At 38.4% G+C, this 144,179-nt stretch overlaps 2 protein-coding genes and 1 non-coding gene across 10 annotated transcripts in view; 1 reads left to right on the forward strand and 2 right to left on the reverse strand.

Moving 5' to 3' along the window:
• The first annotated feature begins 2,658 nt into the window (after nt 1–2,658).
• GREM2 (gremlin 2, DAN family BMP antagonist) lies at nt 2,659–115,869 on the forward strand. 7 transcript variants are annotated; one of them, XR_012380521.1, is made up of 4 exons: nt 3,063–3,186; nt 7,667–7,746; nt 104,472–104,643; nt 105,239–105,563. XR_012380521.1 is itself a non-coding variant. In XM_073899941.1 (3 exons), the coding sequence occupies exon 3, from the start codon at nt 112,371–112,373 to the stop codon at nt 112,875–112,877; it is 507 nt and encodes a 168-aa protein (XP_073756042.1). In that variant the 5' UTR covers nt 3,048–3,186; nt 3,596–3,740; nt 112,370; the 3' UTR covers nt 112,878–115,869. The 7 variants fall into 7 exon arrangements, 4 of the variants coding, with proteins under 4 accessions (XP_025733851.2, XP_073756042.1, XP_073756041.1 ...); XM_073899941.1 differs by lacking the exons at nt 7,667–7,746; nt 104,472–104,643; nt 105,239–105,563 and adding exons at nt 3,596–3,740; nt 112,370–115,869 and having other exon boundaries at nt 3,048–3,186; XR_003209594.2 differs by lacking the exons at nt 104,472–104,643; nt 105,239–105,563 and adding an exon at nt 8,153–8,660.
• On the reverse strand, nt 70,317–70,432 carry LOC112828939 (small nucleolar RNA SNORA1). The gene has a single exon (XR_003209631.1). It is a non-coding gene; the product is annotated as a small nucleolar RNA SNORA1 (small nucleolar RNA).
• A 21,338-nt stretch (nt 115,870–137,207) lies between the features above and the next one.
• Nucleotides 137,208–144,179, reverse strand: part of FMN2 (formin 2) — a 375,250-nt gene continuing 368,278 nt past the window's right edge. For both annotated transcript variants that reach the window (XM_073899944.1, XM_073899942.1), the window contains exons 17-18: nt 140,317–140,398; nt 137,208–138,749 (exon numbers count right to left, since the gene is read on the reverse strand). In XM_073899944.1, coding sequence (XP_073756045.1) covers nt 138,723–138,749; nt 140,317–140,398 — 109 coding nt within the window. In that variant the 3' untranslated portion in view covers nt 137,208–138,722. The remainder of the gene's footprint in view (nt 138,750–140,316; nt 140,399–144,179) is intronic.

The raw sequence follows: 144,179 nt of genomic DNA on the forward strand, positions 1-144,179 counted from the left end.
TTCTTGACCACTTCAGTCACTGGGAAATCAACAATTTGCCAGGAAATCCTTACATTTGCTTGCATGCTCTAATTATGAAAAGTCCTACCCTATTCTGAATTTTATTCACCTCCTTTAACTTCTCCCCAGAAGAGCACTGGGCTTGGAATGCATTTCAAGTTTTCCCATCCTTTAGTGGCATAGCCATAACTAAATCATGTTACTTTACTATACTTTCCTATACAGGCTTTATCTATAAAATCAGGCTAATATTTTTTGCCCCATATTCCTCATAGGATTGTTAAAAGATTCAAGTAAGAAAATACTTGTGAAAATGACAATACTTAAAGCAAATATGGATGATAAACATACTTCCTCTTTCACATATATTATTTGCAAATTGTTGTCATGTCTACCCCAAGTCCCTTATCCAAGACAAACTGCCCAAATCTCTTCGTCATCTCCTATAAATTATAATATCCAAAATCACTATCTTATGGACTCTTCTGGACACATGCTTATTTGCGAATGTCTCCTTTAAAAGGTGCCACACCGAGCTAAACAGGATGATCCTGATGTGGCCGAATGAGTGGAAAATGAAATAGGCTTGTTCTGCCATTACTATGCTTGGCAGTTTACTGTGGTGCCTTCTGAGATGCAGAGTTTTTCTTATTACCACCACCTATGTCATTTATCAAGAGCGACTTTAATTGCAGCATTTGAGAAAATGTCTTTGAAAAAAATCTTTTAAAAGTGGCAAAATGATCAAAAGAATAAAATGTAGAAAAACAAATACTAATAATTTATTTTCTCTAAATCACATGACTAATTGTGTATAAGAGGTATATCCTTCCATTAATGAAAGAAAGAAGGCATTGAATTATCACCTAAAATAAAGTTTAAGAGTTATCTGTGACTTTAAGTTTTCCATGATTTTATCTGTACTGTCTTTTCAGGAATAGAAAGAGCAATAGTGAGCCCCCCAAACAACAAGCAGAAAATATAACAACCTGCTTGTTTTTATCAGTCACTTCTTTCTTTTTAGAAAGGCAACTCTAAGAAAGTACAAATTATTGGCAACTTATCAGAACATATCATGATCTGTCCCAGAATAATGTGTAAAGTAACTATTTACCAAGTTGGTCAGATGATTTCATGAATTGTTAGCTCGTCTAAGCAAAGGCACACAGGAATCCAAATCTGCTGTATTAACACTTCACTTTCCTTTGAGCTGAATACTTAGTATAGAATGGTAATCTCAAAAAGATAAGAAGGAAAGCAGTCGTCCAATCTCCCAGCTCTGCTTGCTGTCTACCTTCATAACCGAGGCAAGTCACTTTATCATTCTCTGACTCTATTTCTCCACCTGGAAAATCTGGAAAGTCTTACCTAGGACTCCTTTCTTTCTATGACTATTGAGACCTTTAGAGGAAATACACTTCACACATTCAAAGATTTATGTCAGTGTTATTTTTTTTGAACTGCTTACCTAAAGAAAGGGGATGGATTAGAGTTGAAAAAGTAATAAGGAGATGCCATTTGAAGTTGAATTGTTGTTGGCAGAAACCAATGTGGCCAAATGTGGTTCTGTTTTGTATTTCTCTTGCCAATTTCAGCTGGTTTTGGGTTGGCCCATTCTGAAAAATAAGGCTTCTTGGAACATGTCCAAGTAAGAAAAGCAAGCAGGTAGTTTGGTGATAATAAATTTCAAAAACTAATTTTTGTGTCCTGTGACTTTGTAACAAAATGTGTTATGAGCTGGTCTGAAACCAGAACATCAAAAACCAAATAGTATACAAAAGGCATAACATTGGGGGGAAAATTTCAAGTCAAAAATCAAAATACAGCTCAGTGATTTCAGAAGCAACATTTCTTGTCAAGAATAACTGCCATTAAAATGTTAATAGGCATAAGTGAAAATGATTTTAGAGGGGATGGAAGCTAAGGGAGGGTCTGTTTTAGGAAACATAGTGAAATTTTATTTTATTCTTAATTTTCCCAGTCAGGTTTGTCAGATCTCAGAAAAAAATTGGGGGGCTCATTCTCTGCTGAGGGTTTATCACTATTGACATACAAAGATTGAAATTTTTAATTCAGAAAACTTCATCAGCAGAGTCTCTCCAGGTTTCTTTGGCCAGTGAATCACACTAAGAGTGTCTTGAGACCATCAGTGGAGACAAGACCAAAAAATTAAGAAAAAAAAAAAAAGGAAACATGCAAGAGCATGCAGGCGTCACTGGAGGCTTCTGATATAACACACGGAGCCCACGCAGCACAAGAATTGGTCTGGCGTCATTGTTCCATGTTCGCTGGATGCTGTAAAGTCTGATTTGCATTAGAAACCTCTGCATTCAATAAACAAAAATAGGGATAATGACCAAAGCGCTATTTGGAACAGAAAACAAACTCAAGCAATGAGTGTTTTCCACTGAATTCATTCAAAATTTTATTAGTTGAGCTCTCACTTAGGTTATTAGGCTCAGCTTGCCTTTAATTTCATTGGCCTCAATTATTCAAAACAAAAGGAGCCTGGTGTATGTGCGTGCGTGTGTGTGTGTGTGTGTGCGCGCGCGCGCACACACACACACACGCACACACGGGGACGCATCACACACAGGCTTTGTACATTCTTCACATTGCAAACCCATCAACAAAAGGAGGAAGAAGATCTGAGAGGAATGAGTGGTTTTTGCGGGTTTAGGGTTGGAGAATTTCTCTACATAAACAAGAAGGTTTGGATTGGAAGTCTGCTAAAAAAAATGTTACAGCTGACCACAGGGTTGTAAATCCAGACTGGAAGGAGAAAAAGAGAAACATTGCAAGCGAGTGAAGTGTGTGTGGCTGCAATGTTTGTGGGTTAGATGAGAAACAAGCGCTGACTGAAACCGAGAAGGGGGGTGGCTGGTGTGATTTGTTTGGTGTGCGGAGCCAATAGAAATCCCAGACTGCGATAATATCCCGGTGCAGCGCCGCGCGGAGTCAGAGCCGAGTCTCGGGCCGGTGCACATCTGCGAGCCGCGGCCCAGCGCGCACCGCGGAGCCGGCTCCCCGCCGCCCCCAGCCCGCGCGCCTCCGCATGCGCGGCCGCGGTGCTCCGGCCGCGGGCCCCCGAAGGCGGCCGAGGGAGAGCCGGCGCACAACCCGCGGTGGACTCTGTAGCTCAGAGGAGAGGGACCCGAGGAGGAGGCTTCCATCACGTCATTGCAGGTACGCAGCTTGTCACGACTAATGTGGCACAGACACGGTTTCTGATTTCTCCCTTCACAAGGCACTGAAAAGTAATTGACATCGTTGGTTCCACTGTGGGTCAGAGTAGAAAGCACTGTCTATCTTGATTCACGCTCGATAATTAAAGCTGTTAACGTGTGTTTGGAGGCCACAGGGTTTATTCACCTATTGAATTCTCCGTGGGTGTAAAGCAGAGACCTTCAAACTCGACCGTCATCTCTTTCTTTAAAATAACATCAGTATCTGCCTGTTGTCACGCTGCCCACTTACAGATCTTGGTGACCTCCGTTATAGTTGTGACCTAATAGCAAGTCAAACACCGTCTGATTGTTAGAAAGCAGGCTTTGAGCATTCCCACCTACCTATCGGGTTAATATCCTCCTCTAAGGAATAGGAACCAGAGCGGACTTGAGCATGGTTTTGATCTTTAAAGCGTATGGCCAAAGTGGACTAAGCTCATGAGTGAAACAGCACTGGATCGCTTCGCTGTGGTTGAAGAAAAAGAAGGGAGAGCGAGATTTCTCAATGTGATGGTCAGTGACTCCTCTTCTGTACCTGATTTATTTTTACATTGTCTTATCAGTTGAAAATGCATTTATTCTGTACCCTCAGGCAGGATGAGTTCCAAGACTTCATGTGTTACTACATTAAAAAGTCATGAATTGGAACTGTGTCATAAATGTGATACTTGTGAGGAAATGCCCATTTTTGGTTTGATTTTATTTGATACTAAAATCGGTAGACATCTGGCCACTTCTTTTCCTGTCTTTATTCATTTTATTTTGAGAAATGAATTTTGTAAAAAAAAAATCTATTTCCTGGGATCTTACCATGTTTGCTTTCAAATTTTGAAGATGGTTATGTAACTTTTTTCTTCCTGTTGATTACTTGTGATTAAATTAACATTGCTTAATGAGTTCAGTCTTTGCCTTGGAAAAGCCAGTGGGGATTGAATGAAGGCTGAGTTAAAAGATTAGTCTTGCTTTGGGCGATCCTCAAATAACTGGGGTATAGCTGCTCTGAATCCCTGGATAAAGAGCTTTTCCTGCAGTGAAGAACATACACAGATAGGGACTCTAGTTCCACAAGAGAATGGCACAACAGCAGGTGCAGGACCAATGGAATATGTTATCTTATTAGCACTCTTCTCAGTGGGTTCTTGGTAGAACATATTCAAACCCTCCGTTGCTAATTCACAATCAATTCCCCATTCTGTCATGCCTGGTTTTTAGGGCACTCCTTATCCAAGATATGTGCCTGCCCAAGGTAGATAAGGAAGATATAAGAAAGGTATTTGTTTTACATATCACAATGGAGAATTTACATTGACCTGTGGGGATTTTTTAAATCAAATTAATCTTTTGTCATTAAGGAAAATGCATGCTTAGCTCTACCATGGAGTCTTGAAAACTGTTCATATTTTTGCCCAATGCCAAGTTTGAATGATTTAATGGGTATTTTTGAAATCATGTCAAAGAATAGACATGGCAAGTGAATATTTAGGAGAGAGCATTTTGATTTTAGAGATGAATATTTTTCTTTTTTTATATCACAAAGGAAACTGATTGTCAAGAATTTACCTATTTAAATAAATACTAATTAATTGACCCAACTGAGTTCTGTTTGCAGCTGAAAGTGTAGTTTTGCATCACTATAAACATTTTTCAATCTATAAATATAATATCTGAAATAAATTGAGACCCATTTCCCTCTTGCCATTCAAACTCTAAAGCGATTTTGGGCATTTCGGTAGTGACAAAGTAATGTGAGGCTGAATATATATATACACAGTTTGTCTGGACTAAGAGACACTGATGGCTTTTCAAAGATAAATGTAAACAATGCTTTGATTACTCATTGTTTTGCACTATCATTCTTCACTGAGAGAAGTAATCAAAAGTTCATTCCCTGTGCATTTTAGTATAGCCAGCTAGAGCTTTAGATATCCGCAAGTTATAAGTTTGGTAAAGTTTAAACAAGGCACATGCCTTTAAATCTCTTTAAAGTAAACACCTCTTCCTTAGTCCTCTTCTTCTAAAGCAAAGGAATGGAATTAAGCTCCCAGTCTGGGCGCCGATTCTTATTGATATGGAGAGGACTGGCCAGCCTAGGTCAAGGACAAACACCTGGAGGCTGCAGAAGCGCAGGTTAGACCAGCCACGTTTGTGCCCCAGCATTGCTACAGCAGTCAGGCCAGGTTGCAAGCATTTTCAGTATCAGGGCCCTTCAAGTATTTAGGAGAAAGTGATGAATTATTGCAACCAAATGTGCCAAGTATTGGGCTTAAAACCAGTCACACAAAGAGCCAGCAAATAATAAGACAAATTGTTTTGAAGGGGAAAGTATACAATTATAAACTTAGCCTCTGGCGCCATGTATGCCTGTGTTTGCCTAGCTGTTTCTCTTCCTACCACAGAGTTCTCTTTTATATAAATTGGACACACTGACCTAATAATGTATAGAATTAATTTTGATCCCAAGTCAGGCTAAAGTATGGTCCTCAAACCCCTAATCTAAATAACAGATATTTCCTACGGCCACCACTTCTAGTTGGGAATATGTCTTTGGCCAGCTCATCCATAGGACCCAGCTCATGTGGAACGCTGATTTGCGGAGCGGAGTCCCAGAGCCACATGGCAGTAAGAGAATGAATAGGGAGAGGCTCAAAGTACCACGGGTGTGAGGGGAGATGTTACAAAGATGGGCATCCTTAAGTATGAATCCAAGAGTCAAAGGAATAATGAGTTTATTTCCTCAAATGCGCTTCCAGTATAAACTTTTAGTGAGATTTCCTGAATATTTTAAATAACTCTCATGTGTACACATGTACCTTGCACACAGGTATGGGATGAAAATGAAGACCTTTGATGTGCTGTTAACACTCCCCTACGCACAGGCCAGGAGAGGGCAGCATGCAAACTGTAAAAAAGTAACGTCTCTTGACTGAGGGGAGACTCCAATCTCCAAAATAGCTAAACCTGTCTCCCTAACTGTATGTACCTTCTTCCCTTTGAAAAGCTGAGTCTAGAGCCTTGCTTGCTAAGGGATACACCATTCAGAAAGATTTGTTTCTACTTTTGCCTCCAGAGTTGGTGCCGCCCAGCAAAATAAGGAAAGCAACCTATTTGAGAGAGAACTCAACTTCTCTTTCTTTGAATTAGCTTCATTCTTTGAAGCTATCCAAGTGGTCTTTATCTTTACTCTGCCAGGAAGTGGGTAGGAGAAAGGGAAGTAGAATACAGAGGGAAAAAAAGAAGAGAGAGAATAGGGTTTCTTGAATTTGTCCTCCAGGGGAAATGTTTATGAACTGCTTTCTCCATACACCTAGCCTTTGTTTTAAGCATGTCTCAAAGGCAGGTTCAGGGCCACAAGAATACATTTTGTACATTGACAGTCAATAGTGTCTCTAGAATCCTAGTGAATTTGGTTTCAAAACAGAAGGGCTAGAATAGCTTTTTTTTTTTTTAACTGGTTTCCAGAGTCTAAGACGTACTAAAAAATAATTATGCATCTCCCTCTTAGAATGTCAGAGATTGGTCAAACCTAATCCCAACTACACCTAGTCCAGCCTTTTAGAAACTCATGGCTAGTAAGCCTCACACTGTTCTTACTTTCACGGATCAGCCATATTCTAGGGACAAATTGTAAATGTGCACAGAAGAGAGAAATAATCACTCTTAAAGTGGGCAACCTGTAGCTGGCAGTGATAATTCCTGCATGCTTCATCCTAATTTAGCTAGATTGGTGATTTTAGTTTCAGGAACACCCTTGTAACCTTGCCATCTTTGGTTCAAATGCCACACAACTTGCTGCTGAATATGAAGGCTGTAGAATGCAGCTCAGAGGGGGGTTTAAAACAAAGTCTGGGAGGCCCAGAAAAAAGCAGTCTTGGTGAAAAGCTGAGGTTTCTCCTGAGAGAAAAGGAGGCAGAAGGGACACTGGGCTGGGCATGGGCACACGAGGTGATGGAGAAGCCAGGAAAGGGTAGTGCTGAGCCTCCTGGAGAGTGACTCCTGGGACCCTCAGGGTCTGCCCAGCAGGGCTCAGCCTTGGAAGCGCTTCTCTCTGGTGCCACTGTACTCTGCTAGGAGGTGTGGTGTCCTTGAATCAAAGCAAAAGGTTTTTTTCAAGGACGAAGTAAAGATTTCTCCGTGTCTGGGAAGAAAGGGAGGTCACTGTGTGTCTCCCCCATTCTCAGCCAGATTAGCCTCTGCAGCACTCCCATGTACTGTCTGGAATGACGCAGTTGCCCCAGGGCTTCTGTGGATGCTTGGGTGAAGGGGGTACATTCGTCCAGGGTCACTGTAGAACCAGGCACAATCGTGGGGTGCCAGCAACAAGGGAGGGAGAGGTAAATCCTAGGAGCTGAGAAGCTCCACTGCTGTTTCTCAGTTTTTGATATAGTCCTTCCGAGCTCCTTGCAGTCAGAGAAACTCTGGGTTCCATCTCTTTTTTCTAGATTACTTTGCAATAAAGGAATCCCACGGCTGAAGGGGAAATCTCTTTGAAGGCCCTTCCCTGTTTGAGAGGCAAAGCAGGGTAAGTAAGATCACAGAATGCTGGCAGATACAGTAACCCTCAGGAGAAGACATACCCAATAGTTAGTTCTTAGTTACACTAAGAAAACCCTTCTGAATTGTGAACGCAAGGGAACTAGAGACAAAGGAACTACATGACTGAAGGAAAAAACTCTCCCAAAAGAGAGTTTTTGAAGGATATGACGCCACGAGCACAAATATTCACAAACATGACTTTCATGTTATGGATTAGTAGTCGTTCCAAACTAAAATTCTCCACTCCTATAATTTATTTAAACAGCGAGAGAGGGGAAAAATAGAACACACTGAGCAAGGGAACACTTGACTAGCTCATGTGAAATGCTAAGCTGAGTTGACTTTGTCTAGTACAAATACCATGTGCATTAAAAATTACTCTGTTTTTACAGCTGCAACTCTAAAAGCTGGAGGAAGCTAATCTTACCACCTATGGGAAACTCGCCACCTCACTCTGCTTTTATGCAATTACAACACACACCCTGGATAATGCATTAAATTCTCTAATTGTAGTAGGAGTGTTTCAGGAAAGTTGATAGATGTGTGATATTGTACTTACAGTTAATAAAAACCCAGCAGCTCTATGAGATTTCATTGCCAACTGCTTTTTCTAGGAATCTAAATTTCATCAAATTTTCAAGCTATCTTTAATTTTCCCTTATTGATCACTTTACAAATTAAGATTCATCTAACATTTGTTGAATGTTTAACACATGCCAGGTTATACTAGACACATTGCTGTATAGTATGTAATTTAATCTTTACCACAACTCTGAGGATTTATCTTATGCAAGTTTTATTGATTGAGATAATTGGTTACAACCAAGAATATAACCATTTATGCAAGCATTCATTCAACAGATAGCTATTGAGCTTCCTCTTTGTATACCAGTAACAACAGCAACAGTAATAAAATAGTATGGTTATTGTCACTAGCATGATCCTTTATATTATGTTTCCACATATATGGTTGCACTTAATTCCTGGATAAGGCAGTCACTCACACATGTAAAAACAACAACAAGCAAACATCTTTCTATACACCAACTCGTCACTAAGTGATTAAAATTGTGTATATGGAAATAATCTTGATTGTTGCTTGATTTAAGTCTATAGTCGTAGGAGTGTCTTATTTGATAGAGTATAAACTGATGAAAAATATTCATCCTCAAGCCTACTACTGGAGAGAAAAAATAGATTGTGTCTACTTTAACCCCTTTGCTGAGGATGTGTTCATGTCTCGGGGCCATTTCAAGCTCTAGCCTGCAGAGAGCACCCCTCATTGTTCCTCATTAAATCTTTGGAGCAATACAGAAATGTGTAGCTTCAAATATATGTATCCTAGACTTCAACTTCAACTTAAGATATCTCACTTCTGTGAATTCAGAGAATGTAAACTTCGGAGAAAGCAGATGGTAGCATCACTGTGTTTCAGAGGGCCAAATGGTATTAAGACTCCTTTGACCTAGAAGAGGGTTATCTGGTTATTATTAAAACTTATTAAGCTAGGAAACTCAGGAGGCCGGGTCTGCACCTGTTCCTGTTATTCACACTGAAAGTGTGGCCTTAGGGAGAACCTGCAATCTCTTGAGTTCACTCTTTAAAAAGAGAAAGCGGAAGTGGATCATCATATTTCAGTCCAGCCCTAAACATCAGTTCTACAAGCTTCCTTCTGTGACGATAGCTGACATTCCTTGAAGGATGACTCTTTGTTAAGTATTTTATAGGTATCATCTAATCTTTATCAAAAGCCTAGTATTCTTTTTTTTTTTTTTTAAAGCCTGGTATTCTTGTTATTATCCCCACTTTACAGGTGAGATAACTAAGGCTTAGAGAGATTAAGAGCTTTCAAAAATTAACACAGACAAGCAAATTGAGGAACTGGGTTTCACACCCCCCTCCTCCACCTTTTGCATAGCATGTTGCACCTTCATTCACTTATTTATAGTATGTGTGGGGAAGATACTATGTGCCAGGTGCTGTGCAAGGTTATAGGGGATAATGATGAAGAGCTCAAATAAGTGGGAAAGACAGAGAATGCCCTAGTAACTATAATGGTGTTTGCTGAGTATGATAATACAGGATGCTTTGCAAATCTATGGTATTATTTTGCCTTATTAACAAAACCATTTGACAGTTTAAGTCTGCTGATTATAATAGCTCAACTCTTTTCTCTATATCATTTTGGATATTTCTCCCTCCCCAATATAGTGCGGCGTTAGTCTTCCTTGTGTAATTATTTTTGTCATATGTTTACATCTTTCACTAAATTTTAAATTTCCCTTGAGGACAGCAGCCATATCTTATTCAGCTTTTGGTTTCCCAGCACAGAATCAATGCTTAATTAGTTGTACCTCCATTGAGCTCCAGCTACATCTAATTTACGGCTAGGATCAGAGACTCCTGCTTATCTGCTGAAAGGCGCAGTCTTCAAAAAGCTTTAAATACACACATCTACCATAGGCTAAACAAATGACAAACTCAGTCATTCATCTTGGGGAAAAAACATTTTTTTTTCTTTTTGCTTTGTGTTACTGATCGCTTGCGTTACACATTTTTGTTTAAAATAGTCATTTCAGTAAGAAAATCAAACTGTCACTGAAAGTCAATTAATCCTCTTTTTAAACAACTTACTGCTTTGACTTTAAAATACTTTATCAACCATTCTGACACTTTTTTCTCCCCAAGTGAGAGACAACTTCATCATTGAAGGGTGCCAAGGTGTTCCTGCAAGTTTATCCGTCATTCCTCTGGGGTTATGTGGGCTGGTCATAACATACTGGAATGCTTGCTAACTTTCTGGGCTCTGTCCTTTAATTTGGAAATTAACAACCTCTAGCTCATGCAGAGAAAGTGATAAGGTTACCAAAGATTCTGGAAACAGTGTCGGGTTTTGAATTGGAAGGCTTAATTTGGGAGAAGCAGGAGAGTTAAGAGGACTGATTTGCTCTATGTGGTTGCAAAGAGCAGATTTTTAAAAATCTCTGTGAAAGAATTCTTTACCGTCGGGTAGTCTGTGACAATTCAGGAGGGTCTATGAATTTGGGTGGTAAAAAAAATTACATCTTTGTTTCTACTGTGCTGAAACTGAAATTTCCCATCCCCTTTAGTTATGAATGTGAGCAACATACCACACTAGTATTAGCAGAACTGTCGCCTCATCACCAAATAGAAATCAGAGCTATTTTCATATCACCTCACAGTTGATACAGATGTTTCAAAATATCACACGTATCACAACTTCAAAATTATGGTAGTTACTATACCTATTTCTAGATCTTATTGTTAACATGTAAAGAAGACCACATAAATCCATATCACACTTTTGTTTTTAAAATATGTTGGTATATATACATATTTGTATATTTATGCACATACACACATGTATATGTTTTTATATGTATATATATGTGTGTGTATACGCCTATACATAGTTTCCTATTTAGAGTATACATTTCTGGGGGCACCTGGGTGGCTCAGCTGGTTAAGCATCTGACTCTCGATTTCAGCTCAGGTGATGATCTCAGGGTCATGAGAGCCAGCCCCATATTGGACTCTGAGCTGAGCGTGGAGCCTGCAGAAGATTCTCTTTCTCCTTCTCTCTCTGCCCCTCCCTATTCTATCTCTTTTTTAAAAAAAAAGGGGGGTATACATTTCTGAACTTAGAAACGTTATCCTGAAAAGGAGCTTCAGTAGACCCAAAGGAGGTCCATGGGGAAAAAATGTAAAACACCTCACTCTATAGGCTGGTAAATTTGGCTTATTAGATGGCAAATTTTCTATTAACTAAAGTTGCCCCAAATGGAATAGGCCACCCTGTGAGCCAAGGAAGCTTGTGCTGGCAAGGGGCAGTGCGGAGGGGGGGGGGTGCTGGATGGATTTCAGTTGAGGGAAGTTATACATCATATATGGAGTTGGGCGTGATGCTGCCACCTAACGCTGAGGCTACATGGTCAAGACCAAGAGACAAAGAAAAGTCCATTGCTTTCCTCAGTTTCGATTTGCGAGGGTTTGAGCCAACCGGCTTCTGTAAGGAGAGAAGAGTCCTTCAGAGGTGTACATCACACCACCTATCTTTGTGTTTGTTTCTAGGCTAGTCTCAAACATCAGTAAGTACTTGTGAATTGGATGGCTGAGGGCCATAGTTACTGATCAGGTCTGACTAGTGTCCTAAAGAGTCAGAGACCCACTGCATGGGGTTCCTAGGCATAGATAGCTCTAGGCTGCATTGTAATTGTCTTTTCATTTCTTCTCTCCCCTGCTGTACTGTGAGATATCTAAGGGGCCATGCATTTGCATCTTGATGTCTCTAGTCCAAGATACTTCATGTTTGGCAAACGAATTGATGAATGCCCCGGTAGAGGTCACTGTTGTTGCAGAACCAGTGGCCCCATTTTTTAAAAATAAGGAAGAAAATACGAGAAAGAATACTTCTGATTTTACTAAATGTAAGTATCATTGTGGGATGGGCTCATGGAGAACATAGTTATGGACCACTGAGTACCCAAATAAAAACCTCAGAGAAGAATCCTGTTCATGGCAAAATGAGCAACTTCTATTCAACTCAGTGGAAATGTCGATAGCAAATACCTTTCAGGGTGGCTGGGGACGTGGTGGGCTCTGGTAACTTTTAGGGAGGTAAAGAATTTTATTTGGGACTTAATTAAGCTGAGGAGGAGAGAAGTTCTCCTTAGAGGATGCCAAGGTGTCCCTGCAAATGTATAGCTCACGCTTCCATTGTTATGGACTTTGGGAAGGCAGTGCTTATGCTGGAAGGCAGAGTTGGGAGGGGACAAGAAAGGACTTATCGAGCACATACTATGCATTTTGGGTATTTGAACATACAAGATGTCATTGATTTTTATAAAAACTTCTTGCGGTAGGTGCTATTGTCCACATTTTACCAACAAAGAACTGAAGTATATTGAGCTTCAGTAAATTTCTTAACTTCACACAGCCACTAAGTGGCTAAGTAAGCATTAATCTAAGAGCTTAAGAACCCCAAATAAAATTCACTGCCTTTTCACTACAACAAAGCTCAAAAACACTGCCTTTTTCTTCCATAATTTTGGCTCTGTTGCCTCTCAGTGATGCAGGGTTCATACTAGAGACTCACAGAGATAAGAGTCTAGGTATGCTGTGTTGGGTAGATAATCAAACACAGAGGAAGTGTGTACTACTAGTTTAAAGCATGAACTTTGGAGTCAGATAAACCTGGCTCCATTCCTACCTGAGGGACACTATTACTTAGAAGCAGTAATCCTCATCTAAAATTGCATAGTATTGTTTTAAGAATTATATAAAATAATGCTTTCATCCCAGGCACAAAAATGCAGTTCTTGTTATTTGTTTATTTATTTAGCAGGCTTTTGATATTAGTGGATTGGGGCAAAAAAGCAAGGGTCTTCAATGTTTTATAAAAGAACAGCGCATTACTATGAATACTTTAGAATTGGGAGTTCAGATCCAATTTTATGAACTGAGATAAATAAAGCATTTGAGTCTTAAGTTTATCTTTTAAATGTAATAATTATTTAGAAGAGTTAATTAAATACTCTCCCTAGAACCATTGATTCTTTTGACAAATATGTATGGATCCAGAGCTAGAAATGGCAGAATATCAAAAGACGGATCATATTTTCGAAAGACTTATAGCTCATGGGGAAAACAAGATGTATAGATCAATAATGAGGACACCAGGTAAAAACTGGATAAAACTGGTAAAGATGTGGACAAATAAGGTGACAAGGGCATTGGAGGAGTGAGAAGTTACTTCCAATAAAGAATTTTTGATGCTCCAGTAAAGCCTGGGCAAATCACACCATGTGTTACTTTGCATTATTTCCTTTCTGTTTTCTCCAACCCAAGACCTGTGTTATGTATTAATGTCTTCTAACTCATTGAGTTTTAGAGATACAAAGAAATGATTTACTTAATCTTCTCATTTTACATATAAGCAACTGATAGCCCAGAAAATTGTGTGCCTCATAAGACTGCTAACTAGTTATTTTGTAGAACTAGAAATAGAACCCAGATTCCCTATCTCCCTGTCTATTCCTCTTTTTACTACACATACACCCCAGTGGACCTCCACCATTAAGCGAAGCCTAAATCAACAGTACATGAAGTACTGTAGGAGGTTTCACAAAGGTCCAAGGTGCAGCCTACAGGATGTGTGCCAAAGTGGGGGAGAAATCATTTTGCTTTGGGGATAGTAGAAAGATTTTGTATAAATGCAGTGTAGTCTGTTGTTGTTTAATTTGGATGAACTTTTCTCCTGCTCTCTGCAATACTAGATAATCCTAGAGCTTGAAATCCCCAAGGCTGAGGTCCATTGAAATAGTCCCAATCATTTTTAGAAGTCCAACAATGCCTTCAAATCAAGTGATGAACAAACAGAAAATGGAATGAAGTAGGCGGAGGAGTAAAGTAGCCTTGCATTCTCCTTCCTGGGTCGACGAGTGTCATAGTGCATTTCGGCTTATTAAAGTAATAGGAATGACTTTCCCTTCCCTCTGTTTGGACCAAGGATAGATTTGTGTGTGTGTGTGTGTGTGTGTGTGATATATGTAGTCAGGTTTTTCCACATTCCACATGCCCAACAACTGGTGTCTTCTCTAGTTCAAATGCCCTAGTTAGACAGGTTTACTTGGTCATACCTAGAATTACTTTTACCAACAAATGCAGCCTCTGGACAGGATTTGCGAAAAGAAAAGAGTTGGTGTCACAGTCCATCCAGAATTGTCCCCCTCCTATTTGTCAGAGGAAGGTCACTCTCTGGAGGAAAACATTCTGCTCTTCCTCAGCCAGGTCATGTTGGCACAGTGCTCCTTCTCCCTCCTCGTTCCTCTTATTCCTGGAACCGGACATGCACAAAACCAGACATGCACAGAACCAGACATCCACCTAGGCCAGGCCGCCCAATAAATAGTGGGCACCTCCCTCCTTTACTCTCCATTGAATGAATGACTGAGGTGCAGCAGTCCCTACCCGTGGTGCCCCCAGATGACTCTGAGAGTCAGCAAGAGATAGATTTCTCTCTGTGGGAGAAGTACTATCCCTTATACAGTCAGGAAGATGTTTTACTCCAGGAGACAAAGCAGCAGGAAGCAGGACATCGATCAAGCAGGGTATATCCAAGGCAGCAAAGCCGTACTCCATGGCTACTTGATTCATGATTGCTACCTTACTCCAGTTGAGTTTACATGCCATTGACCTCAAGTAATTGGGCAGTGGAGGATGCAACAACTAACTGTTCATAAAACTTCTTTTTATCCAAATTTGGAGCAAAATTTGTGAACTCTATTCTTGGGGTTGAACGAGACAGCATTGCTGATGACTGATGTCTGAATAAGCACCATATGGATTTGTACAAAGGGAGGAAAATAATCCTCAGTTGTAAAAATATCTTTGGTCTTCATAAGGGTGATATGCACCCACATGTTTCTGTCAGGTGGTTTTGCTATAAACAATTATTCTTGGACTAATAGGAAAATTTCCTTTTATAGTGATTGTACATTTTCCCAGATTATCAGTGTAGCATGCAAAATCCCACAACTTCAGAAACTCAAAAGATCAAAGGCAGAGAGACCAGTGGAGTCTTTAGACTCACCACACACCAGAACAATAGTTTGGCTACCAGAAAGCCCCTTTAATGACAACAAGAAAGTATACTCTCATAATTACCAACTGCACTGTGAAAATTGATATGCATTCCTAATTCCTGCATTAGATATTCCTGTTGTTTCTTGATGGCAGTAAAATTCAGATTGTCTCCATATGATTAAAACATTGGCCAATTGAGGTTTGGAGCCGTTTAGTCAATATTAACTGCTGTGGTGTTGAATTGATTTTCTGTTTCAAGTGACAGCCAAGACTATCAAATAAACCCAAAAATATTTATTAGGGCGGCTTCTGAATATATAGGCAGACTCAATATTGACACAGACTCAATAATCTCATTAAAGAAGGGGAAGAGATTTTTTCCATCTGTGTAGTAGCTGGCCTATAGGGTAGGTACACTGAAAATGTCTTTGGGGTGCATGAAAAAATGAATAACTTAGAGCATGTGGAATTGAAAGTAAGGAACTGTAGTTGTTTAAATATAAAATAAGTCACAGATAATGTTAACAGATTGACCATCAGTTTAGAACATTAGCCCTGTTTTGTCAGGGTTCTGATCGATACACAATCAACAGACATTCTTGAGTGTTTACGGTGTGACAGGCGCTAGGAATATAAAAAAGGACGAATATAAAAAGCTGCCCTCCAGCAGCTCCCAGTCCAGCAGGGGAGACAAGCACTAGACAGGTAACAGCAACATTCAATAGGAGGGGCTACCTCTGAGCCAAGGGAAGTGGGAACAGGGCAAAAATGGCAATGTGGATCACTAGTTTTGCTTTGTAGAGACTATAAGGCCCACGTCGTACTGTAGGAGACTGTCTGCCTATTATACTAAGGAGTTTACAGCTTCCACACATCATCTGTTCAGCACTTTCATTTTTTGGTGTTTTGGTTTTGTTGTTTTTTGGTTTTGGTTTTGTTTTTGTCCTTGTGACAGGACAATAGACCTGCTGTGCAACTTTTTCCTGGTCCCTTGGACTACTAGTGAAATGCAAACGGTTTGTGGCCTCTAAAATGTCCTGCTGGTTCGCCTGCTTGCGGCTCAGGAGGCTCCTTCAGCATTGCCTCTGAACATTCTGGCTTCTGGGTTTTGCTGCACGCCAGAGACAGTGGTCTCATTCCTGGCTTTTTCCGAAAGGATCGTAACCACGATCATAAAAAAGGATTATTGGAATCCCAGCAAGTCACATTCAGGTGTAGCTCTTTGGAAAAAACATGATCTGAAGAAGGCAATGTGCCTCAGTAGAGTAGTAATGCTCCTTGTTTCTGGTTTCATATCTGGCGTTGGCTGAATTTTAGTTCATGACGAAGAATGGCACAGTGGGCTTATAGTTTCCAGCCTTTATTTACTTGTGCACTGGCCAGACACCGGATGGAGAAAGTGACTAGCAAAAGGTCAGATCCTTTCCTTTTTTCTTTTTTTTTTTTCCCCTCTCCCCCAAGTACGCACAAGAAGATAACCAAATGTTTGTTTTTCTGTCAGAACATAAGTTTGGGTACATCTACGTGACTAGAAGCCGCTGAACTAGAATCCTGTTTCATAACAGAGGCTTACCTGGAGTGCTCTACACTGCTCTCCATAAGCCCAAATGGCATTAAACATAAATTCAGTCGCCTTGTTATATCGGGTGGGTGCACACAAATGACTGTGGTCAGTAGTAATGGGGGACAAAAAAGGTCAAGTGATTTCTCTGTAGTTTTGCATTTCCTTAGCTTCCCCCTGGAAAAATATAATGGATTTCAACCATTGACTAAGTTTGCCTTACATAAGAAATACTATATAAAATGATCAATTAGACTTAGGATTCTACCTCATGTTTAAACAAGGAAGATATCCATCTCCCAAAGGAATTCAGAAATGCCAATGATTCATTAATAATGACAAGAAAAATAATCTCTGTCATTCACTGAGCCCATCCATAGTAGAATAATCTAACTGTAACTGTGATTAGAGGCGGCCACACCTCATTTAGAACTTACTGTATTCCAAAGACCGGAGTCAGTCTTTTTACATCCATTTAAGCCTTAATAACAGAGCTGAGAAAAGCACTCCTAATCTCTGTTCTCCAGAAGTCTGAGAGTCAAGTTATTTCCCCATGAGCAAAAGTTAGGCCCTCTGTCTATCTACCTCCAAAGCTCTAACTCATAACCCTCACGCGAGATTATGACCTACACACATTATTAGGTGTTTTACAAAGATAATCATATTAATTTGCAAAGCAACCTTAGAGTCAAGTCTTACTATTATTCCTTTCATACACATGAAGACCCAAAGCCACACCGCCAATAGAAGGAGCCAGAATTCAGACCCAACTCGGCCTGACTCCAAAGCCCTTGCTTTCCATCTACTCAATATGCTGCCTCCAGACATGTTCCAGGACGCTCTCCTCATCCTCAGATTGCCTTTCTTCCCAGTGGGTTTTCTGGTGCCTGAAATTCCCTTAATAGGAAATAACACCTTCCATTCCATAATTTGGAAAATGACTTGGAAAGAAAAACACTGCTGGGGTATTTGAAGATTGACCAAAGACCTCTGGGTTGCCAAGGCCAGTATACAGGTGCACAGGGGGAGGGGGACAACGGAGAGAGGGTTCACAGGGAGGGTCTGAGGGCACAACACCGAGAAAACAAAATAAATTAAGAAAAGGAGCCTGAGGATTAATGAAGAAAGCAACTACTTCACCATTTTTCTAAGGGCTAGGTCAGTGAACCACACTGCCTAGTATTAAACAAACAAACAAACAGAAAACTCTGAACTAGGTTTTTTTTTTTTTTTTATTATTTCACTGTCGCATTCCCTGAAAATATTCACAGGTAGATATGAGGCCAAAGAGCATATATACCCTTAACGTGGGTTTATCTTGGGTCTTGCCTTTATATCTTGTTTTTATTATTAAATTCTCTAAAGTTCTACCCACATAGGGTTATCCCACCTCTAATCCTAAATGGCAGAAAGAATTTCTTGGGCCAATATTCCTATCCTCCTAGACTCATATCCAATATTCTACCCTATTTTATTTCCCCCAAAAAAGGAAAATAATGACCCGATTTTCATCCCTTTATTCTTTTATCAGCTCTTTATTGAGCATTTTCTCGGTATGAAGGAATTCAACCCCATACAGCAACTGATTGACTGCTCCCCATAATGTCAAAAGTCGCATGTGGGCGCGCCTGGGTGGCTCAGTCATTAAGTGTCTGCCTTCGGCTCAGGTCATGATCCCGGGGTCCTGGGATCGAGCTCCACATCGGGCTCCCTGCTCAGCGGGAAGCCTGCTTCTCCCTCTCCCACTCCCTCTGCCCCTGCTCCTGTACTCTTTCACATAAATAAATAAAATCTTTTTTAAAAAAAGTAGCATGTCACAGACCTGTACCTCTGAAACAAATAATACATTATATGTTAAAAAAAGCAAAGAAGATAGTAGGAAGGGAAAAATGAAGGGGGGGAAATTGGAGGGGGAGATGAACCATGAGAGACTATGGACTCTGAGAAACAAACTGAGGGTTCTAGAGGGGAGGGGGTGGGGGGATGGGTTAGCCTGGTGATGGGTATTAAAGAGGGCACATTCTGCATGGAGCACTGGGTGTTATACACAAACAATGAATCATGGAACACTACATCAAAAACTAATGATGTATGGTGATTAACATAACATGATAAAATTTAAAAAAAATGTAAAATTTAAAAAAAGCATGTGTTTTGCACAGCAAGGAACTTAATTTCTGGGAATAAAACTGATGAGGCACCTCTCAAAACTAGGGTAACCATAAAATTTATTGTCTAAACCAGACACTTCTCAGGGGGTGCTATTAATAATTATGCTGGGACAAGAGGCAGAAGGCAGGCCACTGCAGGGCAAACAAGAGCAAGGAAGAAGAGTGGTCTGGCCGCTAGGGTAGTGTATGCCCTTCACAGTCCTGGAAAATCACATATGACACTAAAAGCAATCACATATATTCATTGGCAAGCACTAAGAACCTCGTGTGTACCAGGGCAGGGCTTGCCACTAGTAAGGAGTCACTGATGATGCTCACAATCTAGTGAAAAAAGACACATATGTGACTTAAGCTTGTAATAGTAACAGGGCTAACCGACATTCACTGAGAACTGTCCATATGACATGTGGTTGATTTTTTGTTCATTATCTCATGTAATCCTCACTCAATCCTATGAACTAAGTAATGTATCTATGCTGGGTTTTCAAATCAGGATACTGAGACTCAGCAAGGGGGACATGTCCAAGGGCTGTCAACATACAACTAGTGGAAACAGGGTTCAGGCCTCTATGTGTGCAGGTTCCAGGCCTGAGCTCATGGCCATCATGCTTTGCTGCTTCCCTGTGGAGGACACTAAGACACATGTCACAGTGGAGATAGGAGCCGAGTGATGGTGGGGCGCAAAGAAACCGCCCACCACATCCTGTGGTGCATGTGGAGCACTCGAGGAGGAGAAGTGTCACAGAGGAGGTAGCATTTGAGATGGGTCTTGATGAAAACCTGGAATTCCATGAGGAATCCAAGGAGTGGGGTGGAGATATTCCAGGCAAAGGGCCAGTGGGAGCAAATTTCTCCCCTATAGCACCAACGGGTATAAAGGGCAGGGAGAGAACCTGTGCCTTCAAAGTACTTGTCTCTGCAATGGAGAGCAGGAGAGGGCCTAAAGTTGACAACAGTTTGAAGGCACACAAGCCTATGATGGTAGGCAGAGTTGTGCTTTAGGATCAAGATCCCTGTTAGGGCCAGAACCTTGGTCCCCATTCTGCCCTGAGCTCTTCCTTTCACGTGACAAAGTGACTCCAGTTCTAATTGCTGTTGCTAGAAAGTACTTTCTGTCACATTTCAGAATTTTGATAGACTCCCTGTCAAGCATTAAATCAAGGAATAAATCAAGAATAGAAAGACTTCAAGAAACCCTATTTGTCAGATGACGTCCAATGTTGGAGTTCCATCTATGTGAGTTTTGAAGATAATTAAAATGTACCATTTTAACTGCTATTTTTTTAGTTTAAATATTTTTTTCTGATGGAAATATTTTCAAAAAGTGGTGTTTATTTTCCTGCACTACTAAACATGATGTACTAAAGGTGATGAAACTCTCCTTTGTAAAATCATTGTCATCCTAGAGAACATCAATTGTCCTCTAGGCCCTCATTTTTTTATTAAGATACACATTTATTTATATTAATTTAACAAGCAGCTATAGAGTTCTTGCTCTGTGCCATGTACTTCCAAATGCTTTATAATTAAGTCATGTCATCTTTATGAGGCTGAGATTTCTCATCCGTACGCTGTGTGCTGAAGCACATAAGAACACTATGCTTTTTCCTCACTAAAATGCTGTGGCTTCTTCTTTTTTTTTTTAGATTTATTTATTTATTTTAGAGAGAGAGTGCACAAGTGGGGAGAGGGGCAGAGGGAGAGAGAGAGGGGAAGCAGACTCCCCACTGAGCACAGAGCCCCACACAGGGCTCAATCCTAGGATGCTGAGATCATGACCTGAGCTGAAACCAAGAGTCAGACACTTAACCAACTGAGTCACCCAGACACCCCAACGCTGTGGTTTCTTATTCCTTACACTTAACCATGGTGAATTTGCCTTATTAGCAACAGTGAACCAAATAACAGAGCTTCTTAAAGTTAAGTATGAAATAAAAGTACAGAGGCTGGTGGGGAAGATGGTAGAGTTGGAGGATGGTCTTCTAAAAATTGTGGAAGATTTTGTGCCATGTGTTTTTGTTATCCAGAGATCATTTTGACTTGGTTTCCAGCTCTTGACTGTGTTCAAAGATGTCAGATAAATGATGTTTAGCTGTATGAGAAGCCACTTTAATAGCACAGCTCTAGGAAATGCAAACTTTTAACTTCCATTTAGAACCATGGATGCTGACCTTCTGCAGAACCCTGGACAATTCATATAGATGTGTTCTTTGGCTTATTCTAACATTGAAGTAGTGAGGATGAATTGTATTATGTTCGTGGAACTATGGCAAGAAATCATATGTTTGAAGAGGAAGAAGTTCCACATGATGAACAAAGGTAGAGCTTCTTTCCAAATATCCAAAAGGCCGCTATTATGGTGGTATCTCATTGTGTCCATTAGCACAGTCAAAATAATTTTAAAACTAATAATCTCTTTCCACATGAACTCAGTTTAGGAACAAACTGTGTCTTACAGTTCTGATTGCATTTCACTCTAGAAATCATAGGATGTGTTATTTAGTATTCTTTTACTCACCTTCCAGGTAAAACTTAATTTTAGAAGTAGTCTCAAATCAGTCCTATCTACCTTTATACATTGATTCTTTAGTTCGATGCATCTTTTATTCCAAAGCCAGGAAGGAATGTCTCTCAGCTGTAACCTCAGCCTTTATAATTCTTCTAGTTGTAGCCTGGAGTAGAGGCTCCAATCATAGATTTTTATATCCTTGAAACAAGACTGTAAAATTTTATAGCAAATTGTGGAACCATGGTCTGAAAAACCCATTCAAACATTTCAAATATGAACTTCATCTTGCAGTAGAATTAAGAGTCATTTATTTTCTATCAAAAGCATCATAAACAGCTCCATACCTCGTAGTAAATCAGGAAACCAGATTGCCAGGGAAGGTACTGGACCTACTAGTTTGGCTGCTGGAGCTGTTTCAAAAGCTGCTGGATGACCTCCAAAGGCCCCTTCCACTTCAAAAAACTCCCTTTCTTTTCAGCGAGTCATGACTTATGACCGGGTCTTGGGCAACTCAATCCATGGCCATCTGCAAAAGAACAATCCATTTCCAGATCATTAGGAAAATTACCAAGCCTAGCACTTAGTTGAAAAAATGGCCAGAAAATGTTGGAGGTGGGAAATGTGGGGAAGAAGGAACAAATGTATTGAAAGGATATTCCACCTGGAAACGACGCATTGGCTAACATGAGTAAGGAGGGCCAAAGTTTTAAGATATTCTACACCCTTGAACCAGCATGTTCCAGAGTCCTTGATACAAACCTCCATAATCAGAGGCTGAATACCTTATTTAGGTATATCTCTAAGCAATGTAATGTCTTTCGAGTTTTCTAACAATATTAATCCTACTTCATTCAATTTATTCATTCAACAAATTTGTTTTTAGCTTCTTGCATGTGTTAGTCACTCTGCTGAGCTCTGAGGGTACCCCGAAGACCATGACTGGATGATCCATGCTCTCATGAGCCAATTACAGTGGCAGGGAGTGAAAAATTAAATAAATCATAAATAATTTTGTTAGCTTCTATGTAGAAAATCACATGAATGTTGTTTTAGACTGGGTGGACAAGGAGGTTTTCCTTGAGAAATCTTTCTTTCTTTTCTTTCTCTTTTTATTGTATCTACATGAGATGATGGATGCTCACTAAAGTCAGTGGTGTAGCCACTTCACAATATACATAAGTCAAACCATTATCCTGTATGCCTTACATTTATACAATGATGTATGTCAATTATGTCTCAATAAAGGTGGGGAGGGGGAGGAAGCCAGTTATGTGGAAGCTGGAAAATGAAGCAATGCAGAATCCCTGGGCCAGGGACAAACAGAAGCAGGTGTTTTCTAGGAACTTCTAGAAGCAAATGTGCTCAGAGCTTAGTGTGCAAATGTCACTGGCACCATTTGAGGTGGAAAAGCAGGCAAAGGCCAGATACTATACGGTGTCAGAATCAAGGTAAAGGACTCTGATATTATCCTATGTGAATTTTATTCTATAGTAAAAGAAGACTGAGTACAACACAATTAATTGCATCTAATAAAAAAACTGTCTTCAGACAAATATTCTTGAAATATAGATTTAATTATGACACTTCCCTGCTCACAGATCTGCTGCTCACCAAATAAAATGGTAACTCCCAGGCATTGAAGGGAGAGGTCTTCGCCATATAATGTTAAACACATCTCTTCCATCTCTAACAATGTGCTCTGTGAGCCCGTTACCCCACTCCACTCGACATTCTCTGAACCCATATTGCATTTTTCTTTGCTCATGCTGCTCCTTTCTCCTCACCCCTCCCTACCCTGACATCCGCCTGTTGAAATCCTACCCATCCTTCCAGATCCAGCTTAAAGGCCACCTGTTCCATCAAGCCTTCCCTGCTCCCCTCTGCCAGAATTTATCTTTCCTTCCTCTGTCCTCCCAGAGGACTTTCCACCTCTCTTAGAGTGCTTACCACACACTGCCTTGAACTATAACTATTTATGTACATCACTCTCCCCCGTGAGTCCAACCTACTAAGGTTCAGCTAAATGGCACTTGTGAGTTTATGGCCCCGTAGAGTGCCTGGTAGAGACAGTCCACCCTTAGGTGACAAAGGAAGTGAAACCAGTATTGCAAAAGTGACAGAAAGAAGATGAAAAATAGAGATTAGAGCCAGGAATGAAACATAGTTATTAAGCAAATAACTATGCTTTTAAAATACTCTGAATAGACCTTATTTCAAGAGTTAGGCTTCCTAAAAGTAATTCGTATTTGTCTCAAGTCAACCTCACTTTTGACACATAACTGCTACTTAGTAAAGATACAATTTTCTAGAAAACAAACGAACAAACAGATCTGATACTGGCTCTTCTTCCAACTAGCTGCATGACCTTGTACAGTATTTGCTTAACCTCAGAGTCTACAGTTTTTCCATATGAAAAATAAACATAGTGTTAAGTGCTCTGCTTTTCTGTGAATGCACCAAATGTTATATTGATGTGAAGTAAGAAGAGTGTTCCTGTTTGCTGACTGGACGAATTCCCATCTTACCTCTGCAACAACACAGAGGCCATGCTTTCAGAATCTCTGCTGGTGAAGAGACTGTAACAGGTGTCTCAGTTTGGGCAATCCCAGAAGCAGACACTGAGCCGAGGATTCAAGTGCAAGCAGTGTATTGGAAAGTGCAAGGAACACAGGAGAGTGATAGAAGTGACCAGGGAAAGCAAGGCAGTCAATAAAACGTGCATTTTAAACCAGCAACCACAGTGAGCAAATGGTTCTAAATCCAGTGGGACAACACCAAAAAAAAAAAAAAGTACAAAACACAACCTCAGAATCATCTTTGCCTTGAAGTGAAAGAGCTGAGATATTAATACCCCTACACCTGTCAATCATTGGTTGATACACAGTGCAACATAATGCAGTGAATAAGAATAATGTATTAAAGCTTATTTACATGGAAAGATGCTCATGAAAGTGAAAACACAAGTTAAAAATTTTTTGAGCATAAGCATGTGTATATATAAGTATGCATAAAAGTCTGGAAGGAAATATTTATATAAAAAGTGTTCATTTTAGCAGAGGCTATCTTTAGGGGGGAGGTTTCTCAGTGATTTTATTTTCCATTTACCTCTACCTTCTCATTTTTTTTTAATTGACATGTGTAGCTTAGAACAACTTAACTTCAGGATAGAAAAAAATAATCAGACCCCAAAGTAGGATCAAATAATCAGACTAGAGAGTAAGATCAATGTAATCCAGAAATATCTATAATATATGTCACATTTATTTCCAGAATTCTCCACTGATTGCTTTGGTAATGGATGTGTATTAAACCCTTCCCTCACTTTTCTGCAGTCTCTGATTTTTCCAGTTTAAATTCACTTTCAGTAGAAGAGTGGGCTGACTGGAACCTGGAAAGCATTTTCAAACATGTAGTTTCTTTGCCTGAGGCATCTTTAGAAGTTGAATAAAGCACTGAAATCAACCCTTTTGAACTTCCTTCTTTAAGAGCCATCTTATTTATTGTAAGATAAATGCTTTTTCAGCTCTCTTTGAAGGAAGCAACATATGAAGGTTGAAGGCTGATGGGCCCCAATTCTGTATTCTCTGGAAAATCACCATGAATGTGTGGGGTTTGCTTTTTGTTTTCACTTGGGGTTGGGAGTCTGGTTCATAGGTCTCTCCTCAGCCCTTTTCCCCAGGCCCACCTTTCTTTCATTACAGCCATCAGGTACTGGGTATCTTTTCTGCTAGTAATCATAGTCCTGGACAAGTTTCTGCACTTGGAGAACTCAGAACATAGAGAGGGTATGATAGAACTATGCTTTAAGACCTACTTGTTCTAAAGATCTGCTTGTTCTTTACAGAGAAGGGAGTCAGCATCCATTTCTGCTAAGCAGCAATCAGGAGAAAGTCAAATTAGATTAATTACCTAGAATAAAAATGGACTTGTACTTTTGCTAGTAATGGATTTCTAGTCCAGAGAACTTTGCAAGTATTAATAGCATGCTAGTTCTTGGCAGATGATAATCATTAGTGAGCAAGGAACTCTATCCTCCTGCAATGATTTAGCTTTGTCACTATGTAGTAATCTTTGTCTTAATGTTATGTTGAGGCAGGGAGAAATTTTCCTTCAATCTGCTTGTGAAGCATAACAGTTTCTAGTATAAGGCAGAAAGAGGGCTTCCTGCTCTAATTATGTGTGGGTTTTGCTTGTTTGTTTTTAATGTGGGTTCTGAATTAAATATAGTAAAATTCTTCTAAATTCTTTTCTTTGAGGACCCAACTGGAAAGATTGTTCAGAGAAGGAGCTCAGTCGATGCAAATTCTTTTTAAATGCACAAGCTTCCTCCCTGCTAGTACTCTTAAGTCAGTGTCCTTGAAACCCAGGACCAGCCTTATTCCTGGGTAGAGTAGGTCGCCATAAATCTATTGCAAAATTTTGAGGGGTCTTTCACCAGCTAGGAACTTTATTTCTTTTCCTTTAATCCCTAAACTGCTGTCTCTGTTAAAGTACATCTCCCCTGGGAGAAAGAATAGTATTGAATCTATTTGATGTCAGTCATTCACTCTGATTTTAACCCTTTGGTCACAGCTGAGTTGCATGTGACAACAGTTAAGGGTGGAAAATTGAAGGCAGCCTTCACACCCTGCGTTGGCACAACCCTGAGAGTGAGCGCCTCCTTAAACTTTGCACCTGGGCAACTCACTTGCTTCACCCTAGTCCTGGCCCTGACATGTAGGTTATGCTTAAAGAGCCTTTACCTAGATAGTCTAATTTGATTCTCACTACCATCTTATGAAATCAAGCAAATATAATGACCCCCAAATTGATAAGGAACCTAAATTTGCAGATAAAGGTCTTGCAGGTAATAGATGGACTGGAGCCTACAGATTCATTTTAATGCCATGCTCTCTGTATTAAACCATGCTCTTTTTTCCAAATGGAAATGAGACTACAAAAATGGGGGGTCATGGAGAGACAGGATGGCAGTAATGAAAAACCCTGCAGGACTCATTGCTCACTCTTGTTCAGGCACCAGGAGGGGAAGGGAATAGTCATGTCTCTAGAGGATTCAGCTTCAAAACTAGATGTGACGCAGAATCAAATGGACATGAACAGGATGAAGGAAGAAAGCAGGAAGAGGGGGATGGAAGAAGATGACTTAGAAATTTGAATTGTTGTAGAGCATATTTGGCCATCAGAGCAAAATTATGGAAGGCAATTCAAGCCCTGCTATTTGAATGGAGCACTTGCCTCAAAAAAGAAAAAAAGGCACTGACCTCAGGTATATTTGGTGTCAACATAAGCAGGGAAAGCTCCTGGTAGCAATGTTTGCTGAAACAGGAAAATTGGCAATTTCTCATTACCTATTTGCCACATCTTTTTATTTTTCCTAAATAATGTCTTCATTTGTGTGTGTGTGTGTGTGTTTGGATACTTCTGATGTTTACTCAGACTGCACATATTTTCATTCTCTTTTGCCCCTTTTTCCTCCATGAGATTAATGCATACTGTGCTGGATAAGCAACATTTTCTGCAATTAAGGATTATTTCCAAAGTGTCACATTCCAGAAATTGCTCTTTTAAATGGTGATTCAGTGTAATTATAGATTACAAGACAATGTGTAGGTAGATACAAGGAAATATTTTTTTTAGGACTTCCCCGGGCAAAACAAAATCCTAAAATCCCATAAAGGAAGACTGTCATCATCATTAAAATAAAGTATGGTGAGGAGGAGAAATAAAATACAAGAGGCCTTAATAGAACATACCTAAAGTGGGAAAAAAAAATCAGTTATGGGATCCAAGAATAGTTTTCCGAGAAATAGATTTTCCTGGATTTTATTTACCCTTTGGAATTCAAGAACATAATATATAGAGAAGTTGAATCACTATGTTATACACCTAAAACTAATGTAACATTATGTGTCAACTATATTCAGAGAAAAAAGTCTAAAAGGAAAAAAAAAGAAACACAAAAGAAAAAACACACACAAATATTTGATCCTTGATTTGAAGAAGAGAGAAATATATAACAGATTTCTTAATAAAGTTTATTCATATTAAACAAGAAGAATCAACATTTTAAATTCTCATAATGAATTATAGCAGTAGTTTTCGAAGTGAGGTTCTTTGACGAGCACCATCAGCATCACCTGAACACTTGTTAGAAAGGCAAATTCTCACCCCGTACCCAGACCTTCTGAATCAGAGATCTGGGGATGAAGCCCAGCAGTCTGTGCTTTAATGAGCCTTCTGGTGATTTTGAAGTTTGAGGACCGCTATGTTACAGAATCTCCTTGCAGGTTCCAAATAGATATCTATTGAAGAGTTTACATAAATTATTAATATAAATGCTTTACTTTGGAGAACCATCAAAATGAATTATATGTTCATCTATTTTGTAATTACTATCTCTTTAAGACTTAAAGGCAGAAATCTTTGTGTTGAAAATTCAAAGTCAAAACCCTTATTCAGTAAATAGCTATTTATATATGTAAATTGACAGGCATAGGAAAGCTCAATTCCAAGTTTAATTCTTTTTTTTAAAGATTTTGTTTATTTATTTGAGAGAGAGAGAATGAGAGAGAGCACGAGAGGGAAGAGGGTCAGAGGGAGAAGCAGACTCCTTGCTGAGCAGGGAGCCCGATGTGGGACTCGATCCCGGGACTCCAGGATCATGACCTGAGCCGAAGGCAGTCGCTTAACCAACTGAGCCACCCAGGCGCCCTTAATTCTTTATCTAAAGAATATTTCAGGCCAAAAATGCTTCCTGAATTCTAAAGAATACAATTGAGAAAAATAATTTATTTTAATGTTATAAATTATTTATTACACATTATTTTTATAATACTATTAATGTAATTACATAACTAATGTAATATTGGCATATATTTATATTTATATTGTTTATTTTTATGTTATATTTATTATATTATATATTTATTATAATATCACTGTATCTATTCATACTATCTATATTGTATAATTATATAAATTGTATATATTATATATGTTTTATTATGCTATTTATTATAAAACATATTACTTTTATTTTGTAAATAATAAAAATATAAGTAAAATTATTAGTTTTTATAACTTGATTAAAAAGTTATTTAATATATTTTTATTAACATTGTTATGAGGCTATAAAACCCTCTTTAAACCTTTAGATAAGAGTCAATTTGATTTAAAATATTTGGACTTAATAATATTAGCCACAATCTGTTCAGAATTTTCTACACATCAGGCCTTGCTAGTCTTTACAGCAGCTGTAGAAGATGGGTACTATTAGCTGTACTTTGCACATGGTGACTGACCCAGAGAGGTTGATAACTGGCTTGAGATCAGAAGGCTACTGAATCTCAGAGCTGGTTTACAAACTTGGGCTGTTTGACTCCAGAGTTCATGCTCTTAACTAGCAGGTTATTTCAGGTTTTTAAATGCAAATGTTTATATAATATAAACAATATCTTGAGTATTTTACAACAATATTTTGCATAGAAGATGATGTATGTAGTAGTAATTAACAAGTTAAGATAAATGTCTCCATAAACCTTTGGTCAAAGAGAGTTATTAATTATTTAGACAAGAACTTATATCTTAATGATTAAGCATGCCAACAAGTGAAAATATTAGTTGATCATTGGTATGAAGAGAAAGCTTGTGAAAATTCAAACAATTTTTATTTTAATAGGCTAAGAAGAGAAATTTAGCAAAAGCCCACTGTACCTATTCATGCCCCATCCCTGTATACGTATTACTATGAAATATTTTAGCATTGACATGAGCTTTTTTATATTGTTCTAAAGTTGCCCCGATAGCAGCATCTTGGAGAGAAATCTCTACTTTTAGAGGCACACGGGCTTTAGATTTCTTTGAGTCTCAAGAAGGGCAACAAGTATGTCTGGTTGACTCTAGCTACTCTACTTTTATAGCTGCTTACCATACTGCCACATGTAAGGGTATGGTCCCAAGATAGAGATGGACTTGGGGGCAAAGTGTATCATTTCCCAAGCACATCTTCCATTCTTTAAGGTCTACATTATTCTTCATGTCCTTCCCTTTCCCAGAAATGCCCGTCTACTTTGTCATTTGAGGTCTTAACCACATTTCAAAGCTCAGGTGATACGCTATCATGCACTGCAACAAAACTTTCCTGGTGATCCCAGACAAAATCCTTCACAACTTCTTTAGCATCTCATCCACTCACGAGACACTCACACTATAGCTGCTCATGTAGATGTCAACACCCTATGACACTGCAATTATTCGGAGGGGAAAAAAGCATGTCTTCAACATCCTTGCATTCTTATCACCTCTACTGCAGAGTCTTGCAGATGGAAATAAGAATAGTTGCTCAGGCATTAGAATTTACAAAATGCTTCACCCCAAATATCATTTCATCCTTACATCTACCCTGTAAAATAGACATAATCATGATTCTCTTAAAATACCTGAAGAATCTGAGAGTGAGACTTAGAAAGTGCTTTGCTTAGTATCACTCTGAGTATTCTCACTCTGAGTGTGTGCTCCTTCAATGCATATCTGTTCTCAAATATTGGTTGAATGAATTGACAAATTTAAAAATAAATTAATTAATTCCGGGGTAGTCTAGATCCTACTGCAAAGTTGATTTAAGGTCTTCCATTGCTTTCCCACAACCTTCTAGACTTCTCTGCAGATCTCTAAGTTTCTCCACAGATAATAGTGCAGAGAGAATGGGGTATGGATGTAACTGCCATGAGGAATCTGGCAGCTATGGTCTAGAAAATTCATCTCCCCTCCCAAAGGTTTTCGAGAAGTGCCCTGACAATGAGTGAACAGGAGGGAGAAGAATCTTCTAATCTCAAAAATGCCAAATACCAAATGAATTCCTACCTGAGTGTGAAGATTTTCCCCTTTCAATCCCAATCCTTTTTATGGGACTCAATATATGTTATTTGTTACATTCTGGATAGCATCACCCCAATAATCAATTGCCTACCATCCCTTACAAAGGATTTTAGTTGGGTATCTCAATAAACTAGCTGTCTAACTAGGGGAAGGAAGAAGCTGAGAATAGGAACAGTGAATGACAGCAGCCACCCTGATTTCAGGTCTGACATATGGCTCAAGCTTGCTCTCCATGCCCCATTGTATAAAGAAAGGCTGAGATATAAAATTTTTAAATAAGATTCGCCTCCCCCCACCAATCTGGAGATTGTTTAAGAATGCAGATTCCCAATCTCTGCCCTAGGACTTCTGATTTATTAGTATGTACCAGAAAGTCTTATAATCTGCATTTTAAGTAAACTCACAGGTAATTCTAGTGCCTCTTGTGAGTCCGGCATGTGGATTACTTGTGTGATCATTTTAACCTGCTGTCTCCTCCCAAGATCCTTTCATAGATCTTATTAACCCTCATAAGCAGCCATAAAGCTTGCAATACATTTGGCTGAAGCCCATAAGAATATATGGTGTAGCATCTGCTAAGAGTTCCAGTTTCTTTATTTTATCATCAGTGAAATTGAAGTCTCAGAACCTGGGTGGAGGCAGATAGGAAACACACAAAAACAAAATAATTGACTGCAAAATAAGACCTACTAATCAGAAGCATTGTTCGGGAAGCCTCTATAAAGCTAAACAGTGGAGTAGCAAGTGCTTTTATACCCATTGTTTAGATGAGCAAACTAAAAGATAAAGAATTGCCTTGTAAAAGGTCATGGAGTGTAGAAGCTGTAAAGAAAAAAATAAGCCAACACCCTACAGTCTTCAGACCACACACCTTCAGCTTCCTGCTCTTTGAATTTAATGCCACATATATACAAAGATTCATGGCTTGCTCTCAAGAAATGATGACCTTGAATTCTTGGATATTTTGTCTTTAGAAAATAAGTTTACTTGGCTCAGTTATTCGAAAAACATAGATTTGCTCACATAGATTTAGTCTGTGCCTGACTCATTTTCATTGTGAATTTCCATAAATCTAATAGCTAAAATTATGAAATATTTTATACAGAATATACACATAGGTAGCCATAAGTTTATTATTTAGGAATTGCTAATATTATTAACTAGGTAATTTAATAGTTTGTGAATTGATCAAAATATCTACAAACTTGGCATTAAGGGTAACATCCCAAACTGTAATTTCTCAAAGAAATATGTTTCATGATGCTCTGGTTTCCAAGTTAGGACCAAAACCCTATTCGAGAAACATCCATGTAAATAGTAGACCCAACTCTCATCATCAGTCATAAACTTTACTTTTTAATGCAGTGTCCAAATGGTGGGAATCAAAATTGAAAAAAGAAATTCCTTCAATACTCAAGAATAGCACAACATATTTATGTGTCGTTGTTGGAGAAAGTTATGTTTATAGTAAAGAAGAGGAATCTAAATTAGGAACACACTAAGATTTCCCTTATTTCCATTTTTTTCTTGTATGACACATGACAGAAGAAACATGTTTTTAATTTTCAAACCTCTCTTTGTTGAAATAAGTTGCGACAACATCACTTTTATAGCCGACTCAATTCCATGTTAGTTTTGAGGAATGGAACTTCTATTTATTTTGATATTGACAGTGCCAGGAATGTTTTTAAAGTTCAGTTAAAGAAGAGATCCTGGCTTTGCATGACTCTGAAAGGAAAATAAGATCCACTATAAACCAAAGACTAATTTTGGTGCCTACTTTAAATAGAGACAGAATAATTCATTTGGAAATTATGTGTAAATCTTTCAAATATGAATCTAATGATTTGCTTATTAGGTAAGTACTAAAACTGAGCAAGGAAAACTGTGTAGCATGTTACTACGAAATGTACTTCAGAAACAGAATAAAATGGGGCACCTGGGTGGCTCAGTCATTAAGCGTCTGCCTTTGGCTCAGGTCATGGTCCCAGGGTCCTGGGATCGAGCCCCACATTGGGCTCCCTGCTCCACGGGAAGCCTGCTTCTCCCTCTCCCACTCCCCCTGCTTGTGTTCCCTCTCTCGCTGTCTCTCTCTCTCTGTCAAAAAATAAATAAAATCTTAAAAAAAAAAAGAAACAGAATAAAAAATCTTACCAAGTAATTCTTATGTATTGTTTCCTGAAATATTGATTACATGGTTGTTTTAAAAATAAAATACTACAAACAAATGTAAAAAGAACTAGCAGAGCTTAATAAATCTCAATTCATTGAGTTTAATTTAGTTCCAATTGGGATATCTGAAATTTAAAGAAAAAATTGTTATAATTTCTGACATATTATCTATCACATCCAAATATTTAGTTGTTTTCACTCCAAAGAGTTCAGTTTAAAATGTTTGAAAGTCTTCTGAATATTTTAATTAGAGTCGTGTTCTTTAACTTTCACCCCTCCCCCATTTCCACTACAGTACTAACTAGGTCAACCAGGGATACTTGGCAGCCTTTGGGACTGTGGACTCGTTGTGTGGTTTCACAGTTTCTTAAAAAAAAAGAAAAAGAAGTTTTGTAACCAAACCAAACCAAACCAAAGCTATGATTCTCCAGAGTTTGTGGTTTCCCTGAAATCTGAACAGGAAATATGGAGGGGTGATGCTAGTAACGTGACCAGCTGTCACAAAGGCCATATTACATTCCCTAGATGAAAGCAGGAAGCTCAGTCAAAAAAGGGAAGGCAGATCCATTTACAAGATTTGTAAAAGACTACATTTGGGAGGAAGGGGATGGAGGAGCTAAACCAAGGTGCAGAGAGAACATAGCCAATTCTGTTGCAGGCCCCAGTAAATCAAAGTGGGTTATCTATGAATTCAGATTTCTAGTTAAGCTTTCATGCTGCCTTGGTGAACTAGCTGGTGTACATCACTGAGCTCATAGGTTTTCTTTCTTTCTTTCCTGCCTGTTTTCTCCAGAGAATGCATTTCTACAAGGTCCGTGGTTGTTTGCCTTGAGAAGAAGTTGGAAGAAATGTTTTTAAAAAATTACTTCCATAGGACACATAGCAATTTGATTAATTTTTCTCCTTACTTTGGGCAGACAACCTTTCTTTCTTGGAGTTTGCCATTGATAAATGCTGTATGATTTTACAGAAGTGATTTTGTTCTTTGCTCTTTTTTCCCCCAGCATAGCATGTTATCACCCAAATTCTGATGTTGTTTTCATTCTCCTTCTGTGTAAGCTTTTTAAAAAAATGAACAATCTTGCTATGATGGTATTTGGAATGAACAACATATTAATAATATAAACGTAGCAGCATACTTAATGTAAGAGAAGGGTTACCCTTTAGGAAATATCCAATAAAAGTTATTGAAAACTAAGTTTCAATTAAGTAAATCTCAGGTTCATATTCTTTTCCACCACGTAATCTCAGTTTTGTTCCCACTGAAGTATAATCTTGTGGTCTTATTTTTTGTGAAAAAATTAGAATAACACTTACCACACTTACCACAAAGAGTCTTCCAAAACTGTCCACTTGTCTTTGTCGTCTTCTTCTACATTCTTCCCGCCCCCACCTGCCACCAGTAGTTCCAGTGTCCTACTTCACTGACTTCTAAGCCGGCAGTCAGGAGCAGCTTTAAATTTACTAGTTCTACCTGCAAATACCTGATATTCCTCTTCTCTTCTGCAAGTAAAAATTTTTCCCTTATTTTTATCCATTGACACCTTCTATCCTATCTCAGAGGAAAAGCAACCCTTCCTCCTCCAAGGGCTTACCTCTGTGTCCCAGAGCTCTTGATTGCATCACATAAATACATGGGTGAGGAAATGTAGGAAAAGTACTAGTACTATGTTAGAAAGGTTATTGTTCCATCATTAGGCTATACAGAGCTAGGTTCTTCTCTGAGAACTTACTCCTTAGATGATACCTTTTTGCATTACCAGTTCCCTTTTTTGACTTTTTAGGATTGAATCCTGTCCAACAACAATAACAAAAATTTTAAACATTCCTCCCATTTGAGATAAGTAGCCCTTAACTCATTCCTGGATCCCTATCAAACTTTAATCTCATCTCTGAGATCGTTAGCTCTGAATTTACCATTCCAGTCTGGAAAGAAACAAAGTTGGTTCCTCCAGAGTTGTTAGACTACACAGCAGCTTTGGGAAGTAAAAAGCACAGTTCTCAACAGAAGACCTGATGAGGCCTGATGTTGAATCCAGATTTTACCACTTATTGACTATGTGACTTTGGAATTCCAATCTCTCATCTTGGGCCTTAAAGTAGAAAGCCAGGGCTGGGACAAGGGCAAGATGAGAACATCTCTGGTACAACATTTAAGAGGGTGCCAAAAACCTAAGTTAATCAAGATAAATAAGAGTTTAATGCAATATTTTATTTTTATTTTTTTTAATTTTTTATTGTTATGTTAATCACCATATATTACATCATTAGTTTTTGATGCAGTGTTCCATGATTCATTGTTGGTTCATAACACCCAGTGCTCCATGCAGAACGTGCCCTCCTCAATACCCATCACCAGGCTAACCCATCCCCCCACCCCCCTCCCCTCTAGAACCCTCAGTTTGTTTTTCAGAGTCCATCATCTCTCATGGTTCGTCTCCCCCTCTGACATACTCCCCTTTTCTTCCTCTCCTGTTATCTTCTTCTTTTCTTTTTTCTTAAAATATGTTGCGTTATTTGTTTCAGAAGTACAGATCTGTGATTCAACAGTCTTGCACAATTCACAGCGCTCACCGTAGCACATACCCTCCCCAATGTCTATCACCCAGCCATCCCATCCCTCCCACCCCCAACCACTCCAGTAACACTCAGTTTGTTTCCTGAGATTAAGAATTCCTCATATCAGTGAGGTCATGTGATACATGTCTTTCTCTGATTGACTTATTTCACTCAGCATAACACCCTCCAGTTCCATCCACGTCGTTGCAAATGGCAAGATCTCATTCCTTTTGATGGCTGCATAATATTCCATTGTGTATATATACCACATCTTCTTTATCCATTCATCTGTCGATGGGCATCTTGGCTCTTTCCACAGTTTGGCTATTGTGGACATTGCTGCTATAAACATTGGGGTACACGTACCCCTTCGGGTCCCTACATTTGTATCTTTGTAGTAAATACCCAGTAGTGCAATTGCTGGATCGAACTGTAGCTCTAATTTCAACTGTTTGAGGAACCTCCATACTGTTTTCTAATGCAATATTTTAAAGAATAAAAATCAGTGAAAAAATCCATGATGAACAAAATATCAAAATTTTAAATATAGATGTTGTCAGCAATGATACTGTGTGGAGTTATTATCTAAGTTCAAACCAAAGGGGAAAAATCCAAATAATATTGATCCTATCTTTATTAAAATTTTGATGTTTTTATTCATCATGGATTTTTTTAACGGATTTGGTGTTTGGTTTTGTTTTTTGAAGCATTTTCTTAAAGTGTTACTTATCTTAATTACTGAGGTTTGGTCCTATTTCAGTTTTTATTTCAGGGAAGGGCCTTACTTGCCTCACCCTGGTCCCTACTCTGCCCACACATTAGCACTATTTTGATAGATTTGCTTCCAAAGGTCAGTGACTAATTTTAATATAAGATTAAAGACTCTGATTCAAATAAAAGAAACATCATTTTATGTTGCCAGTAAGACAAGTTGAGAATTAGTGTCAGCCATGTTATCACAACAAAAGTCCTTTTTCAGAGCATTTCCCTCCATATATCCCACTGTGTGCTGCCAATCTAGACACTTGGGTAAAACAAACGCTTAGTTCAGTGATTATCCAATGAGTCACCTTATGTGACTGCTTGCCTGAAATATTTAGGTTATTCAGTGAACATTTTTGAATTGATGATTTCCCATACAGCCCATCCACCAGAAAAACGAAACAAGAATTATGGGAGACTGCCTCACAACTGTAAGAAAATCGACTTTTAACTCTCCATAATCATTAGTCAAAGGTAAAGTCCAGCAGGGGATAAAATAAACTAGATGTTGGCAATGTCTCTCCTTTGTTGACATAGGGACATCAATTGTCATGCCAGAGAAGACTTTACTCTTTAAGATAATCTGAGTTACCAGTAGTGTGTCTAATTATATAGAATGCAAAAAAATAAGGCTTAGACAAGTCAATCTAAGTCTTCTCTGTCAGGTAGTGCCAACTACTTCCATTATTGTTCTAGTGCTAAAGATTCACACTATTCACTTTATAGACAGCTAAAGTGATGGGGGAACACACCAGTGAGACAAACGCAATTTCCTCATTAGCTACTGCTTGAAATTCTTCTACAAAGTATGTGCAATGTAAAAGATCTGTCTGAATACACCAGAACACAAATACATCTCTTTTTTTAAATGTAAAAGTTAAAAAATTCCTAATAAACCCATTGGAATATTCCAGCTATAATTAAAAGTAGAGAAGACAAGAGAAGGGGAAGAATAAGCTTATTTATCATTAGTTCAGCATCAATTACATCTTGGATCAAAAGGTGCCAAAATTCTTATGGGGCCTTGTGGGTGTAATTAGACTCCCTTCTGGAATCAGCCAATTCTGAGTGATGATGCTGACGTAGGTGGCTGGTCCTGGCAGTCAGAATGTCTCGGGGACTAGGGAATTGATGATGAACCCAACACTTGCATTTGGCTTCATTATCTCCTTGGTGTTCAAACAAAATCAATAATTCAAATTCCTCAGTTTGAAAACTGAGAAGTAATTGGTAGTGGAACTTGAGGGCCAATGTGGCACCCCTGAAAAGTTCATTGCAGGGCAGGGACTACCATGCATGCCGGATAAGAAACTGACCTGAATTCTTCTCTAAAGATCTGTCCTAATCAGATATTTAACAGTGGGTGGGGTCTTAGAAATCAGTTGATTCAAACAGCTCTCATTCTACAGGTGATGAAACTTCTTCAAGGCCACACATCTTTTACAATAGAATCCAGATTTGTGGAATTCCTTTTCCAGTGTTCCTTCCACTAGTTAATTCTGCTCACTCATAAGGAATGCCATTTGTTAAGTTGAATATAGTTAGAATATCATCAGTTAGAATCAGGAATTTTCTTTCATACAAAGTAGAAAAATATAGACACATGAATGTTTCTTATAGACATACTGGTTCTGTATCAAAATCAGTAACAATTTTAGTGTTCCAAATGTTGAAATATTATATGCTTGAAATTGCTAATATGCAGATATTTAACCTGGATAGGCCAGCTCTTTTCTGCATGCACTGTTTCCTGCCTAAGTCATGAGTCAGCCTTCATTAATTGCATGCCCATAGGGTATGGAGCACTAAGCTCAGAACAGTAATGATTAATATCAAAAGAGAGCAAGGGATTTAATATTGAATTGCATGCAGATGATTACATCTATGTACATTTTACTAATGTAGTCACTCAAAAAGAATGTAGAAAGAAAATGTGGGACATGACCTACAAAAACATGATTGCTTAGGTTACCTGGCACTGTCATTTTTGGAATGATTTCATTGGTGTTTAAGGGAGACTACAAAACAGAACTGTCAGTACAGTATTAACTTCTCCCAGAAGACACTCAGAAGACCCCAGGACAGAGCACAATTCCAACTCCAACGGTGGAGTATTGCTGTTTGTGGACAGGGTCTCAGGCCTTCTGAGGCATATTTGTCCTTTATTGGAGTTTCCTCAACTTTCTGAAATGTATTCACAAAACCTTCATATCCTAATTAATTTAGTTTCAAAAAGATAGTATCAGAGACCTAACAACACCAAGCTTTCCAGTGAAAGCATTTCAATGCCTATGAAAATCCAATAAGCACCTCCATCTGTACATCTACAACTTGAAGCATCAGAAGAATGCAAGAGATTTCCAACCAAATTGTAAGAACATAAGGGATGGGAAGTCCACATGACCACCAGGAAGCCAGTGGGAGGCAAAGGACAGCCAATACAGTATTGACATACATTTTTAATTGCATTTTTTAAAAAGCTTTAGTAAGAGGGTGCCTGGGTGGCTCAGTCGGTTGAGCGTCTGCCTTCGGCTCAGGTCATGATCCCAGGGTCCTGGGATTGAGGTCCTGGGATCGAGCCCTGCATGGGGCTCCCTGCTCAGTGGGTGTCTGCTTCTCCCTCTTCCTCTGCCCCCACCCCACCCCTGCTGTCTCTCTTTCTCAAATAAATAAAATCTTAAAAAAAAAAGCCTTAGGAAGATATGATTGTCATACAATATGCTTAGTTAAAATGTACGATTTTGGGGGCGCCTGGGTGGCTCAGTTGGTTGAGCGACTGCCTTCGGCTCAGGTCATGATCCTGGAGTCCCGGGATCGAGTCCCGCATCGGGCTCCCTGCTGTCAGCGGGAGTCTGCTTCTCCCTCTGACCCTCCCCCCTCTCATGCTCCCTCTCTCTATCTCATTCTCTCTCTCTCAAATAAATAAATAAATAAAATCTTTAAAAAAAATGTACGATTTTGACCTATATCAAGACAGTGAGCATATCCAACACCCTCAGAAGTTTCCTCCAGTCCCTTCAGAATCTCTCTACCACCCAGGGCATTTTCTAGAGTTTTGTATGATTGGAGTCAGTATGTCTGTCTTCTCTAACTCAGGTGATTATTTTGATATTGACCCATGTTGTGTGTATCAATAGTTCAGTCCTTCTTTTTCTGTGTGGTATCAGATCGTATGGCTCTTCCACAATTTGTTCATCCATTTACTTGTTGATGGGCATTTGAGTTGTTACAAATACAGCTACTACAGACATTTCTGTGGAAATCTAGATATAGGAATACTTTCTTTTCACTTGGTTAAAGTCTTGAAATGGAGTGACTATATCAAGTGGTAGGTATGGGTTTAACTTTTTTAACTGCCACACTGTTTTCTAAAGTGGCTGTACCATTTTACATTTGCACCAACAGTGAAATAGTTACAGTTGCTAACACTTGACGTGGTCACCCTTTTTAGCATTTTAATAGGTATGCAGTAATATCATTGTGATCTTAATTTGCATTTCCCTAATGATCGCTGATGTTAAGCATCTTTACATGTGCTCTAATGAAGTGGTGAGTCAACTCTTTTGCTCATGTATTGGGTTATTTTCTTATTAATGAATTTTGAGACTTCAGGATGTAGTCAGTCTGGATACAAGTCCCTTATCTGATATCTGTTCTACAAATATGGTTTCCAAGTCTGTAGCTTATCTTTTCATTCTTTAAATAACCTCTTTCACAGTTCATTTTAAAGAACAGACATTTTAAATTTTGATGATAAAATCCAATTTATCATTTTCTTTTTAATACATTGTACTTTGGCTGTCATATCTAAGGAATCTTTGCCTGGCCTAAGGTCACACGGATTTTCTTCTATGTTTTCTTAGAGGGGTTTATATTTTAAGTTTTACATTTATATCTACCACAAGTAACTTCTTTCATACAATGCAAAGTATAGATCAAAGTTCATTTTTTCATATATGAATATTCAGTTGTCCCAGCACCATTTGCTGAATAGTCTATCCTTTCTCTACTGAATTGCTTGTACGTGTTTGTCAGAAGTCATGCATGGATCTATTTCTGGACAATCTTTTTCTTTGATTAATTTGTCTATCTTGATGCTAAGGACACACTATCTCAATTACAGTAAATTCATAAGAAGTTTTTAAATCAGAAAGTGTTCACATACCAACCTTGTTCTTTTTCAAAATTGTTTTGGCTCTCCTAGGTTCTTTTCATTTTCATATGAACTTTAGACTTGGCTTGATAGTATCTACAAAAATAAATAAATAAATAACCTGCTTCGGTTTTTATTGAAATTGAATTAAATCAGTAGATCCACTTAAGAATAGTTGCCGTCTTAACAATATTGAGTATTTCAACCCATAAACAAGATGTCTCTCCATTTATTTAAGTCTTCTTTAATTTATGTCAGCAATGTTCTGTAGTTTTCGGTGTACATATTTGTGCACTTCTGGTTTTATTCCTAAATATTTCATATCTTTGTTATTGTGATATCACTTTTTAATTTCAATTTCCAAATGTTTGATCCTAGCATACAAAAGTACAGTTGAAGGGGTCAGCACCTGTAATCTCTGTGTCATTAAAATGTCAACTATAGTTTCTACTGCTATGTTCTCAAATTCATTAATCTTTTATTTTGACATATATAATCTTTCATTAATCCTTATCCAGTTTATTTTTTCTAGTGTATTTTTAATCTCAGTTATTGTAGTCTCCATTTCTAGAAGTTGATTTGGGTCTTTTTTTTATGTTTTTCATGTCTCAACTTTCTGAACATAATGGAACATAGCTATAATAACTTCTTAATGTACTTCTCTGCTAATCTTATCATTTGTGTCCATTCTTAGTTGGTTTCAATTGATTGCTTTTTCTCTTCATTGTGATTTATATTTTTCTAATTCTTTGTGTGCCTGGTAATCTTGGATTGGCTGCCAGACATTGTGAATTTTACCAGTTGGGCACTGGATAATTCTATAGTGCTTTAAATATTCTTGGGTTTTGTTCTGGGGAACAATTAAGTTACATGGAAGCAGGTTGATCCTTTTGGATCTCTAATACATTTGGATAATTCTTTTCCTGGCCTTGGGTAATTTCTTTACATGAATTCTCTGATCAGTCCTCGGCTGAACACTAGAAGAGGATCCACTGAAGATACCTGAAGTTCTCTCCCTGTGCCGCTCTCTACTCTCATAGATTTCTGTTATGAGAACTCTAGCTGCCTTGATCTCCCCAGATTTTCAGCTTTATTTCTTCAACCCAGGAAATCCACTGGGCTCTACCTGTGTCCCTTCTCCCTGCAGCACCACCCAGAAGCTCTCTCAAAGCAGTAAGCTGGGGCAATCATAAGGTCCACCTTGCTTGTTTTCCATCTCTCAAGGATCAGTGTCTTTTGTTTCCTTGGGTTCATTGTGTTGAAAACCAGTTTCAAGTATTTTATCTGTCTTGTTTTGATTTGGTTTTGGTTTTGGGGTTTGGTTGTTTCAGGCAGGAGCATAAATTCAGTCCCCTCTTTTCTAACTTGGCCAGAAACAGAGGTCCTCAATTTAATTTGTAACCTGTTATAAAACTAATCTGCATTTTCTTTTGAAAGATGTGTATTTATATTTCTCAGAATCTTTAATAATTTAAAGTTTGATGCTGAAATATCAAAGGAAAAAATTGCTCCCTGGTTTCAAAGAAAAACACTAAAGCTCAAAGATTAAATGATTTAGTGTCCATCTGTGGCTCTGATGCAAACTACTGCAAATAAAAAAATCTTACTTGAGCATTCAGAGTTAAGGATGACTATTCCCTAAAGTGTAAAATAATTTAGTGACATCAAGTTTATGGAGGAAATAATAAATAGGAATAACTTTAGTATACTTATTTGAAGTGACTGAACCCAACATGTAAATAATAGGAATGTACTCCCTAAAACATTGCTTTAATTGATGACACTCATTGCAAGTGGTAAAATTATAGCCCACCGAACCATCTGTAAAATGTTATTCACATCTCAAGCTTTCTCATGTAAATTTATAAAATACAATGAAAAAATAGTGTAGTCGATTTAGGTAATAGAAGGTGCATTCAATTCTGGTGATTTATATTGGAATTTGACACTGTCATTTCACAGGTAAATACAGTCTGGCATTAGAAGATATAGCAGCTATCCATAACTTCTGAATAGAACTTTGTCCTGAACTAAATTTTAAAAAGTGTAATTAGGATCCCACAGTCATACGTTTAACAACAGGGAATCCTCTATCCATGTAGAACAAAATATTAACATAAGACAAACACCAAGAGACATATAAAATAAAGTCAGTGTAAGACCCAAGTTTGTTGGGGCTTAAAACTCAATTTGGGGAACTTCTTCAAGGAACAAAATCCAAAATTATAAATATATAACTCTGACAGAAAGGAAGTCAGTGCATTATTTCTAAAAGTCATCCATTACTAGAAATTCATTCACCCACATACAGGAGTGACTGTGAACCACATAAATACATCCTACCAAACCCAAAATGAATGTGTGTCCAGCTCTGTTTCTCCCAGAAATGAAAAGTGCACAATATGCCCATGGCCATGCCCATGTTACCTGACACAAGAGAAAGTATGCAGGAGGGCAGGTTGAAATAGAAAGATATTCAGTTTTAAACAACTGCAGCTAATATATCTTACCTTTGCTAATGTTACAAAACCATATGATCATGTGAAAATATTGCTTGCCTCTAAGGGATCCTGAGGTTACACTTTCATTAGCTTTATCCCAGATCCAACTCAGAAAGAAGGATGTGGGATATGGAGGAAGTACAGACCAGTGATAGGGTTTAAAACTGTCATACCTGTACCTCTCTCCAAAGTAATTTTAGAAAACTCAACACTGGGTACTCGTATAGATCTTGCCTTTAATATATCCCTAAACACTGGAAGTTCAAAGGCCATTGAGAACAAGTTTGCCTTTATCTTTCATTTAACCAGGCACATAAAGTAGAAGGAAGGTTAAAGGAAGCAAGTGTGTAAGGGATGGGAAGGTGGACCAGGCAAGGCCATCTAGATATGTGGTCCTGCCAACACAGACATTTGCAAAATGATGTGGGATTCCAGGTTGACCTGGTCATACTAGCAGTTGCTATGGAGACTGCCTAAGTTTCACAGCGTCCCCTTGACTAACATCCTGGGAAACTCAGACAAAAGGTAGCAATCCTATCCCATACTTGGATTAATAGCTGGGCACAGAACATTTTTTCCATCCTCAGCTATTTTGTTCTTGTCTAAATCAATTTGTTCTGCCATTATATTACAGAATGTATTCATACAGCGATTTTTGCTAACTTGCTTCTTTCCCTTGAATGTGCAGCAACAAGCAGACAGAAGTCCATCCTCCCTGAATTTAGCCCGAAGGAGCATTGTGTTCTCCAGTCACAAGACTTCATACTTTTTGGCATATGCGGTTGGTGTGTAAAGAGATGTTAAATTCAAAACAAATATGTTTCTGCACATGCACACAAATACACACCACAGACTGTGTAGTTCTACAAATGTCTGTATAGGAAATTCTACAGGGAAAGCCCTACATCAGATATAAATAATTTCCTCTAGAGATATTGGAAATCCCGGGACATTCTCCAGGATCCTGTCTCTTGGTGTCTTTCCCACAGAGAAATATTAAACTAATGGCATGGATTACACCTACAGTGAAAGGCGAAACTGAACACCAAGGCAGCCCCTGGAGGATTAGGTTCTGCTTTCTGACACCACCTGTTAGCGTAGGAATCGTAATCCCTCGGATCACAAAATGGCTGTGTCTCAGAGGCAGGGCTGCTTCTAAAGGTTACAGCAGCTCTGTCATTTTTCAGTTTCAGTCATTTCATTAGACTGACAAGGTAAAATGACTATAGTATAAGGGCATCCAATGCCACAACTGTAGCTTTGGTGAGCTGGGGTCATAGAGTTCACAAAAGGAATGGGGCCTTGGGACCATCTGTTTATGTTTACCATTGCTCTGCACTTCTGAGTCAGCAACAAGCAGGGGATTGCATCACCTCTCTCTAAACAACCACCAGCACCCCAAACGCACACCTCATCCAAAAAAGTCTTTTTTTTTCTTTCTGTAGGGAATGTTTCAATTAGCAAGAAGAAGCCTAGGGTTGCATTTAATATTCACTGAGTGGCTTGTAATATATTTGGTCAATTTTTCGTTAGGCTATTTGATGTCTTATTAAAACAAGAGATCCTTTTATTGCGTAAAGAAGAAAACATGACTTTGGGGTTCAGACAATGGTTCCCAACACTGACATTCTGTGACTTTGGTCAAGTTTCTTATTCTTCCTAGGCATTAGTGACCTTGTCTCTAAATAAGGATAATAATACCTATTTTGAAGACTTGGTGGGAGGACTAAATAAGTGATACCCAAGTATCTGACATATCATAAATATACAATAAATATTTTCATTTCACAGTTCCTACAGCAGTTTTTCTTTTCTTTTTTTTTTAAGTGCAGCATTATTTTGTGTAATTGATGACAAAAGTCAGTTTTCAGCAAGTGTCTCAAGGAATTTTTTCAGTAAAAACCTTGTATCAGGACATAAAAATGATTGATTCTGAGAAAAATTTATTTTATTATTATTATTGAAACAGCTATTTAATGTGAAATTATTTATTTATGGAACCAAAAGGCCTTATTCTTTTTTAACAGCATTTCCCATGTCCACTCTTGCCTGGGCCCATTATGGTAGACAAATAAAATGTAATGAAAATCAACTGGAAAGCTAGAATCTACAAACTTTACTTGGCTTTGCTCTATTCAAACTTACCACATACAATCCTTCAAGTCTTTTAACTCCCTTGTGGGTAATCTTTCTTCTAAATAGCAGCCCTTACTTTCTGCATTCAATTAATCTACAAGTGTTTACTGAAGACCTACAGTAAGCCTGTACCATATTAAACACTATGGAGTCTGCAAGAAAAATAAATGATGACAGATTATATAGTAATTATTGGTTCACAAGCCACTCATGGAACTTGTCTCCTTCCTTCTTGGTCTCATCTTGAAAGAGATGATTTCCATACTCCAAGAGATTGATACCTAGGGAGAGACAATTCATACACATGAATCAATTAGCAAGCAGTTGACTATCTACTTATAACACTAAGTCATGTGACCTAAACCTAACCTAAATCATTGGCCAGGGATGGCATATGTCACTAGGGTTAGGTCACCAGGATATACATGATAAAAATGTTTTGATTTTAGCCAGACAGGAAAGACAAGGGAAAACATAGAGAAGCTGGAAAATAGTGAAAGGATATTACCTACAGGGGGACTGGACCATCACCTAGCTGAAAGAGGCTAAGTGATTAATTAGGGATCAGTGAGAAGAAACTATAGAAAAAGACACTGGTTTTTGCTGGATGGGGAAGTCTTGAATGCAAGGCTCGGTGGTAGACTGGTCTGTTCTATAGGCCCATATAGTGCCGGTTGAGAAGCAGTAGGGGCGTGGAGGAGGAGTGGAGGCCAAGTTTTGAGGAGAATAGTAAATATAGTAATATCATTCAGAAGTTTTAATTTGTTATTTGAGGGTCCACCTCTTGGCATGTTCTCCCATTAATTTACCCACTGTTTTTTCACATAAATGTTTCATTTAACTATCCTCAGTCAAGTCAATATACTTTTTGACCACCTATTATCGAAACAAAGAAAAGTAAGTAAGAATTAATCACCACTTTCCAGGAGCTTATGAGTTAGCCCAGAAGGAGTCCCTGAGACAGTTTCTGGCAGTCCAGAAGGTCACAATAATACTGAGACATTATTGGTCTTTTTAACTGTGTTGACACTGGCACTGATGGTACAAAAGCAGTGGTGACTAAAACTTCTAATGTCTCAGCACCAGTCAGGGCAGTGTCTCCAAACTGTATTGTAGTTGTATTTGACCATGCAATCACAGGGGGGAAGAAATTGCCAGTTTCATCTAAGGACATTCTCAACACAGTGGTAAAAATTCCTAATTTTATTAAATCTCAACCTTTGAATAGATGTCTTTTTAATACTCTCTGAGGCAAATGAGAAGCACACACACAAAAAACATGCCTGGTGCATGCTGAAGCCCCAGGACTGTTTCAAGGTAAAACACTTGTGTGACTGAGTTGAACACCATTGAGTACCATCAAACACCAATATCAGGAAAACCAGGATTACTCCAACATGTATAGCTGGGAAAATTTAACAAAATGAGTCTGTCACTTCAAAGAAAGCAACTTACAGTATTTATTGCCAATGAAAAATTTCTGAGGTTTCAGGCAAATATTAGAATTTTGGAAAATTTTATCTGCCACCAGTAGCTTGACAACTTGTCAAAGACTTTTGATGAAATTGGTGGTGACATAATGGCTGATTTCTTTCATATTGTACAATAAGTGTGTCAACATTTTCAGGATCTTTGCATTTCAGTAAGCCAGTGCATGATGTTGATAAAATCATGTTTGAGTAAAAGATCCATTTGAAGTGAATGGTGGACCAATGAGTTCTAATGTAACAGAGTTCAAGAAGTTCATTCATATCATTTTAAATTCCACATTTCAACTAACCCTTAAGAAATAATTTCATGTCAGGTTTTGGTGTACTACCAAAGAACATTCACAATAATTATCTAGAAAGGCTACATAATTTCATATCTTTGTAAGGCCAGATTTTCTACATATACTTCAACTAAAACAACACAAGAGCTTGAATGCCAAAGAAGATATGAAAATCCATTTGTTTTCTGTTAAGGCAGATATTAAAGAGATTTGCAAAAGATTTAAAAGAATGCCATTCTTCTATTTTAAAAATACAGTTACTTTTCATAAAACATATAGTTCATTTATTATCACTATTTGTAAATAAATTAATCAATTAATAATTAAAATTTCTAAGTTTTAATTTCTAATATGATAGAGATAACCCACAGAAACAAAAGCTCTTCATGATTCTCAATAATTTTTTAGGAGTAAAAAAGGTTCAGAGACCAAGTTCAAGAATTGCTGGTCTAGCCAACTGTGGAGTGTCCAGGGAAGACTTTTTCTACTTTTCAATTGCCCCTTATCCTATCAATTAATAGAAATCAGTGTAGAAAAAAGAAATCAGTGGTAGATCACTAATTATCAGTTGCAATTATAATTCGGAACTTGCTGAACTTCCTCAGTCCGTTTTATATGTTATGTGTTTCCTTTCCATAGTTAGTGTTTTATTTATTTAATTTGAATGCTATAAATGCTTTTTGGGCTTTTTTTCTTTTTGAGTTTATTTTTTATTTCATCAAAGTCACATTTTCATAGTTTGGAGGCAAATTTCTCTACAAAGCTTAATAAAGAAATCAGAAATCCCTCAGCTGCTAGCCTATCCCCAAATTTTCAGCTTCCAAAAGGCAATTATTTCCAATGTTTCCAGCTAATCCTCTTGGTGTTTACTTCTCTTTTTCTATATAACATGCTTATATTTTGAGATCTTAAGTTTTTAGCTGTTAGCAGTATGTACGCTTGAGCTCTCTGTCACCTTATGCCACCAAACCCATCACTCCCACCTCCCAAACACACATGCACACACACATACACACTCCTCAAGCCCCATCCTCCTAATACCAAAGTTTTAATTAGATAAAATTTTAACTTCTTATACCATTATAACTGTGCACACACAATTCACAGTGGAACTATGTAGTGCACTCTTACTAATTTCCCTTTCCTGCATATTTTTTTATTTTCCCTGGGTTAATAATTGTTTTTTATTTTCATATTCTTTCTATTTATGGCTTCTCCAGCCACAAACTTTCCATAGTTGCATAATCCCCTGTTGATATTTTAATCACATTAGATGTTCTCTGATATTCATCTTCCTGAGGTAGTGTCTGAGAGTGCCCTCTGACCTGGTCCAGTCCAGAGGCTCTTTGGGATCTCTCACCAGCACAGCTCACCAAATACTGCCTCTGTTTCTGATCCCATGTCTTTCTCTTTCTTATTTTTCTCCTTAGTTTGGTGTAGCACACATTGGTAACTTCATCAAAAAAGGTACATGGAAGATTAAATTTCTTAGACTGTGCATGTCTGAAAATACATGTATTAATAAATTAATAATGAATAAATAAAAACAGATTTATCAATTTGGAAGAGAACTGCAGCTTGGAAAACCATTTTGCCTCAGAATTTTAAAACACTTTTTCCATTATCCTCTGCTTTTAGTATAGCTATTGAGAAGTCCAGTGCAATTTTCATCCTTGGTTATTTGTATAAAAACTATTCTTGTTTTTGTTTGTTTGTTTTCCTTTTGGAAGATCTTGGGATTTTCACCTTGTCCCATTTTTTAAAATTCTTAATGTACTTTGGGGATGTAGGCTTCATTCATTATGCTAGATACTGGTGGATTCCTCTGCATCTGAACATCTTCCATTATTTTCTTGATAATTTCCTCCTTTCTACTCCTTCTGAAATTCCTTTTATTCAGATAAGTCTTCTTGGACTGGTCCTTTAATTTTTTTTTATCATCTCTCTCCTGTTTTCCATCTTTTGTTGTTTTGTTTGTCATTTGTAAAGATTTCCTCAACTCTATCTCCCCATTTTTATTGTTTTTTTTTCATTTTTTGCTACAGTATATTTATTATTATTATTAATTAATTGTTTTGCTTTGGAATTCCTTAGCTTCCAAGGGTTCTCTTTTATTCTCTGGAGTCCTTTCTTGGTGGTGTCTTCTTTTTTTCCAAAGGTGAAATAGCTGTCTTACTTGAGGATTTTGAGATTTCTTCTCCCTGAATAGTTCTTTCTTTCCTCTGGTTGTTTCTACTCATTGGTTGGCTTATTTGGGGCTTTCTTTGATGCTAAAGACTTTCCTCAGATGCCTGACAGATATCTTGGCAGTTTTTGGTACAAATTTAAAGTTAAAGAACTAAAAAAACTGATTGGCAGTGCAGTACTGCTGAATAGACTTGCTAATAGTAAAATGTACTGCAAGTGATCTACTTTAGTTCTTTATTTGGGGCGACCCCAAAGGCAATATCATTAAGCCTTTTTTTTTTTTTTTTAATCCCACCTTGGGTTAACAGATGTCCCAGGGAAGGCTCTTCCTGTGCTGGCTGGGAGGTATAAACCTGGCTGCCAGAGTTCTGGTTGCTGAGTTGGGAAGATGTCTGGGGACTTCCTATTCCAACATCCACTCAGTCACCCTCTTTTCAGCAAGTGTTTGTTGTTGTTGTCTGTTCTCCTATTTGGGTTTATATCCATTTTGATATATATCTCTTTTTCTTAACCTAATACCTTCCTTCCTTTCTTAATATCCTAACTGTCATTTAAGCAGCTATTTTGGGAGACAGCGGCAGTTTTTGCATATGTTCAACTTGCTATCTTTAAATAAAGGCCCACTTTGATTTTTAGTGCTTAATTGTTTGGCAAAATTTCCAGAAATTTTCAGAGATTTCATATTCCAGCATTTGCAAAGAAACATTTTAAAGATTTTATTAAAATTTGATTTAATTTATAAACTTCATTGAAGATTTATTCAATTTTCAAACATCAAGCATGACTTAAATGAATATATTATATAAAGCCTCTAATAGATATTAGAATCCAATGACAGAGAAAAACAGAGCTTGTTAATAAATGATGACTACAGTCAATCCCTCGGGCTCCTGGGTGGCTCAGTCGGTTAAGTGTCTGCCTTTGGCTCAGGTCATGATCCTGGAGTCCTGGGACCGGGTCCTGCTCAGTGGGCTCCTTACTCAGTGGTGAGTCTGCTTCTCCCTCTGCCTCTCCCCCTGCTCCTGCTCTCTCTCTCTCTCTCAAGTAAATAAAATCTTTAAAAAAGTAAAGTCAATCCCTCATCATTTGCAACAAGTATTTATTGAAAAAACATTTTTAGGATATGCTCTTCTAAAAACTCATAAACTTTAAGGAGGTGTCACAAAGCTAATTTTTGTCCCACCTTAGAAAAATTAATTTGACAGAGAAAAGAAAAACCAAGGGCTATTAAATCAAAGGTGACTAAAATATCCTGGCAATTAAAATCTATCCACTCTGTGGGAATTATGAATTAACTGCAGTTTTTGCATCTGTTTCAAATCATACTATTCTCCAAGGATAGCTGGGGTCAATACTTAATGAAGAACATACTTTGAATATCTTCCCAGTACAAGTATCTTAAACTCAAATTATTGAAGGTCCATTTTACACTTATCTCTCGATCTGCTGATAAGTTTCTCCTAAACACATCATCTACATCCAAAATATGGGTGATAACGTTCCCTAGTGTACGTACTCAACTCTATGTACATACAGCTTTCTTTTCCATCCTCAGAAATGCTAAGAGGGCAAATCAAACACTGTTATAGTTCCATCTTACATCATTCATTTCTGATTTATCTTGGTCCTAATCATTTTTATTTAAAAAAATATTTAAATTATTTACAACACTTTATAAACCAACATGTACTCATTTTTCACATTGCCAGTAATTATAGCTATTTCTAATGCTTGCACTTTGTGGCAGGGCCCTGTGTGGTATGCTTTGTACATATTAACTGTACTCAGCCCTTATAACAACCCATTATTATAGATGTAGAACCAAAGCAGTGAAGCCAGGACTTGAATACAGTTCCATCTATTCCAAATTCTGCATTATTCAAAATGACAAAATATGGCCTCCCGATTATGTGGTCATAATTCTTAAATTATGGTTGATTCCTAACATTAGCATAACTAATAGTGAGAAGTGAGAGAAGGGGGATAAGATATGCCAACTCAAATTCCAAAATGGAAAATATGCTGTAATTATGGGAATGAGATAAAACTGTGAATAATACATGAATTCCAGTATGCAAACTGTGAAACTTAGATACCAGTTCTGTTTTCTGTGACGATGTAAAATGGCAACTTTTATAACAATTTAATAATCACTGGTGCTCTGCCTATGCAAATGTGTCTGTCTTTGTCAACATTTACTCGTGGAAATTAGTGCTTACTTGGATAGTTCAGCTGTGGTTAGAAGCTGTCACTACTGCAACCAAATAATGTAGGCTCTATGAAAAAAAAAATCTATCACACTGTAGCCTGTGTCCCTGGAGGTACCATTCTGGAATAAATTCATTACTTTAAACTAATGCAACATTTGTGTATTTACCGGTTTTTCTGTCTAGTAATCATGGCTGAAGTCTAAAAATTCTTAGGATTAAACCAAAAAGACTGTCAGATTTAAATAAGTACAATGCAGGACTTATGTAATTGCTAAAAATTATAGAGCATGAAAACTTTTAGCTTATTCAGTGATTAGCTACAGTCCTAACTTTTCTTTTGAAATTAACTAGGGATTTGTAAAATATGAACTTTAGCTGCTGAAAGCTTCCAAATTAAAAATATACTTTTCCTAGAAATTTATAGGCTAATATCCCTGATGAACATAGATGCAAAAATCCTCAACAAAACTTTAGCAAACCAAATGTAACCATACATTAAAAGGATCATACACTATGAGCAAGTGAGTTTTACTCCTGGGATGCAAGGATGGTTCACTATACACAAATCAATATATGTGATACACCACATTAACAAAATGAAGGATAAAAATCACATGATCATCCCAGCCTAAGTGTTGGTCAACAGATGAACGGATAAAGAAAATATGGTGTATGTATACCCAGTGGAATATTATTCAACCTTTAAAAAGAAGGAAATGCTGCTATTTGCAAAAACTGGATGAACCTGGAGGGCGTTATGCTAAGTGAAATAAGCCAGGCAAAGACAAATAATGCATAATATTAAAAAAAAAAAGTTGAAAGAGTAGAATGGTGGTTGCCAGGAGCTACAGAGTGGGGGAAATGGAAAGAGGTTGATAAAAGGGTACAAGGTTTTTGTGATAAGATAAATAAGGTCTGAAGATTGAATATATAACATGGTGATTATAATTGCTAGCACTGTATTATATAATTGACATTTGCTGAGAGAGTAGAACTTAAGTATTCTCATTTTAAAAAAAGGAAAATAAAAAATAAAGATAAAAAAATTCTGCCTTCTACTTGTTCTTGATCACTCTTCTGACCCAGACAAAAACCCATTCAATTTTTAAGAATATCCTATGGAGTTATTTGTAATACACTTTGATAGTTACTGTAAGAGATACAAAGACAAATAAGATCCAGTTTCTGCTATAAAAAAAAACGAAAATCAAGTGAAAGAAAAATCAAGTGGAGAAGGGCTAAAACATGTTTATAAATCATTATAACAAGAGGCACGAAATTATCTACTCCAGATGAGATACACAGTGCACGAGAATTGTTTATGTGACTGGAGAAGGAGGCAGTTATCTTGAATTTCCAGGGCAGAGAAGTACTTTGCCTATCCTGGCATTATTGGTCCTCTACAGACTGTGTGTCATGAATCCATGAGCCATATATGCTTTGCTCTTTTCAGTAGTTCCAGTGCCTAGGCTATAGAAGATGATCAATAAATATGTTTTGAATATGTTCATTCATTATTTTACTAATTCGTTCAATCTTTTGTATTGTCCCTATTGCTCTTCCAGAGTCACTAAATTCTCATGTTTGTTTTGTTTTGTTTTTAATTGCCAAGGAATTATTTTTAAAAATCTAAATGTGTTACCAAGACAGACACTCTTAGCAGAAGGGAATGATCTAACCCAAAGGGACCTGCGCATGTTCATTTTTATTTGGAAAAGGAAGAGCAGGGCGCCTGGGTGGCTCGGATGGTTAAGCGACTGCCTTTGGCTCAGGTCATGATCCTGGAGACCCGGGATTGAGTCCCGCATCGGGCTCCCTGCTCAGCGGGGAGTCTGCTTCTCCCTATGACCCTCTTCCCTCTCGTGCTCTCTATCTCTCATTCTCTCTCTCTCAAATAAATAAATAAAATCTTAAAAAAAAAAGAAAAGGAAGAGCAGATGATAGCAGAATCAGATAGGGATTCATGAGTTGATTTGTTCTTTGTTTGTTTATCAGAAGTTTAAGATCCAGGAAGGATTTCTGCAGAGTACAACTCTAGATGTACAACAAGTTCTACTTTTTGGAAAGGAGGATTTCAGATAGTGACTTCAAAGACAAAAACAGTAAAACACCTAAAAGACAGCTTCCCTAATGTATAATTTTTCTTTAGATTGTTCCCATATTTATGCATTTATTTCTAACTCTGTAACTCATATGTCAAGTGTCTTTGAAGACTCAGGTTAGAGGAAATTTTTAAAAAATTCTCTACCGATGATGGACTCTGAAAAACAAACTGAGGGTTCTAGAGGGTAGGGGGGTGGGGGGATGGGTTAGCCTGGTGATGGATATTGAGGAGGGCACGTTCTGCATGGAGCACTGGGTGTTATGAACAAACAATGAATCATGGAACACTGCATCAAAAACTAATGATGTAATATATGGTGATTAACATAACAATAAAAAATTAAAAAAATAAAAAATAAAAAATAAAAAATTCTCTACCTTCCTCATTTGCAAAGTAAAACTCAAGTGAACACATTTCTTTTTCTCCCTTTAATTTGAATTGGAATAAATGAATTTTTAAACTTCCAACTCACAACTCCATTTTATTGTATTATGTGGCTTTCCTGAATTTGTAGGCAGGTGGCATGAGGTTAGCAATTCCATTTATGCAAGGCAGTGATGGTCCTCTGTTCTAGAAGCTATTCCTAACTAGTTGCAAAGAACATCTGTTTCTGGGGCCATAAGTGGTATTTGAGGAAGAGGTGCTGACTCTAGAGACTGGTCCAAAAAACCTGGAAAGTGATAGATCATAGGTCACTTCTTCCTTCCAGAATCAAGAAGAAAGAAATGATGCAAAAAAGAAGATAAGACATTAATGCATTTAGCATCCAAGTCTGGAGTTGATGATTCAAGCAACTCCAGAGACTGGGGACTTTCTAGACTCATGGGACACTGGCAAGCCCTTCAATCAGGGCTGATTATTCACTCTTGGATAAGAGAGTTCATCCACCCATACCTAAAATTTGTTTTTCTTGTTCACTTTTTTCTTCTAGGTCCATGTATTCTAAAGCAGATTCACATTCTCTATAAATCTGTGGAGTATTTTCCATGGAAATTTAGGAGGGGAATTAAGAAAACCAAACTCTGTAAGGATTAAGAATTCAGATGTTATCCATTGAGGAATATGAATTCTGCTTTAGATTATTTATAGACACGTGTACAGCATTTTTTATACTTCTCCATATACATTTCATTTCAGTTGGTCTCAAAAGAATTCATTGTGTAAATAAACGGTGGCAAGCCTGAGATCTTATACCACATTAAACACTAAGTGTTAATGGTTTAAAGTGTGTGAGCTCATTTATGATTGCTAATTGGGAACTTGTGCCTAATTAAATGTGGAGTACTATCAGATTGTGTCAATGTCCATATTTCATGTTGAACTTAGGAGATTTTTACACATCTGACAGGTTAGCAGGTATGTCAAGAGCCCTAGTGAAGACATCAAAAGAAAATCATGTAATTTAACTCCTAGAGAATAGGGAAATGACAATAAAAACTTGATGTGTCATTTGCCCTGTGGTCCTGAAAGCTGCATAAATCCCAACTGCAAGAGAATTAAAAAATAGTTTAGCCTTCCACACTCTGGCTAGATTTTCCTCTCAAGCCATATCATGGTCAAGATGGAAAGTACCTTTACTTTTACATTATATAAGCTTCAGGTGTACAACATAATGATTTTATATGTGTGTATTGTAAAATAATTGCCATAAGTTTAGTTAACATTCATCACCTCATCTAGTTACAAGTTTTTCTCTTGTGATGAGCTTTTTAAAAAAAAGATTTTACTTATTTTTTTGAGAGAGAATGAAGGAGGTGGGGAGAGGGAGAGGGAGAAGCAGGCTCCCTGGGACCCTGGGACCCTGGGACCCTGGGATCATGACCTGAGCCTAAGGCAGACGTGTAACCAAATGAGCCACCCAGGCGCCCCCTTGTGATGAAAAATTTTAAGATCTACTCTCTTAGAAAATTTCAAATATACATTATTAATTATAGTCATCATATCACACATTTCCTCCCCAGAACTTAATTATCTTATAACTAGAAATCTGTGCCTTTTGCCACCTTACCAAATTCCTCCACCCTTATACCCCTCCACCCCTTTGTATCACTTAGCATAATTCCCTCAAGGTCCATCCACGTTGTCACAAATGACAAGATTTTGATTCAGGGGTCTCTTTGGCTCAGTGGTCAGGATAGAGACACTTCAAAGCCTCTGTGATTTCCCATAGACTTCTAATATTCTTTGGCATCTCAGAATGCTGAAATCAGGTTGCCATATACAATTCCCCATACAGAGTCTCTTGCAGAAATACCACTGAATTTCTTTCTTATAAGGTATTTTCCAGGTACTTAGGCAAGAAATGCAAATGATAGAGGAAAAATGTTTAAAATGAGCTTAAGAATCTTCAATATATGGAATGCAGTCACCAACTACTCTTAACATCCATGGAACACTACATAAGAGAAGAGCTTAATAATTAGGAAAGGATGTTTTAGTTAATGTTATATCAGTTTACATATGCATCTTTCAAGAACTTTCAAATATAACATCTTATAAGATTCATCCCTACATCAGAGTAGGATGGAAGACCTTTATCATTCTGTATTTACAGCCAGTGAATATGGTGTTCAGGAAGACTGGATCTTGCATCACACAGCTTGTACACAGCAGATCCATGACAAGACCAAACTACTGATTCTTGTCCTGGGGCTCCCTATGTTCCACCAAAAACTGCCTTTCCACATTAGGAAATACATTTTTTTATTATGTTATGTTAATCACCATACATTACATCATTAGTTTTGGATGTAGCGTTCCATGACTCATTGTTTGCGTATAACACCCAGTGCTCCATGCAGAACGTGCCCTCCTTAATACCCATCACCAGGCTAACCCATCCCCCCTCCCCCTCCCCTCTAGAACCCTCAGTTTGTTTTTCCGAGTCCATAGTCTCTCATGGTTCATCTCCCTCTCCGATTTGGGAAATACATTTTTTAAAAATAAAGGCTACTATGAAGAAGATATACAAATGACAAATAAGCACATGAAAAGATGCTCCACACCATATGTCACCGAGGAAATGCAAATGAAAACAATAATGAGATACCACACAACTATCAGAATGGCCAAAATTCAGAACATTGATGATACCAAGTGCTACCAAGGATGTAGAGCAATAGGAACTCTCCTTTACTGCTGGTGGGAATGCAAAATGGCACAGCTTTGCAGTTTCTTACAAAACTTAACATACCTTATGATCCAGCAATCACACTCCTTGGTATTTATCCAAAGGAATTAAAAGTTATATTCACAGAAAAACCTGCACAAGGATGTTTACACTAACTTCATTCATAATTGCCAAAACTTGGAAGCAATCAAGATGTCCTTCAGTAGTTGAGTGGATAAATAAACTGTGGTACATCTAGACAGCATGTATTATTATGTATTATGTATTATTCAGCACTGACAAGAAATGAGCTATCAGGCCATTAAAAGGCATGGGGGAACCTTAATGCACATTATGAAGTGAAAGAAACCAAACTAAAAAGGCTACGTACTGTATGGTTCCATCTATATGACATTCCGAAAAACACAAAACCATGAAGAAAATAAAAAAGGTCAGTGGTTGCCAATGAGGGGTGGGGGTGGTGGCATAAAGAGGCAAAGCACAGAGGATTTTTAGGGCACTGAAAATACTTTGTATGATATTATAATGATAGAGACACATCATTATACATTTGTCCAAACCCATATAATTTACAACACCAAGAGTGAACCTTATGGTAAACTATGGACTTTGGGTGATTATGATATGTCGATGTAGGTTCTTCCTTGGTTAAAAAAAATGTGCCACTCTGATGAGTGATGTTGCTAATGGGAGAGGCTATGCATATGTGGGGACAGGTAGTATGTGGGGAATCTCTCTACCTTCCTCTCAATTTTTTTTTTTGTAAACCTAATACTCTAAAAAGCTGAAGTCTTTTTTAATTTTTTTAATTTTTTATTTTTTTAAAGATTTTATTTATTTATTTGACAGAGAGAGAGACAGCGAGAGCAGGAACACCAGCAGGGGGAGTGGGAGAGGGAGAAGCAGGCTTCCTGCTGAGCAGGGAGCCCGATGTGGGACTCGATCCCAGGACTCCGGGATCATGACCTGAGCCAAAGACAGACGCTTAACGACTGAGCCACCCAGGCGCCCTGAAGTCTTTTTTTTTAAATGAAGGCTACTAAAAACTGAAATCACTCCCAAAGATAACTATTAGAAATTCCTTTAGTTGAGTACTTTAAATGCAGCTGATTGCTGAAGGCAGAGAACTAAATTAGATACCACATAGTACTAATACCCTAGAATCCTAATGCTATTGCTACAAGAAAAATCTATGTTCTCTATGGAAAGTCATCCAGTTAATGGATTAGTTGGGTTAAAAGAAACTTAAAGGGGCTGCATGGTTCAATGGAAAGTGCTAACTAAACCAAAAGTTCTGGCATATATAGTCCTGGATTATTCACTAAATAGGTGTGTAAACCTAAACACATCATGTTATTTTTGTAGTCACAGTTTTCCTGAGCTACAAAATTCATAAGAAATGGTGGCATAATCTGTAGGATCCCTTCTGGCTCTAAGAAGCTATGATTCTTCCTCCTGTTTCTATTAATTCAACAAATATTGGCCTTCAATAGCCTCAACTAATCTGAACTCAGCATTCAAGGAAGGAAAAAGAAAGAAAAGAAGCAGACCTTATTTCTATGTGTTTTTTTCATTCGTATTTGTGCTTATACTTTCTACCTCATTCAATTGATCATTTAAAAAAATCATTTAATGACAATCAGACCCCAGTAACTCAAAATATGTATTCTTCACTGAACTCAGGTCTCAACAGAAATCAACCAGATTTTTTTCAGATGGTCAGGGAATTAAGATCCACGGTCATTTCATTCCCAAGAACCAGTGTTTCAACTAACTTCGAATCCTTGTGGATGAGATCCAAATGCAAAGTCTCTTCCAATGTTAAAGAAGACTCTGTGCTTGGATCAGCTCCACTGAAAGCATGGGGATGATGAGAAACCAGCCCAATTTCAGAATACAACAGAATAAATCAAATTAAGGAACATTCTGTAATATTTAGCCCATTATAGAACACTTTTAATAGGTTCTTTTGGCCACGGAAGAAATTTTTTTTTTCAAAGTCAGTGTTCCTTTTAAATTCTAAGTTTTCATTCTAATTGATCTCCATGGTCTTGCCATAGTAACTGCGATATGTCCAAATATATGAAAGACCTAATTTAAAGAATATAGTCTGGGAATGTTTGAAAAACATTTATTGCATATATCAGCACAATATTTGCTTTCAATCATTCAAAATATTCAAAACATTGCAATATGCAACGAAAACCATTTTAATTAGCATATAACAAAAGTATCATTAAAACCTTTCCAGAGTAACCCAACAGATCAGTCTACAATGTAAATATGGAAAAGGAAATGCCATTATAAAGCAAGAAAATTAAACATTAAAAACTGGTGTTGACACTATTTAATAGAGTTCTATTTCTATCTTTCATTTTTAACAGAAAGCGATCCTTTCTAGCTTTTGAGTTAATGCTATGCTTGGCCTTATTCCATTTCCTCTTACTCTCCGACCTCCCACGCCACATTTCATTGTGGCCTTTGGTTATGTTGCCCCCCATCCTGAGTCACACCCACATCCACTCAATCTTCCAGAAAGCTGGAAATTGTGCCACGTATTTATTAATTTGTAAGCTCACAGGGTCCTCGTGGTTTAAGTTTCCCCATAATCGTGTTGTCTCTTGCTTCCACAGGCTGTTTTCAGAATTCTACCCCTCTGATTATCTTCACTTCTTTCCATAAATGGAACTCTACCTTCCTTTTTATTCCTTGCTACCTCTGCATGACTCAGAGCCACACCTTTTACACAGTCTCAGAGCACATATTCATAGCTTGCTGGACCTCTTGTTCTTCCATCGTATCTCAGAGAAAAAGCTGCACCTCCTCCTTCACAAGGCTCGTCCCTGTGGTAGTCATCCCTGTCCTGCCTGTAAGTCCTGGTATCCTCCTGAACTTTCTGCTGCTCTAATGCACATTATTTCCTGTTGCATCTTTAATCTTTTACTCCCTACTGATTTCTTACCTTGTCAATCTGCTCAAATGTCCTAATGGGCTCGCTGCACACACACACACAACACACACACAAACACACACACACCCTTCTGGCTCCATCCCACAACGCATGAGATCAAGACCTGAGCCAAAACCAAGAGCCAGATGCTTAACTGACTGAGCCACCCAGGTGCCCCTGGATCTTTTTCCCAATGGTTACCAGTGACCTTTTAAATACCAGGTCCAAAGGTCTTTCTTTCAGTCATTATTTTCCTCGGTTACTTTTATCTTCTTCTAAAATTACTTTCCTCCCTTAGTTTCTGTGATTCCTCATGGACGTAGTTCTTATTTTACCTTTAAAGTTTTCTTTTAGGGGCGCCTGGGTGGCTCGGTCGTTAAGCGTCTGCCTTCGGCTCGGGTCATGGTCCCAGGGTCCTGGGATCGAGCCCCGCATCGGGCTTCCCGCTCCGCGGGAAGCCTGCTTCTCCCTCTCCCACTCCCCCTGCTTGTGTTCCCTCTCTCGCTGTGTCCCTCTCTGTCAAATAAATAAATAAAATCTTTAAAAAAAAAGTTTTCTTTTAAATGAAAGTCAGCGGCTTCTCTACTTCTCTTTATTCCCTCCTTGAACATGGCATTCATTTTGTACAACCTTTTCGCTTTTCTCTCAGGAATCTCACCCATTCTCATGACTTAATAGGACACCTCTGCCAAATCTTCGGTCTTAAATTCACTCTATATCTTTGTCTATCAATTAGATACTTCTTACTGAAAGTCTACAATTACTTCGAACTCTCAATATCTTAAACTAGATCTATACTTTTTTTGGCAAAACCAGTTTATTCTTTATATATGTGTTATTGGAAACATTATTTTCCTATCAACCGAAGGCCAAAGCTTTTGAAGATTTTTTAAAAAGATTTTATTTACTTATTTGAGACACAGAGAGAGAGCATGAGCAGGGGGAGGGGAAGAGGGAGAGGGAGAAGTAGACTCCCCACTGAGCAGGGAGCCTGACACTGGAGCGATCCCAGGACCTTGAGATCATGACCTGAGCCGAAGGCAGATGCTTAATTGACTGAGCCACCCAGGTGCCCCAAAAGCTTTTGAATCTTGTTCAAAAAAATAATACAATATAGACTAGACTATAAGAGCTTTAAGAGAACTAGATGCAAAGTTCTAAGGATTATGACTGAGAAATTAAATCTGAGCAATTGGGGAAGATTTGGAAGTTTCAGAAGAAAATCTTAGATATTTTAAAAGATTGAAGAGCCTAAATCCTATTTCTATGTTTTTTACATAAACAAAAATCCATATACTCTTCTTCCTTTTTAAACAAAAGCAAGTATTTGGGCGCCTGGGTGGCTCAGTTGGTTAAGCGACTGCCTTCGGCTCAGGTCATGATCCTGGAGTCCCGGGATCGAGTCCCACATCGGGCTCCCTGCTCAGCAGGGAGTCTGCTTCTCCCTCTGACCCTCTTCCCTCTCGTGCTCTCTCTCTCTCATTTTCTCTCTCTCAAATAAATAAATAAAATCTTTTAAAAAAATAAAAAAATAAAAATAAAAAAGCAAGTATTTATTGCTAAATCCTATTATCTTCCTTTACAATGATTTAGCATTCCCTTCTCTTTCTCTATCAGATAACATATTTGTGATTCTCACATCTGTTTACTCATTTATTCAATAACTTGTCAGGCAGCATTTACTGTGCTGGAGCCTGCCTTCTTCTTGGTGCCTTTTTAATATAATAAGTAGATAATTATAATTTTCTCCCAAAGACTTCTGTTCCCAGAGTTTTCCTTTAAGTGCCATATTAATCCTCAGAAGACACCTCTTCATGCATTCACTACTTTGTTAAAGAGCTTTTTAGTTGGGGGCCTGGGTGGCTCAGTATTAAGCGTCTGCCTTCAGCTCAGGTCATGGTCCCAGGGTCCTGGGATCGAGCCCCACATCGGGCTCCCTGCTCCGCGGGAGGCCTGCTTCTCCCTCTCCCACTCTCCCTGCTTGTGTTCCCTCTCTCACTGTGTCTCTCTCTGTCAAATAAATAAAATCTTTAAAAAAAAAAAAAGCTTTTTAGTTATCAAGACCAGTCTGACTTCCTTTGTTTCACATCTGACATTCTTAATCTGAATGCTCCACTCTGTCTGCTCAGAGGCCCCTTCCTAACCTTTTCTTTTCCTTCTGAATTTTTATTTAAATTCTAATAGTTAACACATAGTATAATATTGGTTTTGGTGCTCATCATAACAAGTACTTGCCTTAACACCTGTCATCCGTTTAGCCCATCCCCCATCCACCTCCGTCCATCAAGCCTTAGTTTGTTCTCTATTGTTTAGAGTCTTATAGTTTGCTTCTCTTTTTGCCCCTTACCATCTGTTTTGTTTCCTAAATTCCACATATGAGTGAAATCATATGGTATTTGTCTTTGTCTGATTGACTTATTTCATTTAGCATAATACATTCTAGCTCCATCCATGTCATTGCAAATGGCAAGATTTCATTCTTTTTGATGGCTGAGTAGTATTCCAGTGTGTGTGTGTGTGTGTGTGTGTGTGTGTACACATACAACATCTTCTTTATCCATTCTCCAGTTGATGGACATTTGGGCTCTTTCCATAGTTTGGTTATTGTTGATAATGCTGCTAAAAACATCGAGGTGCCTATACCCCTTTGAATCTGTATTGTTGTTTCCTTTGGGGTAAATACCTACTAGTGCAATTGCTGGATTGTGGGGGTAGTTCTGTATTTAACTTTTTGAGGTGGCTGTACCAGTTAGCATTCCCACCAACAGTGTAGGAGGATTCCCCTTTCTCCACATCCCCGCCAACATGTGTCATTTCCTGTGTTGTTAATTTTAGCCATTCTGACCAGTGTGAGGTGGTATCTCATTGAGGTTTTGATTTGGATTTCCCTGATGATGAGTGATGTGGAGCATCTTTTTATGTGACTGCTAGCCCTCTGGATGTCTTCTTTGGAAAAATGTTTATTCATGTCTTCTGCCCATTTCTTAACTGGATTATTTATTTTGGGGGTGTTGAGTTTGATAAGTACGTTATAGATTTTGGATACTAGTCCTTTATCAGATATGTCATTTGCAAATATCTTCTCCCATTCTGTAGGCTGCCTTTTAGTTTTGTTGTTGTTTCCTTCACTGCGCAGAAATGTTTTATCTTGATGAAGTCCCGATAGTTCATTTTTGCTTTTGTTTCCCTTGTCTCCAGCAATGTGCCTAACCTTTCACATCAAAATACTCCTCTCCCATCTCTCTGTTGTAACCATGCCATATACATTCCAGCATCCAAGACATTTCTTCACACTTCTTGCCAAGAATACCCTTCATCATCCCCTCCCCTTTAAATCCCTCTCTTCTTTTTAAGGTCAGGCCAATTTCCACCTCCCCCATTAGGCCATCAACAGGCACCTCAGTCTTCAGTGTCTTCTTTCTCATCTGAACTCTGGTGGCACTATTTCCTTCCTTCCATCAGCAATTTCTACACGATATCCTATATCACTATGTATTTTTTTCACATGTATGAATGCAGTCTACCTTCCTAATTATATTATAAGGCCACAAAGGACAAGTTACTTTTTTGTGTTCCTGACATCTAAAATGGAACTTAAAAACATCAAGCGAACAAAGCAAGAGATTAATACTTATAAGTTAACAACCACTTTTTCAATGAAATAAAAATTTTATTTTCTCTCTCTCTCTTTTAAGATTTTACTTATTTATTTAATTGATAGAGAAAGACACCGTGAGAGAGGGAACACAAGCAGGGGGAGTGGGAGAGGGAGAAGCAGGCATCCTGCCGAACAGAAAGCCTGATGCGGGGCTCGATCCTAGGACCCTGGGATCATGACCTGAGCCAAAGGTGGTCTCTTAACTAACTGAGCCACCCAGGCATCCCTTTATTTTCTCTCTTATTCCCAAAAGATACCATGGACAGGGTCAACACATTGCAGTATATTTTACAAATCTCTGAAAAGGAAGCATACCTTTGAAGCACAAATGTTGTGCAAGGAGTATTATTTGTAAGCTTCTCTGTAGTGCATACCTCCACTGAATTTAGTGAGTTATGTGCAAAACTCTGTGGTAGGTACTGTGGGAAGGCAAGATAAATGTGACAACCTTCCCCTTAAGGAGCTACAATCTTAGAAAGACATGTGCATATGTCCCTACCTTTTAGATCTGGCAGTGAGTGGTCTTGTGAGACATACACAGAGTGGCCATATGATGAAAGTGAAAAAGTCTTCCTAGAGAAATTGGAGACACCTGTGAAGAAATTGGGTAGAAGTTGGGAGTTGTTAATTAATTAGTTTTGTTTTAAACATTATTTGTTTGGGCTTAAATGATAACTAATTAATAAGTTACTTGGTTAATTAAATAACTACCAAAGGTTTTTTGTTTAATTTTATGCAAAACATTCATGTTCTGGATGTTTTATATTTTAGTAACATATAATATTTAGTCTAATCTTTATGAAATGAATTGGTGTGGGTAATGTTAAGTTTTGAACTTTGAGAATTGTATAACTTTTCATGGGCTGGAGGAATGAGAAGATCCAGAAAGTTCTGATAGTTTAGTTCCTTACAACATGTACACAAACCACAGATAAAACAACACTGGCAGTTGAGATAGGAAAGGGGAATAGAGTATTGCATTCAGGATATCAAAAACACATATTTCAAACTATAAAAATCATAAAATGAAGTAAAAGGGATCTTTGAAGGGGTAGAGATGAACTTGAAAGTGCTTTAAAAAATAGGAGTGGAATCACTTTTCTTATAATAATAGAAAACACAAAGGCATAATTGATATAATGAGTTCTTTGAGTCACAGTTGGAATATTTTGAATATATGAGCCACCTCAGTTCTACTCTTGTTTCCATAAGAAAGCATATAATATGCTTTTTAAATTATAATAGTCTCATATTATACATGGTATTTCTCTTAACGTATCAAATTTCAGAAATAGTGTTAGGCTTATGTATCAACCCCTTTTGAAATGTAATTACTTAGTTATTCCTATGAAAGATCAATGTCAAGGTAGGTTTAGTTTTATAGCAAGTTACCTTTGATGACATATTTTGTGTTTATATCAAATATTTTTTAAAGGTGTACTTTGTTTCTAAAATAGACATGAAATATTTGTGATAATTTCTGGACTCATTATCTGACACATTTTACAGAGCACTTTCTCTGCTTACTCTGCTGGGCTGTACAGTCATCCTAACATGAAGCAAGCTTGGCCCCAACCTTAGGTAATTCACAATCTGATGGGGGAGATAAAATTGCAGACAAATAACCAAAATATAGTGATCTAAAAAATTCAGCCTAGGGCATTTAGGGATGTTTCACAGAGGAATTAATATTTTAATGAGATCTTGAGAATATGTAAGAAGGAAAGTGGAAGGCTTCAAAAAGAAGGTGAATTTTGGGTGGGATTTCATAGAATTTGTGTAAGTGGAAGGAGTTTTTTTCCCTCAGAGATGGTGAATAATTTTGCAAGAACTTCGATTTACTAGGAAAAAAAAATCTAGATACAAATCTACTAAGCACAAAAAATTATGACATATTTGTCCCAAATCAGAAGCATAAGCAAAGTTTTATGTCAGATTTGCTCGGCTTTAATCTTATGCCACAGTTTCATAGGATTCCAGTTCTTTAAAACTGAGTGGAAAAATCCAAAGAGTTATCCAGCATTATAAGAAAAATGTATCAGCTCCTAAGAAAGTAAAATGCTGAATCAGTTTCCATAGAGTGAATAGAGATAGCTCTGAATTCCATCACATCTGTAGAGATGCGATAGAGCAGCAAATTGTCAATCTAATTCATTTCTCAGTCTTGATGCAATTGACATCAAGGACAAGATAATTCTTTCTTGTGGAAGATTGTCCTGAGCACTGCAGGATGTTTAGCATTATCCCTGGCCTCTACCCTCTAGATTCCAGTAACACTCCACTCCCCAGTAGTGACAACCAAAAATGACTCCAGACATTGACAGATATCCCTTGGGGAACAAAGTCATGTCTGGCTGAAAATCACTGATCTAATCAATGTATAATTATGTCTCCCAGAAATGGGGCTTGGAGTAATGACATGGATAAATGAGTGATGAAGATAGCAACAGCACTACTCACTTCCAAGTGTGTACCTGCCCAGTCCAGATTATTTACACCCATCCTGGGGCCAGTGACACAAGACACATTTTGGGACCTTCACGATCTTTGCCTCAATGGTTCCCTCGGATTTAGAAATAGAAACCCAATATTTAATCCAGGAAAATATCTTTATAATGCACAATTTATGAAGAGGCCAAAAAAAAAAAAGTCCTGAATTTTTGGCCCACTGAGAATTAATTTAACCAAATTCAAAAGTCGATCAATCAAGGGGAACAATTGAAACACAAGATAGCAGTAAAATGAAACCCATCATTATATCCTAGGAAACCAATAAGTCTTTGAATATGGCAAATGGAAATAAATGTAATGTTCCCAACAGAAGAGAGGTGGGAAGTGAGTTCACCAGCAGGGGCTTGAGAATTTGGCTAAAGAGACTGTCCCACAGGAAAGGAGCTTCTAGGGCTCCCAGCCAGGACCAGTGTTCCCATGGCCTTGGCCTGCTGGCAACCAAAGGGACAGCTGCAGCCCAGGAGGGGCCAGCCTTGCCCTTTGGTCGTTCAATCCACCGTGACAATCTATGAGCACCTTTGGTGCTCCTCTCCCTAGCCTTAAAGCCATACAGTCTGTAAATATCAACATTTGTTGAAAAGCTAGAGGTGCTAGCTTTTAAGAACAGTGAAAATGCAGCCTGCTATTATGTGAGCTGATCCAACTGCTTTATCCAAGGAAAAAGTTTTCAAAATGGCTTATAGCTGAGATACTACCTTTCTCTTAGTGTTCACCACAAGCATGAGCCACAGAAGCCAGGTTATTCCAAACAAGCCCCCCCTTTTTTTTCAATCAGAAAAGACAAACTAGGAAAATGTCATGAAAGCAGAAGAACAAAACAGAAGAGTTTTCATTACTGCTGGTGATGTAGGGAATACACTGATGAGTGTTATTTCCCTGCTTAGTGAGGGTCTTCTCTTATGAAACACCTTTCTTCTTTGGGTTTATATATTGCTTAATGTGTTTTCTGCTGTTAAGGGTAGAGATTCTAGTCTTACTAGATCACAACCTCCCAGATCAATTTTAAACCAGCATGTGCTCTAGGAAACAGCCCACTCAAGGGCTAATCTTGTTCCGTTTTATTTGTTTTCTTGGTTCTATTCATGTTTTTCTCTCCTCTTTACTTGGCAGGAATTGAAGGACTAACGATGTCCCTTTTACCCCCACCCCCACCCCTTTAGAAAAGGAGCTCTTCGATGCAATAAGTTAGTCTAGACAAAGAAAATTAAGGTAATTAGTAGAAAGCTTGCAAATGTGCTGTGTAGGAGGCCCTGTCATTACAGACCCTCACCCAGACTCCTGTGGTTTGGTGTGTGTACAGAGTAATAGTTCTGGGTTTCCTCTCTGTAGAGAGGAATAAAATAATTTTGGCTTTCAATTAGAGACATAACTGCAGTTTAGTCAGGGGCATGGAACAGGGTAGCTGACAGCTATGCCAAGCTAATGTCATAAGACATGAAATCCCAGCACATAGCAAGGGATCCTGAGGCATCTGAGTTACCACAGGCCTCATACACAATAAGACACCAAGACTAGCAATTAGGATGCAGACAGAACAAATATTTACATTTTGAGAAAACAAAAGAGGAGGTATCAACAACAGAATGAATCAAAAGCCACAAGATCTCTGATGTGGGCAAGCAAAGTGTCGCTGTCAGTGTGAAGCAGGAAGGCAGAACTGGTTTCCAGTATTTGCAATTCAGAAATCTAGATTACTGGAAAATTTACAATAACATTGCAGTTCAAGCTCTCCACTTCATCCGTGTTACACAGAGTTTAACATGACGAGTCAATTGCCCCTTTCCTCCTTCTACCCTCTAAAGCCTACTGTTAGCCCCAAGTCATTTCTTCACCATGTGTGTATGGATTATGTGTTCCAGGGAGTCTGAATACATTATTTCAAGAGGTCTTTCAAAGTCCTGGAAGTACTCAAGTATGTTTTAAAGCCATGTATCAATTGATAAATTTATTTTGTTAAAGAGACTGGTGTTCTAAGTGACCGGAGAATGTGGTAAGATCTAATAGAAGAAAATTAGGGCTTTGGGTGGGGGTCCAGGAAAGGAGAGAGATGTTTGGATCCTCCCTTCTCTAGAATTAGGAGACAATTTTTTTTTTCTAAGTACTTTTAGATGGTTCACTCATGCACGCTCATCTGGAGAGGGGGAAAAATTCTGGCTTGCCAGGCAAATACAGAGACTTGTCACCAACAGGAAGACCCTAAGTCAGCCTTTGTTGTAACTGGAGTGAGGCATTTAGTTTTGACTAATTCTGCATGCATCGGCTATTATAAGAAATCCAGAGGGGGTGGTAAATAAGGATGGAATGACTGGGGCCTGGCTAGTGAGGAAAAGCAGCTCAGTGCACATGGCTTGGCTTTGACATGGCAAATGATGCTAACTTTTCCCTTCCAAATGTCTCTAATTCTGAAATTCTATAAGCATGAGATGGTGTCTCAGCCCCTTTTGATCTACATCAACCCATAATGGATGTCTGCCATGTGCTTGGCATCAGTACTTGGGAAAATGACTTTGCTGCCAATTATCTGATACTGTTATTTCATTTCTAAAATGTAATATCTAAAAATTGTTCATTTGAGAGATGTTTCAAAGCATTTTTCTCCAGTGTGCCAAGTTTTTCAGATTCATTTTGGGAGAGACACACATACACATAGTATTTCACTGAATTTAATATTTTATAAATAGGTAATATTAATTGAGTATATGCTAGCTACGAAACTCTGTTCTAAAAAGTCTTTATGTGTCCTTAATACAGATGTAGATGGAAGAATAATTCAATGATTCCATACTCTTATAAACTTTCTCCCAGGTTACCAAAGCTAAGGAAGTTACTTTATGTTAGTTCTAATTTAATGGATTGACATTGTTAGGGGAATAATAAATCAAGAAAGAGCTAAGAAAAAGCATTCTCAAGAGGATAAAAAATCTCTTTTTATCAAGAGGGTCAGGACAGAGCCACAGACCTTGCCATTTGGGGACACATGAAGCCTGAACCCCCAAACATTTTATGTTAGTGTATAGGCAATAAGAATAACTAAATTTAAGGTCAGTGCAGCCAAGAAATTTTACTTTCTAGACAATCTTACTTCAACTTTTTCCTCTATTTATTGACTTTTATTAGTTTTAAGTTCTATTGTTTCAAATAAATGAAATCTATTGAGGTTTAATGTTTCTTTAGTTTTAATAAAAGAGATTTCAGTCTTTTTATTGGAGAAGGTACAGTCTGTCAATCATTTCCGGACTTAATGTCTGACACAAAGTTCTATAGAACATTATGGAAGTTATTGCATGAATCATGGGTGTTTTGCAGAACTTATATTGTTGATGCTTTTCCATTTTTATAATAGAGTAATACACCCTCACTTTTTGTAGAGGTTACTGAACTCTTTCTGTTGTTTCCTTGGACATTAGCTCCCTTCTTCCTGTCCTGCAGTACTGTTTCCTGAATTTAGCATGCTTCTTAAGCTTTCATCTCATGTCCACAGCCATGTTCACTTATTGACAGCTTCAGAGAATGGGGAGGGCACCAGACATGAATCTCCTCGTCTTTAGAACTTACCTCCCTCCACTACTCACCATTCTTTTCTCCTTACTTCCCATCTTAGAGAATGCATCTAATCTTGTCCAGTATTCTCTTTCTTTCCTCTATTTTCCCACTCCATTTTTTGTTCTCAATTTAAAATATATTCAAATAGCTTTCATTTAAAATTTAACTCTAAAAAAGAGCAAAGAAGGAAAAGAGGAAGGAAGGAGGGAGGAAGGCTATAATTTCTAAGGTCTGTTCTAGTTTCTAGAAAAAAGAATCTATATTTATTTTCTCTCCCACAGCATAACCAAAACTGCTTTAACTAAGATATCTACTTTGTTAGGAATTAACTGGTCATTTCCATCGCATTTTCTCTAATATGCTGTGGCAGTACACTTTGCTCAGCACTCAGCTGTTTGGGACTCTTGCCTTTCTTGAATTCTGAGCCCTCCTCCTTCCAAACTTCTCCATCGCCCCCTTGAAGGAATGGTACCCTCTGCTCATCCCAGATATTTTTCTCCAAGGTTCAACATTTATCTCTTTTAAACCTAACATTACTCCTGGAAGATCTTATCCTCATGCACATAACTACAGATGGCTTCCGGATCTACAACCCCAGCTGGACTTTTCGCTTCGACTTGAAACCCATCTTTTCAATTTCATGCTAGGAAAAATTCCTGTAACCCCCTCCTGGATTGAGAAAATTAAATTGCTCAAGCACAAGCATCAACTTCTTACCCTTCTTCATACCAATGTACCAATTTACTCTTCCATCTAATATTTTCTCTGGTGTCAAAGGCAAATTACCCATTGATCAATTCAAGGTCAGCACATCTACTGTGCACTTGGCTGAATGCCCCTTTCTTCTCATCTCATTACAGACCTTGCTCCAGGATTCATTATAGTCTCTTACTAGATGATTTGACTATGACTATTATGATTTAAACCTCATGCTTCCTGCTACTTTTTACCTTTCAGCTTTAAAAATACATGCACTTATAATCTAGCCAAATAAATAAATGGATAAATAATAAATTACCTCTCTGGAGCTGCCTTTCTTTTCACCACTCTAATTGAGATTTGATCTTTTGCCTTCTCTTCTTTCTGTTTTTGTTTTAAAATCAATAAATTTTCATTCGAGGAATTTCACATATGATTCCTTCTAGCACATTAGTTCTTTAAAAGTCTAAGTCATAATCTTCAAGATAGCCCTTTTAAAAAGAACTTTTACTCAATCCCCAGTTGCCATAGTAAGTCAGCCCACAGTTCTTTTGGTGGTTGGGCTTCTTTGATCTCTACTTGAATATGGATATACTTCAAAAATTCTCCATTTGTAATCTTTAAGATCCAGTTTCTTCAAGCAATTTACTTTAGCGCCCCAGAAGTCAAATTATAGGAAGTATATTGTTTGCTATTTTGGCAAATAATCTAAAATATATTATTCCTTAATCGTTTCTAATATTGAAAATCTTGTTATATCCACTCTTTACTCATGAGCCTAGCCAAAAAATGTTACAGGGCTCATTGTCACCACTGCAATACACTTACTATGATGGAAGCATAACCTGTGTCTCAGTGTAGCCACTTTTGCCTTCCCTTCTTGATCATTTTTCTTGAAAGACTAGCATGTACTGGCAGCCAGGCTAGGCAGCAGCCCCACCCACCCTTATACCATGGATGTGACTCCAAGATAGCGAATGCATGTGTGCAGCCCACACAGGGATGACCCTTGAGAACTAGCTCTATTAGTCAGAGGGAATTGTGTTTTGGGCTCCACATGACATTTCCTACAAAAGGCCACTCCTTCAAACTGGAAGAGGTAGTTGATTTGCCTAATACAGAGAGTCAGGCAAAGTGAGAGGAGATGAGGAATACATTCCAAACAAAAGAGCAAAGCAAAACATCAGAATAAAAGACATTAATGAAATTGGAATAAGCAATCTATGATAAAGTTCAAAGCAATGGTCGTAAAGATACTCATCAAACTCAGGAGAGAGTTGGATGGATGCATAGATGAATACAATGAGACAGAAAATATAAGAAAGATCCAAACAGAAGTTACAGAGCTGAAGAATACATCAACTGAACTGAAAAATACAGTAAAGGGTTCAACAGCAGACTGGATAAAGCTGAAAATCAGATTAGTGACCTGGAAAACAAAGTAATAGAACTCACCCAACAGAACTCAGAGCAACGAAAGGAAAAAAAAAATTAAAGAATGAAGATAAGTTAAAGGATTCTCTGGGACAACATCAAGTGGAATAGCATTTGCATTAGAGTCCCAGAAAGAGAACAGAAAGAGAAAAAGCTAGAAAACTTATTTGAAGAAATAATGACTGAAAAATTCCCTAATCTTGGGGAGGAAACAGACATAGCGATCCAGGAAGCACAGAGGGTCCAAAATAAAATGAACCCAAAGAGAGCCACATTGAGACACATTGTAATTAAAAAGGTAAAAGGTAAAGATAAAGAGAGAATCTTAAAAGCAGTAAGATAAAAACAACAAAATCATACAAGAAAAACCCCACCAGGCTATCAGCAGATTTCTCAGCAGAAATCTTTCTTTGCAAGCCAAAAAAGAGTGACACAATATATGTAAAGTGCTGAAAGAAAAAAAATTCCAACCAAGAATTTTCTACCCACTAAGATTATATTTCATAATTGAAGGTGAGATTAAGAGGTTTTTAGATAAGCAAAAGCTAAAGCAGTTCATGAACACTAAATCTCCGTATAAGAAATATTAAAGGGACCTCTCTAAACTGAAAAGAAATGACACTAATTAATAACAGAAAACATACAGAAGTAAAAATCTCACTGGAAAAGGTAAATAGATAATAAAGGTAGTGGATCAATCACTTTTTTTTAGATGTACATGTATTGATTCTCCCTATTCTTTTTTTTTATTATGTTATGTTAATCACCATACATCACATCATTTGTTTTTGATGTAGTGTTCCATGATTCATTGTTTGTGTATAACACCCAGTGCTCCATTCAGTATGTGCCCTCTTTAATACCCATCACTGGACTAACCCATCCCCCCACCCATCTCCCCTCTAGAAGCCTCAGTTTGTTTCTCAGAGTCCATAGTCTCTCATGGTTCATCTCCCCCTCTGATAAACACTGGGGAGGGTATGTGCTATGGTGAGCACTGTGAATTGTGTAAGACTGTTGAATCACAGACCTGTATCTCTGAAACAAATAATACATTATATGTTAAAAAAAAAGAAGATAGCAGGAAGGGAAAAGTGGATCAATCACTTTTAAAGCAACTAGTTTAATCTTCATAGTAAAATAGTAAGAATAGTAAAATTAAAACTACAATAATAAATTGAAAGATGAATAAAATAAGAAAATGTGAAGTGTGACATCGAAAATGCAAAACATGCATTCATTTATCTGGACACTTGCTTCCACATCTTGGCTATTATAAATAATGCTGCAATAAATATAAGGGTGCATATATCTTTTTGAATTAGTGTTTTTATTTTCTTTGGGTAAATACCCACTAGTAGAATTACTGGATCAGATGGTAATTCTATTTTTAATTTTTTGAGAAAACTCCATATTTTTTTTCCACAGTGGTTGCACAAATTTGCATTCCCACCAACAGTGCAGGAGGGTTCCTGGTGAAATTTAAGAAACAAAGAAAAAAGAGACAAACAACAACACAAAAACCCAGACTGAGGTTTGGGTTTTTAATATAGAGAACAAACATAGTTGCCAGAGCAGAGGTAGGTAGGGGGATGGGTGAAATAGATAAAGGGGGGGTAAGAGTACATTTACCTTAATGAGTACTGACAAGTGTACAGTATTGTTGAATCATTATATTGTACACTTGAAACTTATGAAACATTGTACATTAATTACACTTGAATTAAAAATTATAAAAAATTTTAAAAGGAAAAATTCTGAGGGGGTGGAAAAAAATGTAAATTTTGGAATATGTTCAAATTTAAGTAACTATCAACTTAGTCATATATGTAGGAAGTTATATGCAGACCTCATGGTAGTCACAAAGCAAAAACTTACACTAAATACACAAAAGAAAATGAGAAAGGAATCTAAACCTATCACTAAAGAAAGCCAGCAAACCACAAGGAAAGAGAAAAAGAGAAGAAAGGAACAGAGAGGAACTATGAAAACAGCCATAAAGGAATTAACAAAATGGCAGGAAGCACATACATATCAATAGTTACTTAAGGAAGGAAATAATGAAAATAAGAGTGGAAATGAAATAGAGATTAAAAAATAGAAAAGAACAATGAAACCAAGAGGTAATTCTTTGTAAAAATAAACAAAATGAGCCCGGTGATGGGTATTAAGGAGGGCATGTATAGCATGGAGCACTGGATGTTATACACAAACAATGAATCATGGAACATTACATCAAAAACTAATGATGTACTGTATAGTGACTAACATTACATAATAAAATAATAATAATAATAATAAAAAGAAAAACCTTAACTAGACTAACCAAGAAAAAAGAGGGCTCTAATGAAAAAAAATCTTGGAAATAGAAATTACAACTGACACCACAGAAATACAAAGACCATAAGAGACTGCTATGAACAATTATACACCCAACAAGTTGGACAAACTAGAAGAAATAGATAAATTCCTAGAAACATAAAACATTCCTAGATTGAATCATGAATACATAGACAATCTAAATAGACCAATTGCTAGTAAGGATATTAAATCAGTAATCTGAAACCTCTCAACAAACAAAAAGTCAGGGGCAGATGGCTTCACTGGTGAATTCCACAAAACATACAAAGATTTAATACCTATCCTCAAACTCTTCCCAAAAATTTAAGATGATGGGATACTTCCAAACTCATTTTATGAGACCAGCATTACCCTGATACCAAAACAGGACACAGAAAAGAAAATTTCAGCCAATATCACTGATAAACATTGATGCAAAATCCTCAGTAAAATATTAGCAAGCTGAATTCTACAATACATTAAAAGGATGTCTCTCAAAAAAAATAAAATAAAATAAAAATAAAAGGATCATATACCATGACCAAGTGGGATTTATTCTAGGGATGCAAGGATGGTTCAACATCCACGAATCATTCAACATGATACACATTAACAAAATCAAAGATAAAAATCACATTAGTGATCATTTCAATAGATGCAGAAAAAACATTTGAAAAAATTCAACATCCATTTATGATAAAAGCTCTGAACAAAGCAGCTATAGAGGGAAAGTACCTAAACATAATAAAAGCCATATGTAACAAACCCACAGGTAACATCATACTCAATGGTAAAAAGGTGAAAAGTTTCTCTCTAAGATCAGGAACAAGATAAATATGTCCACTTTCACCACTTTTATTCAACATAATATTGGAAATCCTAGCCTCAGGATTTAGGCAAGAAAAAGAAATAAAGTGCATCTCCATCAGAAATGAAGAAAAGAAAAGAAACTGTCACTATTTGCAGATGACTTGATACCATATATAGGAAACCCAAAGACTCCACCAAAAACTGTTAGAACTAATTAATGAATTCAGCAAAGTAGCCGCATGCAAAATTAACATACAGAAATCTGTGGCATTTCTATACACTAATGAGTTATCAGAAAGACAAATTAAGGAAACAGTCTCATTTAAAATTGCATCAAAAGAATAAAATACCTAGGAATAAATTTAATCAAGGAAGGAAAGATCTGTACACTGAAAACTATGACATTGATGAAGGGAATTAAAGGAGATATAAATAAATGGAAAGATATTCCATGCTCAGGGATTGGAAGAATTAATATTATTAAAACATCCATACTACCCAAAGAAATGTACAGATTTAATGAAATCCCTATTGAAATTCCAATGACATTTTTCACAGAACTAAAGCAAATAATTCTAAAATTTGTACGGAGCCACAAAATATCCTGAATTGCCAAAGCAATCTTGAGAAAGAATAATAGAGCTGGAAGTATCATGTGCCCTGATTTCAAACTATACTACAAAGCTGTAATAATCAAAACACTATGGCATTGGCATAAAAATAAATAGATACATATCAATGGAATAAAAATGATAGTCCAGAGTTAAAAGCACACAAATATGGACAATTAATTTATGACAAAGGAACCAAGAACAGACAAAGGACAGTCTCTCAATAAAAGGTGATAGTGAAAGTGGACAGCCACATGCAAAGGAATGAAACTAGACCACTATCTTATACTATACACAAAAACTAACTCTAAGGGGATTAAAGACTTGAATGTAAAACCTGAAACTATAAAATTCTAGAAGAAAATGTAGGTAGTAAGCTCCTTGACATTGGTCTTGACAATACTTTTATGGATCTGACTCCAAAGGTAAGGGTAACAAAAGCAAAAATAAACGAGGATTACATCAAACTAAAAAGCTTCTGCACAGTGAAAGAAACCATCACTAAAACGAAAAGGAGACCTATTGAATGGGAAAAGTGTTTTGTGAATCATATACCTGACAAGGGATTAATATCCAAAACTTATGAACAATTCATACCACTCAACAACAAAAAAACCCAATTAAAAATGGGCAAAAGATCTGGATAGACAGTTTTCCAAAGACATACAGATGGCCAACAGGCAGATGAAAAGATGCTCAACACCACCAATTATGGAAATGCAAATCAAAACCACAATAAGATATCACCTCACACCTGTTAGAATGGCTATTATCAAAAGACAAGAAATAACCAGTGTTGGAGAGGATGTGGAGAAAAGGAAAACCTGCACACTGTTGGTGAGAATGTAAATTGGTTAAGGCAGTATGGAAAACAGGTACGAAAATTCCTCAAAAAAATTAAAAATAAAACTACCATATGACCTAGCTCTTTCACTGCTGGGTATATATCCAAAGAATACAAAAATGCTAATTCAAAAAGATATATGCATTCCTATGTTTATTGCAGTATTATTTACAGTATACACACAATGGAATACTACTCAGCCATAAAAAAGGATGAAATCTTGTCATTTGCAACATGGATGTACCCTGAAGGTATTATGCTAAGTGAAATAAGTCAGACTGAGAAAGACTAATACTGTGTAATTTTACTTATATGTGGAATCTAAAAACAAATAAACAAAACAAAACAAAAACAAACCCATGGATGCAGAGAATAGATTGGTGGTTACCAGAGGGAAGGGGTAGGAAGTGGGCAAAATGGATGAAGGGGTCAATTTTATGGTGATGGATGTAACTAGATTTTAATGGTGATCACTTTGTAGTGCACACAAATATTGCATTATAATATTGTACACCTGAAACTTACATGATGTTATATAACAATTTTAGCTAAAAAAGAGAGAGGGAGAGAGAGAGAGAGGTCTGTACTGTGGTGCCAATTTCTCATATCTTTGCCAATCTTCAGCCTTGTGCAATTTGGGCTCTGTGCCACCTGCCACAGTAAAATTGCTCTGACAACAGTCACTCACATCCTACCTATTCCCAACTCAAAGGACTCACTTGAGTCCTTATCTTTCTCCTCCTGGCCACAGTTAATATGGTAGATCACTCCCTACTTCCTGACATCATCTTTCTCTTGGTTTACATGAAAGCCTTTGCTGAGATTTGCCCTCTATCTTTTCACCCAAAATCTCCTGTACAAGTGCATCTTTTCTTTAGAATTGTCACTCTTGGCCCTTTGTGCTTTTTACGCTCTCTCCTTTTTATAATCTTCCCTCTTTATGAACTCAAAGAAGTGTTGTGGCTAAGAAACAAATAAACAAACAGAACACTGGTTTTGAAGACCTAGACAAACCTGAATTTGAATGTCAGCTCTTACACTTACTTTGACTAACAGCACAATGCTGGGTAAATTATACAATCTCGTTATTATTTATCATCTCCATAAAAAGGATTCATAACCAGATGTTTATATCCAGATTGTTATCAGGGTAATGTATGCATTAATATAAAGTATACATTACTCAATTCCTGCACATAGTAATTTAAATTCTTTTATAGTTTTTTAATATTATTGCTATTATAATTATGTTTAAATAATACCTATGTCTAATACACATTTGACACTGTTATTTGTTTACAAATCTGTCCTTCTCTCAAATATGTATTATCCAAGGGTAGCACCATGTCTCTTTTGACTTGTGATAGGAACATTTATCTACCTGAATGAAACTTCACAGGCAACTCAAGATTGTCATTCTGTGGACTGAACTTTTTTCTCTTCAAGTCTTTCCTCCTTCTATTGACTAGTTTCCCAAGAACAGAGCCAGCTACCATCCATTTTGTTATCCCAACCAGAAACTTTGAAGACACGGCCAATAGTATCTCTTCTACCTCCAATATCTGTTCCACCACCAAAATCCCTGCTCACCCACCTCCAAACATCACTCAAATTCACCTGCTTCTCTATATTTCAATAGTTGATTTCTTTGTTGGATTTTGGGAGGCGGCTGCAGATCCTGCAAGAGATTCCAATCTCTTCTTTGTGCCCCTAAATAGGGCCACCAACACACTCCATCCCACTCGTGCCCCTTCACTGCTTCCAAAGGGACTTCCCTATTACATAAATATATCATGTTTAAAATTCTAGAGGGACTCCCTAATGTCTTCAGGATAGAGTTCCATACCTTTAGCATGAGATACCAAGGTCTTCTCAGTCATAGTTTTTCAGATTCATCTCCCAGTATTTATCATGCACACTGTACCTCATTAATGGAGACCTACTCTCAGTTCTCAGAAAATGTGATGCCCTCACAAACTTCTGAACTCATCTGCTCTCTTTGCTGGAATACCTTTCAGCTAGCACATTTCTACTGGTTCTTGAAGTGCCTTCCACTTCTTATTCTCTGAGGAACTGATTTTTATTTTTCCGATCTCTACTCCCAGGTCCTCTTTCTCCATGTGCCATGCACACGTATCTCATACACCTCATAGTACCTATGACATTATATTGTACGTGCCACCTCTCTTGCCCAACTCCTTAATAAAACTGCGAGTTCTTCCTAGATAGGTTTAATGTCATAGTCACCTCCGTATCATAATATCAATCATAGTACCTATGGTACTATGCTGCTGATTGAATGAATGAATGGACCGATACAAATAAAGTGCAGAAAAGTTAAACAACTTGAAAAGTATGAGGGACACAGTGTACACTTCAAAGCAGAATGCTAGGGGCAGCAAACCACATTGGTTCTGAGTGAGCATGACTTTGGAGGATAAAGAAACTGGGTTTGAATTCCACCTTGGCTAACCACTAGCTATTCATATTTAGATAGGCACTTAACCTCTCAAAGAACTATTCCTTATCTGTAAAATGGTAATGATGAGGTTGTGGCAAGGATCAATTCATATAACTTCTATGATATGGTTATTATACTACCTGACATAGATTGGCCCTTAGTAAATGTCACTTACCATTTTTACTACCTTGTATCTGGCAGGTTGCTTTAAATTGCACAGTTTAATTTATTAGTCTTTTAATTAAAATTTGTTACAAGAATGAAAATAAACTGTATAACTATTGGTTAATTTTGGAAAACTGCCATTAAGTTCAAGATTTAAGTGTTTGGAATGGAAGGGATGATAAAGATCTTTTAGTTCAAAACCTCACTTTCTATAACAGGAAATAGGGACTAAGAAGATTAAGATCTAATAGATCATATAGCTTATTAGAGGCTAGTTAGTGGAGATCCAGGACTAGAACCAAAGCATATATCAATGACTATTATTCCCAGTTGCTTGAATTGATGAAATTCATGTGACTATTAGATTTGAAGAACAATGAGAGCACCTTGAGGCTCTTGAGTCCATGTCAGGGAAGAGGAAGATGCCAAATGGGTGGAGAACTGACTGTCCTCGCCACATAACCACATACCAACTATACTATTCTGTTGCTTTATTTCCTTTGTTTGGGAGGTTTTTCTTTCCTGAAGAAAGGATAAAGAGCTCTGTGGAAAATTATGAAATACTATTACATACAAATCTGATTAAAAGTCCAGTGACTGTAAACCGTGAGTTGAGATGGACACATTCCCCAGGGCTGGCATGCAGATCTGATAGGTTTAATCTCACCACTTCTGTCTAGCTTTAACTATGTTGCCTTCCCCTATGAAGTTATCTCCCAGAAAAATCAAATTTTTATTCATATTGTCAATTTGTTTGAGGCACCCCAGAAGGGTAGGGCAAAGAAAGAGAATCTCTATAAATGGAGATAGAGAGAACATGCAAGAAAAATATCATTTTGTGCCAGAAAGAGAAAAAAAATGCTAAATAGCTGGGAATATTTCTTCCTCTTGCAGAAATCTAAATGGGGGTTTCTAAATGAGTTATCCTTGGTTAAGGGAGTTTCCTAATCCCACGAACTTTTTGATAATAAATTCAGTCATCCCAATTATTTGTCAACAAATCTGATTGAAAACTTAATAGAATAAAATAAAGCCCTTAATATTAAGCACAGCCTTCTAGATATCTGTCTGCATTTCAAAGTTTGTAGGGTAGTCTTTTTTTGCTCTGAAATTTTTTTAAAACAGCAGAAGTTAGCTCTAGAAAGCATTGTGTTTTTCCATTCAGTTTATTGGTTCACTTTGTACTACTGTTCACAAGCATTTGGTTGCTAGACAAAATGAATGATTCAAAGTGTGAGGCCCAATTTTTGTAATTTATATTCAAGAAAAAATATGACAGAAAGAACAGCATTCAACTTGAGTTTTTTATACATGTCCACTGCAGAAAGACTATTTGGGCTTTTTGGTAGTAGCTGCTCTCCATAGAGCTTATCATTGCATTGCCTTGGATTGATGAAATTCATGTGACTATTAGATTTGAAGAACAATGAGAGCACCTTAAGACTCTTGAGTCCATGTCAGGGAAGAGGAAGATGCCAAATGGGTGGAGAACTGACTGCCCTTGCCACATAACCACATACCAACTATACTATTCTGTTGCTTTATTTTGATCTTTTCATTTTTTAAAAGCGTGATTTCATTTGGGATTGTTCCATGTCAGAATGGTTAGTGATAACATTATCTAAGACTGTGTGTAAAGTTCCCCTTGAATTGTATATTTTTTATGCACTACAATTTCAAAATACCTTTCTTTTCACGGAAGCCACATGTGATCCTTTTGATCCTTACAATCGTAAAGGAGTCATATATTTTAGAAAGGAATGTTGAGAGCTAGGTGTATAGGAAATATCTGGAGAATAGCTTGGCTTTTCGCGTGAACCAAAGATTATCAGAGAATTTAGAGCAGGAAAAACTCTTAGAAATCATCTTGTCTGGAACGTCCCAAAGTATATCCCTAGCTTGTAACACTAGTCCAGTGAGATACTTCTCCAGTTTCCATTGTCTGACAAGTCAGGAAATCCTGCACACTATAACTCTCTTTTAGAGACTCACATATCACATTAGTCACATTTAAGTCTTTCAGAAAAGGACGCTCTATAGCCACGTTAACCCTAGTCATCATAATTTATTTGGTCACAGAACTCTCTTATTCCATGGAACTATCATTCTGAGATTTGTGTTTTAGGAAACATTGAGCTACTCCCTTTTCTTGAGAAATCTGGGGCCCAACAAGGTTGTCAAGTGGTCCGTTAGTATCTAAAACCAGAATCTTGGAACTGAAACATTAACTAGCATTTAGGGACAACCTGTGTCCTAAGATTACCTTGTGAAAGTCCTTGGGTAGTAAATGTCAGGGCTGGCTCTTTGCTTATTAAATACATTGTTTTTATCTAAGCAGCAACAGTATTATGTCTTATAGGTTGTGCAAATGAACCTAGGAAAGCCCAACGCAAGAGAGATTAATAGTTCACTGACATCACTTGGGAGGTATATCCCAAAGCATCTACCCTCTAGGAGCTTGGGGAAATTTATACAACTAGTGTACTCCACTACCACTTTTCTAAGTTATGAAATATATTTGTAGGACTTTTTGATAATCCTGGAATTTAGTGAATAAAACAGAGTTGTGAGCAGATTTAAGTTGTTTCTGTTTTTTTGTTATATTTTGTTTTCTATTCATCTGATACATTCATTACTAATCATTTTATATAATAGAGGTGTCAGGTAGATATTTACACTAGCTTGCTGTAGGGTTGAAGCCCACATGGGTTAGTCTGCTGGGAAGTCATTTCAAGATGAGACAGTTCTTTAGCCCTGGGCCATGAGATCAGCAATATGGGAGGATCTGCTATTTTGCTAAATGAGCTGTCATTTTTCTATGTTCATTCTGGTCCTGACTTTCCATGTCTTGTTTGTCATTTCCTAAATTCTTTGATGTAAATATGCAATCACTAGCTTAAACTTTGTAAGAAAAACCGTAGTCATGGACAATTTTTAAATAGAGCAGTCTATCCAATGGTTCACATGAGTCAATCAAAAAGGCACAATATAGATTACCATGCCATCTCTGTCTGGGACACAACTTGGTAAGAACCCATCCATTTGACTCCCCTTACCTCACCAGAAAGTCCTGTAGGAAAAAAACAAAACAAAACAAAACAAAAAACATTTTCCCCAACACCCTCACATACCTACTGAATTAAGGCTAAAAGTTTCACGTCATCATAAGTGGTCAGATACTAAAGGAAACTGAATTCAAACAGTTTGATCCTGTTTCACCTTAGGGCAAGTCTGGCTGCTGATATAGGGATTCATCAAAGGCTCCCTTTAAGAAAGCTCCCAGAGCCCATTCACTAGGATGCAGGAGTCAGAGATGGAAAACAATTCAAGTTAAATGATTCTCCTTGATGTGCCTTTGGCAAAACTTGATGCTAAATCTAAAGCTCTACTTGGATATAAAGGGCTGTTCTAAGGCTAGAAAGTCATAAAACCCCAGCAGGCAGGCTGTTTATCATTTCCCTGGCAAGGCCCTGGGTAATGTTGGAACTGAGGAGCCAGAACACTTGGACATGCACAAAGTGGGGCCAGTGAGATGTGTTTTCAAGTCAGACTTATCTAAGGAAATTCACGGAACATACTGAGAATGGGCTTGGTACTAATTAATTAATTTATTTAATTATCTTGATGTAGTTGTTTTGTGGCTCTTAGGTTTATTCAGAGAAAACTATTCTTACCATTCCTAAAATATTCCCTTTTCAATCCAGGTACAACTTTCTCCTTATGGCCAGTGATGTTTCTGAAATTTTAAGGATTGGAGACAGGTGAATAAAGAGTGAGCAACCAATGAGAACCATGATCATTTGGGACTTAGAATTACTAATGTAACAAATATTATTGAGCATCTACTTCTCTAGATTCACATAGGAGGTCTAATCTCAGAAATTTCAAAATCCCATAGGAAATCTCATTATTTAAAAGGCAATTGTGTAAGACTAATGAATCACAGACCTGTAACCCTGAAAAAAATAATACATTATGTGTTAATAAAAAAAAAATTTAAATAAATAAAAATAAAGGCAATTGTATCCCTCTGAGCAAAATTTGATATTCAAATGAATATTTAAATACAGTTCAAACTTCTAGGCACCTCTGTTTCCTCAAATATAACAGAGGGGTAAGGAGTGACCTTACTGTACTTCTAAAGGTCCTTGTAAGGACTAAACGAGATGTGTGTTCAGTACCTAGCACATAGCATCAAGGATTAGCTATAATAAGTGCATTTTTGTATACCTAAATTTTGGGTATCTGTCTGAAAATTATTTGGGGGCATTTCCCCATTAACCCATTTTTCTTTCTATAATTTCATATTCCTCTGCTAAGAAAGGAGAACAAGTCCATGGGTGATTTCAGTAATTTTACATATTGCATGATGGGATAAGCAAAGACTTAGAATTCAGACACTCTGGGATTTGACGTTTGTCTCCACATCTTAGTGGCTGTGTGATCTTGGACAAGTAATCAAAGCCTTAGTTCGTGTATCTGTGAGGTTGGGAAAACAGTATCACACGTGGGTGTCTGTGGTAAGGATGAGAGATTACAAACATTTATTCCCATTTACAGTAAGCACCAAATAAATGACAGTTTAGAGACTCCTTCCTCTCTTTACTCCTCCCTTCTGAACGGCTCGTGCAAACCCACCAACACACATATTCAAAACACTTTCTGCTGTCGACAGCAGAAATGGCATTTTAAAATATTTTTGTTTTCTCTCTAGTTCTAGTGGGTTGTCCTAAACAAGTATTTTCTGCAAAATCTGAGTATACCCTAAGAAGTTGGCCCCAAAAGCAAAGACACTAAAATTAATTCTAATCTTCTTTAATGATATAAAATTGCTGTGATTACTTTTAGGTAGGATTTTTTTAAAGACTCTCAGTGAGAACTACAAATGGTTTCAAGTAACAAATAGTGAATGATACATGAAGATAAACAACTGTGCGTCTTATTAAACCTATCAAGATTAAATTGCACTTTTTTTTTAATAAAAATTAATGTCATTTCATATCTGGGCTCCTGAACAAGTAGAAGAAAATGACAACAAATTTAGAACAAAATTAATCAACAGGCCATGGATACAAATGAGTGACATCAAAGAGGTACCCTCTCCCCGAAGCAGATTTAATTCATGTTTCCCGTCCACCAGCTCCCTGTCTTGTTTCCCTTCCTTGAATTCTCAAACCATCTCACCATCTCACTAGTCTGAGCCTTGAAGATCACTCTTCATAAGTACTGCTTAGCTAGTGGAACATCAGCTAACAGGGTTAAAAGGTAACAAGATAACTGACCCCATCCTCGGGGCTCAAGTTTCTCTCCAGCCAATGCACTTAGGCCATCTCTTCCTATGCCCAGAAAAGCAGTTTAGACATGCAGTTTTTAACCTGGCAACATTGACTTTTTCTGCTGTGTGTCAACATTGAGAGACTTACATTTGAGCCTGGATTTTTTTTGAAGCAGTGGAAGAACAGTGTGCATCTGTCCAGTAGATTCTCCTAAAGACACGTTCACATAAGCATGGAGATTTGGAATTGCCTCAGAGATGGACAGGGGTCAGAGAGTGCCTGGTAGATCAGTAATAGAATATTTAAATCAAAGTACTTCTTGGGAGAGAGCCAAGTTAGAGAAGAAGGCCAAAGTAACCTGATCCAGGCCATGGCACTGAGGATAGCTAGAGCAGCTGTACCCAGGGCCCTTTTGGACTGCTTGCCTGGATGGCCAAGCAAGCCAGGGAGAACACGGGTTTAAATGCTTGCTGGATTAGTGATAAAGGCAAAGAGGAGATTGAGTTGCTTTGATTTCTACAGAAACCAGCATGTTAAACTCACGTACTGGTTATACAAAGGGCCTTAATTCTGATAAAATTATCACCCCAAACCACCCAGCCAATGTACTTATCATGATGACACAATTATAAAATATGACCCCTAATGTCTCAGGGATGATTTGCCCGCTACCCCGACCCTGGAATCATTATAAAGGTGTAGTAAACCAAATACTGTCCTCCTAAGGCTGTCTAGATCCTAATTGCTGGAACCTGTGAATATGTTACCTCACATGGAAAAAGGGGCTTTGCAGTGGTAATTAAGTTAATGATCTTGAGTTGGGGAGATTACGCTGGATAATCTAGTTGGACCTAATATAAACACAAGAGGAGAATTTAGAGGAGAACCTTTCCGGGTTGTGGTCAGAGGGAGGAGTTGTGAGTACAAAACAATCATCAAAGAGATGCAACCTTGTTGTCTTTCAAGACGGCGAAAGGGAACCACGAGCCAATGAATGTAGGCAGCCTCTGGAACCTGCAAAGAGCAAGAATCCAGAAAGGAACGCAGCCCTGTAGACGCCTCTATTTCAGTCCCCTGAGGCCCATGTCAGACTTCTACCGAAGTGTAGGGTCATAAATCTGTGTTGATTTATGCCACTCAATGTTTGGTGATTTGCTATGAGAACAATAGAAAATGAATACAGGAGGATTGCAGGTTTCAGAGGCAGGGTCCTTATCCTGGCCCTTCACTCTCAAAAAGTCCCTCTTAGCCCCAGGCTGAGAGCCAGGGGAGCCTTAAGTGACACACTTGGGGCTTGCTGCTCATCGATTAGGGATTTCAGAGAGAAGACAAGGAAACATAGTCCTACCTGTAACATTGTCCCAAAATGGAGACTTGGCACCAGGATATAGCTAAGCAGTCTTGAGCTAAGAAATCATGACATTACCTGCCCAATAAGTGTGCAGTTGGAGACGATGAGGGGAACAGGAGGAAGCTTGTGTAGAATCTGATGTTACGGGGAGGAGGGAAAGGAGGGGATGGAGCCCCGGTCATTTAGCACCTACAACCTCTCAGTGCTTCACATGGCTTTATCACATTTACTTCAGCTGAGGTTATGAGAAAGTGAAGAAAACTAAGACTCAGAGCAGCTGTGTGAACTGCCCAAGGCTATATAGTCTCAGTAGCTGAAACACAAGGTGAAAACCAGGTGTGCCGGGTCCGAAAGCCCACAGGCTCTCCGCAACTCTGAGCTGCTCCCGGCGTGGCTTCAACATCATTATCAGGAGGTCATTTTTGGCTTGTGCTAAAGGGGCTGAGACCCAGCTGATATGTCTGTTTTGGTCTTGGAACTAGTTCAGAAAATTATGGTAGGAAAAAAGGGTACAGAAGAAAGGTCATCAAAAAGTAAACATATTTCACCTAGCATGTTTTTTTTTCTTTTCGTTTTGTGATATTTGGGAACACCTTCTCTGTATCCAGATTATTAAAAAATACTTCTATGGCTTCTTCTGATACTTCACCCTTTTAGTTAAATCTTTGATCCATGGGATTTTATACTGCTGAGTTGTGAGCTATTGACTCAACTATATATTTCACAGATGACTTTTCAGTTGTCCCAACACTATTTATTGTGTAACCTATAATTCCTCATTTATTCAAAATACCAGTATAATCACTTTCTAAATATCCATGTGTATCTGAGTCTCTTTTCAAAACCCATATTCTGTCCCATAGGCCAATCAAAGAACCATGAACTGGATAAAAAAATAAATGCAACACACATCATAGATGAAGGGCATCATATTGAGGAACTTCTAAAAATCAATCAAAATGAGCAAAGGATATGAACAGATACTTCTTAAAAGGGGGTATATAAATAATAGATCTTACATAAATGAAAAGTGGCTTTACCTCTCTCAATGTGGTAATGACAACTAAAAGAACAGTGAAACACCATTCTTAACTATGCGATTGGCAACAATCTAAATGTTAATAACAGACTATGTTGGCAGAACTATCTTGTTACCAAGAATATAAATCGATATGGCCTCTAAAAGGGGCTGTTTAGAAATACCAATCAAAATTACAAACACACATAACCTTTGACCCAGCAATTTACTTCTAAGAATTTATAGCAAAGGTGAAAGTACATATATTGAAAAAACCCATGTGTGAGATTTTTTTTCATTGCCAGTGCATATAACTGCAAATAATACAGAAAAAATCTAAAATCTAAAGGATTATGATAAATTAATAATTAAATAAGGTCTCGTAATGTATTTAATGAATTTTGATGTGGCTTCCCCAAATAATGAGAACTCTCTTTATGGAGATTTACTGTTATGGAGATTTTTTTTTCTAGATATATTGTTAAATGTCTCCCCAAAGAACATTTGGGACTATTTGGGGGACATTTTCAGTGTCATGTCTGAGAGGCAGAGAAGGGCTGCTACTGGTATCCAATGGGTAAGAGCCAGGGATGCTACTAAATATCTTACAATATGTAGGATAGCCTCCCCCAGCATAGAATTATCCAGTATAAAATGTCAATAGCGCCAAGAAAGAGAAACCCTGCTCTAGAATAATGATCAGAAACTGATTATAGGGTGCCTGGGTGGCTCAGTTGGTTAAGCGACTGCCTTCGGCTCAGGTCATGATCCTGGAGTCCCTGGATCGAGTCCCGCATTGGGCTCCCTGCTCAGCAGGGAGTCTGCTTCTCCCTCTGACCCTCCCCCCATCTCATGTGCTTTCTCTCTCATTCTCTCTGTCTCTCAAATAAATAAATAAAATCTTTAAAAAAAAAAAGAAACTGATTATATTACATGACTATTAGGCTAAGGGACAGGGATGGATAGAAACTTTCCATTGTATTCCATTTTGTAATTGTTAAATCATGTACCTGCATGTACATGTACTATTGATTCAAAAATAAATAGTACTCCTTTAAAAAAATTCATTGTTGAATCTTTAAAAAAATATCTGTAGGGATTCTGAAGAAAAATCTTTGATTTTACTCATTTGATGTTTTTCCCTGTGGCCTCTTGTCCTTTTGAAAAATTCAAGGACATATATATTGATCGTTTCGACATAGATGGAGTGTTCTCTCCTGGAAAGTACTTCAAACAATAGAGTAAAATAGGAGAATGAAGTTACAGTGTATTGTATCTGACCAAACAGGCTTTGGTCTTAGCAAACACCAGAGAAAACTGTAACCTAAATTAGTAGAAGTTACAAATGTATAAGTCAATGTTTTCTCAGGGGCAGGACAAACACTCCTATACAAGGGAACTGATAGGGCAGAGGTGCCTTTTGATTAGAACTCCTGACAACATGCCTTTAGAGGTCAAAGGATCTCTAAAAATTTCTCTGGAATCATTTCATCTACTGTAAATTTTCATTATTAGTCTTCCTGCTCCATGTCGCCACTAGATGTTGACAGAAGGGTGGTAAGATTGTATTTACCATTAAATTTCTACCCTCCCACTTAATTACCACTGTTCTGAAGCTGCTTTATCAAGGTAAAGCATTCAACAAAGGCCTTGAATGTGTCAGAAGCCAAATTCATTGTGATCAAGGTAGGACGCTGCCCAGAGTATATTCATGGCTTTCCTTGACAAAGATGTTCTCTAGATATATATATCTCCTTAAGGGTAGAAAGAGTTGGCCATCTTAAGCACAATATGAGAGAACTGAAGAAAGCTCTCCACTGTGAATAAATATTATCCTAACAGATGTCATTAATATCCTGCCGTTTGTGCTTCCTTTGGTATACTTACTGTCTTTTCCTGTTTCATATTTAAAATATATAAAAATAAGAAACCATAAGCAAGAGCATACTAATGACATTTATAAGCTGTTACATCACTCATAAGACAGAATCAGGAAAATATGAAGCCTTTGTAACTCAGAGCAGAGAAACCAGAAGAGAGTAAGGGACTCAATGATAGAATTTAATGGGATCAAAAAAACAAAGTTTACCCAAACTCTACTTATATTAGGAGTTTATTTTGGTACTTTAGTCTACTTTTTCTGCTTTCCAAAAAATATGAAAGACAGGATGCTGAACCAGACTGTTGGTTCAAATTGGCCAAAAAAAAAAGAAAGAGTTTTCTTTTTTTGTGTCCACTAATACAAAATATTATACAAAAAAACTTTAACTATATAAATATATGTGAAAAAAATTCCTGCTGTCAATGAATTTATAATCTAGATGGAAAAAAAAGACACTCTATGAAACATCTCCTTCATAGAGGTCCCTTGAAGCAGCCTATCTGCAAGCAGAGCCTACATTCCACTCTGTCCCAGAGTCTCATCCAGCAGTCACTGTTTTGTGAAAACAGAGTCAAGAGCATGGTGTGTATTCCACAACTTGGGTTCCTGTGTTTGAAGAATGAACAAGAAGACCACTAGGGCCCATTCCAATTTAAGACATGACACCTACACTCAAAGGCATTAAGAACAAATTAGAAAAATTGAACATCAGGAAAATGCAAAAATAGTGATAAGTTGCCCCCCTATTCCCCCTGCCAAGAAAAGGAGAGAGGAAGAACCATGAGCTTGGGATATACACAAAAAATGTTTTCTGAAGTAAGTGAGTTTCAGGTGGCTTTTATAAGTGAGAGAGCAACTTCTGACTACCTGTTGATGACCTTTCCATATAGCATTTTTAAATCTTTTTCATTTTGCTTTAAACTTATTTCCATATATTGATTATATTATTGAGAAAAAGAAGTGTGTCTTTCTGTTCCCAAAACATACTAGACAAACACTAAAGATTAATTTTAGGAGATCAAGAGAAATAAAAAGGTAAAGAAAGAAAGAACACTTCATCTCTATCGATACAAATATGGCTTCAGATATTTTAAAAAATAAGTCTTACATGAATACCATATATGCTAATATTCAGCTTTTCTTGACCTAGAGTCTAAAAATAAATATAGAAATTTAGTATGATTGGTCGGTTTACCAATGAGAATAAAGCAATTTTATTTTTGGAAATGGTCATAAAAGCTAGGTCCTGTTACCAGGAAAAATAAGAAAGTGAGAAAATTAAGATGATAACTAAGAAAGAAAAGAAAGGAAAAGAAAAAAATGAAGAAGCTAGAAGAGAGTCACGATAGAAATATCAGTCCAAACAGCAACACTAGCAAAAAGCTTTTATTATGGGCAGGGAGAGAAAAAAATACCAATTACAATTATATCCCCATTCTAAGAGCATTGAGTGTATGAGCAAACGACCTCATACACATCATTAACCTCCGTTTTTTCATGTAAACTACTATGTGAAATGTACATTTGGAAAACTTAAGGAGTGATCCTTCAATTTCCAAAAATACCTGCTTTTTAAAAGAATACATTGCAAGAATCTTTCCTGTAGTTACAAGCTTTTAGCCTAATACATTTAAAATGAATCAATTTCTAAAATTTGGTTTCCACCAAGAGTATTACCCCTTGAAGGGTAATAGACAGTCAGCTTTCTTCCTCCCCAAAACTCAGGAAACTTGAACAACAGCAATTTAATGCACTCTGAAAACCCTCAAGAACACTGACTGGTCTTTAGAATTAACTGACATTCTTTCAAGAAATAAATTAATCAAGAAATAAAAACGTGCTGTCCTTATGTAAAGACAATATGTACTTTAAGAGGTTTTGTTTTCCAGTTAGTGCCCAGTAATGCCAAGCCATCCATGCAGCTTTTTCATCCAAAGCCTCTTTTGACCAAAAACACAAATTTGTGGGCAGGATCAGAGTGAAACATGTTGCTACGCAGAAGGATGTTTCTTTTTGTGAGGTGGATGTTTCTGAATGAGATATACTTCTTTGATCAAAACAATCTTCAAATGGAGTTAGCTTTTCTTATGAATTCATCTAGCAGCAAATCCAGAAACTTTTAGGCTTCAATAGTCCACTTTGACTTTCAGACATGAAGAATTAACAGTTAAAAAGTAGAAAAAGGCGAGGACACATTCCTCTCCACATAATATAGACTAACAAGGGCATATTTTCTGTTCAGAATTGTTGCCCATCGTTTAGAGAAAAAGCAAGTACATTTAGCAAGGAAATTATTGATTTTTTTTTTTTTACCATGAGTTAATTAGCCCTGCCCTTCTAACTGACAGCAGAATTGGATAGATAACATTTCAGAACTGCAATTTTCACTTCTGCACCAGAATCTCACTACTCTCTTGTCTTCCAAGAATATATATTCCTTGGAAAAACACAAGCAGGTCATTTAAAGCCTGAATTAATTGGGAAAAACTGACATCTTTAGATACATGATGACCAACTCTTTGGCTTACATGAAAGGAGTTTGACAGGCATGATTTGCAGGAACTATGATATTTTGTTCTTAAGACTGTGAAAGTTGGGGTGCCCAGTGGGCTCAGTCAGTTAAGCAGCTGCCTTCGGCTCAGGTCATGGTCCCAGGGTCCTGGGATAGAGCCCCACATTGGGCTCCCTGCTCAGCGGGAAGCCTGCTTCTCCCTCTGCCTCCACGGTCGGTGTCTTTCTCTCTCTCAAATAAATAAATAAAATCTTTAAAAAATATTTGGAAAAAAAGCAAAAAGACTGTGAAAGTGAACAGAAATAACATTGGTAACAGTGAACAGAAACAACAAAATCTGCTGCTTCATAAGGTACCACCTTCACTATCTTGGCATCTCTAAAATGTCTTTGAGGGTTGCTACATAGGATTTGGGTTTTTGAAAGGCAAGGGTTTCCATAGTGGGTCTATGTCACAGAACTCCTATTTTCTGCTGACACGATGGATTTCCTTAGCTATAATGTGGTATTTCCAATTTTAAAAAATTTTTTCAACAAATTCATAATTAAAGAGAAATCAAAGTACTTATCTTGAAGAAGTGTTGTTATCCAGTGTTAACCAAGGGCACAAGAATGGGCACGAGCAGATGATAAATGTGCTGGAATAATCAATCCCCTCAGAAATACAGGATGGCCAGAAGAGGCCTGGAGCAGATGGTCCCTGAATTCTGTGCCTCTAAGTGTGAACACCTAGAGAAAATAAAAGATATGGGGCTCTTTGTACAAAATTTACTAAGAATTTCAAAATGGCATGATAGATTGTTTCCATTATTAAATATCACTTTATGGTTTCCTTTGGATATTCAAGTGATGTAATTAGAAAGGCTATTAAATTATAAAAAAGTAAGGGGGTTTTAATTTTTGAATAAAAGGAACTTTTTGTCAGATATAAACTTGAATCCTGGCTCTTAATAGTGATGGAGTTTCAGTTTTCTTATCTGGTTATAGATGAGGAAACCACAGTACAAGGACAGTTCAAAACTTGCTCCCGTTTTTGCCAGTAGAAAGTGTTGGACATGGGGTTACCACCCAGGCAATTTGGTTCAAGGACCACTCCAATCACTGCTTAACCATCACCTTCCCATGTATGCATCACTGGATCATACTGGACACTAATCATTATTAAGAACAAAAATAAAACCCACAATTCAAACACAGATTTGAGGCTCAGTCACTATATGATGACTCTTCCATTCCTATAGTTTTCTAGCTCTCTGACATTAAAACCTTGAAACTTTTGCATAATTGGAAAGTAATATAAACCAGGAGATAGGCAATTGTTTTTATTGTTATTGTTTAAATCTAGACATAAGATTACAAGAAACAAATCAAACAATAAGCAAAACAAAGCAATTGATCAATCAATAAATCAAACAAATAAGTCAAAATAAATCTTTTGGAGACACAGTATATGGTACTATATTTAATGGAAATCCCTATGAAAAGTATTTCTTCCCAGATGACCCCAAATGTATTTTTTCAGTTTCTTCATAAATGCTCTTCTGATATTACCATTTAAAAAATACAAATAGGGCGCCTGGGTGGCTCAGTTGGTTAAGCGACTGCCTTCGGCTCAGGTCATGATCCTGGAGTCCCAGGATGGAGTCCCGCATCCGGCTCCCCGCTCAGCAGGGAGTCTGCTTCTCCCTCTGACCCTCCCCCCTCTGATGTGCTCTCTCTCTCTCATTCCTCTCACAAATGAATAAATAAAATCTTTAAAAAATAAAAAATATAAATAAAAATAAAGTCTAATGAAATCCCTAAGAAAGATAAGTAAATTTAGGGAACAACAGAATAAAAGTAAAACCACCACTGTCCATTTAATGCCTCATTTTGACAAAGAGAAAACAGATTGGATTTTCATTATCAAACATATTGACTGATTATACAATTGCTGATAATTGTGAATTTGCAGATTTGACTTGGAAATACTTCGCAGTTTCCAAAGAATTGCTATTAAGAGTCAGGGTTGGAGAGAACTCAATGACCTTGATTCTAAACCAAACTTCTCAGAAGTCCATGGAGCACACTGGGGGCAGGAGTGGGGAGACTGCATGGGAGGTCTACCATAAAGGCTCAGATCTTTCTCATTAGAAGAAAGATCCATGATTTCAGTGACTGAGATCTAGAAACCTTTAGGAGCCAGAAGAGTCATCACCTAGTAATTTAGCATCAACTCTGTGGTTTAGTGGTGGTCTTTTTCATGTTTAAGAGGGGGAATTGTTCAAACAATATAGTTGGTTTGAAATACATCCAGGACCAATGCAAACACCAAGTGGGCTGCCCAGAAACCACACATTGTTTCCTTCAGACAAAAGATAATGATGCACTAATGAGTTTTACCCTTTACTGCCCTCTCTGGAACACAGCCTCAGGAAGAAAACCCACAAAACAAAATTGTTAGTCCCAAAATTTACAATATTATGCAATGACCCTTATCCCTTTTTCTTTAAGTGCTAGTACTTGTGTTGTTAAGTATTTGTGTTGTTTAACTCATAAATCCCAACCTCGTATAATCTCAAAAGTGCCCTCCCAGAGAGAGAAAGGAAATGAGTAAATGAGGAAAAATAATAAAAGCCTTACTGATATAGAGTACCTCCAAGAGGCTTGAAGCGCTTCTGAGATATTATCTTATTCTAATGTCTTTTGACTTCATCAAAGGGGTGGGGAGTAACAAATTAATATTTTAAATTATGGAGACGGAAAGTGAGGCAAATAGACATTGGACTAATAGGTCCCCCTAAAAAAAGCTTTAATAAATAAAACTGTGAGTGGAGAAAAAGTTAAAATTCAGTCAATTGGACTTGTAAGAGTATGACATATGTTGAGGATTTATAGGATTTGTTGTTGTTTCAGTGAAGAACAAGCTTAATGGCACCACTGCACATCACATACACTGAAATAATCCACAGCCTTTCTGTAACCTCACAATCGGCCTCCTCCCCATTCCAGCCACCATCTCCTGCCCATGTGCTCGTGCATAGCAAAACTCCGTTTCTACTTCCTTATCCCTCATTCTAACCTCATCCCTACTGAAGGTGGCTTCCTTTGAAAGCATCCGCATTGAAATTGCTCTCGTTCAGTGGACAGTGGCCTCCAAATTGCCAAATCCACGGGCCAGGCTTGTTTATTTGTTTATTTGTTTTTCTGAAATTTCACCTACTTGATCTCAGTAGCACTCCAAAGACTTAACCATTCCTTCTTGAAACACCTTCTCTTGGCTTGCGTAACATTTACTCCTCATTTACTTTATTCACCTCTGGCTGCTCCATTTCAATCTTCTTTGCTGGTTCCTCCTTCTTCTGTATAACGTTTTTAAGGCAGGAGGGCCCCAGAGCTGTTCTGGGCACTCACTCTTCTCTAGTGTCTGCCCAAATATGCTCATCTGTGTCCCTGGCTTTAAACACCATCTTTCCCCCACTGTCACCTCACACCTCTCACTGTCACCTTTAGACTCATATTAACAACTTAACTGATCCTTTCTGCTTGGATAGCTAATTAGACATCTCACTTCACATGGCCAAAATCAAATCCTTGATTTCTGTCCTAAAGCTGCTCTTCCCTGTCTTTCTGATTTCAAAAAATTTGCTTCACTCTCAAATCTAACCAAATATATGTTATGTTGTTTTTATCCTTGAAACAGGTCTTAAAGCCATTTCCTTCTCTTTTTCTCCACCACCATTACTTCTTATCTAGATTATCCCAATAGCCTCCTATATGGTCTTCCACTTGCTTTCTCCCCACCAATGTATTCCCTTTTCTTCACAGAGCGGTAAGAGTGCTAAGGTTTTTAAGACGTGAAATTAGATCATATACCACTTTGCTACACTAAACCTTGTGCTGCCTTCTCATTGGACGTAGAATAAAGTCCAAACATTCTAGTCCACAAGACCATATATGATCTGGTCCCTGCCTGCCTCCCCCCCATGTCTTGAGACTGTCCCCAAGCTCACTAATCACTAGCCACCCTGGCCTTTTTCTTGCAAGAACACGACAACTTGTCCTCACCACCGGTCATTCGGGTGCTACGCTCTTGCCTCTTCCCAGAAAGAAGACCATCACCCCTTCTTGGTATTGAGGTCTTAGGTTGTATGTCCTCCTCAGAAAGGCCTTCCCTAACTGACTACTCAACCTAATGACACACCAGCTAGATCATTTTTCCTCCCATCATCCTGGATCTTTGTTCTTCATAGTACCTCCTGCTATCGGAAAATATCTTAGTTTTATAACACTTACTGGTTTATTACCTGTGCACCCTCACTAAAATGTAACTTCCAGGAAAAGTGGGACTATGAAACAACAAATGAACTATGAATTTTAGATGAATATCTTAGTATTTTCACTAACTATTTTAGATGAAAACTTTATAAGGAATGACTAAGGTACTTTTTATATACAGAGCTTATGTTGCTTTTTTTTTAAATTTTTTATTGTTATGTTAATCACCATATATTACATCATTTGTTTTGGTGTAGTGTTCCATGATTCATTGTTTGTTCACAACACCCAGTGCTCCATGCAGAATGTGCCCTCTTTAATACCCATCACCAGGCTAACCCATCGCCCTACCCTCCTCCCCTCTAGAACCCTCAGTTTGTTTTTCAGAGTCCATCATCTCTCCTGGTTCGTCTCCCCCTCTGAATTACTCCCCTTCATTCTTCCTCTCCTGCTATCTTCTTCTTTTTCTTTTTTCTTAAAATATGTTGCGTTATTTGTTTCAGAAGTACCGATCTGTGATTCAACAGTCTTGCACAGTTCACAGCGCTCACCGTAGCACATACCCTCCCCAATGTCTATCACCCAGCCACCCCATCCCTCCCACCCCCAACCACTCCAGTAACACTCAGTTTGTTCCTGAGATTAAGAATTCCTCATATCAGTGAGGTCATATGATACATGTCTTTCTCTGATTGACTTATTTCGCTCAGCATAACACCCTCCAGTTCCATCCACGTCATTGCAAATGGCAAGATCTCATTCCTTTTGATGGCTGCATAATATTCCATTGTGTATATATACCACCTCTTCTTCATCCATTCATCTGTCGATGGACATCTTGGCTCTTTCCACAGTTTGGCTATTGTGGACATTGCTGCTATAAACATTGGGGTGCACGTACCCCTTCAGGTCCCTACATTTGTATCTTTGGGGTAAATACCCAGTAGTGCAATTGCTGGATCGAATGGTAGCTCCAATTTCAACTGTTTGAGGAACCTCCATACTGTTTTCCAGAGTGGTTGCACCAGCTTGCATTCCCACCAACAGTGTAGGAGGGTTCCCCTTTCTCCGCATCCCCGCCAACATCTGTCGTTCCCTGACTTGTTAATTTTAGCCATTCTGACTGGTGTGAGGTGGTATCTCATTGAGGTTATTTGGATTTCCCTGATGCCAAGCGATGTTGAGCACTTTTTCATGTGCCTGTTGGCCACTTGGATGTCTTCTTTGGAAAAATGTCTGTTCATGTTTTCTGCCCATTTCTTGATTGGATTATTTGTTCTTTGGGTGTTGAGTTTGAGAAGTTCTTTATAGATTTTGGATACTAGCCCTTTATCTGATATGTCATTTGCAAATATTTTCTCCCATTCTGTCGGTTGTCTTTTGGTTTTGTGGACTGTTTCTTTTGCTGTGCAAAAGCTTTTTATCTTGATGAAATCCCAATAGTTCATTTTTGTCCGGGCTTCCCGTGCCTTTGGCGATGTTTCTAGGAAGAAGTTGCTGCGGCTGAGGTCGAAGAGGTTGCTGCCTGTGTTCTCCTTTAGGATTTTGATGGACTCCTGTCTCGTGTTTAGGTCTTTCAACCATTTTGAGTCTATTTTTGTGTGTGGTGTAAGGAAATGGTCCAGTTTCATTCTTCTGCATGTGGCTTATGTTGCTTTTTAAATCAATATGTCAGGGAAGTAAGAAATGTACTGTAATTAGCATAGAGCAAATTATATCAATTGTTAAAAATTCTTACCATTAAAGCCCTCTACCTGTAAGTTTTGTAACAGAAAGCCCATGTACAAAAAAACAAGAATCATCAGGAAGCCTTGTTAAAATGCAGATTGTTGGAGCCCCAAAACATCCCACCTCCTCTTCAGAGTTTCCGATTCAGTAGATCTGGGGGGTGAGGGTGAGGGGCAAGCTCTAAAACATTCCCAGGTGATATAGATGTTACTAATCAGGGAACCACACTTTAAGATCAAAATTTATCTGTAATTAATTGTGAAAAGAGGAAAAGGGCCCTAAGAGGAAAAAAATAGGAGGAAATTTTATCCATAACTTCCAGAATTATTCTACCTACCTGTCATTGAGCTATCCAGAGAAATCATTTTTAAATACTTTATATTTATTTTAATATAGGATATTGTCTCATTTGATGTCAAGACTCCTTTTCTTACCTGATATTTATTAAACACACATATAGATGTTTCATACTGATGCTCTACTCACATGTTTCCTTTTTTCTTCACCAGCAAATTCTTCTCCTGTATTTATTTAAAGACAATCCACCCCAAATAATGTTTGTCTCTCACCATTCCCTTGTATTGGAACTTCAAAATTTTCTATTATATTTAAAATCACTTCACATGGTATACTGAGGAGAAAGACAACCAATCAAAGGTCATTCTTCTGCTTCTACTCAGCCCCTATCTCTTCGGGGTTCTTTGGCTTGTCAGGAGTTCTAAACTCTCAGTTTCCATGCTCATTCTTTTTTTTTTTTAAATTAATGTATAATATATTATTTGTATCTGGGGTACAGGTCTGTGATTCATCAGTCTTACAAAATTCACAGTCCATGCTCATTCTTATTAGGGCCTGCAGCAGCTACCTCATCCATTTGTCCCTGGACCAGACACTTGATTTCCTAAACAAATATTCAAACCCTTAAATCTTAGAATCCAGAGGTCTCTTTGTGATAAAGTAATGGTATTTCTAGAGAGCTATGTTAATGTGATAGTCCAAAATTCACATACACAGGTATTTATTATTGTATTACTTGTAAAGTTGAAAATCGGGACACCAGCTAAATGGAAGAATAAGTACACTGAACACTCATATGTGTTAGAAGATTATATAGTCATAGAAACTTATTTATACATCTCTTTAATGTTTTCTGAATTCTCCAAATTTTCTACAAATAGCAAACAGAAGTTTTGCAACCAAATGAAATTATTATTTTAAAGACAAAAAGATTAAGCTTTTAAAAAGAAAAGCAAGTTAACTTGGATCATACATATTGCCACTGTTCACCCAACAATGTCCTTGAAGGATAATCACAGAACTTTCATTACATATGTTCTCAGAGGTAAAGCATTTAATGCGCTATGAATCGATCCGTGTACTTTTTTGTTTTTGTTTTTGAGAACAATGGTCAATTTTTACTAATTTAGATTTTAACCATAAACAGAATTTTGCTCAAAAAATAGTTTTATGTTAATTTCTCTGCTTTTTTTTAAATTAAGACAAAGTTCACATACCATAAAATTAACCATTTTAAAGTGCACAATTCAATGACATTTTAGTACATTCACAAAGTTGTGCAAACACAAGTTCAATCTAGTTTCAAAACATTTTCATTACCCCAAAAGGAAATCTCATGCCCATTCCCCACTCCACTCCAGCCTCTGGAAACCACCAATCTGTGCTCTGTCTCTATGGATTTATGTATTCTTGACACCAGTCACTTTTTTTTTAAGTAATTTTTATTTTTTTTAAGATTTTATTTATTCATTTGAGAAAGAGACAGAGAGACAGAGTGAGTACAAGCAGAGGGAGGGGCCAAGGGAGAGGGAGAAGCAGACTCCCAGCTGAGCAAAGAGCCCAATGTAGGACTCGATCCCAGGACTCTGGGATCATGACCTGAGCTTAAGGCCGACACTTAACTGACTAAGCCACCCTGGGACCCCGACACCAGTCACTTTTTAAAGAGCTATGGTTATCTTTTTAAAAATGTACACATTCAGTAAGAATACTTGGCCCTGGCCTGCTTGCTTGTTGGCCCTTGCCTGCTCTGGAGTAGCCAGGCGAGGCCTGGTGTCTTCCACATGACAGCCCCTCAAATACTGACTACAGCTCTGAGGGATCTCTTCCCCTCATCACCCAACACTACCATTGCCGGTGCCTCTACCAAATCCTTATGATTTTCTTCATATTAAACATACAGATTTCTTTATGTGGCTCCTTTCCCCATAATTGATACCTGCTATGGATTCTCTTTAGCTCTTCAAGCTCCCACTCCATGTGTGTTGCCTGAAAGAGCCCCAAACTCCACGGAAAAGTCGGAGGAGAGATGGGGACGCAGGTCATGAAAATCAGACAAATTGGTCCCTGTGCTGCAGGCCTCTGCGTGTTCTGCGACTGCCAACCTCCACTACATCCGAGTTGCAGTGGCCAGGTCCCTGGTGCAGCCCCTCTCCCCCAGGCCCCGTGCAGGGATCTCTCCCAACCTTGAGATCCACGGAGCTGCAGAAGCCACAGCAGCTCACAGGCTTGAGAAGAAAGGCATCCTAAGTGGAAACATACATCACAATTACTTGCAAATCATCTCCCTCACATCTTCCTGTCACAAACCATGAAAGAAGTCCTCTACTCTAAACATGGGGAAATTGCTCACAGAAAGAAGAGATGTTAGATCTAAATTTCAATTAACTTTAACACTGATTGCTACATATCACTGGATTAGTCTCTGGTCCTTATTAATGAGGATATAATTAATGAAGTTTGCCCTGGGCAGTGGACCAGAGCCCAGATGATTTTATTTTAGACAAATGATTTAGGCTGTGTTTTTCAGAATATGGAATGCTTATTATAAATGCCATTTCTCAGGTTCCAGCCTAAATCTTGGGAATCAGAACTCCTGCAGTATGTGGTCCTGGGATCTACATTTTTAACAAGTTCCCATATGTGTCATAAGGAAGTTTGAGGACCACTTATTAAAGAAAAATGTGTCCTATATTGAATTTGTATTGAATGCAAACAGTAGATATTGTTAATAGTACTTGCTCTATAGAAAAATGTGCCAATCCGTGTGTTTGGAAACAATATGCTCGAAAATACTCGATAAGCTTCGCTTAAGGTATAACTGGCTCCATTTGATGTTAACGAGAAACATTCCTTAGAATTACTTCAAAAGTTCAGTAAGGGTCCTTTTTATTTACATTATTTATAATTAGGCTGATCCAAGGAAAGATCTAAACAGAGAGTTATAAAAAGCAGAATGGACACCAAACATATCATGAGCACATGTGCATTCAGTAAATATTTGCTGCATGAATGGTACACTTATAGTTACTTTATTTCCCAAATAAAAGGCAAAAGACTGATTCTTAATCTCTCAGGTTTTTCCTTTTTCTCAAATATCAGGTGTATTCTGGCTATTTGAATACTAGCAATTATGCCATCTGTAATTTCTCTAAAATATTAGATATCTGTTCATTTATTCAATAAATATTTATTGGTCATTTTCTATATGCTGGGACCTGGGCTAGGGACAAGGGATATGATTGTGATTAAAACAGACTTGATCTCTACTCTGATGGAGTTTTCCATTGAAGAGGACTAGTAGCTTAGGTGTTGGGGGGAGAAGATTAATTATTTGAAAATCAAGGTAAATCTCAGAAAGAGTATCCGGAACTTCAAACCCAGGCATCAGGTTGGCCCTTGCTTCATTTTGCTCAGCTTTTCAGGGTGATTTGCTTGGGTTACTGATGTTGTGGTTCAGAAAGTACTTTCTGTCCTTTCCAGTTGGCCCTTTGACTTCACTCAGAGTAAATTGTTAAATATTTGGAAGGCTAGATAATTATGGCTTACCAACATTTTAAAGTATGAAAATCAGAATCCATTACATATTATCTTCACTTTCTCCCCTCTACAATCTTGCTCTCACCCCACTATGTCTCTAAAACTCCTCCGCCCAAGACTGGTGCACCATCAATCCAAGGAACGCATGTCAGTCTTCCCTCATCTGACTTCTCAGAGCCTGACTATCTCTGCCCTCCTTCGGCCTCCTTTGTAGGTTTCCTTTTCCTCAGTTCCTGGAAGAACATGTCCCCAGAGTTCCACCCACAGCCCACTTCTCCTCTCACTCTACCCCTGACTGATCTTATTACCCCCACATAATGACATCCCTTCAGATCGACCTTGTGAGGCCCATCTTGCACCAGACAGCTTTCCCGTGCGTGGAGACTGCCCTGTCTCCTCCAGCCAGCTCTCCTGTTCTTGATCATGAGAAAGCTAGTCTGGTCCCCGGTTTCCCGTTGCCTGAGGCAGATACCGGGCTTCCCAGTAGGAGACTAGTCAGCTGTTGGGAGCAATCCATGAAAGAAACAATGCGGGATGTCACTAAGGGGCAATGGGAATAAAAGAGAAGAAAACATTTTAGGTACTTGAGCTTTGCCATGTTGAAGTGATTGAATGGAGTCAGACACATAAGGGTTGTGCCACCCAGGCACCCCATCCCTTCTTATACTCTCAATTAAAGTTTTGAAAATCTTGTTGATTTAAATTTTTTGAGATTCTCTCCCTCTCCTTATCCCTCCCCCTCTGCCCCTCCGCCCACATGTGCACTCGCAGGCGCTCGCTCTCTCTCTCTCAAATAAATAAATAAATAAAATCTTTAAAAATAAAAAAGACTTTCAAATGCAAAACCTGTCAAGTTAAGATCAAGAGGAGAAGGGGCTCCTGGGTGGCTCAGTCAGCTGAATGCCGGACTCTTGGTTTCAGCTCAGGTCGTGATCTCAGGGTTGTGAGACTGAGCCCCACCTTGGGCTCCCAGCTCAGCATGGAGTCTGCTTGAGATTCTTCCCCTCTCCTTCCCCTCCTCTCCTCCCCTCCCCCATTATCCCCAGCCCCCAAACACACACTAACACTCACGCATGCATGCTCTCACGCTCTCTCTGTCCCTAAAATAATAAATAAATAAATAAATAAATAAATAAATAAATAAATAAATAAATAAAATCTTTAAAAAGAAAAAAGCCTTTCAAACCCAAAATCTGTCATAATAGGATAAATTCTATGGGGGAGAACTAGAGAGAAACATGAAATCAAGGAAAAATATAACATACCATTTCCTTTCGGGAAGTGTTTCTACATGTATTTTTTAAAAATGTGTAATAGTGGGCATAAAATATAGCTATGGTATTTAGCTGATATGGTACTTAGATTCCTATGGAGACATTAACAAGAGTTGGAAGCTTAACCGATTGAGCCACAGAGGTGCCCCTGAAAGCCTTTTTTTTTTTAGCCTCGTCACCCTTTTCTGTGACCAAAAGTCTATATGCAAATTTTAATTCTGTTGCTATAAGCTTTAAATATTTAATGTTTCTTGCTGATTGATTACTCCTTAGAGTTTAGAATAGTATTTGATCAAAATAGCATTAATAAGTCACAAATTTAGTGAGGAATTATTAAATACAAAAAGGTAAATTTTAATTATTTACCTCTCTTAAAAAGATGCCCCATACATGGAGATTTACCGTTGTTTATATTTTCATGAATAAATGCTAGCTATTGCCAGGAGGAAACAAGACTCAGCAGAAAATTTCTACCATGTAGTATATGTGTGTATATGTGTATGATTATATTCTGTATATAATATACACTAAGTAAATGTGTTCCCCAAAATAGGTTGTAATAGAAATGTGTTTATTAATAGCAATGTCTCAATTTCTTAAAACTTTTCAGACTTACTTGCATGTAAATAATCACATAATACTCATCACCAAAAAATTATTTTTGGTGACAGATCACCTGACCATTTAGATCGTCTTTCAGTGTTGATTAAAAGCAAATTACTGGAAACAATCTGACATGAAAAAGAATTTATTAAAATTTACTTTTTGGTGAGAGTTCCAATATTTAGAATTGTTCTTTCACTTGGTGCCCTGGAACCTTCCTTATACCCCAGGCAAGACAGCACAATAGAAGTAGGGTGTATGAGAACTGTCCCTTCCTTTTGTCAAGTGGGGGAAGGGAAACCTATAGAGGCAGGAAGGGAGGACTTGCCTGGCCTATTGCAGAGCCCTTTAGTGTAAGGACAATTTCTTGGGCAGGTCTCTCAGAAAAGAAGGAACAAATGGAGGTTGAGGATTCAAATATTGCTTCATCTAAAACTACCCTTGAACAATACCCCTTGGAAAGCCTTTCAGTCACCCCCAGGACTGTACCTATGCCAGCTGGAAGATGAGAGATTGACCAAGAACTTCAGGTCAGTGGCAGAAAGAGCAGAGAGGTGGACAACAGTTTGAAATAAAAGGAGGATAAGGACCTGCAAAAATATTACTAGTGAATCATAGGCAAGTCTATTAGACTGTAAAAAAAGTTATTCCACTTTGAATAGTTATGTTGACTTCTGATTTTGATAGCTTGATATGTATTAAATCATTATGATGAAAGGCTAGCATCATTGCTACTGAAAAGTTAACCCAGTTTCAAGTTCTTCTTTATAGTTTTAACAAAAACATTCTCATCTATACTAGTGTAGCTAACACCTATGTAATCATTCAATCTTTCATTCATGCATGCATAAATAAGCATTTAGAAGTATTCTGTAGACCAACCACAAGTCCGTATGGAAACAAAGATTAAATATCATGTCTTCCAACAACATACACTCCGGTGGGAGAATGCGCAGCCCATAGCCGCGTAGTGGCCTGTTGGTTGTGATGAGGCAGGTATGATAATGGCAGAAATGAAGAACACGGGAAGCACAGATTCTGTCACAAAGGAAGTGGAATTTGAGTGAAACTTAAATACCCACCAGTAGTCGAAGAAACAGTATTTCAGGCAAAAGAAATAACTGTGCAAATGATTGCAGGTGGAAAACAACCTTGCATGCGGTAGGACACATAGCTTTGTGTCCTACAAGTGTAACATGGTATTGTGAGGGGATAACATGATGAGACTAGAGGGGACAAAGATCACAGAAGGCTTGTACACTGTGCCAAAGACTTTGAACTTGTTCATGATGGGAAATCTGAAAAGGGAAAACAGAAAGGGATAACAGAGACAGATCTGCATGTTAGGATGTTCACTGTGATAGGAGCCTGGAAGGTGGATGGGAGTGTGAGTCTGGAGGCAGGGAGGCCAATGAGGAGACTGGTGTAATGTTCAGGTGATGAGGACCCAAACCAAAGTAGTAACAGTGGGGTTTAGAAGTCAGGCAAAAAAACTATGGAAAGAGCCAAGATGTCCATCAACAGATGAATGGATAAAGAAGATGTCATACACACACACACACACACACACACACACACACACACACACACACAATGGAATATTATGCAGCCATCAAAAGGAATGAGATCTTGCCATTTGCAACGACGTGGATGGAACTGGAGGGTGTTATGCTGAGTGAAATAAGTCAATCAGAGAAAGACATGTATCATATGACCTCACTGATATGAGGAATTCTTAATCTCAGGAAACACACTGAGGGTTGCTGGAGTGGTGGGGGGTGGGAGGGATGGGGTGGCTGGGTGACAGACATTGGGGAGGGTATGTGCTATGGTGAGTGCTGTGAATTGTGCAAGACTGTTGAATCACAGATCTGTACCTCTGAAACAAATAATGCAATATATGTTAAGGAAAAAAAACAGAAGAAGATAGCAGGAGGGGAAGAATGAAGGGGGGGAGATCGGAGGGGGAGACGAACCATGAGAGACAATGGACTCTGAAAAACAAACTGAGGGTTCTAGAGGGGACGGGGGTGGGGGGATGGGTTAGCCTGGTGATGGGTATTAAAGAGGGCACGTTCTGCATGGAGCACTGGGTGTTATGCACAAACAATGAATCATGGAACACTACATCACAAACTAATGATGTAATGTGTGGTGATTAACATAACAATAAAAAATTTAAAAAAGAAGAAGTGAGGCAAGAAAGACAATAAGGTCTTGTTAACAGATTTAACATGTGGGAAGATAAGCTTGGATAGTCTCCATACCCAAATAAAAACGATTTAAATACTGACGAGTTTTTTAACTGACAACATTGAAGCCCGAGATAAGCAGTTGTAGGGATGGTTAATTCAGTGGTTTGCCGATGTAATCAAGAATCCAGTGGCTTTCCATTTTGTGCTTTATATTGCAAAGGTTTGACTTTCATCCCATGCTGTACCCTCCTGGAGGCTGCTGTGGCCTCAGCAAGGACCAGATCCTTGCACAAACACAACCCAGACCAGAACAATAACTTCTTCTGGCATGTCTCTTTCTATCAGGGAGTAAAAATCTTTCCCAGGAGGCTATTTCTTACATCTTGTTAGTCACTGACTTGGACCTATCAACTCTGTACTCCATGGTATGCAGAAGTGCCCATGAAGAACCTGGACTCCAGGACCTGAACAACATTGTGCTTCTATTAGCAAGAAGAATGAGGACATTGGCTCTCAGGTAGTAAATCAACTAAGGCCTGCCCGGACTCTCAGCTTTTTGGCCGGGGGGAAATGGATAAATGTTGTGCTCTTTTATGGAGAGAGTAAGTTTCAGAAGAGGAGCTGAGTGAAAAACCAGGATGAGATTTGGAACATATAAAATTTGGGGTGCCTATAGGGCATCCAGGGAATGTTTGGTAAGCAGTTGGGTATAGAGTCTGGGAGTCATGAGGAGGTAGCAACTGGTGGCTAAAGTCTTGGCATGGATGAAATTCTTAGTAGGAATGTGAGGCGGGAGAAAACAGGGTTATGGAAAAATCCTTGGGGAACACTAACCTCTAAGAGGAAGCCAAGGAGAGAAAAATCCGTAAAAGACATCAAAAGACTAAAGAAAAAGAATAAAAATACTTTTGTCGTGAATTCCAGAGGAAGTGAAACCGGAGTACATGGTTTTGTCGGGCTTTCCTACGTGCCTTGTCCCATTGCTATCCCCTGTCACACAAGTGAAGCAGAGTAGCCTGAAGTAGAGAGTGTTGATGGGGTGCATGGGCAGGATGCTTTTGATTTTGCTCACGCATGTCAGACAGGCCCCTCTGATTTTTATGTGTGCACAGACAGAAAAATCTATACCCTGCTGTCAGAGAAGTGGAAGCCTTTTGTTTTAGAAGCTTGCCGTGAACACACAAGGCTGTCCTAGGAAGACTTGAGGAAAGAGATTGAGGAGCACAGAATCTCTGAAGTATGAAGTAAGGGACTCTAGTCCCTTGAGCCGCAGCCTAAAATCTTCATCTGAAAATCATCATCATCATCATCATCATCATCATCATCATAAGGTTCTGCCTAATGGCGGCAGAGAATAATGTCACTGCCTATAAAACCCTTAATGGATCGCTCGTAATTTCTTCCTTCCTTTCAAATAAAACTCATGGTTCTTTTCGCTCAGAGAGTACTTGGATGATGACTGGATCTCAGTGTCACATTCCTCATAACAGCAACATGGAATGGGGATGGCAAGTACCATTAACACCATTTTACAGAGGGAACCCAGGGAAGCTTAGGAGTGAGTCACACAGGGTCACGAGATGGGCAACTCCAGGCCCAGAAACCATATTCTCACTCTCATTCCCAAGTGGCTCTGCTCTTGAGAAAAGCAACCGTGTGTGTATAAGCTTACAGCGTTCAAAGAGCTTTCCCATCCATTTTCTCATTTAACTTAATGCTTTGCTGCGATCTTGCCTCAGCATTATATTTCCCGGACTGAGTCTACCCCAACAACTGTTTCAAAGATTAAGAACTCTGATTACAAATTTCTAAATGATACACTTGCTATCCCGAAGTCAAAGTAAATAATGACAGTGTCATTTCTTCTTTGGTAGAAAACCTTCTTTTAAAAACATAATATAATTTTTCCAGATGAAATTAAACTTCTCCTGGAACAAAGTGATAGTCAGTGTTCCGCTCAGGCAATGTCACTTGGAAAAGTAAATGAATCCATTTGGATTTCAAACTTCTGAGTCATGTGGGATGTCCTGATCATTCTGCTTTGAAATTGCAAGCTACTTCCTATTCTTCTCATGACAGTTCAGAAGACTGATAGTTAGTACTTCTTATTTTTCCTTCCCTGATGTTTTAATTTCTCTCCTTTACTTATAATAAGTGGCAATCACTCCCTTTCAATGTACAACTACAGTATTTGAGCTTGGTGATCAACTCCCTTGTAATCAGAAGGATGCAAATTAAAATAATACTACTAATAATATGATGCCATTTCAAATTTTTCAGATAGGCAAAACATAATAAATCTGGTAACACCAAGGGCTAGCAAGTGTGTGCATCTGCAGGGACTCACATATTACTCTGGGGGGAGAATACTGGTACAAGCCCTTGGAAAGTAACTTAGCAAAACTTTGTCAAGCTCAAGTTGTACATACCCTGTGATGTAGCATTTCCACTTCTTGGTGTCTCCTCTAGCAAACCTATAACAGATAGGTATCAATAAACACACACAAAACTGTTCAGTACTGTTGGTAACAGTGACAAAGTAGAAGCAACTTCACTGTCCCCCAGTAGGGCGAATGTATAAACTGTGCTTTAAGATTCAGCAGTGGAGATGAATAGACTCCTTCTAAAAACATCCACATGTATAAAATCTCAAACATCTATTGTTGATTTTAAAAGCTGCTCAAAAAATAAAACAAATAAAATAAAATAAAAGTTGCTCAACAAGGGTGTAGTGCTATATGCATGTGAAGGTCAAATGCATGCACACAAACATGCCCTCATATGCAAAACACAGCAGTAAACATGGAAAAGCACCAGCAGGAATGATACAGTCAACTTCAGGATGCTGGTCATCTCAGTGACAGGAGAAGGATCGGAGAGCAAAAGTGTGGTTTTACCTATATTATTTTACTTCTTTCAAAATTGAAATAGATTGTAAAATATATAGGAACTATTAGTATCGTTTGAATCTTGGTGGTGGGCAGATAGGGTTTATTATGTGTTCTAGCTTGCTCTATGTTTGAAATGTCTCATAGGTAGAAATTCTAAAATTCAAAGCTTCCTTTCTAGCAAAAGAGCACAAAGGGAAAAGGAAAGCAATGACTGAATGGGAGAGGAAAAGTTAGGAATAGGATTTGGCCAACTTTTTCTGGGCAAGGCCAGATAGTAAATAATTTTGACGTGGTCGGCTGTGTCTCTGTCCCCACTACTCACTCGGTCTTTGTAACACAAAAGCAGCCATAAAAAAAAATGTAGCTGAACAGGCATGGGCTGTGTTCAATATAACCTTACTTATAGAAACACAGAGTGCAGGTTGGGATCTGCCCATGGGCTATGGCGTGCTGCAGATTACAGTTGCTGAAAGTAAGTAGCTTCAGCAGACAAGTGATTTTAGGCTAAGAAGATGATCCCAGAGCCAAGGAATACCCACCTCAGTTGGAGGGCTCAGCCACAGCCTCCCGAGCTAAGAATCTATGTCACGGATGAAGTACCTTTGGCTGCTGAGGTTCTAGTAGTAAAATTCATAAAAATAATCGTTGAATTCTAACACCGTTGGGGGTTTTGTTTGGAGTTTGCTGTTTGATTTGGATTCTGTTTTCACCTGGGCCGTGGGAGCAAGTTTATCCCAGATGTGCCTGCCCATATTCAGCCCTGGGTCCTTCCCTTCAACCTGCCAAGGAGGTCTAGAATTCTTACTTCGGTCACAGAAAATGTTTGAGCCTCATTCCATTCACCACTCATGCACAACCCTGTACTGCTTTGACCTGACCTCTAAAACTCAACAAGGTCACTCTGGGAGTGAGTTAATCAGCTTAGCTGAACCCTTGGCCTTTGGTCACTTACACCTTTTGGCAGGGAGGATTCAGCACTGCAGCAGGCTTTCCTAGAAATCAGGAAGCATTACTGCTCAAGCTCCTATTGCAGAAACCCTTGAGACTTCTAGAAAAGGCTGATAGAAGGGGCCAGTTATTTCTTAGCTGCCTAGATACTATCCTGGCCTGTGCAGCCCTTGTTCTGATACCAAGAAAGGCCAGGCCCCAGGGCATTACTTAGGAAGAAAGTGCTTTTGCCGTCTCTCTCTGTACACAACCCACGTTGACGGACCCAGACTGCTTAGCATATCAGCATTGGCGGTCCTCGCACCCCTTGCAAACTGACATTGTCAGGCCACAAGGATGGTTACTAAAACCGAAAGGATTTATTTACGAGTTTCTTCTTGAGACAAGCCAAACACAAGATGTGAGGGTAAAATGAAGGATGTTTGTGCGGTGGTACCAGCGATTATGGCAACATTCCTGAGAGGTTAATTGTATGCGAACCATTTCTCTGAGTAGCAAAGTGATTCAAGGCCAAGCAGGACTCTGAGTGCTAACTTCAGGTCCTGCTGGGGCCACTGACATGTGTGTGCAAGTGTGTGTGTGTGTGTGTATGTGTGTGTTTGTGATAGTTAGTGAACTGAAGAAAGAGGCATACATGTTCTCTCCCCTGAGGACCCCCACATACTAAAGGGCTAGTGGAGAATGTGCCCTGAGCAAAAACTGACTCAGTCACTTTAGTGTCCTTGATTGAAGTGAAAAGCCTAACAGTCACTGAAGCAAAATACCTCTTGCCTACTTACCTGTCCTGACATCGAGATTCCAGATCCTTGGCAATGTTCCTGTTGCTACACGTGAGGGAATAAAGAAACGAGATGGAAGGAAGGAAAGAGAAGAGCCTGGGTTGGCCCCAGTTCCCTAGCTGTATCATCAGCTTTTTTTTTTCCTGGTCTTGTAAAATGAGAGGTTTGCTTTCCTTCTCAGGTTCTTGTGAAGCGTAACTTCGAAGGGTGATTGCCAGATGTTGTGAAAAATATTTCAAAGAGTTCAAAGAATGCATGTTGTTAATCATCACATCTAATACTGCGAATCTAAGAGTTTTTACCCCAAGTTGATCAGAATATGTTTTAGTTCTGTTCTCCCTGACAGCAGCTAGGACCTGTTGAGTGAAAGCATGCAACTTTGAGCCTATCAAAGATGCAAAGCTGTTCCTGGAACTAGGGGTTGAGGACCAGGCTGACTCTGTAAATCTTTCCATGGCTGGGACTTACAAACTTTTGGTTGTGTTTATTCAGAATGTTAATAGTTTGGGAAATTATTAAAATGGAACCAACATACTTTCTTTTTAAGAGACTATTAAGATCACAAATCATTCTGCAAATATAATAAGCTGTGTAAGTTGAATGAGTCCAATACTCAGTGCTTGCCATGAATCTGCTGGAAGCGTGGCCATTTTCATGTGACAATTCATGTGTGGAACTAAGGAGGCATGAGGAAAGTGCTTCAAAAATTCGGCCTCAAAATTTCAGTAATTGTATTGCACAAAAATGCTTTTATAAAAAAAGAAAATCCTTCCCTTTTTCCCCTCTCTGTTCTCAACGTTTTTACTTCCCTTGTCTCTTATCATTACATTTACCTAACTCTGCACTCTTGGCAGTGTCCCTGCCTGCAAGAATCCTAGTTGGAGTTTAAGACACTCATTAGCTGTTACTTCCTGGGCCTCCCCTGTTCCCTGTCCAGGACGAACTGATGCTTTTTCTTTGTGTCCCCCCTGCCCCCTGGGGCACTGGCCCATGGAAATCACTGGAAGCAGTTCTTTAAAATACAGATCTCAAACTCCACCTCAACTCTACTGATTCAGATACAGATTCAGGGGTGGAGCTGAGGAATCTACATTTAAGAGCATCCCAGTGATTCAGATGTTCTTGGCTGTGCAAACCTATGCCATTCATTGTGCCTCCACAACTATAGCACCGTCATCTGGTCATCTGCATGCCAAAATGCATGGTATTCGTATTTCCTTCAACACATATTTATTGAGTACCTACTATGTACCAGGCACTGTTCTGAGTGCAGGATAAACAAGTGGTCCTTCTTTCTTGGACCTCACATTCCAGTTGGGGAAGTCAGACAATGAAAAATTTAATAAGATCCTTCAGTACTATCTTCTAAGATGCTAAGGGCCATGGACAAAAACAAAGCAAGGATGAAGGAGACAGTGAATGGCAGGGTTGTGATGAAGTTACCCATGAAGGCTTCACTAAGGTGGTGATAATTGAGCAGAGATCTGAAGAATGTGGTAGAAGGCCATGCCGATATCTGGGAGAAAGGCAAACGTAAGGCCCCAGAGCAGAAAAATGCCACATAAATTCTGGAAACAGAAAGGTGGTCAGTGTTGCTTGAGCAGAGCAAGTAGGAGAATGTAGATGAGGAGGTCCACGAGATGAGAACAGGGAGGGCAGATCTTGTCAGGGCTCATCTGACACTGGAAGAACTTTCTCCTTGTCTCTGAGGGAGGTACTGGAATTCACAAGGCTTATTACAGTTTGTTCCAGAATAAATACTCAACAAAACTTGATAAATGAAGGAATTCTCTGCTATGTGGTTTCCAAAAGCCTCTTGTGGTTTACACTCAGACTAATAATGACATATAGAAATATTTTAGCCTAGATATTTTAACACAGATTTTTTTAAAATTATTTACTTGTTTGAGAGACAGTGAGGGAGTGAGTGAGATCACGAGCAGGCGCAGAGGGAGAGGGAGAAGCAGACTCCCTGCAGAGCAAGGAGCCCGACGTAGGGCTCCATCCCAGGACCCTGGGATCATGACCTGAGCGGAAGGCAGGTGCTTAACCGAGCCACCCAGGCGCCCGTTAACACAAATAGTTTTAGCAACAAAATAGCTATACTCACCTGGAGCCAGGATGCATGGAGCCAGGATTCAAATATTTCACACACTAGCCGTATGATCTTGGTAAGTGAAGGCTCCCCGTGCCTCAGTTTCCTAATCCATAAGATGCGAGAAATAATATTACCTATTTCATAGAATTTTGATATGTTTACACATGACAGGAAACCATAAGAGGGATGGGTTTTGAACACCAATAAATGTAAACTATTATTATTAGCAGAAATATATGTAAGACATTGATAATAGTTCAGGGAGTTAATATATTTAATATTAAATTTGTAGTATGCATTAAAGAACCATATAAGGTTTTATATATATAATTTCTACCTGCCATTTTGGTGTGTACATGTTAAAGGAATGAGAGTCTCATGCAGTTCTAGAGGTGGTAAAATACCCAGGGAGGCAATGAATAAACATGACTATGATGGTGAAGATGCCAAGGATAATGAAGGAGCTACAGTCATCAGGAGATAAGGATCATCTCTACCGAGGGGTATTGCTGTCCCTCGAGGGTATTAGTGGAAATATAACAATGGAAACTATGAATTAAACTTCAAAGAAGTCCATCTTTCAGTCAGACTTGGTTTGCTTCGTACAGGACATGATTCAAAGTAAGTTTCTCTCTAGCTCTAGCTCCCTGCACACTTGGGTCACGAGGCCCGATAACACAGAAGAACTATTCTATTCATGTGGGTTACCACTGCATTGTCTAAGGCAGTTTTAATACAACCTTGGCAATTCCTTGGCAATTCCTTCCACGACTGGACCGCGGTTTCCACTACAAGAATCTAATTCATGACTCACTTGAATTAACTTGAATATCTTTGCGCAGATGTTAAATGTAATTTTGGATTCCTAACAATTACCAGAGGTGTAAATATTACTTTCCCTGATCTGTGTCCATTCCTAAGTCTAGTACTCATTTTGAAGAAACTTGTGAACCACGCCCACCTTTCCTTTACTTGTTGCTAATATTCCTGATCAGATCCACCTCTCGTAGTTATTTTTGGTGGCTCCGGAGGGAGATGGCTGGCTCCTGGACATTTCTCAGTTATTGTGCAACCTTGGGCAAATTACTAACGTCTGTGGGCCTCAGTTTCCTTCACTGTAATGTAGGTATAATAACGTCCAACTTAAAACTCTTTTGGGGATCAAATGGGGTATACACGTCCTGTGCATAGGACAGCACTGCTCAGGTACTGCATGAAAATGCAGTAAACTTTGTTAACTCTCACTGGCACTGCGGCAAACCGGCGTGGGCTAGTTTTGGCGACCTTTGCTTTGTAATTCTTCCGTAGCTGTTCAACATGTGTACGCGTTCTGTCTTCTTTTCTACTTACCCTTGCGTCCCTCGCCTTGCCCTCGGGAAGCACTTCGGAGAGCATCCTTGCTGTCCGCAGGTGGCCTCTAAGCCCTCTCACTTCCCAGCTGCCCCACCGGACTGCAGCTCCTCCTAATGAAACCAGCAAACCCAGCACCCGCCCCAGCCAAACGCTCTCGCTCTTCTCTCGTTGCAGGATGTTCTGGAAGCTCTCCCTGTCCTTGTGCCTGGTGGCCGTGCTGGTGAAGGTGGCGGAGGCCCGCAAGAACCGGCCTGCGGGCGCCATCCCCTCGCCCTACAAGGACGGCAGCAGCAACCACTCGGAGCGATGGCAGCACCAGATCAAGGAGGTGTTGGCCTCCAGCCAGGAGGCCCTGGTGGTCACCGAACGCAAGTACCTCAAGAGTGACTGGTGCAAGACGCAGCCGCTGCGACAGACGGTGAGCGAGGAAGGCTGCCGCAGCCGCACCATCCTCAACCGCTTCTGCTACGGCCAGTGCAACTCCTTCTACATCCCGCGCCACGTCCGCAAGGAGGAGGAGTCCTTCCAGTCGTGCGCCTTCTGCAAGCCCCAGCGCGTCACCTCCGTCCTCGTGGAGCTCGAATGCCCTGGGATGGACCCTCCCTTCCGACTCAAGAAGATCCAGAAGGTGAAGCAGTGTCGGTGCATGTCGGTGAACCTGAGCGACTCGGACAAGCAGTGAAGCCCCCGCGGCGGGACGCAGCCCGCTCTGCGCGCCGCCGCCGCCGCCGCCGCCCCCGTCCTCTGAGCCCACGCACGCGCTGCCCGGTGGCCCCCTCCGCCGCAAGCACGTTTCCCGGGGCCGGCGGCGCCCTTGTCACACGCGCACGCCGCAAAGGGAGCTTCGCTGATGTGTTCCCGGCCGACCGCGGGCCCCTCCTGGGCGTCCCCAACAGGCTGCGTTTCAGGCCTGCGGGCCGCGGCTGAAAACCCACTGCCCACCAGCCACGGGTCGGAGAGGGGCCTTTCTGGGGCTGCGCTGCCAATGTGGCATTGATGTTTCCACCATGTGGAAAAGCGAGTCTTTCCCGGGCCTCACCCTACACTCCAGCTCCCCTTTTCCCAGGAAGTGAAGGATGCGGCCCTCACCCCTCTCCCGCTGGGCCTGGGGCCCTCCGGCTGCGAGGTTCCCCGGTGAAGGGAAGGCTGCCCTCGCGCTGCTGTGATGCGGATCTGGACGACGTCCGTACACAGGGAGGTTCTCCTAACAAACCCGATAGCCGAGAAGACGACTTGAGCCACTGGGATCATGAAATGGGCTTCCCTGGGGACCTTGCTCACAGCAGGCCATACTCTCCCCACTCCCAGCCACCACCACCTCTTCTTGCTCACGTCCCCCACCTCCCTCCCTCCCCCCCCCCCCCCCCCCCCGCCACATCCGTGGACTCAGATGAACTCTGGTGTGCATGCTATTATCGCTGCAATTAGAATATTATTACACACAAGGTCTTCATATTAACGCTGGTTTTGTAATTGACCTGTATTGTAAAGAGCTGTTCAAAAGCACTATAGACCTATCCATGTATTGTTTCACGAGTTTGGACTCTGGCTTTGCAGCACCATTCTGAGTAAGGCTCACAGGGGGGTTCACTCAGTAATAATGCTTGGTCAGCAGTTCACTGTCATGCACCTATTCTTAGATTGGGCAGGGAGAAGGCAGGTGATTTTACATTGTGATTTTACAATGAATAATATTTCACTGAAGGTACTGAAGCATTGCAGCACAAGGTAGGAAGTGGGTTGGGATGGATGGGTGTAGGGAGGGGACTCACTGGGAAGTCATCAACAGGGAACTCAAAAGCCCTGTGATGTTTAATATGCATATGTGGTGTGAGAAGGTCTACTATTTTACTACCATGACACTAAACGAAAAAGAATATTTCCTGGTAAAAGAGAAATATTTAAATATATAAGGAGTCAGGTCACTTTGTGGTGTAGGAAAAAGTAAAAGATAAAATATATAGAATAGAAATCTAGTTAAGCTATCCTACAGAAGCTTCCTTTTCAAAGAATGGACTTTTTTTTTAAAGGATGATCAAACATCAGCTTACCTTTTATTTTTATAAGGAATCAATAAGGTTTTTATGTTGTAGTCTCTTGGCATAACAAAGCTGACATAATTTATTTTCTTGCAAAATTATACTTAGTTTCAGTCCCTTTGCTAAATTGCCCCACAGAGGCTTCCCTGTGAGTAATGTTTATGGAATCTGATAAATGTGAATGAGATGTTGGTGGGAATCAGCATGCTTTGAAAACCTTTCATTGGTAATTTCTGAGCACCGAGTCTCAAGTACTGCTGCCAAGGGCACTCAGAAAGGCCCATTTCCATGTTTGTGGGACCCTCTACAAACTGCTTGAGGGACTGAGGCTTCCTGACGTTAGACAGTGATGGGGGCAGGTCTAGGTGCATTCACCTGGAGATCAAGGTGTGGTGTGTCCCTGACTCCATTTCCTGCCTCTACACTGCAGGTTTCATTTCTGTCTCTTCTGTAACTCCATGAGCCCTGAGCAGAATGTGCTGTTGTAAAAAGGGGTATTGGTGGTTTTAGAAATGGGTATATACAGCCCTAAATCAGGAGGCAGAACTCAACAGAAATCCTTGAAGGCTGGAACCTTGGGATGGAAAGAAAGAGTGGAGAGTGTGTCCAAGTTCAGAAATTAATTTTGCATTGAATAGAAAACCTCAAGTCAGATTCAGTGCAGAACACACAGCAGAAAAGCTGTAAAGGAAGGAGGTCCACATGACCCTAACAGAGGCCAATGGAGTAGAGTAGGGTGGGAGTGGATGGGAGTCTCTGGCTGACTGCAAAGCCAACCCTGTCATTTTATTAACACATAACCCACACAGAGAGAGGAAGGATTAAGCTATGAACTCACAGAATACAAACATGAGCACACTCTCTTTGAACCCAATTTTGGGTGTAGCAATAGAAGCAATATGATATGCTGCAGTGTGAAGCTCCTTCTGGGGGTTCTTATATGTACAAAGTTTACCTTATAATGGCTCAAATTGTATTTAATTGTTTTTTTGTTTATAAATGAAGAAAAGCTATAAGTATAATGTAATTATTTTATAGGTGTACTATTAAATTATAGAACAAATAAAGATACTCTAGGATTATATGTGATCCTGGTGTGATGTGCCATAAAAATGGAATTCAGAATTTGTTTCAGTGGGCAATGAAGAAAGCACTGTGTGTTCAGAGTGCTTTTGTCCCATCATGGTGAGTTCAACCCTTAGCCTACATCCTGCAACCTCCTTTGGGACCTGGCATCTTCAAAGAGAATCAGAATCAGGCATTCAAGGAGCAGAGGTGATGGGGATGGCTCTCAATCCTGGTCTTGGGGAGTTTCCAAGCCTCTTACAGATTGCTCAGCAGCTGAAGACAGAATTCTTAAGCTCTTCTCATTGTGCTCTTTGAATAAGAAATACTGAATGAGGAAGTGTTGAGAAACTGCTGCAAATAGAAGTTCATCTTACTTGTAATGCCCAGGGCACCACAGTTATCTCTTCAACAAGCCAGAACTTGTCCTGAGTTTTGTCCATTTTCACATTCACTTTTCACATGTTTCAACATTTCTTAATTTAAATACTTTTTAGTTTCACAGTGTCTCTATTTTTCAACTAATTGACTTATATCCCATTCAAGTAATTCAATTACCAATAAAACAATAAACACTATAATAAAATTGCATATGATTGATTTACTGTATGGACTTCAAAGGAATTAAATTTAACTTAATAATAATTTATCTTAGTTTATTAAATGGGACAGAATATTCCACTTTAATGAGGCTAAGGTATTTCAGTTCACTTGTTTCTGAAGTCGGCCAATAGATTTTTAAGTTATAAAGTCAATGAAAATGAATTTGTGCTATTGAGTGAACAACTTAGAATGTATGTATTCCTAGAAAGCTCATGTGATGATTGACTTATCACCACTGATGATTAGCTCTACATACAAGATAACCAATATGACCAAATCATAAAATACAGTTAAAATTTGTTGATCATCAGGTTATCATTTGAATCCTTCTTAACCTCCACCCACCCTTGCTACCCTCTTCACCCAATTCCACTGCCACTACTTCTCAAACACAGCAGGCCATTTACCAAGAGGGAAAAATGGGAAACCAAGTAGTTTTTGTGGTGGGGGTGATGATTGTATCCTTTGGCATTTCTGAGTTGCTGATTTCTCTACCACTCAGTCTGGGATACATAAGGGGAGTTGGGGGTAGGGGAAGCCAGGGAAATCGCTTTAATGTCATTCCTTGGATCCCAAGGTTCCTACCTGATCTACCTCTTTTCCCCCAACTTTTAGAGCCTTATTATGTTTGAGATATATATATATTCCAGAGTCTTTAGTGGGAGGCATAGGCAGAATGTGTCTACTCCATCTTGTCTGGAGTCAGAAATCTTATGAATCTTTGTAAGATTTACTGCCTATTCTCTAAGGTTTATAGTGTATAAACCTTAGAGTTTTGGTGTATATATTATGTATAAACCAAGACCTCCAATATACTGGCCCCATATCTCTCATCTGGTCCTATTACATGATGCCAATCATACGGTGAATCAATATGACATTTTACAGAATGTCCATAAAATCCAGGTTATTTCAGATTACATCTTGATAAAGGGTGTAAGAAACTTGCATAGACTTGAGGGCAAGACCATAAACCATCGTTTATCCCAAGGGAATGCCAATGGCATCCACTTCTTGTTCCTGATAAGTGTGGCTAGAAACACATTTGCTAGATCAAGTGCTGGAGGCTATTTTAACCTGTTCTAGCAAAACAAAACCAAAAACAAACAAACAAAAAATACATTGAGCACAGTAGCTGCAACTGGGGCTACTGTCTTATCACCTGCCTTGTTCTATTTGATTTTTGCAAGAGCTTGCCTGGGGTATGGTAGGAGTTATCATAATATTCAAACTCTTTCATTAGTTTACTTCATCCCCTTTGGAATTCAGCATTGTTTTTCATTTACTCTTTTTTCTGGGGTAGGAAGTTTCAGAAACTTCTACTTGCCCCTCCCCACTACAATAGTTCTTATTCAAGAAATCAAGGAATCATTGTGAGGGTTCTTCAAACTACCAAGGGTGTCCCTTTCAATTATGCATTTGGAGATTAGGAGAAGGACCACCAGATTGGTCAATAGAGTAGAGGCCCTCTGAGAATCAGATGGGCTAGGACTCTGATAGCCTTTATATACCCCTCATTTTAATATGCAGTGGTGTTGGTTTACTGGGTCTCCGGATATTTGTGAATTCAAAACCAGTGTTCAATAACCTTCAAAAGTTCTGAGTATTCCTCTTTTGTCTGCATAGCACATTTACCTGAGTAACTAGTCTTAACTCCCCTGGTTAAGTACCAGAGGAATAACAAATAAATATATCTGCCCTGGTATTAAAGGGTCCTGACTTCTAAAGAATCAGCCCCTCCTTCAGTCAATGGGTTCCAATCTGATCTGGAAACTGAGCAAGGAATTGTGATTTTTTTTTACTGAGATACTGCCCTCTGTCTCTGATAATCCATCATTGATTTCTTTTGACTATATAAATTAAGCAATACCCTTGTTGACAGCCCATCTATCTCATATCCAGGAATACCACGTTCTGTTAATCAACTCCCAGTTGGGACTCTCTGGATGCCACTCCAATCCCATAACTCCTTGCAACAGTTGTGCCCACAATACTCCTGAAAGTTAAGCACTGGCACCTGGCTTATATTATCTTGAGATCTTGCTATTCTCAGGTACATCAGGGAGCCTAGTTTTTTAACAGCATCTCTTCCTACTGTTAGCCCTGGGCTACAGACAATTGAACTTCTCAGTACCGTGCTGCTCCTAAAACAAGTACATTGCTTTGCTGAACACAGACTTTCCTGGGACTGTCATTGGCTGGTGGGTTTTTTAGCTTTACATAACAGATGTACCTTAGCATGCTCACTTCTCTGAGCCTGAGGCTCATTTCCTCCACCATCCATCATAGAAGCTCTTGCATTTTTATTTCATTGAATATGGATCAGTTTTTGTGATACTCTAAGAATCATGATAGTACCCTATCACGTCCCTGGGGTATTTGCCACAGTGGTAAATCTTGAATCTTGGGAGACTGCTCCCATGGTGATACCTAGCTTAACCCTCTGCTGCCCCTCCTTGATCCAGCACCTTCAGAACACAATCCCATACTTACTTAACCTGGCTCCTGCAGTGACTTTGCTCTTATCCTTTAGCTAACCCAGCACATCACGAGTAGGGGTGGGTGTCTAACAACAGGACTATCAAGTTCAGAGGAATAGAGGAGTTTGAGATTCTTGACAATATTTATCAAGGTATTCTCATCCCAATTTTAGGATTTCAATCCTTCCTTATTAGGATCTTAACCTTGGCACATAAGTCTTGCTGGAACTAAGAATCCAAACTTTTCTGAAATAGCACTACTTCTACAATTGAGTCTGCCTCACTGTAGGAGACTAGGGCTTAATTAAACTCTGCCAGAGACCACATTGTTTTCGTATTCTGAATGAACTGGTATTCAATCACCCTAAGTCTTTTTTTTAATCTCTTCAATAAATCTATGCCACTTGGAAGTTGTCACCCAATTCCAAAGTCTGTAATAGTCACACTATACCTTGTAATTCTTTTTTTTTTTTTTATGTGGTGTACCTTATAATTCTTGAGCACCACAAGTACTGCACCAGACAGGAGTCCCCTCACAAACAACCCACCTCACTTTATTCCCGGGAAAAATATTAACAGTGCATGCTACAGTATGCCAGGGGCTATCTCTGGCAATTGACTGGCAAGTGATCCATCTCCAAATCCTGTTTTAGAGTACACTTTCTGGACCACTCCTGGAACTGCCTATCTTAGACTGGTCTCCCAAACTCTGAGACAAACTGTTTAGGCAGAAGGTTTATTGGGGAGTAATTTCAGAACACAGACCTATAAGGGAATGAGGAAATAGGATTGTGTAGCAGAAAAATTAATCTGGTTGCAATTGAGGCTCCATCTGATCCTATGCAGAGTTCTGGTGCTGGGATGGTGATTAGAGTGGTCCCAAATTGCAGCAAGGAGGACAGGGATTTGGATCCCACATCAGCCAGCCACGGGCTTCAGGGAATCCCCTGGAGGAAGAATGCATTCTCTTGCACTAAGGACAACTCTTAGTAAGGGATAGAGTTTTGAGCCATCAGCAGCTGACTAATTCATTGGGGTCAGGAGGTGATGTGGGTTGGGATGGGTGCATCAGCCCTGAAGAGGGTATCTGAGTGGATCTCTTAATATTCACCTTAGCATGTGTGTTGGCAGGGGCGGGGGTGGGGGTGGGAAGAGAGTTGATTTTGGGAGGAAGGGGAAACAGAGAGTAAAGAATGTGGATGACCTTGAAAGAGAAGCAAAGGAGGTTCCACTTGATTTTACACGAAATAGAAAATTGTTGACAAATTTGACTGAGGATCATTCTAGTCACAATATGCAAGATGACTGGAGGGAGCAGAATCCATATCCAGACAGCCCAGCTCAGCTCTTACAAGAACTTAGATGGAAGATTAGGGCCAGACAGGGCCAGATTCAGAATTGAATCTGAAAGAAAGAGACAAATATATGAAATATTTGCAGAATTTGGTGACTAAAGAGGAGTATGGGGAACCCATACAAGTCAGGTGATGACATGGGTTTTTGGAGATGTTAGGTCTGCAGTGATAGTGAAATAATCTAAACAAAACTATCCCATTTGAAGAAATAAGACTCCAATCAAGTGACAAGCTAGAAGCAAAAAAACCATGACTAAATTCATGAACAGAGTTGAGACTTCCAAAAGAGAGAGAGAGAATAAGGAATAAAAGACAAAGTTACCTTTGGAAATACAGATGACCTTTGAAAACAACACAGGTTTGAACTGTGCAGGCCCACTTATACATGGACTTCTTTTTCAATAAATACAGGACAGTACTGCAAAATATATTTTCTCTTTCTCATGATTTACTTAATAACATTTTCTTTTCTCTGGCTTACTTTATTGTAAGAAAACAGTGTATAATACAGATAACATTAAAAATATGTGTTGACTCCCTTGGGTGGATGACAGAGTAGGAGGACCCCAAGCTCACCTCATTCCACGTTTACAACTAGGTAACTCTCACTTCCAAGTAAATAAACTGGAGAGCTATCCAAAGACTGGCAGAACACACTCCACAAACAAATGTAGAGACAAAGCTGCATCTGAGAGGTTAGGAAGGGCAGAGAGGGTGGGCTGGAGCTGCCCGCAGGAGGAGGGCACTGTGGGTACAGGGAGGGGAAAGCACCAGGGAGACCACACAGGGAAAACAAATCCCTATAACTTCTGGCCTTGAAATCCAGAGGGGCTGGATTCCAGAGTTTGTATAACCAGCGGGACTTGGAGCCTGGAGCTTTGAAAGTCAGCTGACTCAGCAGCACTGGGTGAGCCTGGAGGGCTAGTGAGAGCCTGGTCCCTGCCCTTAAAGAGACCACACAGCCCATGGAGAGGAAACATAGAAGTGACAGTTTGCACAATGGGAGGGAGATATGTTTACACTGATTTTGGAGTGTGCTGAGGGACTTCTCCAGGAAAAAAGGAGCTGGCAGTTTCCATTTTCCTCCCCTGCCCCCCAGCAGAAACACAGAGCCGTCTGCAGGAGGTGATGCTGCACAGCATTTGCTACCTAATGGGCTAGCAGTGTACCCTGCCCACAAATTCTCCTGAGGACTTGCCCACTCCAAGCCTCTGGCCTCAGCCCTGGGCTCATCACAAATTTTATTAATGCTGCGCATGCACCCTGCGCAGCCACTGCCTCAACACACCATGCACTGTGCTTTAAGGGATCCAGCCTAGGACTAACAGCTCAGTGCAAATTTGGTAATGCCACACACACGCTCTGCCCAGCTGCCCCACACACAGACACAACACGCGCCACCACCACTCACTCCCTAGGCTGTGTAGGATATGGCCTAGGACTAGCAGCTTAGTGCGAAGTTTCTAATACCTGATGGTCATGGGCGGTGGGGGGGGGCACTGGTGGGGCGCCGGGTAAGATAGGTGCTGGGGATGAAGGAGTGTACTAGTGATGAGCACCAGGTGTGGTATGGAAGTGTTGAATCACTATCTTGTATACCTGAAACTAATATTACACTGTATGTTAACTAACTGGAATTTAAATAAAAAACATTACAAATTTTTTCTAATACTGCTGCTTCACCCCCAGCCCTTCTGCAATCATGCCCCCATAGATGCCTGGGTCTCCCTAACATCACAGAGAGCAAGCACAGCCCACAATAGGCAGAGTCAGTGCAGACATCTGGACTGAAAGGAAAAGCTACCCAGACACAATAGTAGGATGCAAGCAACACACATAGGAGACTCCTCTGAAGTGCCAGGTTCTGGTGAATAGGGAACACTACACTGCAGGACATTACAGAACCTCTTCTTCATAAAGCCACTACTTTTAAATGCAGAAGACATAGCTGACTTTCCTAACACACAGAAACAGACACAGAGAGGTAGACAAAATGAGGAGACAGAGAAACATGTCCCAAATGAAAGAACAAGACAAAATCACAATATGAGATCTAAGCAAAACAGAAATAAGTAATATGCCTGATAGAGAATTTGAAGTAATGATTATAAAGATACACACTGGACTTCAGAAAAGGGTGGAGGACATCAGTGAGACCCTTGACAAAGAGATAAAAAAATAACATATCAGAGATGAAGAACTCAATAAGTGAAATTAAAAATATGATAGATGGAATAAATAGTAGGCTATAGGAATGTATCAGGGACCTGGAGGATAGAGTAATGGTCAAGCTGAACAGGTGAGAAACCAATACCACATAATGAGAATAGACTTAGAGAGCTCAGTGACTCCATCAAGCATAACAGCATTTGCATTATAGGGATCTGAGAATGAGAACAGAGAGAAAAGGGGACAGAAAAGGTATTTGAAGAAATAATAACTGAAAAATTCCCAAACATGGGGAGGGGAACAGAATCCAGATTCAGGAGGCACAGAGCGCCCCCAACAAATTCAATCCAAGGAGGTCCACCCCAAGACACATAGTAATTAAAATTGAAAAAAAAAGTAACAAGGAAAGAATTTTAAAGATTGCAAGAGAAAAAAAGACACTTATATACAAAGGAAACTCTATAAGGCTATAAGCTGTGACAGAGTGGATGAAAAAAAATAAGACCCATCTATATGCTACCTACAAGAAATTCTTTTTAGACCTAAAGACAACTGCAGATTGAAAGTGAGGGGATGGAGAAATATATCATGCAAATGGATGTCAAAAGAAAGCCAGAGTAGCAATACTTATATCAGTAAGCAATACTTATATTTAAACAGACTTTAAAACAAAGTCTGTAAAAAGAGACAAACAAGGACATTATATAATCATAAAGGGAACAAACCAACAAGAAGATATAACAATTGTAAATATATATGCACCCAACACGGAAGCATCCAAACAACATAAAACAGTTAAGGAACTAATCAATAGTAATACAATAACAGTAGGGGACTTTAACACCCCACTTACATTGATGGACACATCATCCAAACAGAAGATCAAGAAGGAAACAGTGGCTTTGAATGACACACTGGGTGGATGGATTTAACAGATATATTCAGAACATTCCATCCTAAAACAGCAGAATATGTATATATTCTTTTCAAGGGCACATAGAACATTCTCCAGAATAGATCACATATTAAGCCACAAAACAAGCCCCAACAAACTCAAAAATATCAAAGTTAGGGGCATCTGGGTGTCTCAGTTGGTTAAGCATCTGCCTTGGGCTCAGGTCATGATCTCAGGGTCCTAGGATGGAACCCCATGTCAGGCTCTCCACTCAGCGGGCAGTCTGCTTCTCTCTCTCACTCTCTCTTTGTGTGTGCTCTCTCTTTCAAATAAATAAATAAAATCTTTAAAAAAATATCGAAGTCATACCATGCAACTTTTCTATACACAATGCTATGAAACTAGAAATCAACCACAAGACAAAACCTGGAAAGGCCACAAATACATGGACATTAAATAACATGCTACTGAACAATGAACGGATCAACCAAGAAATCAAAGAAAAAATAAAAAAGTACATGGAAACAAATGCAAATGAAAGAAAACACAATGGTCCAAAAACCTGTGAGATGCAGCAAAAGTAGTTTTAAGAGGGAAGTTTATAGCAATACAGGCCTACCTCAAAAAACAAGAAAAATCTCAAACAGTCTAACCTTACACCTATAGGAGCTGGAAAAAGAAAAACATAAAACTCCAAATCAGAAGGAAGGAAATAATAAAACTTAGAGCAGAAATAAATGATGTACAAACTAAAATAAAACAAAACAAACAAGAAACCAATAGAACAGATCAATGAAACTAGGAGCTGGTTCTTTGAAAAGATCAACAAAGTTGATAAACCTCTAGCCAGAATCACCATCAAAAGAGAAGAGAGAAAGAGAGAAAGGACTCAAATAAACAAAATCAGAAATGAAAGAGAAGAAATAATAACAAACACCACAGAAATACAAACAATTATAAGAGAATGTTATGAGAAACTACAGGCCAACAAATTAGACAACTGACAAGAAACAGATAAATTCCTAGAAACATATAGCCTACCAAAACTGAAGCAAAAAGAAATAGAAAATTTGAACAGACCAATTGCCAGCAAGGAAATCGAATCCCCAACAAACACAAGTCCAGGACCAGATAGCTTCCCATGAAAATTCTATCAAACATTTAAAGAAGACTTAATACCTTTTCTACTTAAACTATTCCAAAAAATAGAAGAACAAAGAAATATCGAAATTCGTTCTATGAGGACAGTATCACCTGGATAACAAAACCAAAGACACTATAAAAAAGAGAATTACAGGCCAATATCTCTGATGAACATAGATGCAAAAATCCTCAATAAAATACTAACAAACCAAATCCAACAATACATTAAAGAAATCATTCACCAAAATCAAGTGGGATTTATTTCCAGGATGCAAAGGTAGTTCAATATTCACAAAGCAATCAGCATGATACATCACATCAATAAGAGAAAGGCTAAAACCATATGATCATTTCAATAGGCACAGAAAAAGCCTTTGACAAAGTACAACAACCCATTCATGACAAAAGCCCTCAACAAAGTAGGTTTCTACAGAACATGCCTCAACATAATAAAGGCAGCATATTGAAAATCCACAACAAGCATCAAACTCAATGGGGAAAAACTGAGAGCTTTCCCCCTAAGGTCAGAGATAAGACGAGGACATCCACTATCGCCACTTTTATTCAACATAGTACTGAAAGTCCTAGCTACAGCAATCAAACAAGAAGAAGAAATAAAAAGGCATCTAAATTGGTAAGGAAGAAGCAATACTTTCACTATGTACAGATGGCATGATACTATATATAAAAAAATCCTAAAGACCCCACCAAAAAATTGCTAGAACTGATAAATGAATTCAGTACAGTCACAGGATACAAAATCAACACGCAGAAATCTGTTGCACTTCTACACACTAACAATGAAACAGCAGAAAGAGACATTGAGAAATCAATCTCATTTACAACTGCACCCCAAATAATAAGATACCTAGAAATAAACCTAAACAAAGATGTGAAAGACCTGTACTCTGAAAAATATGCAACACTGGTGAAAGAAACTGAAGACAAGGCAAAGAAATGGAAAGACATTCCATGCTCATGGATTGGAAGAACAAGTATCGTTAAAATGTTTGTACTACCCAAAGAAATCTACAGATTTAATGCAATCCCTATCAAAATACCAATAGCATTTTCACAGAACTAGAACAAACCATCCTAAAATTTATATAGACGCACAAGAAACCCAGACTAGCCAAAGCAATTTTGAAAAAGAAAAGCAAAGCTGGAGGTATCGCAATTCCAGGCTTCAAGTTGTTTTACAAGGCTGTAGTAATCAAAAGAGTATGGTACGGGCCCAAAAATAGACACACAGATCAACGGAACAGAATAGAGAACCCAGAAATAAATCCACCATTATATGGCCAATTAATCTTTGACAAAAGAGAAAAGAATATCCAATGGGAAAGAGAAAGTCTCTTCAACAAATGGTGTTGGGAAAACTGGACAGCTACATGCAGAAGAAGGTAACTGGACCACTTCCTTATACCATACACAAAAATAAATTCAAAATGGACTAAAGACCTAAATGTGAATCCTGAAACCATAAAAATCCTCGAAGGGAGCCCAGGCAGTAATTTCTCTGACATTGGCCATAGCAACATTTGTCTAATATGTTTCCTGAGGCAAGGGAAATAAAAACAAAAATAAACTATTCGGACCACATCAAAATAAAAAGATCCTGCACAGCAGAGTAACAATTAACAAAACCAAAAATCAACCTACTGAATGGGAGAAGATATTTGCAAATGACATATCTGATAAAGAGTTAGTATCCAAAATAGATAAAGAACTTACACAACTCAACACCCAAGAAACGAACAATCCAATTAAAATGGGCACAAGACATGAACAGACATTTCTCCAGAGAAGACATCTAGATGGCCAATAAACACATGAAAAAATGCTCAACGTCACTGATCATCAGGGAAATACAAATCAAAACTACAACGAGGCTATCACCTCACACCTGTCAGAATGGCTAAAATGAAAAACACAAGAAACAAAAAATGTTGGAGAGGATGTGGAGCAAAAGGAAACCCTCTTACACTGTTGGTGGGGATGCAAACTGATGCAGCCATTCTGGAAAACAGTATGGAGGTTTCTCAAAAAGTTAAAAATAGAATCCAACAATCAAACTACTAGGTATTTACCCAAAGAATACAAAAATATTAATTCAAAGGAATGTATGCACCCCAAAGTTTATAGCAGCATTATCTATTATAGCCAAAATATGGAAGCAGCCCAAGTGTCCATTGACAGATGAATGAATAGAGTGATACACACACACACACACACACACACACACACACACAATTGAATATTATTCAGCCATAAAAAAAGAATGAAATCTTGCCATTTGCAATGACAAGGATGGAGCTAGAGTATAATGTTAAGCAAAATTAGTCAATCAGAGAAAGACAAATACCATACCATTTTCACTCATACGTGGAATTTAAGAAACAAAACAAATGAGCAAAGGAAAACAAAAAGGGAGAGAAAAACCAAGAAACAGACTCTGAACTCTAGAGAACACACTGCTGGTGATCAGAGGGGAGGTGGTGGGGGGATGGGTGAACTAGGTGATGGGGATTAAGGAGCGCACCCGTTGTAATGAGCACTGGGTGATGCATGGAAGTGTTGAATCACAATATTGTATACCTGAAATTAATATAACACTGTATGTTAACTATACTAAAATTAAATTAAATTAAATTAAATCAAATAAAAAATAAGTGTTAATCAACTGTTTATGTTATCAGTCAGGCTTCCAGTACAGCAGGCTAACAAAAGTTAAGTTTTGGGGGAGTCAGAAGTTAAGTTATATGTGGACTTTTGACTGTGCAAGGTTGATACCCCTAACCCTTACGTTGCTCAAGGATCAACTGTACTTAGAAAGAATAGGAATAAAGGACACAAGTGACATTTCCTCGGGCAATGTCTGCTCACTACCTAATACAAAAAGTGGGGCCTCTATCATTTCACTGAGTCACTCTTGTCCTACACAATGCTTCTACCCTTCCCTTGTCCTGTGCATCTCTCTGCTATTTGAGCAGTGCCACTCCTTCCTGATGAAGCACTGTTGGCTTGAGTCCCAACTCCAACTCCAATCCTGAAGGAAAGAAGTGTGTTTAAAAACCTGGCACACATAAAGAGTGCCTAACCACTACCTCCATACATAAACTTCTGCTGCCAGGACATTCTTCATCTAACAAGACCAAGGCCATACGAAGGACGCAATTGCTAATGTCTGGGGAGTAGGTACTGGATCCCAAATTATGAATTGGGTGTCTAATCAAGGCTGGAAACTTTAAATTTTATGTTTGAAAGTTCAGCAAAAAGGTTTAAGAGTTATCCAAATATTTACATCTTGTAGTTTTTTGCTTTCTGTTTTTGTTTTGTGGTAGGTGTATATTTTTTCTAATTTTTGTTTTATTTGAGGAGCCAACCAATATACAACTTGTGTTCCCATAAGCACCACACGTCTGTTTTTCCATGTGCTAGAAGGCACTCTATTGATGGGGTCTATTTCTGGATTTATCCTGGAATTCTGTAAACTAAATATTAAAATTCTTGATTCTCACCCTTTGCTTGAAAAAATGAGCTCCCTAATTTAAGGATATACTGACAAGTTACAGATAGCATTTACCAAGTGAAATATATGGATATGAAATAACCAGTATTATGGAGCCCAATTTAGATTAATTGAATTCTATTGTGATATGGCTTACTATAACATGGACTAAGCATATTGCCAGTTTCTGAACCCCAAAGCCCAAAACCAACAGAAAAATCTCATTGTTGATTAGCCTGTAAGGAGCGGGTTGGTCCTGGGATCCATTGCATGGATTAGAAAGTGATGTTAATTTCTGGAAAATTTACCATATATGATAGGATTTTAGCCATAAATTAGAACCATTTACATAAAGTCAATGAGGGCTGCATGAAGTAACTCCACAATTGAAGTGGATGGGGTTTTGCATAAGAATTACCAAAATGGGCCATTGTGAAATAAAAAGCCCAGTGTTACTGTAACAATCAGACCACCATAGGAGAAAATGTGTCCAGTGGCCTACAGACCACCCTGACTTCTTTTTTTTTCTTTTTTCATTCCTGCAACAGACAAGCAAGGTTGGCTTCCCACCCTTACAAATCTCCATAGTGGTCTAGTGTGAGAATTTTCCTTATCTTCCCTGTGGACAGTATCTGAGAGAGTTGCTAAAGTGATGTGCAAACATCAGAAATTACCTAAAGCATATTGTCTGCTTGATTCCACAGAATTGACCATATAGGTGTGTCATCTGATAATTGAAATGAGACACATCCCCAAAATTATAAAATATTTCTATATTGACTTATTTTTCAAAATTATACAAAATCCAAAAGAACCAAAGGAAATAACAGTGGAGAGATCCCATGGCCCACCAGTTTCCCTTCTCCAGAAGCAGCTCATATTAGCAGTTCCTCATGAATGCCTCCTGAGATCATCTATGTATGCTAGTTTCTGGATTCAGTAATCACATTGCCCCCATTTTGACATAAAGGGGAGTGCACTGTACAGTGTTGCTTCTTAGTTTTTTTCCACACAAAAATGACAAAGATATTAGCTTTTTCATGATTTTTTTTCTCTTAACAAAATGTTGTACGTCTTTTATAACAGTACAGAAAGTGCCCCACATTCATTCTTTTTTAAAGCCTGCACGTTACCTCTTTATTTAGAAATTTCCACTATTTTGCTGTTACAAATACTTATTGTCACTTTCAAGTATGTTTAATATATATAGCTGGGCCAGTTCCTCCTTCTACTGCTCTTCCCCCCCTCAAAACCTTCATGACTGTTCCTGTTTATTTATTTTTATATATAAATTTTAAAATCAGCTTCTTCAGTTCTTGCCATCCCACACCCCAAAATATTCTGTTGATATTTTTATTTGGATTTCATTAAATTTAAAGATTCATTTAGGGAGTACTGACATTACCAATCATATGCTTTTCTATTTTTTGTGTGTTTCTCAGTTATTTTCATGTAGATCTCACACATTATTTATTAAATTTATTCCATGCTATTCACCTTTTTTGGCTGCTATTTTAAGTGGGGAATTTTCCCAATTATAACTTCCAACTGGACATTGAATACATGAAAGTTCTTGATTTCTGTATGTTAATTTTTTGCCTAGCCAATTTACCACATTCTGTTATGGTTTCCAATAAATTTTTGGCTGATTATTTTGTTTTCTGAGTATATAATCTGATAAAGAGCAAATAAAAATTATTTTAACTCCACCTTTTCAATTTTATCCTTTTAATTTTTTTCTCTCATCAGAAGAGTGATAAATAGAAATGGTGAAAGTAGACATCTGGTCTTGTTGCGAACTCTTAATGGGAACATTCCTAATGCTCCCATTACGGTCAAAGCTGACTTTGCCTTCAGATATTTGATCTTTTAAGGAGGTATTTACATCATCCAGGCTTTTTTCATCCATCAAAAATTATGTTGAATGCAAAAATGATTTTTTAGCAGTTGGAGGAACTCACATAATTTTTCACCACATATAAATATTTTAAAATACACAATAACATGCAAAGTCATATACATATGATCATTCTGGTATTCCAGAAATAAACCCCACTTCTTTGTGGTTTTTCTTTGTGTCTGCTAGTATTTTGCTTGGTATTTTTGTAGTACTCTTCATAAATGTGTTGGTCTGTAAGTATTTTCAAATAATCTTTAGCAGGGTTAAACTCACCAGCTATTGGTGAGAGATGTGTGTTGGGGAGAGGATTGGGCTTTGTTTCAAGCTAGCAAATATTTCATTATGAAGTAATGTGGAGAGTATGACTTATTCTTGCACTTATTACTCCAATTCAGAGTAACTTTCTCCGCCTTATTGTATTGGTAGACATCTTCCTGCAAATCTTACTTGTCTGTCTCATTGCACATTTAGGCCTCCTCCCTGCTTTAAGAAAAAGTAAACCATATCCCGGGAAGCTTCTAAAGCCAAAGTAGCAACATCCATTATGGCAAAGACAGGATTCTGAGGTGGCACCTAAGGGTGTGACCTCATCTTGGAGAAGACTTTCCTGGCTTTTTCTGAGATCTGCCTCCATGAGCATCTCTTCTCTGCCTCTTTCCATACCCATACATTTGGAAGATCTTCCATGTAATTTGTGGTTTGGGTTTTCAATACCTCTAATTTTAATCAAAGATGAAGTTTGTGCTTTTGCTCCTTATTGCTTTGGGATGATTTCTGAGAAAAGACGGGGGTAAATATTCCCTTTATCACACCGGTTTTTTTTTTTTTTTTTTTTTTTGGTAAAAGTAGTGTTTATTGACTGCCTACTAGATCCAGGCCCCGTGCAAGGCACATTCATAATGTTACCTCCTTTACTCTTCAGAGCAAACCTGTCCTACAGATATCACACCGTTTTAAAACTTAAACCTCTTCCTATTGTTTTTGATTACATAATCCATAAGATGCATTGCATGGAAAACAAAAATTAAAAAATACAGCCTCTCAAGGTCTGAGTTCACTGATTGGGAAGTGAAAAGGTTCATGACTGACGGATGTAACACAAGGAAGGGTTGCACAGGATTCCAGAGCATGGTCCTGACAATTGCTTTTCTTCCCTAGTCCTCCTGCCTGGCATCCAAATCACTCTCTTCTTACCATACTTTGTTTTGCTTTGTTTTTTCTTGCTTTTCTGGCCTTTAGTTGAATGGATAGTTTAATTCCCTCTGTGTTTTTAATTATTTCCATTATTTTAAAGAATACCCTAAAACTTTCACTTATATTTAATTTCATATTTTTGTAGCAGAGTGTAAACATATTCAGTGTTGCTATCTTCTGCCTTTTCTTCATCATAGCACTTAAAGTTTACATAGCACATTCACAGGGTGGCCAGAGTTGGTATGGGATGCTGTTAGTTTATGGAGGTTTTCTTGACATAAGAGTACATCCCTGTACCCTCAAGGGTATTCTGGTTTGAAGAAAAATTATTGGTCACCCTACTAAAATATCATAGCACCTGACATTATTTTTCATGATATTTTTTGTTTGCCCCCGCCCCGCCCCTGCTCCCGCCCCAGATAGGACCTTTTACTGTTGCTCCATTACTCCCAAAGCCAACAATAGTTTCTGGCACATATCAGCCACTTTATAAACATTTTCTGAATGATATGAATGAAGAGACTAAGGTAAGATCCTTAGCATGCTTGAATTGTTTCCTCAATTTCTCCTATTCATTTTATCAATAAAATTCTAGTCCCCTTTATAAACATACTCGTTGTAGTTACTGTTTACAATCTAGAGTTGATTTATTTCACCAATTTCTCTGCTCTCTGTGATTTCTTATATCCCAACTTTTCACTGTCTTTAACTTTTGTCTTTGCTGAAGTGTGCCCTTTAGCAGCTCTTCCAGTGAGGTTTTTGGGTAGTAAACCCTTAGTTTTCATATGTCTGAAAATATCTATGTCCTCTTCCATGTGAATGATACTTAAACTGGATATAATGGTCTTGATTCATTGTTTTCATTACATAATTTGAAGGTACTATTACCCTTTGTTAATATTTATTGTTGCTGAAGACAAACCTGCTTTCAGTACAATTATTATTCCATTGCAGGTGATGTATATTTTGGGGGGGGTCTTGAAATTTTGTCTTTATGTGGCTGGAGACTTTGACTTTGACTTTTCTAGGTGCAAATTTATCAGTATTTATCCTGCCTGGAATTTGTTACACATTTTCAAGCAGAGAATTCATGTCTCTCTTTAATTCAAATTCTCAGCCATCCCTCAAGCCATTATCTGGCTTCTCTACCATTTCCTTTAATTTCTCCTTATGGGATGCCTCTCTGATTGGTTTCTCAGTCTATCTTGTATCTAACTTCTCTTACACATTTAAAAATGTTTTATCTCTCTGTGATATGATTTCAGTGAATTCCTTGATACTATCTTCCAAATCACTAATGATCTCTTGAGTCCATCTAGAATTATTTGTTTACATATGTACTTTTATTTCAATGATTATATATTTCAAATTCTTTGCAGGTGCTAAACATAGTTATTATTAACTCACATAAATTTTGCCCTATTTGCATTTTTGAAAGCGAATTCGTCTTCATTTATTGAATTGATTTGTTATTATTGACAATTTTCTTTAGGTGTTTTGGGAACTGTGTTTTGCAGACTCGTCTTGAGGGGATATTCATGCTCTTTCTCCCCTTAGCTCTTTATATCAAGTCATTTTCTGTCATTTCCATCCATTCCCAGTTCAGAACAAAATTTGGGGCGGGGGGGCTCTTGGCTTCCGTGTACCAGTGACATTGGAGATATTGCAGGTGTAGATATGGGCCAACAAGTTAACTGGCCCAGTTTGCTCTTTGGGGTTTTCTCTGCTTTCTCCTGCTATGACATACCTCCTGCTTTGTTTGCCATATTGTGTGGCATCCACTGTAATTATTTTTGATTGACTCTCACTGGTGGGTAAGTCCCACTCTAGTCCCATATCTCTGGTGGGAAGCTTCATTTGGTTTCCCTCCATAAATGGGGCTTGATTAGCTCCCATTACCCTATAGAGATTCCTTGCTCACTCACTTGCACTCTTTCCTTCCCTGTTTATAGCCCCTTCTCCCCTTCCCTTACTGATCGGTTGTTTAGTTCTACTAGTTGGTGGGAAAGGAGTAGTAAAATCTCCAACTATGATTATGGAACGGTTTGTTTCTTAATTCTGTCAATTTGTACTTCATTTTATTCTAAGGCTGTTATCAGCGCATACATATTTATGACTATATCTATTTGTATCTTTCTTATTTGTGTTTTTGGAGGCAGCATAATGCTGCCTTTCAAAAAAAAAAGTACATTGTGATAACCTCTGCCTTCTACAGTGTTTACGCATAAATTTACACACAAAATAACTGTCGATAAGCTGGTGTTTAAGGCTGTCATCTTGTTTGTCCTTTGTTCTAATTCTGTTGTTCCTAGTCCTTTTTTGTCCCCAAGTATTCAAATATATTTTGAATTCCATTTTAATGTAGGTATTGGCTCTTTACCTATAATTCTTCCCCTTGTGTTTTAGCGGCTGCACTAAGGGTTATACTATACATTTTGAGAGTATATATCCTTAAGTTTTCAGTTTATTTGGAATTAATATTTTACTACATCATGTAAAATGTAGAAATCTTGCAACTTATTCCCTCATCCTGTGCCATCTTTGGAAATTGCCTTATGCATTACATTTACATACATTATGAACTCTCCAACGAAATGTTATGTATTTTTTGCTTTAAACTGTCAGTGTTTAAAATAAATTAAAAGCAAAACTTGTCTTTTATATTTTCCTAGATATTTACCATTTCCAATGTTTGCTGTTCCTTCTTGAAGATGCACATTCTCTTTTGGTACCATTTCTCTTCAACTTGAACTTTCTTTAGCATTCTTATAGTACAGGTGTCCTTGTAACAAATATGAGTAGTTTTCTTATAAATGCAAGCATATTTTCATGGGATATGGAATTCTGGTTGACAGGGGCTCTCCTCCCCCACCCTCCCACCCCCAGGACTTTAAAGATGATGTCATCTGGCCAAAAAGACTGCTGGTTTGGGACTCTGGCTGCTGAGTGCTGTACCATTACTAAAGCCTGTCCTCAGGCCATTATCTTTTTTTTTATTGTGTTATGTTAATCACCATACATTACATCATTAGTTTTTGATGTAGTGTTCCATGATTCATTGTTTGTGTATAACACCCAGTGCTCCATGCAGAACGTGCCCTCTTTAATACCCATCACCAGGCTAACCCATCCCTCCCACCCCCACCACTCCAGCAACCCTCAGTTTGTTTCCTGAGATTAAGAATTCCTCATATCAGTGAGATCATATGATACATGTCTTTCTCTGATTGACTTATTTTGCTCAGCATAACACCCTCCAGTCCCATCCATGTCGTTGCAAATGGCAAGATTTCATTCGTTTTGATGGCTGCATAATATTCCATTGTGTGTATATACCACTTCTTCTTTATCCATTCACCTGTCAATGGACATCTTGGCTCTTTCCACAGTTTGGCTGTTGTGGACATTGCTGCTATAAACATTGGGGTACGTGTACCCCTTCAGATCCTTACATTTGTATCTTTGGGGTAAATACCCAGTAGTGCAATTGCTGGGTCACAGGGTGGCTCTATTTTCAACTTTTTGAGGAATCCCCATACTGTTTTCCAAAGTGGTTGCACCAGCTTGCATTCCCACCAACAGTGTAGGAGGGTTCCCCTTTCCCCGCATCCCCGCCAACATCTGTCGTTTCCTGACTTGTTAATTTTAGCCACTCTGACGGGTGTGAGGTGGTATCTCATTGAGGTTTTGATTTGGATTTCCCTGATGCTGAGCGACGTTGAGCACTTTTTCATGTGTCTGTTGGCCATTTGGATGTCTTCTTTGGAAAAATGTCTGTTCCTGTCTTCTGCCCATTTCTTGATTGGATCATTTGTTCTTTGGGTGTTGACTTTAAGAAGTTCTTTATAGATTTTGGATACTAGCCCTTTATCTAATATGTCATTTGCAAATATCTTCTCCCATTCTGTCGGTTGTCTTTTGGTTCCATCCTCCCTGAGGCCCCATAACCTGCCTCCTTTGTTCACTAACCAGGGCCTCCAAGTGGTTTTTATATTTTGTTCAGAATTTATAGTTATTATCTGGGGAGGACTGGTCTCTTAGAAGCTTAGTCATATCAGGAGTAGACCTCGAGAACTCATGTGTCTTGTTTTTTCAAATCTCTTTTCTACACTGCTTCTCTAAAAGTTTTAAACAGAATATTGAATAAGTCAATCCATTATATATATTTTTTATTACATTTGTTATTTACAATAGTAGTATGTTTGAAGGGCAAAAGGATGGTGACAGTGGAGTGTTTCTTTTTGAAGTGCTGTTTACTCTGACCTCGTCAATACTACTTCTTCATGGTTCTCTGCTTTTAATTCCCTGGTTAATCTTCCTGAGGTTCCTTTTGTGACCTCTTTATTTCTGTTTGTCTTTTCAACACTAGTTTCAACACCTTCTCAGTGATTTTTTAAAAAATAATCTGTTCCCGATTTCCCAGGCAGTTTCAACAATCTACCTGATTTCAACTATCACCTCAAATATAGATGGCTCTTACCTCAAAATCAGAATTAAACCTATCTCATGAGTTCCTCATCAGTATTTTCCAGCTACTAGAAATACCAACTGCCTGTCCAGCACACATTATGGATTCTTCATTCCCTTTCAACCCTGAACGTTTCCCTTCTCTTCCTCTAATTTATTTATTCATTAAATCAGTACATCTTTATTGAGTGCTGCAATACTGCTTTTAATGTTACAGATTTAGTCCTGAAGGAAAAAGTCTGTCTTTCTGGATTTAAACTTGAGTGGGTGACAGATTATATACTAATAACTATATAATATCAGGTATTCTGAAGAAAATGAAGCAGATTTGGGAAGATAAAGACTTGGGAGCTGCTTTTCTTGATAGACTTATCACGTTTCTCTAAGACAGACATTTTTGAAGAAACTTGACTGAAGCATTCCTCTTATCACCTTTGTTGATGCACAGAGACACACTTTGTCAGATAACCCAGACAAGAAACCAGATTGTCATCTTAAATTCAACATGCTTTCTTGTTTTTCACATGTAAAGATTTCAGAAGTTCTCATATATATTTTACCTCCTTCACATACCTTTTCTTCAGCGCCAAGTTTCCATCTCTACTACTATTATCAAGTCCTATTTCTTTGAATTGAAATAGTTTATTTTTATTTTTTTTATTATGTTATGTTAGTCACCATACAGTACATCATTAGTTTTTGAGGTAGTGTTCCATAATTCATTGTTGCAATAGTTTCTTTAAAGGTGTTCTGGCCTCTAGGCTTATACTTCTCAACACTGGTACCAGAATGGGCTTTATTAAACCCAAACCAGTTCATGTTACTACCTTAAAATAACTTACTGGCTCCACAGTGTACTACATACTGTTTCCTCTTATTAAAGACTTCCATGATCTAGCCCCTGATCCTACCCCTAGCCCCTTACCACTTACCCTGCCTTACACCCTATCTCTTCTTCTTGATGTAGAACTAATTCTTCCACAGGTGTGCCAGACTATTTTGCATTTGTTTTCCATGCCTTTTTCCCCTCAGTTTGTTACCTCTCTCAGAAGTGCATCATCATCCCCTCCTCACCAATCATTTGGAAAACTTTTAAGACTGCCTTTCAAACAAGCTCTCAGGTGCTGTCTGGGCTGCTGATGTACTGCTCTACTATGAGTAGGAAGGGCCTAGATGATTCTCAGATCCTCTTGACCCCAAACTGTCATAAAATTACACTGTTTCTACCATAAAATTCTTTTCTATGTCTCTAGCAACATCTTTCACCATTTTCTCTTGAACTTTATGCTCTGCTCCCTCCATCTAACCTGAACTAGATAAAACTCCTAAAAGAAATGATGTTTTCGATGTGTCTTTGAGCACTGTCTTTGCATCTGCAGATTTCTCTTCTCCCCCTTCACTTGCCTAATACCCACTCATCCCTCTAGAGTTAGCTTTCCGTGCTCTCTGTTCGTAATTTTTTTCAGGTACACTCCACTACCAACGGTGGGGCTTGAACTCATGACCTTGAGATCAAGGGTCACATGCTCTACCAACTGAGCCAGCCAGGTTCCCCAGCTTTCTGTGCTCTCTGAATTGGACATTACAATGATCCGTAATTGTTGCTTTATATTCTATCCCCCCCCACAACTTGATGAAGGTCTTTGAGACATGCAGTTATTAGCACCATGCCTTGACACCAAGTAGATGATAAGTCAATGTACAGGGGATAAAAGAGTTAATATTGAAAAATGATCAGACCCAAATGCAAAGCTTACTTATGGAGTAAGAAAACTCTTGTCACACTTCTCCAGTAGTGGAGTGCTTAGTTTTCATTCCTTATTTCCTCTTCTACATACATCCCATCTCCACCATTATTTTCCCTTTGGCCTTATCATCTTCCAATAGCCCTTAAATAACCACTTAATCTGTATCCAACAAATTTTTGCATCTAACTTTTAACTTTTGGAAAAAGGATTTCTCAAATATTGATATATCTCTGTTCATATATGGGAATTACCTCTTCCTTAAGATTGCATAAGAAGCATTTCAATTTTTTTTCAAATAGTCAACTACTAACAATTGTTAAACTTGAAATAAGAACTTTTTAAAAATCTTCAAACACAGAGTCTAACTTATTTTCCCCGTGTTAAATATGATGACTGCATTTTGCAAGTTTCCTTAGGCAATATATACACAATAGGTACAGAACTCTTTTATTATTCATTTTATTTTCATATAAATTAACATCCTAGAAAAATTGAAATAGAAACACTAAATACAGTATTGCACATAGCGATCTTTGTTAAATGCCCTATTATTTCAGTGAAGAATGGTAATATACACACTGGAGGGACTGAAGGAGACAGGAAGACTACAAAACAACAACCAAAATCCACTACTGTTTCTTTGCACTTAAATTACAAACTAAAAGGTAAGAGACCATACTTTACATAAACGCAAACATAGTTATGATTCGGAACATTTTCTTTTTTAAGTTGCTTTCCAAGATTGGTTTCCAATAGCAAGAAATATCAACAACCATAACCCCAACAAATATCATCAAAAGAATTTTTAAAAACCCTACCTATTAGTGTTAGACAAAACCATCACAATGCATCATGAGATGACTTTAACATACTCTCACAAAGAATGGGAGATTTACTTTTTTTACCCCTCAAAGTGAAATAAAAGAAAATCCTTTCCTAAGCTCCTTCAGATAACCAATCATTATATATTCATTTGACAGCTTTTAATCACCTGCTATAACACATAAAGACAATCCCAATCATGTAAAAATACTCAGGCTGGTACATTTAATTAACAGATGCCAATTCATCCAAAAACCTACTACCCACCCCCCTTTTTTGGTCAACAATTAGTCACGTTTGGCAATTTTATGAGCATCATTTATTTAAATTCCTTCAAAATATTAAGTCATGTTTTCTTTGTGAAGGCCAATGGTAAAGTTATAGAGAGGCACACCTTTAGTTTAGTTTATTTTAGCTGAAGATTAGCTTTATGTAGGGTCTCAAAGAACACAGGCTGATAAAAGCCCTCATTAAACTTAAAACTCTGATTCCTGCCTATATTAGATGATTTATAGGAAAGGGTTTACCTTTTGCTATATTTCTTCTATTCATTATCTGACTTGTGTAAAAAATGATAATCTTCTTTCACAAATATATAGTTAGGGAGAGCAACCCACGAATTGGGAAAGCCTTGATCATGATATATAAATGGTACTTAAATTTTAAAATAGAAAATTTATATGTAGACATGTAACTGATACAAACAATTCACTAGAAATAACATTTTAACCATAAATCTAAATGCAGTGACATGGAGTACTGGTTGTCAGTAGAAAGGAAAGTGTTTTGCTGGGATAAGGAATATTCTCACGAAAGTAAATTTTAGGTTAACATTTAGCATGTTCAGCATTAATGCAAATATTGCCTCTTATACATGCTGTTTTGGTCTATCGATATAATACCATAAACTTTACAAAAAGAAAAGGTGTCAAATTCTCCACTGGTCTACTGCTTTTGCATTTTTATGAATGTACAGTAAAATTCAACAATCAGTGAACTGTCTAGAAAACACAAAGATTATGCAAGAGGTCAAGAGGAAAAATGAACAAAATGATGTAGTTTTCTTCCCACCCTCAGGTCAGCTGAATTTTGTGGAAGTGGTTACAGTGACTCATGTTCATTCTGCTTTTCATTGTTCAGGTTTTCATGCTTATTTTTGCTTTCTGAAAATAAATGCACCAGATAAGAGTTATAGTTAGAAAGAAGAACTTTAAAAAATGTACGGAGTTTAGAATAGCTCAAACAAGATCTTTTCATTTGGATCAAGTTCTCTGGGAAAAGGTTAAAGATCCACCAGCCCATAAAGGAAAAAGATATAAGTAAACTCTGTTTTATCTTTAAGAATTTTCAACAGCCAAGGGGCACCTGGGTGGCTCAGTCGGTTAAGTAGCTGCCTTCAGCTCAGGTCATGATTCCAGGGTCCTGGGATCGAGCCCCGCTTTGGGCTCCTGCTCAGTGGGGCCTGCTTCTCCCTCTCCCCTCTGCTCATGCTCTCTCTCTCGCTATCTCTCCCTCTCTCAAGTAAATAAATAAAATCTTTAAAAAAAAAAAAGAATTTTCACCAGCCAAATCACCAAATATTTTTGAGAAAAAAAAAAAAAAAGCTTTAAAATTTTAGCGTCTAACCAACATGAAAAAGTGCCAACTCACCTTTCTCATTTTCAATTCTATGCACAAATACATAAATATGAAGATTGCATTGGCTGCTTCGTTTCATGGTTAATATGATTTAATTCTCTTCTATCCTTATAATGGCATAATTGAGGTTAATTAATAATTATTCCTCCTCATTCAATGCACCTTTAAGGTTGTACTTTAATCAAAAAAGAAAATAAACTAAACCATAATATAATACCTGTCATTAGAGAAGATTAATTTTGATGTAGAGAAACTAAAGGGAAAATATCTTTTAAATGAAGATATACTTCCTAACTTTTTCTAAATAGGGTTTAATCAGTTTAATCATATCCCAACTTGGGTTATTTTGATCTTTTCCACTTAGACCACATTAGATTAATCCAATTCAAAATGTTCCTATTTTAAGGCCTAACCCAACTTTTCATTTAAAACAGCATCATTTACTTGTCCCTGTGGTACCAAGTGATACACCCTCAAAATATTCAAAACAATACTGACAGCATCACAAGGGAAAACTCGTCATTTGTACCAAGTCCTGCCTTCCAGGATGCACAGCATGGCATTTTAAAGAAAGAAGTGGGCAAGGAGGAAGCTTAGATTAGCTTGTTAAACTCAGACTACTCGCTGACAACTGTTAAATAGCCACATACGGGTACAAGCCAGGTCTGAGCCCCCCAATCTGAGCAAAGGACAATACTACACTTGGCATTTCCCATCATGTTTTAGATCCCAATGGTGCTAATCCAATGACAACAGCCACTCGGGCTTCAAATGCAGCCTTGTACTGGTGATGTTTGTGTAATGGAGAAAGTGAGAAACTGCCCCCCAACTCCTGCCAACACACACATATCTAGGTATATGCATTCCCTTAGTAGATTTGTCTTAATTCTTAAGCTTCGGATGCTAGATCCTGAGATTCTCTTAGCCTTTTGGGCCTGATTAAAGGCATAAAGAAAAGGAGAGAGAGAATCTCTCTCACACTGAAGAGGAAAATAATTAAAATGTTGTTATGTGAGTTGGTATATATTGTGAAAACAGTGTTTAAAAGCCAAAGCAAATCACAAGTTAAAAAGAGAAGAGTTAAATACTTACAATTCCAGAGTCATGTCTTGGTTTTATTTTATAAAGTGATTTTCCCTTTTTCTGCCTGCACACCTCTTCGGCTTCTTTTACTCTGGGTGGAGAGAAGACACGTGTATTTCAACAAAGACCTATACAGATCACTGCAATCCACCTTATGATAGGTGAGCAAATGTCAACTCATTGAGGAGTTGAGTTATCGGAGAAAATAATACCACACGCACAGGAACATTATCTGACATTTGATTCAAAAACACTGAGCGTTAGAGCGAGAGGCTAATTCATCCAGGGGTTCTCATCTTGGAATCAAAGGATGTCGAATGGAATGATCTACAAACACATTAAAAATGTCATATCTACATTTTATCCTATGTTAAGGGAGTCTTATGTAGAAGAAATTAAGGAAATATCCCTCATTTTCAGGTGAGGGTGCTGAGAGTGGTTCCATTAAAAAAATAAATCTGAAGCATTAAAATAGTTAAATAAACAGTATCATACAAAAACTCATATGCTTATTTTAAAATCATCTCAGATTCACTTTCCATGTCACACTCACCAAAAAAAGTGAATACTTGGGCAGGTTTTAAAAAACAGCTTCATTAAGCAAGAGAACCAACCATTTATTTGAAAACAGAAACTAGAACATGTGCGATAATAATGTTCTGATACTTCTGGGAGTTCTTTTTCAAAACACACCCCAAGGAAAACAGCATTGAATTTACCAGAGGTACAGTTAGGAGAGGGTGTTATTTGGAGGTAAGATCTTCACTGAGTTTTGGATCTGCTAGTTGATACTGGGTAATGTCCTGATACCACAGACTCTTGCATTCCCTCAAATAGTAAAAGGGCTTAATAATATATAATAGCATTATTATTACTACTAGACAGAATTGTTGCAAAGATCAAAAAAATTATATTGAAAAAGTTCTTTATAGGGGCGCCTGGGTGGCTCAGTCAGTTGAGCAACTGCCTTCGGCTCAGGTCGTGATCCCAGGGTCCTGGGATCGAGCCCCGCATCGGGCTCCCTGCTCCTTGGGGCGCCTGCTTCTCCCTCTCCCTCTGCCTGCCGCTCCCCCTGCTTGTGCTCTCTCTTTCTCTGTCAAACAAATAAATAAAATCTTTAAAATTAAAAAATTAAAAAATAAAGTTCTTTATAAATTGTAAAATGCTATAAAAAGTATATGCGATTGTTTTAATTAAACAACTGGTAAGAAATCTGTGAAGTAGGATTATACTAATAAAAAGGCGTCCCATAAAAAGGAAAATAACCTATTAGGTTAATTTATTCATTATTATGATTTCCCTTGGGAATTAAAAATGGAGTATTCCTGGAGAAACTAAAAGAGCTGTGACTTATCTTAATAAAAGACTTTTTATGCAGATCTTGAAGTTTATTTCCTGAAAGAAATGAATTATAAATATATTTCTTGAGCCCTGTGGTAAAAGATCTGATGGCAGGATTCCTCTGCCGTACAACTGAATGAATACTGTTTTTAAACAGTGGAATGAAGGAAATGATCCAGCACAGCAGCTACAAGACTGATATTAGAGTTTACATTAAAGCATGACAAATGAAAGTAATTCCTTTTGGACATAAAATGCCTGCTGAGTTGATATTGTTATTAATTCCAGAAAATGATGACAATTTAGAAGACACTCCATTGTTACTACTTTTATTACTTTCTAACCAAGTCATAAATTGCCTTTAATCCTTCCTCCAAACATTTGAAGACAAAAGCATTTCCTTTATAACAAACAAAGGATTGCAGAGTTCCCATCTTTCCTCTGAAAGAGCTACCAGTAAATTTAAGTTGAAATATTTGGACAGGGAATTAAAAACTTTTTTTTCTTTTTGTTTAGCACTTAGCCAAAATCCAGTAGATCCCCTCTTAACTTTACTTGGAACTCTTTAAAGTATTTTGTAACATTTAATAAAAAAAAAAAGTGTACTTCACAAGTATTTAGATCACCAAAGCATCTTAATTTTCTCACTATCATATTTTATTTTTAAAACACATTTTTCTAAGGATCACAGGAAGACAAATCTAATTCAAACATATTTAATTTTACACAAAAACAAATCCAGCCATTCCTTGCAGCAGAGATAACAAAAACTAAAGAGAACGTGTGTCAAGGAACCCTCACAAGATCTAGCTCACCCCTTCATTTGACAATCATTTATGGGGCAGTAACTCCAGGTCAGGCACTGGGCTCTGCTCAATTTTATAAGGACAATTAACTTCAATGTCTAATAGAAGAGCTACACACATAAGCAAGTCCAAAGGTGCCTTAAGCACCACCACCTAGGTTTGTAGAGGTCCAGCCATGTCCCAGGAGGGTAGGGGTTGTGGAAATCTTTCTGGCGCAGGTTGACAGTGGAGCCTTGCTTCAAAGGGAAATCCCAACTGCTCATACTTTTCTTGGAAGGGGAAATGGGATGGAGGATAAAAGAAGAATACATACAGAAGAATATGTACAAAGGCCAAATGAGACAAGGATACCACAGTGAGCTTCGAGAACATACACCCTGCTCCCCCGTGCTGCCATAGGATCTCCACAACCCCAGAGGCCGGTGTTGGGGCTGGCTGTCTATGATCCGGTTTCTGATGCGCATGGCTGGAGTGAGTCAGTCACTGCATCCTAGGCACCTCAAGACCAGGCACAAATAAATGAGGTGGGGAGCTGAGAAACTAAGCACCAGGACCCCAAGTAGTTGTTCTTCGGATTTAGAAGCACAAGCATGGAGCATATGTTAAAATGCAGTTTTCCGGACCTATTTTACTCTGGGGCAGTCCCCAGTGGGGGGTAGGGTAGGGAAAGGGGGGTGTGCTTCTGAGCAGCACCAGAGAACAGGATGAAGACGGCCTCTGGGCCACACTATTCGCCCTGGCACGGAGGTACTCCTCTGAAGCGTGGACTGGGCAGCCACAGAGCCCCCAACCACCATGCTTTCACCCCCTCTCTTCCCAGGGCACACCGGGTCCCAGCCCACACCCCGAGAACTTGCTCACTTCAGCGCTTTGTGAGTAGTGCCCCTCCTAAGCTTCCCAGCAAATGTGGCGTCTTCCAAATGCCAATTTTATTTCAACAAAACTCTGACAACAAGAAATTTTTTCCACACTTTAGGCAGGAAAAAAGAATGTGTCCCCAGAGGTGAGATACAATGCCAGAGTTGGCAGCAATAAGGAGCATAAGGAGGGAGAAAGCCGGGAAGGAGAGGGCTGAGGCAGCAGTCCATATGAGCGGTTCCTGCTCGCTCTCCATCTGGGCGAGTGTGGCGGGCCCGTCAGCTGCTCGGCCAAGTTCAGCCTATTGAGTAACTCCTTGTACATGGTCCATGCTCTTTCCCTCCTGCCTCACCCCTCATTCAGTCATGCCGAAAATTTCTTAGGCTGAGTAGGAAAAAGATCTATATCTCGCAACAAGACAGACTTTAAGTGAAAAAGCATGGTGGTGATAACATTTCAAACAATAAATAAGAATGACCACTACGTCCTGTTTGGAAAGGAGGTGGGGAGTCAAAAGAGGGATGATATATCCTTTATAGAGAAGGGGAGAGAGGAAGCCAAGGCTAGGTGGAAGAAGACAGTCGTTGGCTTCCAAATATTGCCTGCACTTGAGTTTGAACTCCGAGTAGGGTGAGGGCTGTGGATGGTGTGGAGACAAAACTCTAATGCTTGATTCACGAAGACATGTTCTTTTGAATCTGGCTCTCTTCGCAACAAATGGGACTGCCAGGGCATCTGTTAATCAAGATTTCACCCTACCAGAGAACTAAAAAGGCAAGTAAAAACTAAAAAATTTCAGATGACATCTTTGATAGGCTTATTTAACAGCTGCACCTTCCAATCAGCAATCTAGATTACAGAAAGAAA

Source organism: Callorhinus ursinus, unplaced genomic scaffold (genome assembly GCF_003265705.2).
Source record: "Callorhinus ursinus isolate GAN/ISIS: 27379988/994484 unplaced genomic scaffold, GSC_fseal_2.0 scaffold13, whole genome shotgun sequence".
Taxonomy (NCBI): Eukaryota; Metazoa; Chordata; class Mammalia; order Carnivora; family Otariidae; genus Callorhinus; species Callorhinus ursinus.

Coding starts and splice junctions, on each gene's coding strand:
- GREM2 (XM_025878066.2), top strand. CDS start 3,056: ATGCGCGGCCGCGGTGCTCCGGCCGCGGGCCCCCGAAGGCGGCCGAGG. Junction 3,187..112,369: donor CTTCCATCACGTCATTGCAG/GTACGCAGCTTG, acceptor CTCTCGTTGCAG/GATGTTCTGGAAGCTCTCCC.